Source organism: Gobius niger, assembly GCF_951799975.1.
Source record: "Gobius niger genome assembly, chromosome: 6".
In the NCBI taxonomy this organism is placed as follows: domain Eukaryota; kingdom Metazoa; phylum Chordata; class Actinopteri; order Gobiiformes; family Gobiidae; genus Gobius; species Gobius niger.
The window spans coordinates 17,853,654-17,997,832 of NC_136857.1; the positions used below are offsets into that span (position 1 = coordinate 17,853,654).

Genomic DNA, 144,179 nt, shown 5'->3' on the forward strand with positions numbered 1-144,179 from the left:
TAATATGGTCAATAGCTCGGACGGTTGCACCACCTGACATTGTAGGGATCTGAGGTGTGAAAACACAAAATATATTATTGAAATGTGATGAAAATATGTTTAAACTAAATAGGTTTTGTAGAATAAAATGATACATGTAATGAATTGATCTAATTATTTTTAAAAGAAATACCACAATCGGACACAAAAATATACACGCCATGTCAATGACTCAAGTACAAAAAAAAGTATGACAACCACGAGTCAGTTGAGCGCAAAGTGCCATTATGAGAGTACAATTACTTCTACTCAAGTAACATACAGCGCACTAAACTCTGTCCCCAGCCACTCACGTCATGTCTCACTCTCAATTATACCATGTTTTCTTGTGAACAAACTCCCTTTGCGCTGAACAGTGTGATGTGTGGAGGTCTGGAGCAGTGATTCAGAGACGGCTCCAGAACTGATCGTTAAAATGTGAAACCCTAATTAGACTCCATGTCACTGCAGCCCCAATTAAACCCAGCAAATGCTCATTACATGCACTTGGATAGTTCCACACTACAGAGCGGCTTGGCTATTTGCATGATATATTAAGCCGTTTTTGAAATATCACTTAATGGCTCTATGTTCAACACTTTATGCTGATTTAATGATGCACTAAACTACATAGTCAAACTACATAGAAGAAAAATGTCATAATATTAAGCTCATACAGTACTGTCAAAGTAAGAGCGGCATATCTTGTTAAGCAAAATCATATTTAATTTATTTAGAACATACATGCTTCAACGAGACAAAGCATTTTCCAGTGTACATGTCCTGGATATGATGAATGTCAAACCTGACATTCCTTTAAAAGCTTTTAGTAAATAAACTGTTGTCCAAAGTAGTTAATGTATCAGAATGCACTTTGGCAATCAATTTAAATGGCATCATTAATTGATGACCTCTGTTCTTATTGATTTCCAGTGTAGTGTTACGTTCCTGGACAACAGCTTCCTTCAGCAACATCTTACTGCACTAAATGAGAGTGTACTGCCCCCTAGTGGACTTCAAGTAACATTAAGTCATTACACTGTACCTGTGGTTACACTTTTTTCATTACTTTAGATGTTTCAGGCACTTCTACAGTAAATAATCTTACAGCACCACATTTAATAGTTGGTATAGCACTTACTCTGGCATACATTAAATAAATGCTTGAAAAAACATTAGGAAAAGATTTGCATTTAAACTATGATTGCAAAACAGGTTGTATTTTTGGCACAGTACATGGCATGTGTGACAATACAGTCTTCGGCCACTTCCATAACATCTTATAATATGTTTTGTTTACCCACTTCAGCATATGAAAGCAAAACGTGTTTAGCACCTTTACCAAGTTTTCTTGCAGAGCAGTGAAGCCAGGGGACTGAACAATTGAGAGTGTCCTCCTCTGTAGGCACAAATATCAAGATGTGAGGAGTACATTTTAATGGTACATAATGAACTCTGGGGAGTGAATATTGTTTTGGTACCTCCATAGTAGTAAAGCATAGCAACACCAACAACAAGACTAAAACAGCTCAAGAAGAACATCGGGCCTGAAAGTACAAGAAAAGACAATAAAGTTAAGTGCAAATTCATCAAATATCTGTGAACCTAACCTGATTCAACGGTTCAACTACATTACTGTGACTCATTCAAACTGTTGTTGTACGTGTCTATATTAAAAACAAGTGTTGTTAAGTTGTTATGTTGTTGTTTTAGTTGCTTTTTTACATTTCATAAAGATTCCTATACATGTCATTGTCTCTAGATATGACTCAAGCTCTACCATATGAGCCACTGTCCCAGGCCAATCATCAGACCACAAAGCATAAACCCAATGAAGGTGATGGAATCCTGAGGCTGAAACCAGTTTATGAATGAACCCAAAGAGACGGTCTTCAATTCTGGAGATTTTCAGCTTTCAAATGAGCAAAAACATGTACAATAGGTTAATCCTCCAGCCACTGCTTCTGCAGGTTGCCCCAGCGGCCTTGAGGATGGGTCAAATGCAGCGAACGCATATCCCTTCAGGAATTAATAAAGTATAACTTAACTTAAAGGAATAGGCCACCGTAAGAACATACAGCAGGTCAGGCAGCTTGTGTACATTTGATATTTTACTACATGGCCCTTGCATGAATAGCAAATTGAAGCATAATTTTGCAACAAGTATGTCGTTGCGTATTTCAGTGGTTCTCAACCTTTAGGAGCCGCGACCCCCATTATTACAATTAATGGGGTTTGTTTATGCAAATATCTTTTTTATCCCTGTTGTTGGGTCACACTTTGGGAAATGGGGACAACAATATGCTACAATAACATACTTTTTTTTGTCTGCATGATCTGACAACCCCCCGAAGTTTTCTTGCGACCCCTCGAGAACCGCTGGCTTATTTAACAGTATAACAGGCAATATAAGGACAATAGCCCTTGGTCTTAATTAGGCATATTTATAGTAAAGCCATTAACCATGCATTGTCCTTTTCAAATAAACTTAACATTTGACCTCAATTTTTACCTATAATAGGCAAGAAAACATCAAGCCTTCTAATTTCAGGCACATGCTTGGTCTGCTCAAAAATGTATTATTATCAGTCATAAACAGCTATTTTGTTTCAGCATGTTTTCCCTGATGTCCACGTGTGCTGTCCAGAATATGACCTAGTTCCCCACTGACACAACTCTGACCCTGTCGATGGACCTGGACTGTTCAGAGGAATGCTGCACAGAGGAAACTGTTTTGGGACATCCCACACACGTGAGCTAGGCTGACCCACAAAGCCACAGCCCTGAATGTAATGGGATGAAGATGAATGGGACAGAGGCAGCAGAGGGGCCCACCTATGATCACACAGGTTAAAGGGTTCAACAATCAACTAACTGCACAGTTTATTAACAATATGGTTGCCCCCCTCCCTTTTAGGATGTACTGGTAACACAAGCATAAATATGAATTATGTCTAATATTGATTTTACATAAACAAAATAGGAAATGCATGACCCACCTTTATTGTTTGGCACATCGGGCCTCGGCTTGACTGCCTCATCGTTCATCGATTTTGGTTCTCCCGTTTTCAAAAAAGCAAAGACAAAAACTTTTGTAAGAACACATCTTTTTAAATTTATTTTTAGTTTGTGCCACACTTTGGCTTTGATCTGTTGAAGTCAAATCAAGTCAACATATCAAACAGTCCTGAAGGGACTCTCGACGAGGGTAAATCCAGAACAGTTGGCTTACGTGATTAAAGTAAAATTAAAAAAAGTTTTTTTACTTTAAAAATATTTTGAACATTTGACAAATTGTTGAAAATACTACTTAGCAGGCTATGCAAGTATAACTAACAAAAAGCTGTGTTCGTAGAACTACTAACATAACAAACTCCTCATTGTAGAGCCATGCTGACCACTCATACAGCCGCTGGGTCACTACAAGGTTAAATACAGTATCAACATTTCCCCCCCTAAAAAGTTTCATAATGCAACGCTTTCCTCTGTTCAATGATGAAAGAATGCCTGTCACTCAAACTAAATTTACTACCACTAGAAAGTTATCAGAATGATCAGCATTTTTCCACAGCCTTAATATATTGCCATAGCCTTTGTTGTTTTTTTAGGATGTGTGATGAGACAGAAGGAAAAATCCACGTGACATGTAACCAATCAAAGCTCATGTGCCCTCTTAAATACTTTAAACAATCTGAGTAAAAGCAACGTAAAGGAAATTAGAATGACATCAAAATAATTTAACAATAAACAAGCTAAAAAGATGCTGTGAATCTGCAGCAAACAGTGTGAATCAAACCTCAGCACTTTGGGCTGAACTAAACAGCCGCTCTGAGACAGGCTGAAACAGGTGGCTCTGCCGCGGTATAGCTTAAAGGTATAGCTTTAAGCTAATTGACCTTACAAATTACAATTTGTACGGTCAAATTGTAATTTGACCTTACAATTATTTGTAAGCCCAAATGATTGGTTCCCCATAAAAGTATGTTGTAAAAGTGAAAAAAATCAGCCTGATGCGTGACATTTGCACCATATTATGATTTGTTAAAGTCGTGTATGATCAACCCAAATAGTCAATATGTGACCAAAACGGGTTTACCTTTTTCGTCACATTTTGACTAAAAAGGTTAAAAAGGTTTGGTATAGTCCCTTTAAGGGCAGAGTGGGTATGATGTGACAGTAGCCAACCTCGAGCCAAACTAGTTTAGCTTTCATTCCTCTTTATTTGAGGAAGAACTTAATGCCATCTCGGTGCCCTAAGCAGAAATGTTTGGCTGCGTCCCCCCTCCCCACAAAAAAAAAGTGGGGCGCAAGGGGCTTATATGGTTGAACTAAATATACCACATAAAATGTATTCCACGTATGCTCTTATGTCTCTAGAAGGCACACACATCTAAGTACTTTTACTTTTTTACCTTGATATCTGACTCTAGAGGGCAGTCTACAGAACATGTCTTCTGCGTGGATCTGGAGTCCTCTGTAAAACTCGTGACATGCCTCTTCACCTTTACAATGGAGGTTCCTCAACAGCTCAGCCAGTCGAAGCTTGGTCAGCACTCTCAAATTCCTGAACTAGAAAGAAAGACAAGTTCAACTTAAAGACATTGGTTTGTGTAATCACCGTACTTTTAATCATGAATAAAAAACGTATAATGTATCTTTTTATGAAGTACAATAGCCTTCTCACTTTATGTGCCTCCTTGTCACACAGTATTTGTGGGTAAGTTCTGTTGAGCTGCAGCACCACTTTTTCAAGCAGTTCAGAGTCCATACTCTGGTGAGAGCACAGGAAGTGGGCGTCCATCAAGAGCTGCCAGCTGTAGTCATCAGGGTCTAGTTCAAAACACACACAAAGAGTAATTACAAGTAAAAAGTGTAGTATATGCCTTAACTTTAATCTATATCCAAGCACCACTGGCCATGTTCCAGTCGATTCACTCACAACCAATGCCTTAAAGGGCAACCCCGTGCTGACGCAACAATCTATACATATTTTTCTAAAGTTTTACTACTGGTTGAAGAGGGTTTGCAAGATAAAAATAAAGTAAAAAAAAATAAAAATAAAAAGAAAAAATTAAGAACAAAAAAAAAAAAAAATTAAAAAAAAAAAAAAAAAAAAAAAAAATTATAAAATCAAAATATACAAATATATATATATAAAATAAAAATTAAAAAAAAAAAATAGATAATAATATAAAAATTAAATAAAAAAAATAACATAAAAAAATAAATAAATACATAAAAAAAAAAATAAAAAAAATAAAAAAAAAAAATAAATAAATAAATAAAATAAAATAAAATAAAAATAAAAATAATAACTTACACTTGTATTGCCCTTTCCAAGCCTGTATGTGTGACAGGTTTCTCAAAGCGCTATACTGTATCATTGTTCATCCACTCCATACCCACTGGTGGTAAGCTACTGTTGAAGCCACTGCTGCCCTGAGGTAGACTGATGGAAACCAGGCTGTCAATATCCACCATCAACCCCTCTGACCACCACCAACTACTCACTCACACACTACATTCACACTGGCGGAGGGTGAAGTGTCTTGCCCGAGGACACATGGAAAATCTGCACTTGTGGAAGCCGGAATTCGAACCGCAGACCTCTCGGATGTTGGACAACCCGCTCTACCATCTGAGCCACTGTCGCCCCCACTGTAGTGGAAAAATGATTATTATTGACATAGTGGTTTTATTTGACTACATCTTCTGAGTATAGTATTGAAGTATTTTGTGAGCGGGACATCAGCTCGTCCTCTTGAAGAACATGTTCAGTGTCAGGCTGGTATTGCAAGTATTTACTTTTTGCTTATAATCAATCTGGTTGTTCTTGTGACTTGTAAATGGGAATGTTCTGCAGTGTGGATTAAAACAAAAAGATGGGCATATCTTTCACTTTCTCATTGTGAGCATATAGCTACAAACCTATGGGTAAAAAACAGACAACATTTTGACTCCTTTTGTATAAGAAGCAGCATTTCGATTCTGATTTAAATTCTTTCAAGCCTATGACGCACTATGCAATCATTACATCAAACTTAATTCAAAACAGCTGAGCAGAACATTGATCCACCACTAACTTGCAGACACACCTGAGGCTGATAGATTTAAGATATTATCCAAAACAACCCGTTTTTATCAACTTTCAATAACACTTAATTGCAAGAAGCACACGACGGATCCAACCCAAGCTTGCCCTTAATGCACAAACCTGCCATAGTGATAAAACGATGAAGGAATGTTCCTCCTGCCGCTGCAGAGACGAGCTGCTCCGCGCGCCCGGACACACGTGACCTCCAGATCCATGATTACAGTATAATTAGGTCGCAGACCTGCCGGGAGATTACCAACAAGAATAGTCCGATACACTCACAGGACACTCTTTATTTAGCGACAATGCATTGCTTTACTCAGTGGGGCGTTAATAAGCCAATTGAAATGTTACAGTTGCCTATTTTATCCTTTGTTTGGTGTGTGAATATTTAATGAATACCAACATGTCTCTTTTATTAAATTCCAGCACCAACATTTGAAAAGTATATACAAGTTCGCTGACTTTGATTACCAGTGTGAAACCTTATACCTCACAATGACCAGCAGAGGGCAGTGTGCTTTCATGTTTCATCAAGGCACGCGCTTGTCCTTTCACGTGTTTCACTGGTTCTCAATGTCAGTAGTTTTTTTTTTAATCAGTAAACAAGTCCAAGGATGTCAGACTGATATAACGCGTATAGAAAATCCTTTCGCTGGGTTTTTATTCCTTGACTGGTTTGAAGATGCTGACAAACTGCTCTGCTTTGCTCCATACTCCCACGTCGGACCCGACCTTCTGGCACTATCTGTAGAAGACCCAACGTGCAGAGGTTGGCTGTAAGAGTATAAAGGTGTGGGATTTGGTGGTTTAAGTGGCTGGCAATATTCGTATCCAGGGAGAACAGGGAGTCTGGCAGCTGCAGCGTAAGGACATGAAGGGCCCACTGGATCATAAAAGGGCTGCTGACACCTGTAATGCACAAATAGAAGTGTGCAATATTGCCATTATTACACATAATTAATTAGTATATATTAATTACATGTCAAATAACACTGGACAAGTGAATGATTTTTTGTATAATATTCGTATATTTTATTCCAGAGCATATTATTTGTCCATTTACCTGCACACTTGGTCGTTGTCCCACTGCCCTGGATCACGTTGGTTCCACTGTGGCCTTGCCTTCTCCATAAAGTTGTTATTGTTGTTGTGGTTGTTCCTGCTCTTGTGACTGTGCCCCGCCCTGTTCACCTCCTGTTGATGGCCCGGATGCGCCGCCCACTGTGGTAGCATTTCAGAGTCTCTGCAACGTAGAAAATAAGTCAATTCATTCAAGTACTTGGTTGTCCCCATATGGAAATGTATCCAACCAATTCTACAATGTCCCTATGGCAACCTGTCACTAATGGAGCAGTAGGACAACCTATTGTACAAGTTTGCACCAGGAAGACACCCACTTAGACAGAGGTGGAATATGCAAACTCCACACAGAAATCCCATCCACTTTATTTATGTAGCACGTTTAAACATTTCCAAAGCGCTGCACAAAAAAAAGTCATAAATATACCTAGTTTCAAGTTTCAAGTTTAATGGTTTTGTATAGCCCAATATCACAACAGAAGTCGCCTCAAAGGGCTGCAACAAACATCAAGGCAATAAAACACAGCAATAAATAAACCTAGATGGCAATATAGCTACAAAGCTCCACCACTATCGAGAAAGGCTCAGTCACCATGTTGCTTAAGTGTGAAGTAGTACATTTGTGAAGTTGTAAGTCAGGTGGGGTAGTAGTAAGCTGCTGTTGTAGTCACAGCTGCCCTGAGATAAAACTCACACATTACATTCACACAGGCGATGGGTGGAGTGTCATTCCAAGGACACAATGACAGTCTGTATTTCGAACCGCCAACCTCTTGGTTATTGTAAAGGAAAAGGAAAGGACTTTATTTGTATTCACAGACATAGTCCTAAAGTAAAGTGCTTTACAAGGGACATTTTTCCACAGATGATGGAAGGCATGCACCCTAATGTACATGTTTTTGTGGTAGGGGAAACTGGAGAACCCAGAGGAAACATACAAGGGGAGAACATGCAAACTCCACACAGAAAGGCCCCGTGCGGACGAGGATCAAACCCCTTTTTGCTGTGAAGCACAAGTGCAAACCACCGTGCCGCCGAGTGTTTTTATTTGACTACATATTTTGAGAACTTAACAAACCTGTGCATCTCTTTCCTTTTGCTCTTTTCAATGCAGTTGACCAAACAGCGGGTGAGGAAGGCCATGGACATGAGGAGGATGATGGCTGAACTCACAAGGGAAACAAGCACAGCCAATTGGAACCCATGAGCTTCATTGTAGGAGAGAGCTGCAGAGGTCAGAGAAGAGAAAGTACAGATAAGTGAACATCTTCGTGGTACAGCGGTTTATCGTTTGTCTCACGTTACATGTTGTTTTAAACATGTTTATAACAGATATTTTGGGGCAGATAGTCTGGCATCTGTTTTTGTTCATCTTTTTTTTTGCGTTACGGGCACCCATAATAATTGTGACTTTACAGTTAATTTCTGTAGTAATTTTACATAAAAGTACACCTCATGGTGGACAATATACAGCATGTCAGTATGTATATAATGTGTATATATACTACCCTCAAAAGGGCACCCGTTTCTAATTACATTCATTTAATTATTTAAGATGGGACAGTGCATATTAATAAAGTCCTCAAAGTCCACATGTACATTTAATTAGCCCTATTCTCTATGCTTTTTCCAAGCCTTTGAAAAGATGAATTACTGCAGTTTAATATAATAAAGTTGTTTTATCGAGAATCTATTTCTTTATTAAGTACAAACAGGTACAATGAAACAAACGTTAAAATACAAATTGAGATTCCATGGTCATGAGAGATAGTCTAGCAAAATGGGAAATTCACAAACGTTTTTGAAATTGCCGGGACCCCTTAAATTCCCCCATAGACCCATGCTGACACAGTCATAGTCCAGGATGTTAAAGGCACTATACTTACATTTGTTTTGTCCTGCTTTAATATAGTGTAAACTCAAACATGTGTGGGAAAAACACTGTGCATCTAATTATAAAACATTTCTATCAATTTCATGAACTTTCAGGCTATTTTTCTTGCATTTTGTGAACATGACCCTGAAAAGTGACCCTGCAAATTGTGAATAGTGCTTATAAACTCTTTAGAATTTGGATGCTACAAATTTGTTCGGAAAGTAAGGAATGAGCTTGCACCACAACTAACATTTTAATTTAGTGGCCTCCTTTTTCATTGTTTGCTCTCGAAAAACTCAGGTATAGGGCCTTTAAAGAGGGGGTATTATGCTTTTTTCAATCACATAGCACCAGTCTATATCACACTACAATGATGACGAAACCTTCTGTTGGTCTGTAAATGCAGTCAATTAACTGCCTTGTATAAAATTGCTCTCTCAAAATGGCTGTAGCGAATGTCTTGAAATAGGCCTCTGTCTCTTTAAGAACCTCTGACCCTTTCCGACACGCCCCCTCCACACGCTGTCTGTGGCATCAGTGGGGAGGGGGTTCTGCTGAGGAGCAGTGGTTGGTTACTCGGCTGGTGACGAAAGGTCGGAGGCGTCTCCAGGAGGTGGGGGCGTTCCTAGGAGGACTCAGGCAAACCTATCCCTAAAATGGCGTTTGTGTTTTTACAGATTGCTCAAAAATACGTGAATGTGCCAAGGCAACACTTCAGGCATGTTTTTAATGAGGGAATGACAAAATAACATGATGGAAAGCTTGAAAAAGTCGATTTTACATAATACCCCTCCTTTAAGCATTTGTGCATCCAAAACAAATGGTAAATGGACTCTTTGCTTCTTGGTGGCAGCTTTGTCTCAAGAAGTCTCAGAACAAAAATTTCCGCATGAGCTTCTTTCCAAATCACCTCGATATGACGCTTACATTTTAGGTCACTTGTGAAGCTCACCCCCAGATGTTTTGTCTCATTTGAATGGGATGACCCTGTGCCAACTGTGTGGAATGCCTGGGTAAAAATCCAAACTGTTTTTTAGATGTCATCAGCCTGTCATTGACAATACTCTCATATACATATATATATTTTTTTAGATATAACTACAATATGTTTCCTATAATTTGTTTATGGCCCAACTATTATTCACCTGCTGCCCATGCAATAATAAATAGTTATTATCATGAATGAATCATCTGTTAAATTGTTTAACTAGTCAGCGGTCTTAAGGCTTAAGTTTTAAGTCAGTTGAATATCCCATATTATCTCTGAATGAAATCAAGAGTACCTTTGTATTCTTTTATACTCACATTTGCAGTAGGTTTCTCCGACCCAGTACGTGCTGTTGGCTTCCTTAACACACTTGACACTGTCCCCGATCAGTTTGTGCTTGTCGGGGCAGTGCAGAGCTATCACGGTGCCTACATTGGTGCCGTTTCCATGGATGATCCGCTGGAAACCCAGGGCCGGCTCAGGCATGGGGCTGCACTGAGCAGGGGAAAACCCTAAAAAGTCAAGACAGTAAAAGTACGTTATGTGTTTAAAATCTACCAATTCAGCACCAACAACAAATTACAATTTTTCCATTGAAACAAAAAACAAAACATTTAGTGACAAAAGCCATGGACTAGATTGAATGTCATTAAATTTGCATTGGCATGTAGTTAAGGCTGTCACATTGCCCTAACATACAATTTTCCTCTACCAACTTGTATTGTTGATTTGTATAGCCTATGACCGGAACCGCCCCACCCGAGTTTTATGAAGCAGCATATAGGTAAGGGACTGCCTCAAGAGTCATGCTGTCAGCTCTAAACTTCTCTCTGCACCACTGGCTGTCCAAACATCAGCCTGCCATTCTGCTGCAGCAAATTGTATCAAAGAGGAAATGTGATAAATCATTAAAACAACAAATGCCCGGGGCGCTGGTGGAAACAGCTCAGCTCATCTGGAGCTAAACAAGACATTATCTCTGTTCACTGCACTACAGCCGGGCAGTCTCTCACTGGGTCCAAATAGAAAATCTTTATGACTGCACAGTTGAAGAATAAAACACACTTTCCTCAGATTCTGAAAAAAGTCATCATCATCACCCCCCCCCCCCCCCATAGCCCAAACACCATTCTGTACCTTTCTCTCACATAACAACTTCCTGTCCTCTTTCACTTCTTCTTCTTTGGTCTCGCAGGCCTATAAGACAACTTTATATCTCTCTACTCTACACCCTACGCCCAAAGCGTCTCTATCTGTTCTCTCTCCCTGACACCTCGCGTTATTGCGTCTCCCACTGCTCCGAGTGAAAAACTAAGGCCCTGAGTCGCAGCGCATATTAAACAGAGCATCACTTTTATGCAACCTCCGTGCGTGAGAGCCTGCGTGAGAAGCCCAGCTGTGCGGAGTCCCCGGTTAAATCTCACAGAGCGCTTGTTGTCCGGGATTCACCTTTTACATGATTCACAAATAATCGTCTTTCCAAAAACCACACCAGATTACGTTGGCCAGCTTTGTACTGTCATATCATCGGAACAACCTCACAAATGCTTCAGTAGACTAAATATTGCTATGGAGTTTGCGATGATGCGATGTGACAAAATGTAGGCTTTCGTTTGAAGACAGATAAATAATAAAAAGATACAAAAGGTCATACCAGAGCTATTGCCGTGATAGCTCGCGTTTTTGCCTTCCATCACACTCCTGGACACATTGACTTCGGGCACTGTTTCCGTAGACATCACGCTTAACACGGATAACCTTGTGTGCGTAAAGCGGATCCTCTGCACTTGGTACGATGTGGAAATAGACCGAACGTCTCACTCGCTTTTCTCCCTCCCTCGAAGTGCACTTGTCTCACTTAGCTCTGGTTTTGAGCTTGTGTCTGTTATCTGCGCTTGGCTTTGGCAAGAGTTTCACTGGTCAAAACAAAACCGCGTATCCGGTGATCCAACAGGTACAGACTGTGAACGCAGTGCGCACTGCGCGCCCAGACCAGACAGTGATGAGACTTGGTTAAGCGCTTTATGTGATGCAGGAAGTTGCAAAGCTGTTGCCTTATATATTGACTGACTATTTCACGCAGGCTTTGTCGCCAGTGGTTTCACAAGTGGCTTCAAAAGTGACAGAAGCACAGGCTGGGAAGAAACATAGTTCATTTTCTTTTTCGACAATATGCTGTAGCTAAAATGAAGGCTTAAGACCTTAAAGGAGCTATACCTGATTTTTGTTTTCTAGTTTTGGAATTAAATTTGTTTTATCCTCCTTAAGTATATTGCAAACTCAGATATTTGTGGGAAAACCCTGAAGATGTAATTATAAGCTTTTGTATACATTTCACAAACTTGCAGATAGTTTTGAAGAATTTCTGTGAAAGTGACCCTGAAAAGTGACCCTGCAAGTTGTGAAATGTGCCTATAAACGTGTCCGTGTGAAGAATTGGGAGGCTACAAATATGTTACGAAGATTAGGGATGAGTTTGTACCTCAACCAACATTTTAATTTAGTGGTTTCCTCTTTCATGAAATGAAAAAATCAGGTATAAGGCCTTTAAGGCAGTTCTGTCACAAACTAAAATGATAATAATCCAAATTTAATAACACTTTTTCACCTCCAAGCACACCATTATACATTCAAGCTCTAAAAAGGACACAGAATCCAGGGCCATACATATAATATATATATATACAGTACTTCAGCTCTTACATGGTCATAAACACAAGGCAGGTTAAAGTATCTAACTGTAATGACTGTTTTGTAGACTGAATACTTATGTGTCCAAATGTCACCAGAGCTTGCCACAACTGATGGCGTTCTCACTTCTGCTTTTTTTGCCCGTCTGTGTCATGGTTCAAAGGAAGATTAGTGGTTTTAGAGTCAGTTGTGCTCTATTTTAAAATGCACCAAAAAGCGGAAATGAAATGAAAGTTTGAATATTACATTTGAAAAAGATGCGGTGAAGACTTTGAAGTTTAGTTGATGTTGCCTCGACATTTGCTATGGCTGTGCAACACGCTACTATAGAAACCGAGTGTTTACTCCAAAGTAATAGAAACTTCAAACCATTTCTCTGAGTATGGTGCGTTGAACAAAGGGGCAGCTCCTGAGGGTGCACTTGGTATGCAGCTGTTAGTATTAAAATCACTCTAAGCAGTGTGTTGGTCATGCACATGGACAGTGACTTGAACAATAATGGCAGCTCAAATGTCTAAACTTAGCTCTGAAAGATGTCCTATGTTTTAGACACAATTTTGAGTCCTTTTTTTTGCTAGTCTGGTTTATTCAAACTTCTGAAAATATTGTGTTAGTTATGTACATCAGTCTATAGATTGCTTTCATTATTTGTTCATCTGGAAATGAAGAGATGATCCTTTTTAGGTCATCAGCATTACAAACCAAGCTCACAGGCTACTTTTTTCTGAAGTTGTTTCTAAAGTACCCATAGATAGGAAGTGCTCAACCCTATTTCCTGCAATAACATTGCTGTCAGAATTCAAGGGAAAGTACAGCACATGTCGGTTTACTGAGGTGGTGCCATGTGTAAAGGGTTTGGGTAATTTTTCCCCCTTTTGTTACTGCAGTGTAGTAACTTTGTGGTGTGTCGCGCAACCCAGAGATACAAAATGACAAGATCATGCAACACAGTCAATAAAGTATATATAAAGGAAGTGAACATAAGGCTATAGGCGGAGAGGTGCTTAAAGCTATAGGAGTAAACCTTACACTGCTTCAGAAGCAAATCTTCAGGTATTTACAGAAGTTGAAGTTGCTATATACATGTAATGGCTTTTGTTAAACTGATACTTGAATGTTTTAAAATGGATATGGATGGCCTGCAAAATATGTCTTGTTCAGTCTGCTTTTTATGTTTGATGTAAAACAGAAAGCAAAATTACTCTCCATTCATCCTTATGTGTTATTATATTGAGGTCTCAAACAGAAAATGTTGAAATTAATATTATGTAGAAGCGTACCTTTCTGTATACTGACCAATGAATGGCCTGACCACAGACCTAAAGTTTCATGACAATTTGAAAGCAGAACCTCGATTGAGAGCAGAATTGATTGAGTGTGCAGCCGTCTAAAGAGGGGGAATCCTATCTGTGTATGACACAAGTCGCCCTAAGTGCTTTCACACAAGTTTGTCCAATGTTTGCATTCACTCCATTCACAGTTAAGCTACATCAGATCTCTGGCGAATAACACTCACTATGGCAACGTGGTATTCCCATACCTGCTTAGCTTCTAAGATTTGACGAGATTTCACAAAGTGCTATGACAAGATGGTATAAGATCATACTTGTCACCATGAACATTTGTTTAATTTTCCCAAAACCTGTACTTGTACTTGTAGGGCTATCAGTGCTATATTTAGAAGAACAATAAAATAAAGAGGTTTGAAAACCTACTGCATGATCAAATAATTCAACAACAACTAGGAAGATAAAGTATATTCTCAATCTGGTTGAGATTCACAGCTGGGATTATGCCTTCCAGATTTAGACAGCGGCTGATTACGATTTGATAATCTCCATAGACCTTCAGTGAGAAGCCTGCATTAATGCAGTTCAGTGTTCGAGCGTGACAGATGGAGGAAGCATAAGAGCTCCTGACTAATGTGGTGGACGTTTCCTGTTCAGTACTTTGCGTCCCCTCACAGAGTGTTACCTCTTGGCCCAGGGCACTCTTGTAAAAGAGATTTTTTATCTTTTTCCTTTAAATAAAGGTTTGGAAATTGTGTTGAAGTGGGCCAATCTGTACAGATACTCAGGCAAATGAGTAGGATTCTTCCAGGCTTTCCAAACACAGACGAGAGGCGAAAATGCAGTTTTAATGATAATCTGACTCTCCTGTTATGGCAAATCGGCTTTCTGTGCAGTGATTTGTGTATTACTTTTTTGGCATGCATCATTTTCTAATCATCCAAGCTGGACCTGGGGTTTTGGTGACTAAATGCCTGTTCCTGTGCAGGTCCTCAAATATTAAGTCATTGGACATTGTAGCATCTTCTTGGGGCTTTAGGGTGCGCTGTTGTATCTCCTAAAAAGGCAGTTGCATCATGTAATCTGTGAGAGGTTGGTATCTACCTACATCGACAGGAAGAGACGGCTATGTGAGGTAACATTTGGTCTCATTTCTCAGTCACTGAAAGTCGACTCCTACAAATTGGCAGTTTCACTTTTGCCAGTCTGCCCCAATGCATGAGATTATAAAGCGTCCTTTAGCATCTGGAAAAGCACTATAAGTCTAATTTATTTATTGATTTTTTGCCAAATACTCCAAAGTGTTACGCTCATATTTGAATATAGGGCTGTTTGTTAAGCAAAAGTGGCTGTGGCTCAGCTGCCTTTTTAAAAAATTAATATTTATTTTAATCTGTTGATTCTCTCTAAATGATCAGACTATCAAGAAGAATACTGTTAACAATCCATGGATGACAAACGGACTGAAAAATGCCTGCAAGGAAAAAAACTATTTGTATAGATTGTTTCTAAGATCAAGAACTAAAGATGCTGAAGATAGGTATAAAAAATATAAAAACAAATTAGTGAGAATCATAAGAAGGCAAAAAAGGATTACTACACTAAATTGCTAGACAAAAATAGTACAAAAGACACATGGAGCGTAATAAATTGTAATAAAACTGTCATGCAAAAAGGCAAGGTTAAAACAAAATTTCCAAATTATTTTACAAAGAACAATGTTGACATTTACAATAAAACTGAAATGGTAAATTAATTCTATCATTATTTTGTAAATATTGGCCCCACTTTGTCACAACAAATTCCAGATGGAAGCATCAATGATGGAACAGCACCAGATAATGTTAACAGCATTTTTCTTGAAAGTGTACAAGCGAGCGACATACTAACAGTTGTCCAAAAGTGTGCCAATAAAAATCTAATTAAGTAACTAAGTAATTCCACTCTTTAAAAAAGGAAGTAAATTTGAATTTTCTAATTACAGACCAATATCATTACTTCCACAGTTCTGGAGAAGTTATTTGCGATAAGACTGATACATTTCTAACTGAATAAATGATTTTAAGTAACAGCCAATATGAGTTTTGTCTTAATCACTCAACTGCTACAGCAATTATGGAACTAACTAAAAAAATGACCAATGCTGTAGACAAAAATAACTATTTAGTAAGCATCTTTGTAGATCTTCAAAAAGCGTTTGATTCGCTGGACCACAAGATATGGTCCAGCATAAATTATATAAATATGGTATCAGAGGTGTGGCACACCAATGGGTTACCAGCTACTTAAAAAACAGTCAATTTGTGGAAATTAACAACATAAAGTCTAATAATTGCAACATAACTTGCGGGATACCACAAGGATCGGTCCTAGGACCTATACTTTTTCTTCTATATGTAAATGATATTGTGTCTATGTCTCCGTTACTTAGGTGCTTTCTATTTGCTGATGACACCACTTTATTCTATTCACGAAAGAATATAAAAGATGTCCTACAAATTGTAGAGAATGAATTCCAGAAAATTATGCGCTGGTTCAATGCCAATAAATTGCCCCTAAATATTAGCAAAACCAAGTTTATGATCTTTTGTATTAAAAAGAAATATGTCGAAGCGTCATTGTTTATCAACGGATTAGAAATTGAAAGGGCACACGGGATTAAGTTTCTGGGTATTATGATTGATGAACACTTGACATGGAAATCACATACTGATAATGTCAAAGTAAAGGTAATAATAATAGCGGTGCTGTATAAAGATTTTCTCAATAAGAATGCATTGTTTTTGTTGTATAACTCATTGATTGTTCCATATCTGTCCTATTGCATTGAAGTGTGGGGAAGTGCCTGCAAAACATACATTAATCCAATTTTTCTGTTACAGAAAAGAGCAATTAGAGTGGAGGAGGATACAGAGACCATACCAATCCTTTATTCACACAACTAAAAACATTGAAATTGTGTGAATTAGTAGAGTTTGACCTTTTAAAAACAATGTATAAAGCTCATTTGGAAAGTTTACCAAATAATTTACAAAACAGATTCACCAAGAGAAAAAGATATGCAGATATGAACTGAAAGGTACTGAGGTTTTTACAAAACCCAGGTTTCAGTCGGCTACAAAGGAAAGATGTATCTCAAACAAAGGAGTCTTGGACAAAAAGAAAAGAAAGAAGAGACAGTTTAAAATTTAAATGAACTGGAACTGTAAATGATTTTGTGTTGATAAGGGCAGACATTATACGTTTTTTTCTTTCTGCTCCTTTTCATTCATGCTAAATGCTGTTGTTGCATTTTTTTTAAATGGATAAAAAAAAAAAAGAAGGGTCCTAGACTATAACGGTGGCATATCCCTACAATTAATGAAATAATGATAATAAAACTCACACATTTAAACAAACAAACAAACAAACAAACAAACAAACAAACAAACAAACAAACAAACAAACAAACAAACAAACAAACAAACAAACAAACAAACAAACAAGTTGCAGAGGCTTTGGGCTATGATTGACTTACTTTACATAAGTGAGTAAGGCGCTCTGCTGTGCACATTGTCAAGTCAACATCATATGGATTATGTCGCCATCGAGTGGATAATAAAGGGACTGCATGCCTTTTAATTCATGTGGAAAGAAAAAGAAAATCCATGCTGTTATGTGCGTAAGTTTTACAGGTTCTCCATTTAGTCTTTGTTTGTCCGTTTGTTTTCTTTGTTTAAACATAAGCCTAGACCAATGCATTGCTTTTGTTAAGAATATTTGTTCATATTACAAAGCCATGTAAATCAGCATACACAACTGACGTGATGCGTGCCTGCGTGCACTGCGATGTTGTACTGAGCATGCGCAATAAATGGTCAGTGAAGTTCTCAGGCCAAAGCAACGATGGCGGTGTGTGATTTTCCTCCCGTAAAAGCTAGCAACTAGATAACCACTTTGGTGACTGCACTCACGTTAGACTGCTGCAGAAATGGCTAACGCTACAGGTTATGGGCCCAGTCAAGCAGGCCAAAGGTGGTTTAGACTTTTATTCGACGGGGACGAGAAAAGTTATGAGCTCTGGGAAACGAGGTTCCTCGCGCACATGGAGTTGCGCGGCCTCAGAGAAGTACTCCTGGACACCCCGGACATCGATGAAGACGACGAAGAAGCTCTCGCGGAAGATGAGAGGATAAACGGAGAGGCATATGCAGAGCTGGTGCAGTGTCTAGACAACAAGAGTTTATCGCTGATAATGAGAGACGCGAAACGTGATGGAAGAAGGGCACTTGAGATTCTTCGCCAGCACTACGCGGGAAAGGACAAGCCCCGCGTTGTGAGTTTATACTGTGAACTTTCCTCGCTCCACAAGGCTAGCAATGAAACTGTGACTGATTACATTATCCGAGCAGAGACTATTTTCACGTCATTGAGAAGAGCAGACGAACACATTAGTGATGGGCTTCAGATAGCCATGGTCGTAAAGGGGCTACCTGATTCATACAAGCCATTCGTCGTGCACATCACGCAGACGAACGAAGAAGTAACGTTCGGTGAGTTTAAAACAAAACTACGAAGTTATGAAAGTACCGAAAAATACGGCAAGAGTGAGAATGTTGGAGAAGACAACGTGATGAAGACTAGCGGAGCATTGTGGGCACGTGGGAGAGGACGAGGAAAGAAAATGGCCCTGACTGATGTGGAGTGTTACGCGTGTGGCAAAAAGGGACATATGGCCAGGAATTGTCCGGACGAATCCCAAGTGAGAAGAGAAAGCCGAAGATGGGACACGCAACAGCGAGGAAGAGGACGCAGTCGAGGACGAGGCCGTGACCATGTGAGGAAAGCTGATGGAGAGACAGAGGCAGAGCCTACATCTTTTTGTTTCTTCAAGATGAGCGATTGTCCTACACTTAAAGGTAACAAGAAGGGTCTCATGGTCGACTGCGGCGCCACATCACATATGATTAACGACGCCACAAAATTTAAGACAGTGGACAAAAGCTTTAGACCCGAGGATCACATGATCGAGCTCGCCGACGGGACGAAGGTGAGCGGGATGGCGAAGATGAGGGGAGACGCCGAAGTCTACTTGCTGGACAGCGAGGGACACCAGGTGAAGACAAGGCTCAAGCAAGCACTCTACATTCCATCGTTTCCACAAAACATTTTTTCAGTCAAAGCCGCAACATCCAGCGGAGCAGAGATCCGATTCAAGGACGGTGATGACTGGCTGGTCCACAAGAATGGAACCAAGTTCAAGATGGACGTGTATGGTAGGCTGTATTACCTTAGCACAGTTGAAGATGAGAATATTGATAATGCGTGTGTGAGTCATGACATCCAAACGTGGCACAGGATACTTGGTCATTGTAACTTTGATGATGTTGTAAAATTAGAAAAAGTTGTTGAAGGGATGTCGATAAAAGGGAAAAATGACAAGTCCAATCAAAACTGTGAAATATGCACACAGGGCAAGTTCACACAAAGCAGGAACAGAGACGCAGACGCTAAAGCTACTAATGTACTAGAGCTAGTACACACAGATCTATGTGGCCCTATAGAGCCTGCTGACAAAGATGGACACAGATATGCAATAGCATTTACTGATGATTACAGTGGGATGATTTTTCCATACTTTATCAAAGCAAAAAGTGACACTTCCAAAGCTACTGAAAAGTTTATTGCAGACGTAGCACCATATGGAAAGATAAAATGCATTAGATCGGATAACGGTACGGAGTTTACCGGGCAAGAGTTCCAATCTTTACTTAGGAGTAATGGGATAAGGCATGAAACCAGTGCACCCTACTCACCTCACCAGAACGGAACTGCCGAAAGAGGTTGGAGAACCTTATTTGAGATGTCACGATGCATGCTATTGGATAGTAAACTACCAAAGCAGTTATGGACATACGCTGTACAGACAGCAGCTCAAATCCGAAACAGGTGCTACAGTAAGCGGCTAGAGCAGACACCTTACCGTGTTTTCACAGGAAAAACACCTAACCTATCTAACATGAAGGTATTTGGCTCTGAATGCTACATATATAAACAGGATAAAAAGAAGCTGGATTCTCGGTGTGAAAAGGGTATTTTCATCGGCTATGATAAATATAGTCCAGCATACAACATGTATTATCCTGAGACAGGCAAAATCCTAAAACATAGGCTGGTCAAATCTATCATTAAAGAAAGTGCAGATTGCCAGACTCAGACAGATTGTGACATGGAGTACGACATTGAGAGTTATGGGGACATACCACAGAGGATAGTCAAGTCTCAGAGACAACCTAAAGAGAGCAGAGAGTCTAGTGTTGAAGACACTGTAGAGACAGGTCTAGCCCAGACAGATACTACTGAGACAGAACAAGGAGAAGGGAGATATCCTACAAGACGACAAAGAAAAGCTCCTGAATATTTAAGGGACTATCAGTGTAAAGTTGAGTGTGATAATGATGAAAGTGAAAATGTAGATTATTTCTACAGGGTGACTTATGATGTACCTAAAACATTCAGAGAGGCTATGGACTCCAAAAGGTCAAAAATGTGGACTGATGCGATGAAAGAGGAGATGAACTCTTTAACAGAGAATGAGACTTTCAACTTGACTCCACTGCCAAGAGGCAAGCAAGCAGTGGGAGGTCGCTGGGTATACACAGTGAAGGAGAGCGCAGATGGATCTGAGACTTGTAAAGCCAGATATGTTGCAAAGGGGTATGGTCAAGTGGAGGGGATTGACTATAAAGAGACCTTTTCACCGACCGCCAACATGACCTCTGTGCGAGCTTTGATGCAGGTAGCTGTACAAGAGGATCTTACCCTACACCAGATGGATGTAAAGTCTGCTTACCTCCATGCGCCGATGGACTGTGAGGTATATATGGAACAACCGGAGGGTTTCGAAATCAAGTCAAACACGGGAGAGCAACTAGTGTGCAAACTCAATAAGTCATTGTATGGCTTAAAACAATCGGGACGTAATTGGAATATGTTACTGCATGATCACCTTACAGAGAATGGTTTTGTACAAAATGATGCTGATCAATGTGTCTACTGCAGAGAATCTGAGAATGAGAAAGTGATTCTGCTAGTCTGGGTAGATGATTTGATCATAGCGGCCAGTAACAGTATCTTACTCAGTGAAGTCAAAGAAATGTTGAAAAGAAGGTTTAAGATGAAAGATATGGGTCCACTTAAACACTTCCTTGGTATTGACTTTAAACAGAGTGAGGGAAAGGTTAAAATGACTCAAGAGCGACACATAAAGAAAATGTTGGCAAAATTCGGAATGTCCGAATGCAAACCGAGATACACCCCATGTGAACAGAAGTTAAACTTTGACAGTGAGGGTGAAATCATTGACTCAAAAGGATACAGAGAAATGGTAGGTAGTTTAATATACATTATGACTTCTACTAGACCTGACCTGAGCTGGGTTGTGAGTAAATTGTCGCAACACCTAGCAGAACCAAAGCAACAGCATTGGACTACAGCAAAACACCTATTGAGGTACTTAAAGGGAACTACAGGTCAAGAGCTACACTATCAAAAATGTGACAAAAGCCTACAGCTTGAAGGATATAGTGACGCTGATTGGGCAGCCGACAAAAATGACAGAAGGAGCACAACTGGATACTGTTTCAGCTTAACTACAAATGGTCCAGTTATATCATGGAAGAGTAGGAAACAGCCAACAGTGGCATTATCAACCTGCGAAGCCGAATATATGGCGCTTGCAGCCACTGCTCAAGAGAGTATGTACCTTGTACAACTACTTAAAGGTATGCATGGTAATAAACATGTACCAGTCAAAATCTATGAGGACAATCAGGGGGCAATAGCTTTGTCTAAAAACCCAGTATGCAGACAGAGAAGCAAACACGTGGATATAAAATATCATTTTGTACGTTCTGCGCACACAGATGGGAAAATATTTATAGAGTACTGCCCTACTGCAAACATGGTAGCTGATGTCCTTACTAAGCCAGTGACAAAGACTAAATTTGAGAGGTTCAAGGGATATTTGTTTGGAGAGTAATGTAAAATAACCGTATGTAAACATTTTTGAAGTTTTTTTTGAAGTTTATGTTTACCACTAGAATGCTAAGAACATGTCTTTGAGTGGGAGTGTTAAGAATATTTGTTCATATTACAAAGCCATGTAAATCAGCATACACAACTGACGTGATGCGTGCCTGCGTGCACTGCGATGTTGTACTGAGCATGCGCAATAAATGGTCAGTGAAGTTCTCAGGCCAAAGCAACGATGGCGGTGTGTGATTTTCCTCCCGTAAAAGCTAGCAACTAGATAACCACTTTGGTGACTGCACTCACGTTAGACTGCTGCAGAAATGGCTAACGCTACAGCTTTCTTCATGCATTTTCATTTACACTGTACTTGACTTAAAGTAAATAGTTTTTATTTCTTTTCATTTAATTGTAAATAATAAGTAAAAGAGACAATCAAATCGAGTTCAGTTCACGTTAGACTGTTTAAGATAGGCCTATCATACAGCTCTCAGAAGAACACATTGAACCTGATACATGAGGACACGGGAGCTGCCGTGGATTTCAAAACGCGCCTGACTGAACCCAGTTTGATGTAAATGCAACACTCGGGGGCTCTCATCTCATCTCGCCGCTAAAGCAAACTCTTCCCCCCCCCCAAACAATGCATTTCGGAGTCCATAGAAATCCTTTTAAAAGTTTAAGGCCATTCAGTTTGGAAGTCACGTGACCTTTTTTCTTTCTCACATAAAACAAACTCTTGGTTCTGCAGCGTCTGAAGAAGGAGCGGGTTTTAAGAGGATTTATAGGCAGGGTGCTTTGACTTGATCCCACATAAGAGCGGGCCGAGACACTGTGCGCCCTGCTCCGGAGAGAGACCTGCTCAACGTAAGTGAAAGAAAGTGGGCGGGTCGGTGATTCTCCTCGCTCCAGGGTGCCGTCCAACCAGCCAGCGCTGCAACAGGGATACAGACGCCAACACCCGGCCACCAGCAGCGGATATGGCCGTGCTGGATACGACTGCTCAAAGGCCTATAAGGTCGTGTGGCCAAAATAAAAGATCATGATGATGATGATGATGATCATGATCGTTTTACACAGTCACTATAGGCAATATTTATTTATCTTCAGACGACAAAACTAAAACCACAATTTACAAATAACAGGTGCTTTGGATGTTTCCCTTTAAAGGTAAAGCATGATTTTGGGTCAACTTGAAACATTTTCCTTAGAATAATGAAATGGGATATGGCATAGGAAATGACTAAAATTGGTGCTAGAATGATGTTGCCGCCAGAAAAAAACCCGCCTATAAACTATAAAAGTAGATTTAGTAAAGTGAAAGAAAGCTGTGTCTGAAGAGTGAAGTCCTTCAAAACATGAAAACGGAAAGAGAAAACAAGTCTCCAACTGCATGGCACACAATACAATGTTTTTTCCCCCTCTTTTTCTTTACAATAGTGGCTGTTAGGGGCCGCCGGGAGCGCGGGACGTCACGCAGTGTGCCACGTCCTTGCTCCGCTGTCAGACAAATTTCTGATTTCCCGCCTCTGTTCCGGCAGTTAAGCGTGAAAACAACGCAGCGGAAGGACGCAGAAAGGAAAGGCTTCATATATGGCGCCAATTGCTTTGTTATTCCTTCACTAATTGTTTTATAATCGCAGTTAAAGTGATGCAGGTGTAGCTACTGAACATGTCCTTGGAGTCTGCGTATGGCCTATATATTTACGCCAACAACACATTTCGAGGTAACAATGTGGGGTTGGTGGAAGTAAACGAACAAACTTGATTAAACTGTAGATTAAATTCAAATAATTGTCAATAAACTGCTGCGTATACAACATAGCCTCTAGTCTATCTCTCACATTTATCGGCATTTATGTGTGAAAGTGTGTCATCTTTAGCCAGGCTTATTGGTGATCATTAATGCAAGCTCATATAGGCCCTATGACTTCTGGACTGTGCCTCTTTAGCTATAACAGAAGGGCTACATTTGGCCCAGGAAGAGGCCTAATCGACAGTTTAAAGTAGATACAAAGAAGTCATTTCAATTTTTATTTATTTATTAAAAAATATACATTTTAATTCAAACCACATGACCAAAATATAACCTATATAAACCTATAGTGCAATCGATGAACAAGTAACAATAACAAGTTGTCTAAATCTAAACTACCAGGGCCGCCATACATCCAGTTGATCGTCGCAGTGACTCCGCAGTGAAGTGGCAGTTTGTGTGTTCTTATGCGCTGTGTTCAGTCCCGCGTGCGCTGTGGAGCTGTAGGCTTTACGTGTCGCTGTGTTTGACTCCTCAGACCCTGAAGCCGAGGACGAGAGCCCCGTGCCTGTGGAGCGCGCGTGGCCAGCGCTGTCCATGGTGCTGCATCCCTCTTCCGGCCGCCGCGCGCTCAGTCTGGAGGTGAGCTGAGAGAGCGTCCACCGGTCAGCCCCGCTCACACGGTCCGCTGTCAGGAGGTAGTGGTTCACGTGAGACACGCAGGTGCGGAAGCCGGGTTGGTACTCTGACTCAGGCGCAACACAGGAAACTGTAAAGATAAACAAAACACACATAAGGTAAATGACTGTGCGCCATCAGTGCGCACGTAAAAGGAGGAACAAACAAACTTACATTTCTGCATCTTTTGGACATGCTTCAGATGCCTCACAGTCAGTTCCAAAATATCAGCTTTTTCCAGTTTGCGTTTGCGAATCTGAATAAAATAAAAATCAATGAATGAACCATTAAAACAATCCATATCCGTAAGGAATTGCTTCATAAGTTTAGCGTTACTTACAGTGGTGCTGTAGTGGCTCTCTAGAAGAGACTTTAGCTGGTCCAGACACTGGTTGATACGAGCACGCCTCTTCTTTTCCATTAGTGGCTTGGATACCTTTAGAGAATAATAAACTGCTTTACTAACAGTTTACAAACCTTTAAGAAGTGTTGATTTCCTCTGAAAATACTATCCACCAACCTTGTTAGTTGAAGACATGCCTTTGGATCTGTCGCAGTCTGTTGTGGCCACCATACTGTCTTTGAGTCCTGGTCACTTACGCTCTGATTGAAGCAAGTGACCAGGACTAGGTTTATATAGTGCCAGCTATTTAACATCTGAATGGGACACGCTCCCGACCCCCACTACCCCCGTCCAAAGAAATGAGGAGTAGTGAACAGCATCCAGTGACTTTGTGCATGGTCAACATTGAATCAACATTAAATCTTTAGGCCCAGTGAGAGAAACTTTTACCAAAACTACAGTCATTGTCTTTTAACCCATCGTCACAGGTGGAAAACCTGGGCCTGATTCTCTTGACTCTGAGCTGACTTTTATTCCACACATTAAGAATATCAGATAGGTTTTTACCACATAAAGAATAGCAACACGGAGTCGCTGATGCTTTTATCACCAGTCATAGCGACAACTGTAATGCTTGTGTTACATTTTGTATGAAAAGCGCTTTTAAATAGAGTTTGATTTATTAATTGATTGATTGATTGAAATCACAAACACTCATGAGCATATATGGGTTAATAAAACAATCATTTGTAGCACTGAAAACATTGTGAAAGAAAATGATGAACACATACAGTATATGATTTACCTCAGGTGTTGCACCATTCAATGTTTATTTATTATTCTCATTCATCCGTGTTCGTTGCTTGATGTTTGCTCAGAAACAGTGACATATTTGCATATTTACCACTTCATTTGTTCTTATTTCTCAAAGGAACAATTTGTGGACTTGCCCATAGTGCCAGCACATATAATAATAATAATAATGCATTATAGCGCTTTTCTGGACACTCAAAGACGCTTCACATTGCACTATTCGTTCACTCCATACTTGGTGGTGGTAAGCTACTATTGTAGCCACAGCTGCCCTGGGGTAGACTGACGGAAGCGAGGCAACCAGCCTGCGCCATCGGCCCCTCCGACCACCACCAACCACTCACTCACACACTAACATATGTCACATATGTCAACAATTCTTATGTTGTCCACAAATAATTCTGGTTGAAACAACAATAATAGTGCATTTATTTTTGGTGGTCGTCCTCGGTGTTATTTGGTGACAAGCTGAGGCCGGTTGACTGGTGCCTTTTATGAATGTGTTTCACGCAGCAGGTTGAAGGCAGCACCGTGCAAATTCACTCTTGTACCACAACATTTAGATTTTCTGGTGCTCGAGTAAATTAAACTGATCACCTGAAGAAAGTGTCAAACAATTTGGGGCAAAACCTTGCTTCTTTCTTCAATCTTTTATTCCCCACAGTTTTTTTCCCGAACATGTAAGAAATCTAAAGGCACCGGAGTCCTTGAAAAATGTTTGCAGTCTGTCTTTTGTGCAGCAGAGGTTTTGTTTTGGTGGGGAGCAGAGAGGCACCGAGGAGAATTGCAGGCCGCCCCTCTGTCCTGCTCCTTCGCCACCTGATTCTCCACAGTCTGTGCCTGAAAAGAGCCCGGGCTGGGAAAGTCCTGAACAATGTGAGTCAGTGGGCTGGGGCTGCCTCTGCACATCTTCTGACCACTCAGATGTTCAGAGCAATCAGCAGTGGGAAAAAGCACACATGTGTGCAGAGGTGAAAAGTTGTATTCAAGCCATTTCTTATCAACATATACTTTATATGAAAAGTCTAGGATGTAGTGTTCAGCACAAACAGAAAAAAAACTACAATGAATAACAAACGCTCTTAAAACAATGCCTCGCATAAGTGTGAGGTATAACTTCAGCATTATATGTTGGAATAATAGTTTCATTATTAATTGTAGAAAGTGGATTTCTCCTTTAATTTGTCAATCTATAATTAAACTAATATGCCCTTGACTTAAACCTACTTGAACACTTTACTCTATTAATATTTTCAAGCTCAGAGTTCAGTTGTGAATATCCCACTATGGGCTTCTTCTTGAGCAGAGAGTTTAGAGGCCAATATCCTACAGAGCCAGCGTTCAAACGAGTCCAGAGCATTGTAAAGGAGTCGTGTGGTAAATCCGGTCGAGAAAAAAGAGAACACTGTAGTTTGAGGCCATTGATCTTTTCTTTTTGTGCGTTTGTGTGTCTCTGTGTGACTGCGAACGTGGCCCACGCACTGTCGCCCAACTAAATTATTTATGGACCTGGAAAATAATTTTATTTCCATTTCTAGTTCTAGTTCTTCCCCGTCTACTCAATGGGTGCATGTTCACGTAAGGCCCTGTAGACCAATTCAATAATATGAAAATTTCCCTTTCCTGAATATCATTGTGTAGCTAGACCATATTTTAATAGGCTACACTTCATTTTCAAAACTTAATTTTAGGCTATTTTAATTGTATTACGATTATGTTATTTGCTTCGTAAATTGTCCCTTTAGGCTCAAGCTCCACCGTCACGGCCGTTTTTAGTTCACGCTGGTCTTCGAGGGCTTCTCGTCAGTGCTCATGAGTCTATATGCCGTTACTAATGGCGTAAAATGTCTGACAAATCGTTCATCACATTTCGATGCCTCATTCAGAAGCGTTTAATCGCCCTGAAATGTGCCTGAGGTGCGGTGTTGTGCGTCCTCCTGCTGTCTCTTTGTTCACAGCGCGCGACATTATGCGCCTTTTCACGCTCGGTTTTAACACCAGACCGTGGAGCTCTGATTTTTGCCAAGAGTCAGAGCGTCATGTCGCTACACATTGAACATTTCTTCGCTGATTAGTCGGTGCAATTTCCTATAGGCTCTCTTTGAGTGGAAAGACACTGAATTTAAAGCGCGGCAATGTTTTATGAAACGCCCACAACAGGATGTGCACCTGACAGGGCTTCACTTCAACTCTCTCTGTAAAGGAAACTGAATGTGAATAGCGCTCTGAGAGCCATGTCTCCCTGTGAGACAGTGCCATTAGATGACAAGTTAAGTGTATGTTTATGAAAAGAACCCGAATACCTCGGGTGATTCATTAACCCGCGCTGAGTGATGACAAAGCCCCAGTAATAATTGGACCATTGCTGCCCTTGTTAACACCAATTAGTGTAGCAAGTATACAATTACTGCAATAAATGATTTTACCTGAAGAAGCCATTGGCGTCAAATAAATGGTTTCGAGGGGCCTTGGCAGTTATTAGTGCTATAGCTGGAACATAATGCACTGTCTTAACTTAAAGAGACTAGATGCAAGTTGGTAATTTTATACTCACTACTGCCACCTCAGGTCTGATGCATAACTGCAGCTTCTATATTAAGCTTGTGCTTAATATTAAGCTTTTCCAAAGTGTATGTAATAAAACTTGCATTTTAAGGTTGTCATGATTGATTTTGCATCACTGCAGTTATTTCCAAGTATTCTCAGGGAAGCCAAAGTAAAGCTTTATTTTCGTCTATTTTAAGTGAAATGTCAGTCTATGTTCAACCTATTGAAGGCACACCAACAACCAGCACTTAGGCTCTTTGAAGAGTGTAGAGAAATGCGGGTTAAATATGCACTGAGGCCAGGATGGTGGTTCCCTTTAGGCGAAGCAAATCGATGTAACGCTTCTATTCATCACTCTCCGTGGCAAAAGTGGTGTGACCAAAACCTTATTATGCGCAACAAGGCCGTCGTAAAAGAGGCAGGTACAGGAGCAGGTGCACAGGAAAATATGATCACAAATATTGGACATTGGATTTCCCCCAAAACGCCACGCGACAGTCCCGTTGCCCAAACATCAAACAGAAATAGCGTCATGAATTTCTATGGACTGTGCTGGGGTTGTTTAAAGACTTCACACTTTGGCTCGCGCTCACAATGGGCTCTCTTTGGGCCATGTGCACCAGGGTTAGCGCCTCAAAGGAGCAGAGGCGCACATTAACATCGCTTAGGCTTTTCGTGAGGGCCAAATGAACTGACGAGAAAGTAACTTTATAACTCACTGGAGGATGAAGCCTTTGTGCAGCTCGACTGAAAGACACAAGCGACTAACAAAAGGGAGCGCGCTTTGTTAAAGACTAAAGCGCTCGACCATTGATGCGCCTTGAATTGCAAAACATCTGCCATTTACTCTGAAGTGGATTTAAATGAGAAAAAGCCGCGGGTCTTTAGGACACTGCAGAGCATATAGTAAACACTCAGCCATGGATTAATATTATAGTATGGCCATCATGCTCCATTTCCAGATGTAGGCTATACGTTTGCGTAATTTAACTTTTTTTCTCTGCACTTTTAAGTAGCATATTTTTTTACTGCGCTTTGTGGGAGTGATGGAGCTGGCTTCACGCGCAACGCCACTGTGCCCAGGGATCGTAAAGCAAGATTCCTAAAGATTAACTGGGTTATATTGTCTAAACTGACAAGAGGCGGTGTCTATAGTGACAGTGCGCAGATGAAAATGTTATTAAAAACGACTTTAACGCGACTGGATAGAGTCTGTGTGAGTCTCATGTGGTTAATCATCAATTGTTGGTCCTGAAGGAGACAGGCTATCAAACTGTTTTTTTAATGATGTGCTACGTTGCATCAGTGCTTTTCATAGCCTATAATGTCAGTCTAAACATTTTTGGGATAGCCTACTTTATATAAATTAGTAGCTAGAAAATATTTGAAGCCATGCGGACGTCGTGTGTGGCGGGTACAATGTAACTGTAAAATTAGTATGAAATTGTCAATTTGTAGGTGTCAGCGCCGCGCTCTCCAGACGCACCATATGCCACGGTTAGTGGCACTATTTCTCGATTCGTTTCGAGTTTCACGGTCCGTCCCCTTTTTATCCCTGTCAGGAAACTCAAAAGCCACAACAAAATGGCAATTGACGCTGGGGAATGGCCACATACCCCCTGTGGCAGAAATTCTCTGAGGGCCTTTCCGTTTCGCTTCACGGGGCACTGCAGTCTGGGCGTGAAACTTTGACTTTCAAATGGAGGAAACGCGCTCGTTGCTGCCGGATGGTGGGGCACCTGTCACAGTGAAGGGAAGGCGCTTTACATCTCACTGAGTCGGAGCAGGGCATCTCACACATGGCATCATGTATTTTGGTTAAATGCGTCACGAGCCTTTTGTGCATGAAAGGGAAAGCGTACACATTAAAGACAGACAGCTGCACATGATTTTATTTTATTTTTTCCAGATCATCTATGAGGACAGATAGCCTAAAAGTGAATGGGGGCTGTATGTGGAGACTGTCCTGCTGGACAGCAAGCTGTGTTTTGTAACAAGTTAAACATTGGGGAACGTTTTCACTTAAACTTTAACTTAATGAAATGTTTTAACTTAAACATTTCATTGTGTAACTTATTAGTAATGTAATTTATTTCGCAATGGTTTATACTGAGCAATGCACAATGTAGTATTTTGCTTTTACAAGATCCAGAGGAATTTCATTTCTGTGCTGCACCAAAATTAGTTATTTCTTTGAATTCCCAACTTTAATGTTTGTGGTTTCAACATTTTAATTTGGTTATTTTATTCCCTTTGTATTGGTTCTGGTTTATTTATTTGTTTATTTGGGTGGGACACTGCAAATAGTTATAACATGTGCAAACAACTAATAATATTAGGTATCTTATGTACAATGAATCTAAAAAATAAATAAATAAATCTAATCTAATCTAATCTATATATATATATTTTTTTTTTTATCAAACCAAACCAAAATAGATTATTGAAGCAATAAACACATTCAGAAAACACTGTCCTATATAAGAGGTTAATGCCTGGTTCAGTTTATGTCATAGAATGACATAAACTGAACCACCGTGCTTTTCACGTCACCCAAAGAGCTTTCCACAAGGGAAGGGGATTTTCAGTCACTTCATAGCTGGGGGTGGTTCTGTAAACTACTTCCTGGTATTCAATCTCCAGGCCTACCTTGTGTTGTCCGCCCATTTTCAACAAAGTATTTAAGCACTTTTTATTATTGTTGGTAAATGGTTCACTGTAAATAACAGTATTTATTAATCTTTTCGCTAAATTAAACACTGTCTTTTATTAATTGAAACCGGAAGCGCGTCCATCATGTGACCTGTTGATGCTAGTTTAAAAGAACTAGGCCCACAGCCTCAGGGCAGAAGCTGTGGCGCAGTAGTCGGGCCGTGGCCTAAGCCTTGTTACATCTGGGACGTGTAAGTGTCGTTTTATCTGTGTATCCATGTTAACTTAATCCATAGTACGCTAAAAACTATTTTATTCTTTGTTCACAGGGGACCTATGTTTACCCTTTTCTTTTCTGTACTATTTGAGCTCGAAATAAACTTTGAAAAGCCAACTGATTCTCCCTGGTGATTTCGAGGGGGCAACAAAATCTTGGTGTTTCTGCCCGGTCGGATTAAGTTTGTGGATGACCTGGATCGCTACTGTGGATTGTGGCTACCGGAGCGCGTGTGTGGACTATATTCGTGAGTGGAATACGCTACGAGAGACGCCAACACGAAGCTATCACGGAGCTAATGCTAACGGAAGCGAGGTCAAGGAAGACGACACAACCCACCGCAAGTCACGATCAAAGCCAAGGTAAAAGACTTTCCAATCATGCCAGACTTTAACGAACAAGTGTCTGAATGGGAAAATATTCTGGAAGAAATCGAGGAAAAGCTAATTGCCTTACCTGCTTCGGAACTTCTTAAAATATGCACTACACTTGAAATCAATGTTGAAGATGAAGAAAAAAACTCACCTCGCAAATTGAGAAGGCTAATTCTGCAGCATTTGGAGTGTGAGGATGTCACGTCGCTTGAAGATGGAGGAATGTCATTGTTATTGAAAATAAATGACAGAATTGATGAACTGAGAAAAACGCTGTCTACGTCTGGTCCCACGTCGCCACGCCGCCCTCTGGCGGACACAGCCGGTACTGCGCCCAGCAACACGGAACCTGTGGTAAGACCACGCACCTCTGCCACCACGCTTACTGCCGCTAATAATTTGTCTGAAAGAACTCAAACTGTTGTTCACCCAATGTATAGAAAAGACTTGAAAATTAATGGACAAATTGGTGAACATAATCAAACGGATAAGCTGGGATATGCAAGTTTAGAAAGACAAATTACAAAAGCATTAAAGAAGGGATATGATGAATGCGAAATTATTGATGCAGTCCTTCAAGCTATGATTCCAGGAACAAAACTGCGAAGTTATCTGGAAAGTAGAGATGATTTGTCATTGAAAGCTCTGAAACAAATATTGCGGACTCATTTTGTTGAAAAAGATGCTAATGAGCTATACCACTCCTTAACTCGTGCTGCACAAGATCACGGAGAGACTCCAGTCCAGTTTTTAGTTCGAGCTATGGACTTGAGGCAACAGATACTCTTTGCTTCAGAGAGAGCAGACACTGGCTTGAAGTACAGCCCAGAGCTCATCCAAAATCAGTTTTTGCAAACCATACTTACCGGACTCCAAGATAACACCATCCGTATTGACTTAAAGCCATATTTGCAAAATCCAAGAATAACTGATGAAGTTCTGCTGGAGAAAATGACCGCCGCCTACAACCTGGAGATGGAGAGGAAGGGCAAGCTGTCAAGCAAATCCAGAGCCAAGGTGTTAGCGGTGAGTAATGATCCACATTTCACTGATTCAGAGAGCAGCAGTTATGACAGTAACTCTACCAGTTATAAAAAGCAAAAGTTTGAAAAACGTGACACATTGATGGAGAAAGTAGACCAGGGGAACAAAGCAATCTGTGAAGCCATTCAGAATCTCACCACTCAGCTGTCAAGCCTGCACCAGCCACCCGGACAACCACCACCATGGGGACAAGCCAGCCACAGCTACAACAGACCACCACCAAGGACACGCCCCAACCGGCAGTGTCACCAGTGCCAACGGACCAATCCAGGGGGGAAATGCGACCACTGCTACAAGTGTGGGAGCATAGACCACTGGGCCGTTGGTTGCCGCAGAGCGCCTAGGAACACCACAGCCTCCACCAACAAGATCGAAACCAGCGTACATCTTGGTAAGAACACAGACATATTCTGCACCACAGCGCCCCTCACTGGTAAACAACACCAAACTGCTAAGCTGGTGGGGAGGAGGTGCCTTGTTCGAGCCACAATGAACAATGTTGACACCAAAGTGCTGTGGGACACTGGCTCACAAGTGTCCATTATTGGAGATGAGTGGAAGCAGAGACACTTACCCCATGTTGCTGTGAGGCCTGTGGAAGAGTTACTGGAAGAAGGAGGGCTGGATCTGTCCGCAGCAAATGGGACAAAGATTCCATACCAGGGCTGGATTGAAGTGAAGTTTGCACTGTCACAAGATGCTGTTGCTGGGATGAGTGATGAACCAGTAGTTGTTCCCATCTTAGTCGCCTCTACAGATCTGGAACGTCCTATTATTGGATTTAATGTAATTGAGGAGCTGGCTTTGGCAAATGAGGGTCTTGGAAGCTGTTTTCCTTCTGGTCACATGGTAAGGAGATTTTGTTCAGCACTTGATGTGGGTCAGGAAACTGCGAGGGCTGTTCTAACTGTTTTACAGAAGCCGTCACCTGAAAACAACCCCCACATTGCTCGTCTGGGAAGAATGCCAGTTACTGTCCCAAAGAGGAACGCCATCCAAGTGCAATGCAACTATCTACAGCAAGGTTTGCTCTGTGGAACTCACGTCGTGTTGGAGCCTAACCCGGAGACACCGTGGCCCACAGGACTCAAAGTAAGAGAGCAGCTCATTCAACATCAAGAGAATACGAGGATTAAGGTAACTGTTGAAAACACAACAGACTGTGATATTACTCTTTGTGGCCGCACAACGCTTGGCTGGTTACACAGTGTTGATGCAGTTTATCCACTAGAGCCCAAGTCACCAGAGGGCAGTGCCACATCCTCACCGGAGCAGCCCAGTCAAGCACCACAGAGGGAGCCCTGGGTCCCGCCTGTAGATCTGAGTCACCTCTCGGCAGAGCAGCAGCACAGAGTTCGTCAGATGCTGGTGGAGGAGGGTGACGTGTTTGCCAGAGATGAGTGGGATGCTGGTTGTGTCACTGGTTTGCAAATGGACATTAATTTGAAAGACTCTGTTCCTGTCCAGAGAACATACAATGCCATACCCCGACACCTGTATCAGGAAGTCAAGGCTCACATTCAGGATTTGTTGAGTAGAGGTTGGGTTCAAAAGTCCTATTCCTCTTACTCTTCACCGGTAGTCTGCGTCAGGAAAAAGGACGGCACTCTCCGGTTATGCATTGATTACAGGCTGCTGAATGAGAAGACCTGGCCAGACCGTCATCCCATCCCCAGGATCCAAGAAATCCTGGAAAACCTGGGTGGAAACTCCTGGTTCACCGTCCTGGACCAGGGCAAAGCATACCACCAAGGCTTCATGAGCGAGAAGAGCAGACCATACACAGCCTTTATTACACCATGGGGACTCTATGAGTGGACCAGGATCCCATTTGGCCTCTCAAATGCCCCGGCTGCTTTTCAACGCCACATGGAGGGATGCCTGGGAGATCTGAGGGATGAAGTCTGTGTGCCCTATCTGGATGATGTCCTTGTTTTCAGCCGCACATTTGACCAACATGTGGAAAACGTCAGACAAGTCCTGCGGCGACAGAGAGCCTGTGGGATGAAGCTGAGAGCCGAAAAATGTGAGTTGTTTAAGCCACAAGTAACGTATGTTGGTCGTGTGATCTCTGCAGAAGGATACAGGATGAACCCAAGAGAGGTGGAGGCAGTAAAGGCGCTCACGTACCAGACCCCAGCTACAGTGAGAGAGGTGAGGAAGCTCCTGGGATTCTTGAGCTACTACAGAGCTTACATCCAGGACTTCTCCAGGACTGCAAAGCCACTGTATGAGCTGCTGGCAAAGCCCAAAGGTGAGCCAAAACACTGCCACAAAAAGGGGACAAAACATTCAGGTGCTCAGCTCCCACCCTCCTCTCCGGTTCAGTGGACAGAAATACACAGAGCAGTTTTAGAAAAGCTTGTGAACCAACTTACAAATCCACCTGTTATGGCATATCCAGACCTCGAGCAGCCTTTCATTCTTCATGTTGACGCCTCAGAGCAAGGGCTCGGTGCTGTGCTGTACCAGCGACAAGATGGCGCACTGAGAGTCATTGGCTACGGATCCAGAACCCTGACGCCTGCAGAGAAGAACTACAAGCTGCACTCAGGAAAACTGGAATTCCTCGCACTGAAATGGGCCATCACAGAGCGTTTCCGTGACTACCTGTTCCACGCGCCACACTTCACAGTCTACAGTGACAATAACCCACTCACTTACGTTACCAAGTCGGCAAAACTTAACGCCACGGGTCACCGCTGGGTTGCAGAGCTGGCAGACTATAGATTCACACTCAAGTACAGACCTGGAACAGCTAACACAGATGCTGACTTTCTCTCTCGCAGACCTAAGCCCATCAAAACCATCATGCAGGAGTGCACGGAAGAGTGTGAGCCGGAGGTCATGGACAGCATCTGTAAAGCAGTCAAAAGCAGCCAAACAGGTGAGATCAACTGGATTTCTGCTGTCACCTGTAATGTGGATGTCTTACCACCAGATGGCAGTGCTGTACCACCCCTTCAGCCCTTCTCCATCCAAGACATCCAGGCCCAGCAGAATGCAGATCCAGCCATCCAGAGGGTCTCCAACCTGAAAAGAGAAAACACTTACCTGAAGTACAGAGACAAAGCTGCAGAGAGTGAGCAAGTCCGGGTTCTCCTGAGAGAATGGCCAAAGCTGCAGCTGGGTGAAGATGGACTCCTGTGGAGGAAGACCAACAACAGGCTGCAACTGGTGGTGCCAGAGCCCTTGAAGCCCCTGGTGTACAAGTACCTCCATGAGGAGATGGGACACTTGGGTGCTGACCGGATGGTGGCCCTGGCCCGAGAGCGCTTCTTTTGGCCAAAAATGAGGCAGGAGATGGAGCACTACGTTACACGTGTCTGCAGCTGCATCAAAAACAAAAGGCCCAACAGAGTCACAAGGACACCACTTCAAAGCATTGAAACTTCTGCACCATTCGAGATGGTCTCAATAGACTTTTTACATCTGGAGAAAAGCAACGGAGGGGAAGAGTATATCCTGGTTTTAGTGGACCATTTCACTAAATACGCTCAGGCCTACGCAACCAAAGACAAGGCCGGGAAAACTGCTGCCAGAAAGCTGTTTGACGAATTCATCCCACGCTTTGGGTTTCCATCCAGGATCCACCACGACCAAGGAAGAGAGTTTGAGAACCAGCTGTTTCGGAAGCTCCAGGAATATGGTGGTATTAAACACTCTCGCACTACACCTTACCACCCCCAAGCTAACCCTGCCGAACGTTTTAACAGGACTCTGTTGAGTATGCTGCGGACACTGGAGGAGACACAAAAGGCCAGATGGAAGGAGCACCTCAACAAAGTAGTTCATGCCTACAACTCCACCATCCACGAGGCGACAGGGTACTCCCCTTTCTTCTTGCTTTTTGGACGTGAACCAACCCTCCCAGTTGACCTCTTGTTTCCCAAGAAGCTTGGTGACGCAGAGAAACAGACCCCTGCTGGCTATGCGGAGAAGTGGAGAGAGGCAATGCAGGAAGCCTATTCCATTGCCCTGACGAACATGAGGAAGTCTGCAAAAAAGGGCCAAGATTATTACAATCAGCGCGCCTGGAGCTCCACGCTGAACCCGGGTGACCATGTATTGGTGAGAAATCTCACGCCTCGAGGTGGTCCGGGGAAGCTCCGCAGTCACTGGGAGGACACTGTCCATGTGGTGAGGGAGAGCAAAGGCCCTGGAAGCCCTGTCTATGTGGTTGAGCCTCTGAATGCTGTAGGGAGAAGACGTGTGCTGCACAGAAACTTACTCCTACCTTGTCCTTACCTGGTTGAACCAGCGCCTGTCGTCCCCAACCCTAAAAGGAGAAGCAGGAGAACCAGAACGGCGCCAGGAAGAGGGACAAGTGTTAAGTGCAACATCCAGCCTGCAGGTACAGAGAGCTCTAGTGAGGAAGACTACCATCTCGTCCTGCCACCCCAACCCGCTCTTCAGCCGCTCAATCCAACTGCCAGAGAGTTCCAACCGAGAGTCCCCACTCCAAGACAGCCGGAACAGGGAGCTGCACCTGCTGAGGAGAGAGATGAAGTGGTGATCCTGATCCCAGAGGTTGACCCTGAGCCGGAGCCAGAGCCAGTACAGGAAGCGGATTCATCTGAGCGAGAGGCATCCTCCTCTGACTCCTCGGAGCGACCTGTAAGACCTGTCAGAACCAGACGGCCCAGGCGCTTGTACACCTACGACCAGCTTGGTGAGCCCACGGTCCTGGAAGTGCAGACCTGTCCTGTCGGTGTGTCCAAACCAGCGAAGGTCCGAGACGGCTTCTTCAGCACCTCGGCCAACCTATATCCTTTTTAATTCCCAGTCGTAATGCAGTAGTAACATGCACTTTATGTACCTGCTAATTGAGTTGCACTTTGCACTTTGCACTTTAAAGTATGTGGCTTGTGTGCAATAGAGATATGTGCAATAGTAGTAAATGTACTTTAATTATTGTTTAAGTAGTACATGCTATTTGTTAAGTTGGTTTGCTATGCTGCTACAAAATCTTGGGTAGAAGGTATTTTCCTTGAGTCAATTCTGAAGATTCTGGGGCCCACCAATGCTTCAACGGACTATCTACCCAAATACGGAAATGGACCTTTAAACCTGCGCGTACCGCCGTGCCAAAGGACTCTTGGATAACGGACACTATTCATTTAGCCTGGACTCTTTTGTGAAGTATTGTTGTGGTTCAAATTGTTTATTTACTACAATTTATGGTTTAAGTCAAGTAAGACCCCCCAGTAGGATTAAGGGAATGTTGGTTTAACATTATTTTTAGTGGGGGAGGGTGTTGTCCGCCCATTTTCAACAAAGTATTTAAGCACTTTTTATTATTGTTGGTAAATGGTTCACTGTAAATAACAGTATTTATTAATCTTTTCGCTAAATTAAACACTGTCTTTTATTAATTGAAACCGGAAGCGCGTCCATCATGTGACCTGTTGATGCTAGTTTAAAAGAACTAGGCCCACAGCCTCAGGGCAGAAGCTGTGGCGCAGTAGTCGGGCCGTGGCCTAAGCCTTGTTACATCTGGGACGTGTAAGTGTCGTTTTATCTGTGTATCCATGTTAACTTAATCCATAGTACGCTAAAAACTATTTTATTCTTTGTTCACAGGGGACCTATGTTTACCCTTTTCTTTTCTGTACTATTTGAGCTCGAAATAAACTTTGAAAAGCCAACTGATTCTCCCTGGTGATTTCGAGGGGGCAACACTTGCTTAGCTTCAGGCAAAACTATTTTAAGTTTCTATAGTTCTCTGGCACATGGGTGAAGAAGTATATTAACAGGCTAGTCTTGACAATTAAAGCAAAATGTCACTAACATCTTAATGGAAATGTAGGGAAATGGCTGAGGGATGGAGCCTAGGTGTACAATACATTCTCTACGGTAGAGGGAGAACATGAAGAACTAGCTCTAGTTATCTCACACAAGCTACACATTTAATTGGCAACTAAGGTATCCTGCTAAGGAGAACACAAACATATTAAAATGCCATCAAGGGCCTTTAACCTTAACCTTTCTGTTTTCAGTTTGGTTCTGTTTTATTGGCTGATAGTTTTCGTGTAACTCTGTATTAGACCCTGAAAGTACTGCTGAGTGTTTTTCTCAGGTTGTAAAAGTATAATGCAACATTTTGGTAGAAAATACCATAACAGGACAGAATAGAGGCTGGACAGTATGGCTAAAGCGTTGAGTGTCTGCAGGTGCTTGCCTCTGTAGAGGATGAAGATGGTGGCAAAGATGACCCAGGTCAGAGCAAGCAGAAGGAGGCAAAATGTTATGGCTTTGGCTTCATTGTAATTTTTGGGGAGTTCTTTCCCCATGTAGGAGAAGACGAAGCAGAGCAAGCACAGTGTTGCACACAGTATGAGTGAACCACTAACTGCTGCTTTGTTAATGTCACAGGCGAGAACTATCTGCTCTGGGTACCATACAGTCTCATTGTAGAGCTTTGGAGGTTCACTTGCGTATGATATTAGCATCAACAAGACTTGTAAAATAAATGCCACGGCAATGACCAACCACTGACCGTGATATTTCATCCACCACCTCTGTATTGACGGGTACTTAGCGCCTATTTTAAAGATGCTGACTATCTGAAAGGAACGCACAACAAAACAGGCAAGACAAACCGTATAGAACAAAACAAAAGGCAAAAGCCTTAGAATGCAGGAAGCCTCTTGCGGTTTACCAAAGTAGAAGAAGACACTAACACTGCAGAGACAGAGGCAGCCTAGAATCAGGAAGCACATTGGTCCTCCAGCAGATCTCACCACTGGAGTGTTGTAGTTCAGACCAAAGAGAACAGAGGTGAGGAGCGAGAGGCCCACAAAACCCACTGTCCCAAAGAGGGTCACTATTGCAGGAGCGTCCTCAAATGAAACAAACTCCACTGATCTGGGGCGGCAGGAGGTGCTTGCTGTTGTAGACCATTCTGTTGTGGAACAGTTGGCACAAGTGTAGGGGTCCACTGAGAACAAAGAGAAGATGTCCATTTGATTATTTTTCAGATTAATTAAATCATCGATGATATAGTATAAAAAACCCAATTGAATTTGCAAATTAGAAAGAAATACCCAAATTAATATTGCATTAAGATTGTTTGTTTGGTGAGTTCTTTCACAAAATCAGACAAACGCATACATTTATTGATGCATCAAACGTGACCAAACGTACTTAATTTTAGTTAATGCAATTAAACAGGAACCTCAGACATCCAGGATGACATATAAACTTAGTCATATTGATACAGCACGACAACAGGGTTGAGAACTGAATTACCACAAGACTTTGTTTATAGGCCTTCTGTATATCATCTGCATGTCTGCATGTCTTTGGTTATCATCACATACGTGAGTATTCATACACCTTGAACATTTGCACATTTTGTCATGTTTACAACCCTAAACATGAAGATTTTATTTTGATTTTTTTACTGAACGTTCACACACAAGTAACCGACAACTGTGAAGTGAAGCAAAATGATACATGATTCTGTTAATTTTCAAAAAATAGAAAAGTGAAAAGTGGGGCTTGCATAAGTATTCATACAGCATTTTCTGAGTGCATTAAATTGCCTTTAAAACATTTCTAATGACTCCAGAATGTTCACACCTTGGCCTAACGGTTAAATAGAGGCCACCTGTGTGTAATCTACTCTCAGTATAATTTCAGCTGTTCTTTTAGGCCCTCAGAGCTGTGGTCGGAATGTATTGGTCACTGAACAGCATAATGAAGGTCAAGGAGCACCAGAGAGGTCAGGGATAAAGCTGTGGAGAAGTTTAAAGCAGCCTTAAGTTATACAAAGATTTCCCAAGATTTGAACATCTCCCGGAGCAACTGTTCAATCCATTGTTCGGAAATGGAAAGAGTAAAGCACCACTGCCAACTTACCAAGGCGTGGTCCTCCACCTAAAATATCAGAGCGAACAAGGAGAACACTGGTCAGAAAGGCAACCAAGTGCCCCATGATAACTCTGGAGGAGCTGCGAAGTGCTGCTGCTGAGCTGGGGGAAACTGTACATGGGACAACTATAAGTCGTATTCTTCACAAATCTGGCCTTCAATAATGGCTTTCATTATTGAAAGGAGGCCATAAAAAATCCTGTTTGAAGTTTGCTAGAAGTCATATGGAGGACACAGCTCCATGTGGAAGAAGGAGCTTTGGTCAGATGAGACAAAAATTGAACTTTTTGGCCCAAATGCAAAACGTTATGTATGGAGCAAATCTGACACTGCTCATCGTCCTGAGTGCACCATCCCCAATGTCAAATATACGGGGGGGAGCATCATGCTGTGGGGCTGCTTTTCCTCAGCGGGGACTGGGGAGACTGTAAGAATAGTTGGGAAGATGGATGGAGCCAAATACAGAGACATTTTGGAGGAAAACCTGCTGGAGTTAGCAAGAGAACTGAGGCTGGGGCGGAGATTTACCTTCCAGCAGGACAATGACCCGGAGCACAAAGCTAAATCTTCAATGGAATGGTTCAATAAAAACATATTAATGTGTTAGAATGGCCCAGTCAAAGTCCTGACCTAAATCCTATTGAAAATCTGTGGAAAGGTCTGAAAACTGCTGTTCACAAACGCTCTCCTTCTAATGTGACAGAGCTTGAGTTGTTTTGTAAAGAGGAATGGGCTAAAATGTCAGTCTCTACATGTGCCAATCTTGTAGAGTCAAACCCCAAAAGACTTTCTGCTGTTATTACAGCAAAAGGGGGTTCACAAAGTATTCATGCATGCTGTATGAATACTTCTGCACGCCCCACTTTTCACTTTTCTATTTTTTGAAAAATAACAGAATCATGTATCATTTTGCTTTCACTTCACAGTTGTCTGTTACTTGTGTGTGAACGTTAAGTAAAAAAATCAAAATAAAATCTTTATGTTTAGGGTTGTAAACATGACAAAATGTGCAAAAGTTCAAGGTGTATGAATACTCACGAGAGGCACTGTATGTTGAAGCACTTTGTTGGCTGACTGGAGACTGCTATAGTTTCAACTACATACTTAAAGGTTAGATTCACATGCTCTTCAAAAGCCGCGCCATCAGCCGTGTAACAACGAACAGGTGTTATTCCCATGACAACGGGCATCAAGCAATCAGAGCCCTGTCAATGCGGCGATGCGCACGCACATGCATGCTTCTCTGATCTTACGCTGTGGTCATCTCTCTCAAATACGGTGACGCTGATTTGCAAGACTGAAGAAAAATGCACTTTAAAAATTCACTTTTTAAAGAGGAATGCTTCTCTGTGCAGCAGGTAGGAGAGAGGGGCAGACATACCTTGATGACATAAAGTTGATCCATTTAGTCTCGTAAGAGTAGTAAACGTCCTGTCATGCAGCTCGTGTTCATTAAAAATACGTTTGTTCCTGAGTGTGAGAGGAGCCACTCTGAGACCACATGTTTCAGCCAGTGTCAGAGCGGCTGTTTAGTTCGGCCTAAAGTGCTGCGGTTGGATTCACACTGACCCAAAAGCGCCACTGTCGGGTCGAGAGCCCCTTTAGGTGGAAAACCCCTTGAAGTCAAGAACCCCTTTAGGTTGATGTAAACCAGTGCCAGTGTGGAAACAACTTAGATTCCTGTTCATAATTGAACTAAAGTTTTGTCTGATGATTATGCGCAATCTTCGACGAAAACAACTTTAATAGTGTTATAAAGGGTAAATTTGTAAGTGATGCACTCCAGGACTCATTAGTTAACTGGGTGACCACAAAAATCCCTAACAGTTACCTGATGTGTTGATATAGGTTCCATTGAGACAGATGACACACTCAAAGCAGCATTTATGCACTGCATCCAGCTGTTTGGCATGACCCACTGGACAGTCCTGGGAGCATAGGGAGGTTGGCACCTGCACAGGAATTTCCCTTTAGAAGTCACCACATAAAGCATCTCATAACTTGCATGTGAATATACTGTATGTATTTACTGAGGAAAGGCCCAGAAGAGGATTCATTCCTAAAATTGCTTAGTTTTGGAACCATGGGAAACCTGGTTCCTTACCTGTCCATTTGTGAACCACTGAATCTTTGTGCTGTTGATATAATAATCAACAGCTGGGTGAATTTGCACAAAGCCCACTTCTTCTATTTCTTTGTTGTTCCAGGAAACGATGGAGTAGAATGCAAACTTTGGGTCTCCATTCTCATTAAACGTAATACTTTCGTTTAAAAGAGTGAAGTGTGACTTTTTCATCTCCACCAGAACCTGCAACAGAAGCATCATATACAGTATGAGTGGTGAACTGAACCTCCTTCTTTATGGGCAGGGACACCCCAATGGCAACATGTCAAAATGCAGATTTTTTTACTTGGCTTATTTTGAATATCTCTAACCTATCTTGGAGTATATACTCACCATGTATGGGTAAACTGCTGTACTTGTATTGCACTGACCACTCTCACACTGCAGCAGGTTGTGTAAGGCGTGAGCGATCACATACACAGCGCTGTACACTGGGAAGGAGAGTAATGGGTCTGCTTCAACAATCTCCTCTGTTGTCAGGTCTCTGCAGTTGCACCTCTGGTTACAAACTCTCTCTTCACCCTCTTCTCGTTGTCCACTTTTATTTTGTAATGAGTAAAGGAAGTCATGAAATCCAGGTATTTCTATGTGTGGCTCGACTATTCCAATTACAGTTCCTATAGAGCGAATATTTGGCATTTCCAAAAGCTCCCTGTTGAAAGCCCATGTGTCTGAAGCAATCCACACCTTCTTGTTAACTTTGAGTTTGAGAGCTGCCTGAATCACCATTGCAGCAGTTCTTTCCGGTGCAAAAATTATAATAGCATTTATCTTCTGGATGTCAATTTGTTGGAACATTTGTGAAAAGTTGGTGTTGGTGTTGACTTCGTTGCTGTAAGCCAGACAGATCTCGGTGTTTTTGATCCTTTTTGCAAACAACTCTGCGCCGTCAGTGCTGTATTCTCCGTTATTGGTGAGTAAAGCCACCCAGTGCCATCTGAAGTGCAGCAGCATTGTGACGATGGCTTCGATCATCTGCTGATTGGGAAGGACTGTTCGCATAATTGTGGGATATTTGACTTTATCTGAAAAGGCTGAACTTGAGGATCCATAATCGACCTAATGTGAAGCAGAAGAAACACTCTTACAATAACTGCATGTATTTCAAAAACTTAGTGGCCTATAAAAAGTATAAATATATTGTTGTAGTTCTGAAAACAAACTTCTTTGAGTGTCAGCTCATTTTCTTAATACATTGCATGTGATTACATTTGATCCCTGAGCGAGTTGTTTTTGTGATACCTGCATCAGCCTGGACCCATGAGTTCTCCTTGTCTTTACAGATGACAGTTACAACATTTACTAACAGTAATAGGACCAAATAATGAAGAAGATTTAGATAAATGTACAAAACACAAACTTTATAAAAGTATGGTATACTACAATATACAAGAGCCGATCAAGTCCACTTTGCGATTCTCAATTATATCCGTACAATTCTGTCCGTATACCCTTATATATGCAAAAACAATAGATACAGTCTCCTTTTTGTCAGGGCTAGAAGTGAGTGCTTTGTTCTAAAAACATTTTCGAGCTGGTGTTGTGTTGTCTGAACACCATTATTTGAGAAAATGACTATTTAGTTTGTTTGCTCACCAGAGGAATGAAGTCCATTGCAATGATCGGAGTGACAGTGTGTGTCTTTGTGCTGGAGTACAATCCAGCCACTGATATGACTTTAGATGTCATCTTCCCAAACTGAGGCTGATGCTGGTGCCAGGGCTGGACTGACTCGTTGACTGAGATGAAGTCCAAGATCCCGGGGAAGCTCCTGGTGTCTGAGCAGTGATCGAAGATCTCATAGCCCAGAGTGACGCCAGGCAGGAGCTGTGTGGAGTTATTGATCTGTTCCACTGCAAAGCGCATCAGCTGAAGCCTCCGGTAATTTGACACAATGAACGGCTGCCTGCAAATGATTTCAGCAAGGCACATTTATTTGTATAGCACCATTAACACACACACCCAAGGTGCTTTACAATAATCTATTACAAACATCTAAGTGAAGACTCACACCTAAACAAAGACACACATTTCTTATTTTGGCCTTGTAATACTAAAATTCTAATCATTGCCGATTTCTTTATAGAACCTAAATGCAATATCACAATGTTATGATCAATATGTGTTTATCTCATCACAACACTATAGTTTTGCGTATGCAAAATTAGGTGAAAGGATTTCAGACTTACTTTGAGCAGTCGATTGCCTCAGGGATGAACTCAGAAGCCACCCCATTCGCATCATGAATTTCAAACAGCCCTCCAATCAGAAAATCTCCAGCTTGACTAAAGTCAGAGTTTGTAACAGTGCACTGAGAGACCAAAAGCAAAATGTGATCCAAAAATAACAGGGAAACAAGGAGAGAGTACATTTCTGTGGACAGTTCTGAGTGGATGGCACCAAACTAATTTGAGTCAGTTGTTATGGTGGAAATGTTGAGCTATTGTGACAAGTGGCAAATCACTATGCAAAAGTGTAAGGGCTGCAGTTCAGTTTGACAAATGACTGGTTTCATTTGTTGATTCCACCATGCAAAACCCAGCATATTTTATACACAAGCACAATTTACTCTTACCACAAATACACAAAGAGCACCTCAATTGACCTAGCATCTAGAAGAGTAGATATCCTGCAAACTTGCAATATACCACATAGCAACATTTTGGCTTGAAGTCTGTTATTAGTGATAATAATTAAAGGCATTATCAGATAATAGTTGTGATGCTCTCCCATATGTACAATTCTTTATTAATCTGGCAAATCTCCCAAGTATAGCAGCCACACACAGTATAAGAGATCAGTGCACCCAGGCCATAAACAGACATGGAGAACTCAGCTTCCAGCTGTTACACACATGGGACAGAGCTGTTTAGAGGATGCATGGTTATATACTATATATTATATACTATATAGGTGATATAGTTTTTAAAAAGAAGCTGTTGGTGATGTTACCTCCCGTTTTATTTACGCCTCTGGGTGAGGATGGTTGGATTGTGCAAACGCAGCTAAAGCTCTAATTCCTAACTGCATAGGGACCTAACAGTTGACCTTATCATGTGACAAGGGGACAGGAGCTCGGATCAGGACATAGGAGCTATTGTAGGAATTCAGATTCAGCCCCTATTTTCTCAGTGCTCATTGTCACAGTGTTGACCTTATCCATATGGAGGATTGAAAGTGCCACAATGAAATAAATAAATACACCATTAAATGAATGAATGAATGAATTTTATCTATCAAGCTCGCCCATCAAAGTTTGATGGGCAGGTCCTAAGACCTGATTGGTTACCCTGCCAAGGCAAATCAATTCCACTATAGTCCGATACGCTGGGTGGCGCTATTCACCTCTATGTTGGTTTGAATACTCAAGCAAAACCAATAAACAGTGGCCCCGATCATAGTTTCACACCAAACGCATAGAAAGAGAGTTTACATTGAAAATACATGGGGGACGTGCCTCGGAGAGCGTTGAGAGATCACGCAGTGCGTCCCGCGCCTCCTGTGCGCCGCGTTTTGAAGCTTTTCACGCGTGTTTTTTGGAGAAATTCGCGATCAGGAGTTTTCCCCAACAGTGACATGGAGCCACCGGCTCAAATTCCATGCTGCAGATCTAAACAGTCAGAGTTATGGAGGATTTTAGCTACATCGTGTTGTGAACCGGAGCTACAGAGGCTCTGGGACTTTTACAAATGAGTGCATATTATCCATTTTTGCTGCTGTTCTTTGTTGTTGTTTTGTTCCTTTTGTACTATGTCCTTTTTTCATTATTGTGAAATGACATTTTTTATTGCATTGAGCTGGGAGTGGGCACTCATAAGCTTCTTGCTTCAGCCCACTCCTTTTGAGCAGAATGCTCAAATAAACTATTAAAATAAACTTTACAAAGACACACATCAGCGTTTCTTAGCTAGCTCCTAGCCCCTTGTGCTTCCTTATTTTGGCTCTGACTGGGAGCAGTACTCGGAGAAAGCATTGCCTTATGCAGTTCGTCAAGCCCATCATGCCAACCGCAGTTGTAAATTGGGCTTGTCGGATCCCGATGGTAATGTGCAATACATTTTTACAGGCATTAATGTAAAAATTAAATAGGCTTTTTTTTTGTGATCATTTCTTTATTAGGCTATTTGTAAATGTGTACATTTTCATTTACAGTGCTTTGGGTTTCTTTTTTTCCCCACCACCCTACCCAGTGATCTGGAGAAAGAGAAAAAGGGGGAGAATGAGAAGAGAGGACAGAGAAAGAAAGATGAAAAAAGAGAAAAGAAAAGAAAAGAAAAGACAAAGAAGCACAAAGACGGGACAGAACAGACTGTAAATATTTGCAAAACAAAACAACAAATCCAGAGGAAAAAGAAGGTAGATAAAAATTAAAAAATACTGTTAAAAGTCGTATGCCCATTTTGTTATTGTAACGTAAGAGTGTAGTTTGTCTTCACATGACAAAGATCGTTTTAAATGTTTAACTTATGTCAGTAAGTTCAAAGGTGAATAACTCTTTGAGGTGTGTTGGGGTAACATTTAAATAAATGAACTTGACTTAGTTTGGTAAGTTTTAGAAAGAGACCGGATCTTGCAACCCCACAACCATATTACTGCGCCACACATATAGTGCTAGAAAATAATATAAAATAATATTCAGCTTTTTTGAGAGTGAATACTTATTTTTAATAATAACTCTTACTGTAACAGCTTAAGAAATGTTGTTGGTAAAAATCAATCTGGTAGATATATGATATATAGATATATGGATATATTTTTTTGTAAAGTAAGTGAGGCCATGCGGTGCTAAAGCTAGCTTCAAAAGGGGTGGGCTATTTGAAGAAAGTTGTCTTAGAGTGGGGTTTTTAATTTGCTCTAAAAGCTTCATTGTGGTAATATTTTCTCGTGTAACACAGCAGGCAAAGTCCAGGCCAGTCTCCCAGAAAGGAGAGAGACATGGAAGAGGGGAGCTACTGGGCTAGCCATGCCACAGGTTTCGTCTGAGTTTGTCTGTGCAAAGGTAAACTAGTACTAAGGCATTAAGTCATTTAACTGTTTAGCAAGTACTTTAACCACTCAAGCAATGACTTTGCTGCCGATCATTTCCGCATTACATTATTATTTGTGTTGTACAACGCTGCGCACCACTTTTCTCTGCTTAGTGGAGCGGCAGTGCTAAGATAAGATAGCAGGGGTGCTAAGCTAAGCTAAGCTAGCGCTGTTCAAGCCCAAGAACAGGCCACGCTCTGCGGTCACTGCAAGTGTATCTGGCCGCAGACCCATCTCGGTCACTGGGCTGGTAAAGCCCCGTGCTATACTGACGAAATCAAAGCACAATAACACGTAGAAATCCAAACTTTAAATGCAAATGTGAATATTTATTCAAAATTTGAGGTCACACACTTAAGCATCAACATTATTAAGGTTTAATGTATAACAGGTCTTAAATGGGGTGAATGACAATTACAGTAGTGGATGGAGTGTCTTTGTTACATTGGTCTAATTATCTTTAATACGGTTTGGCCTGATCGATTTACAAAGGGTTTTTAAAAGTAATGTAATAAAAATGGTCAAAGGTAGCCTGGTCTTACCTCATACTCATTTCATACAGAGGGTCTGGATCTTCACAATTGAGCTCCATTTTCAGGTGGTAGGGGTGAACTCCTTTTATAGTTTGAGACGATTGGATCTGATTTCACGTAGGCGATGTAATGCGCCCGAGTGAGTGAAGAGAGCGATCAAATGCTACACCTACAAGCCCCGCCTCCCCTGCTCGCTGATTGGTAGGTTGAAAATCAACCGATGTAACACGGCCACAGAGATCAGACCCACACGAAACATGTAGGGAGATAATCATTGGCCGGAGTTACGGATGGCGATGGCGAGGTCAAAGGGGACATTTTGGGCAGAGCTGGAGTAGCCTGCGCTCAACACCAAGCCGACAGACACCGCAGGATGGAGGCGATCTTTTACCTGGAGGCCATGGAGGTGGACAGCACTTGTTTTGGAGGACGGGTTTGGCACCGTGGTGGTCAGCCTGGTGGCGCCCGAGAGGAGCCAGGTGCGCCTGGTTTGACCACTTCTCTCCTTGTGTGGGTCCCCAGAGGCTCTCCAGTATACTCGCTCAGGCCCAGCGCGGGTACTCTCGTGGAGCTGCGCTGAGCTGTTCTACTGCGGCCGGCGTTTGTTTGAGCCCGTCCAGGGCTTCATTATGTTGCAAATAGTGCTTTTAACAATTGTGATCAAAAAACAGTTTCCCCTACCACTAAAAACGGATGGAATTAGCCCAAGGCTGCAATCCAGTGTGGCATGTTTACATGCACGAGACCCATGTATGTTAATTAACACGCACTGTCCCGACCAAATAAACCAATAAATTAATTAATTACAAAATTAAAGACAAAATTAAATTTGTAAAGTTATTTTCATTTTTACCAGGATTTGCTCCAAATGGTAAATTGTCGACTTAAAAGGAGCATATACGATTATACTGGGCTCAAAAATGTATATATCTTTAAAGAAAAATAAATGAGAAACATGAGGTTTGAAATGGAGGGTAGACGAGCGTGACCACGAGGATGGTCACCCCAACAAAGAGAAGTTTTATAAGAGAGCCAGATCAGGCCGTACCTCTAATTTTGAAGGCAACATTAATACTCCATCAATTACTGATAAATATTCAACAAAGAGTAAAACATTTGTGTGACACACATAGTGAAGCAGTTAATATGTACATTAGTCACATTGTCAGTAAAGAGTCTTTGGTCTCGTCCAGAGGGTCCATGGCCAGCAGCAGCTTCAGACATGTTTCATGAGTGTCATAAAAGAAACAAATAGTTGAAATCTGTTTCTTTCTTTGTGATAGGACAGTCTTTGCATGGAAATCCACTGTCTGTGGGGGGGAACTTTGTCTGACCTCAAACACAAGGCCAAGATGTTGGAGATTTAGCAGAGTCAGGGCTGGCCACCTTCCCCCCATTTCAATCCTGAATCCAGAGGAGTGTGGCTTTTCAGCAGATGTTAAAAGCTCAAGGAAGTTTCATCTTTGTGAATGAGTTTTAACATTAGTATCAGTTCCTGTTTTTACTTTTAGCGGGTTCCTTGCTATCCCAGTGGGGGTCTTGCTTCTGGCGAAAGGAGAAACAAAGGAGTGCCAGTCTGGAGAGGATGGAAGTCATCCATCTTGTTGATTAGATCCTAGGAGTTTAATTCTAAGTTCAGTCCCAAAGAATTCATTATGCTATGTCATGACTTGAGTAAAAGCATCTTTGTAACTTCAAAAATATGACGTTAAACTTCTGAAGATGACCCCGTTCCTGATCACCTCTAAACATTTGTCATACGTTCTTAAACTCTGTACAGTTTGGGTAAGAGGGAAGGAGTGATTAAACTCACACCAGCTGTTCCCCTTATTTCCCTCTGCAGGCCTGAGCTCTGAGGCAACACGTGGCCGTCCCAGGAGGAGAGTGTCCCAACACAGGAGACCAGAGCCCAGACAACGTTGAGCTGAAGAAACAACCTAAATGCAGGTACAAAGCGATGCTGCCTGCGACAGCAGCCACAGAACGAGGTCCACTGCAGCTGCGTGGAGCCCTGCCCCGGGTCCTGCACATGGGGGGGTTTGGTGACTCATCTGTCCCGGAGCTGAACTCAGAAAAGCTATCTTGTCGCTGCCCAGTCCGGTTACACACAGTACCCTCACGCCCCATAATGTCACGCCCTCTCCTCTCTCGCGATGTCCTAGCCCTCGGTAGTGCCCCGCGCGATGTCCTACCCCTCACTAATGTCCCGCGCGATGTCCTACCCCTCGGTAGTGCCCCGCGCGATGTCCTACCCATCGCTAATGTCCCGCGCGATGTCCTACCTCTTGGTAGTGCCCCGTGCGATGTCCTACCCCTCGGTAGTGCCCCGCGCGATGTCCTACCCATCGCTAATGTCCCGTGCGATGTCCTACCCCTCGGTAGTGCCCCGTGCGATGTCCTACCCCTCGGTAGTGCACCGCGCGATGTCCTACCCCTCACTAATGCCCCGCGCAATGTCCTACCCCTCGCTAATTTACCCCATGCCGTCCCATCCTGGACTATCAAATCTCTACCAAACTGAGCTCAGTAAAAGCAAATTTTATGCCATTGATGTGAGAGAACCGCCCCCCTACTCCTGTAACCACCGTCCTGTCCTAAACCTCCCCCCCCTACTCCTGTAACCACCGTCCTGTCCTAATCCCCCCCCCCCCCCCCCCCCCCAACTCCTGTAACCACCGTCCCGTCCTAAACCTCCCCCCTCCCCCTACTCCTATGACCACCATCCTGTCCTAATCCTCCCCCCGCCCTCAAGTCCTACAACCACCGACCTGTCCTAGCACCAGCCCTGTCACACCAATGGCAGCAAATTTACCTCCCTGACGACTAATCAGCTTTTCGTAGGGTCCGCTCGCCGCAGAGGCCCCTCCCACCCCACCGTGCGGGACCCCGGGGTCAGAGGCTTCCAGACGCAGCTGCAGGTCCTCGCTCTGTGGCCCGCTGTCGTTCGAGCAGCATCGTCCTTGCACCTGCATTAAGCTGTTTCCTCACCTCAACGTTGTCTGGGCCCTGGTCTCCTGTAGGGGGCGCTCTCCTCCTGGGATGGCCGCCTGGTGCCTCAGTGCTCCGGCCTGCGGAGGAAACCAACGGGAGCTGAGATGTGTGTTTATCCCTGAGAAGAATATATTCATATTTTAGAAGACACAGTTTTCATTTGACCGAACAACTTTTACTATTAAAATAAGTTCAAGCACTTTACTTGAGTAAAAGCATCTTTGTAACTTCAAAAACAGACAGTTCCTGATCACCTCTAAACATTTGTCATACATTCTTACTCTCTTTCCCAAACTGTACAGAGTTTAAGAGGGAAGGAGTGATTAAACTCACACCAGCTGTTCCCCTTATTTCCCTCTGCAGGCCTGAGCTCTGAGGCAACAAGTGGCCGTCTCAGGAGGAGAGCGCCCCCTACAGGAGACCAGGGCCCAGACAACGTTGAGCTGAAGAAACAACCTAAATGCAGGTACAAAGCGATGCTGCCCGCCACAGCAGCCACAGAACGAGGTCCACTGCAGCTGCGTGGAGCCCTGCCCCGGGTCCTGCACATGGGGGGGTTTGGTGACTCATCCGTCCCGGAGCTGAACTCAGAAAAGCTATCTTGTCGCTGCCCAGTCCAGTTACACGCAGTACCCTCAAGCCTCATACGGTCACGCCCTATCCTCTCTCGCGATGTCCTAGCCCTCGCTAAAGGCCGCGCGATGTCCTACCCCTCGGTTGTGCCCCGCGCGATTCCTACCCCTCACTAATGCCCCGCGCGATGTCCTACCCCTCGCGCAATGTCCTACCCCTCGCTATTTTACCCCATGCCGTCCCATCCTGGACTATCAAATCTCTACCAAACTGAGCTCAGTAAAAGCATATTTTATGCCATTGATGTGAGAGAACCGCCCCCCTACTCCTGTAACCACCGTCCTGTCCTAAACCTCCCCCCCCCCCCACTCCTGTAACCACCGTCCTGTCCTAAACCTCCCCCCTCCCCCTACTCCTATGACCACCATCCTGTCCTAATCCTCCCCCCGCCCTCAAGTCCTATAACCACCGACCTGTCCTAGCACCGGCCCTGTCACACCAATGGCAGCAAATTTACCTCCCTGACGACTAATCAGCTTTTCGTAGGGTCCGCTCGCCGCAGAGGCCCCTCCCACCCCACCGTGCGGGACCCCGGGGTCAGAGGCTTCCAGACGCAGCTGCAGGTGCTCGCTCTGTGGCCCGCTGTCGTTCGAGCAGCATCGTCCTTGCACCTGCATTAAGCTGTTTCCTCAGCTCAACGTTGTCTGGGCCCTGGTCTCCTGTAGGGGGCGCTCTCCTCCTGGGATGGCCGCCTGGTGCCTCAGTGCTCCGGCCTGCAGAGGAAACCAACGGGAGCTGAGATGTGTGTTTATCCCCGAGAAGATTATCTTCATATTTTAGAAGACACAGTTTTCATTTGACTTAATAGTAAAAGTTATAGTAAAGTTTTGAGTTTAAGTAATTTTGACCTATTTACATATTAATTTGTTGATGCTTAGGTCTTAGTGGCACCATTTCTACAACTGTCACTGAAGGATCGTTCAGAAATCGTTCTTGTTCTGGGGGAAAAACCCCAAATGTGAGCAAAGCGTGGTTATTGTGGCCTTCGCTCATGTTGGCGCTGTTCGCTGGCTCAAATGTCTGCTGGACGTTTTCTGCTCCTGAACCCTGTGTGTTCGTCGTCTGAGGGATTCATATTTCTGATGTTCTTTCAATTTTGATGATGAGATGCCTTTCATCCTCTTTTAACACGTTTAAGAGAAGCTCCTCACGTACTGCAGACTCTCGTGCGGCGCTTTCAAAGTCTTGTAACTGTGACTTTCACACCAACGTCTTTCATTCTCAAATTGCGTCTCTGACCACTGTCGTTCTCTGGCATGAAAGAACGACAGCCAGAGCCTGTCACGCTCCTGCCTCCATCTTTCTCTTTGAAGGAGACCTGATCTCTCCTCTCTCCACTGACGCTCTCTGTCATGGAGCTCCTGGATCTTTTGTTTGAGTTTGTCTTTTTCAGAAAACGCGTCAGCTCCTTCTGTAACACTGTCAGATGTGTCTTGGGCGTTTTCCATTTTGCTAATGTCACAAATGTTTGTAAAAGTCGATCAAAACTGTGAGAAAGTGCTGCTGCGTTTGCTAAGACGGTGTCGCAATGTGAACTAAACCAACCGTTGGGCAGAAATGACCTGGACTCACCATAGCAACAGACACAGCATTCCATATGGAGCAGGAAGGAATGTGTCATGACACATCTTGGAATATGACCTGTTGCTAGGTCACAAGGTAGATTCCACTTTCCCAGGTCAAAGGTCATGGTACATTACACCAACGTGGCTAAAACTGAAAATTGCAAATGGTCTCAACTTATAAAGCGCTTTTCCACTTACATTAGGCACTCAAAGCGCTTTACAGCAAGGATCATACTCTCATTCACACACACACCGATGTACGCAGACACTGGGGGCAATGTGTCTTGCCCAAGGACACAACGACAGTGTGCACTTTCAGGAGGTGGGATTCGAACCCCCGACCTTCCGATCATGAGACGACCCGCTCTACCAGCTGCACCTCTGTCGCCCCTATAATAGTGATTTCTCTCAAAAGGTGCTCCATCTCAAAGCGCTAAAACTCAATTAAAATGAACACTGCATGAGTGCATCTAGCAGTTGTGGTAGGCCGGACTATAAATAACACATTTCTTGGGGGAGGACCCCCAAACCCCCCTTCAGAGTATACCCTCCCACACTTTCAATAGGTTCTCATGGCCATGTGGGGTGGTGCCAAACCCCCTCTGATCCATATGCAGCTCCTGATGTGCTCAGTCATGTAGATCGTAGACTTGCTTTTGGCTTAGAATTTAGTACGATTACGAGACACTATCGCCATGAAAAAGCCTCCCAGCTCAGGAACGACCAATGTCTCACTCCAAAGTTTGGTGAAAAGTTGGCAGCCCTGCTAGTGATTCTTTCACTGTCAGTATGGTCTGCGTTTTGGCCCAGTTTTACATTAAATGCTCGTCAAACGTCTGTGCGTCACTGTTAAAATTAAATGATTATTCTGTTGTCATTCTCCGTGAACATAACGTGGAGACAACACACGTTCACTTGCATTGTCAGGGGAGGATGAGAGAGGGGGTTTAGCGATAGTGCAGTAAAGGCAGAAAGATGAAATGTGTTTTAATATGTATTTTTATACTAATACATTGCATACATTCTTACTTCTTTTAAATACATCTGGTGTGCTTCAAAATGCCTAATAAAGTATGGGAATTAAATTGAGGGAGTAACCCTTGGTTTTATTGATTGGCACATGACAAAAAGTAATTACTTTAAATGTTTTAGCATATAAACTTGGATTATAAAATTCCACTACTTGGGTCAACCTGGATATGTAGCAAACGTGTTAGTTTCGATTGTGTGCTTTTTATGCAGTATGTTTGAGATTAAGTAGGTCTAATCTTAACATATTTCAAAAGGAGCCTCAAGAAGGTGACTGTGAAGAAGAAATGGAGGAAAACTGGAAGAATATGGAGAGAAATTCGTAAAAACAGCCCCATTCATGACAAAACCGATGGTGGGCCCAGTGGAAGAGAGAGCTTGTCGGTGATGAGGCGGTGTAACGGTTTACTGTTTTTTGTTTTGTTTTTTTGCGCGCTTGCTAATATACATTATTTGTATTTTGTTCTCTGATAAAAGCTGAATTTCAATAAGTGGCTGTAACTGAACTGATGGCTTCATTTCTGGATGGCTTTGAGGAAGTTTTTCCCCGACTGCTAGAGCTTCACTAATGTTCTAGCAATTCCTGGAAGGTGTTTCTCCTTGTGCCATTTAAAAATGTAAGTATAGTGGGAAGTTAAGTTATCCTTTATTAATCTCTGAAGAGTAATTTCTTCTCTGCATTTGAGGGGGGAGGGGGGGGGGGAGCAGGGATTCAAACCAACACTACCAACTGTATAATAAATGACTCATCAGTTATACATTTTAAAATAAAATAAAAAATAATCTTATCAATCCTTAAAACTCTGGAACTTCTAAATGCAGTAGATGCCATTTTATTCCTCAGTGTCTCGTCTCTTCTCTTTGTTCGTTCCTGGCTTTCATCATGAAACATGTTCGTTAAAAGTACACACTAACAATTTCATGGACACATTTCCCCCCAATTACATTACATTGTCTACAACACAAGTGTAGGCTTGTCACAATCACACAATTAAATTCATTATATTGAAAAAAAATATTGCCATGAATGATATTGTGGACCACTTGATGCGACTAAAACAAAATCTCAGAAAGCAGTTGTTCTAAAAGTACGCGTTAAGAGATCTTCAACAACACGAGTTGCAATTAACATTTACTTTGGTAAAATGCAAAATTATTCTAAACAATAAGTTGATATATATATGAACTTTTGTGACAGGCCTACACAAGAGCATACAAAAAATATACATGTATTTGCTTAAATGTGTAAACAAAATGTGTAAGTTTCATCAGATTTTAACATTTGTAACTTTATAAGCACTTGTATATATTTTTTTTTACTGGAAAATTAAAATGCCTTGACTATAATTGTCTCTTGTCACTTGTATCTGTGTTAACAGGAATTACAAGTAGATGTTCTGTTAACTTGCTAGTGTTTGTGCAATTTCTGCCATAAACATCTGAGTTCTTTTAACATTAGACTGTAAGTGGTACCATTATTTTAAAAAGTAGTATTTTGTGTTATAGTAGCAAATATATTTGGTTTCATTCAACTGCAGTGAATGAGTTGAAATCTGTTCATAACTTAACCTGATATGTTCATAGAGGTCAAAACATTGTTTTCTTTTGAGTTTTTAACTTAGCCTCGTGAGTTTAGAAAACACACACACACTTGCGTTAATATGAAGAAGCAATACAAGTTTATGGTTGGCACAACAAAACATGTTGGTTAGTTAAAACTGAAACTGTTAAGTTGAAACAATTCATAGCAATGCTTTATGGACCATTTATAACTTACTGGTTTTACTTGATTGAAACAATATTGGTACCTTCAATGAGCTCAAATCTTTATGGCAGAAATTTAACATAGAATTTTAAGCTGAACTGCTATATTATTTATTACAGTGCAGAAAAAAAGTGTTTTTTCTTAAATAAATGTTAAAATAGGACATTGCCAGTAACAGATTGGAACGAATGGCAAGCGTTGGCAGCCATACTGTGATTGTGCTTTCGAACCTAATATAATGTAAACCAATAGTCAACACCACTCCTTTTTTGTATCCTTCAAAAAAACACGTCTTAAAGCAGTACTAAGTAACTTGTTTACCATAATAAATCCTTCCTGTAGTCACTCTGGGGATAATACAAGTGTTAATGGGATGATTGGGGGGTCTTATACGGGTCGGAGCCACCAATACACACTAGTAGAATATCGAAGAAGAAGCTAGCAGGCTAACGGACAAAGCTGACAGCGGGCTAGCGCCACTTAATCAGTATAATTTACAGCCAAGTTTGAGTGAACACAATTATCTCCATTGTGTAATTGGATGTACAATATCCCTCTCTCCCTTTGTCTTTTCTGTCAGCGTAGTATTTATTCTCATGGATAATGAATGAGTAAAAAACGCAACATGCTACGACACCTGCAGTGGCGCTTATGGCCTCAAGGGGCATGAGTTACTTAGTTCTGCTTTAACATTGACTGAGCTTATGTCAACTGTAAAAAGAAAATCAATGTTTTGCTTCTTTATTTTTTATTAAACTGTAGCACTGACTTTTTGTGATTATAATTGGCTAAATTTTACATACTGTAGATTTTCCTTTCCTTTTATGACAGGACTGTATACATTTGCACCATATATATGCAAATAATATTTCTTTTTTTTCTTTTCTTTTCTTTTGTATTGTATTGATCTATTCTCAGTCACAGAAGTAAAGAAAATGGTAGATAGCTCCTTCCCAAACAATAATTTAGTTTGTTTGAGCACAGCGCTGAAAGAAGAAAATAGACCAGCTCGTGAACTGGAGAGAGTGATAGGGGGGTCATTCACCAAGACAAGTGCTAAATAGCGAGTGCAAAATGAAAAATGAAATACGCTATTATGTGGCTGTGTTCAACCTGATTTAACATTTGAGATAAAGTGGCTTACAGTAATAGGGCCACAAATCTGATATGTAAATGAGAGAGTGCTACATGAGTAAATAAACTGTACTGTTACTCCACTTTAGTACGTGCCACTCATTTTGCACATTCATGAGAAAACACTTGGCAAATGACCCCCTAACTGTGGCGCAAAATAGTGACATCAGTCCTTTTAGCGGCACAGTGGTATAGCGATTAGCAGTAAGAAGGCCCCTGTGCTGAGTTTGCATGTTTCTCCTGTGTCTGCGTGAGTTCCTTCGGGTACTCCGGTTTCCCCTACCACTGAAAACATTTTCAATAGACCAGGATGAATGAGAGCGTGTTTGAGAGTGAGAATGGGGACAACGGATGCAAATTTTCCCGTGGCTGCAATCCGGTGCGGTGTGTTCATTAACATGCCCTATCACAACCAAATAAATCAAGAAAATAAAATAACATAAAATCTTTTTGCAGTGGCCTGTCATTTGATTTGATTTGAAATTCATCAAGGGGCATCAAAGTATTTTTCTATGCATACACAGAGCTATCAGAGGAGACTAGAAACATCTTAATTAAAGGGAATTGGAAAATAGGGAAATAGGGCCAGATGAACCAAAGGGTTTAGTGGTGAAATAAAGTGATTAAGAATTAGAAGTGCAATTTTGCTTTCTTTGGTTCAAGGCTCAGCCCACATTCTGTCATTAATGATCTCAGATTTTTGCCATAATGCCTTCGAGGCCCGATGTCTTCCCCAACTGTACCAAAGGAACGAGGATTAGTACAAACCGTTCTCACACCCGGTCATCCTGCTTCTTCGCATGCATCAATTTCAACATTTTCTACGTTCTGCGAAAGAGTTTACCATTTACCACCACAGTAATGTCAATAACTCCCAGTGTATCGACATATACTTCCTGGTCAATAACATGTAGACTGTAGCTGTACCTGGTGTCTTTTTTAGTGCTGTCAATCGATTCATTCTTGTAATCGCACTTGTGATATTCGATTTATCGCAATTAGTCATGGCTAATCGTTCTCTAATAATTATATTCATTATTAAGACTTGTCTGACGTCAAAAGTCGAAAGGTACACGAGACGATCTACATCTACTTTATGGATCAAAATGAAGCATGTGCATGTTAAATATTAGCTCACAGTGGAAAAATCAGTACTCAATTAAGAGTACTGATACTTCATTATAGAAGTAAAAAGTATATGATAAAACTTCTCTACAATTTCTTCAAAAGGTCACTCAAGCACATGTACTTGACTAAATGATGGTTCATTTGTTGAGTGATGATGGGAACATATGGGCCAAATTGTAAGCGGTTTTAACACTGAAGATTTACATTGATGAATTATTGTTAACTATGGAAGTTTTGTCCTCCTTTATTTAATTTGAACTTACTACCAGTGTCCTTATTATTATTTTCACAGTTAAAGCTAATGTTGTAAATACTCTGACCACAACATGCACTTTTCACATGTATTAACTTTTTTATGGAAATACATTTTGCAGTCCATCGAAATTAGATTAGATTTAGACAGCTTTATTATTCCCCAAGGAAAGTCTTGTGCCTAAAGAAGCAATGTAAAGAAAACACAAAAATCACAGAACAGTTAAAAACAGTGAGGGAAAAAAAACAATAATAATCAATACAATTTTTTAAAAAGATATGCGTACAAGACTTTAAACAAGGTATAGGACTGAGCAGGTGGTACTATTTCAGATTGGGGAAAAATAGGGGAAACTGAACACTGTTTCTATTATGAATAATTTGCAGTAAAATGTGTAGTTTAGTGAGAATTTGGTTTATTTTGAAAGCAACATTGTCTTTTTACAAACAAATAGTGCTTTTAAGTGATGGCTTTCTAAATAAACTCCAACGCCCTTGAGGTAGGGGGTACTACTGCTGAAAGACAACAAGGTTGGGAACCACTGCTATAGGGGAGTATTCTAATCATTTGGGTGTGACAGACAGAAGAGTCGTTTGCCAATGATTTCAACTTGGTTTATAGGACAACAAATAGTTACTGGTTAACAGGTTTGAAACACCAACCAGGCATGTGTCTGTGAATCAGGAAGGAGCTGGGGCCTGACCATGAAGGGAACTGAAGGTTAAAATGAGGATTTTAAAATGTATCCTGTTATGACCAGGAAGCCAGTTAAGAACAGAGAGAGGACAGCATGTGAACATTTGTTAATAAGCGGCAGTGTTCTGTATTTATAGAAAAGAGGGCGTTGTATTTACAGCTGCATTACCATAGAGGGCAGTCTGACAGAAACAAATCTATTCTGCACTTTATATAGACCTTATAAAATCAGGCCTAAACCTGGTCTAAACTAAACTATATTTAAACTGATAACTGGGATAAGTGTCTAAAAAACATGTTCAAACCAAAAAACAAAAACAAACAAAGAAACAAACAACAAAAAACGCCTAACTTGAATGTATGACTAAAGCCCAAATTCATTAATAGCTAATAAAAATGAATGAAGTTGAATATTGCAGATGACCTGAAGAAGTCTATGTACCACTAGAGGTACACGCACTACAATTGTGAAAACTACTGCTTATATGTATACAGAGGCACACATTTGATTGGCAACTTAAGTGGCCATGAAAAACACAAAAGCCACTAAGTGTCATTCATCTTCATCCAGTGGCCAAAAGGTTCTGTTATTATTGGCTGATTGTTTTCGTGTAACTCTGTATTAGACCCTGAAAGTACTGCTGAGTGTTTTTCTCAGGTTGTAAAAGTATAATGCAACATTTTGGTAGAAAATACCATAACAGGAAGGAATAGAGGCTGGACAGTATGGCTAAAGCGTTGAGTGTCTGCAGGTGCTTGCCTCTGTAGAGGATGAAGATGGTGGCAAAGATGACCCAGGTCAGAGCAAGCAGAAGGAGGCAAAATGTTATGGCTTTGGCTTCATTGTAATTTTTGGGGAGTTCTTTCCCCATGTAGGAGAAGACGAAGCAGAGCAAGCACAGTGTTGCACACAGTATGAGTGAACCACTAACTGCTGCCATGTTAATGTCACAGGCGAGAACTATCTGCTCTGGGTACAGAACAGTTTCATTGTAGAGCTTTGGAGGTTCACTTGCGTATGATATTAGCATCAACAAGACTTGTAAAATAAATGCCACGGCAATGACCAACCACTGACCGTGATATTTCATCCACCACCTCTGTATTGACGGGTACTTAGCGCCTATTTTAAAGATGCTGACTATCTGAAAGGAACGCACAACAAAACAGGCAAGACAAACTGTGTAGAACAAAACAAAAGGCAAAAGCCTTAGAATGCAGGAAGCCTCTTGCGGTTTACCAAAGTAGAAGAAGACACTAACACTGCAGAGACAGAGGCAGCCTAGAATCAGGAAGCACATTGGTCCTCCAGCAGATCTCACCACTGGAGTGTTGTAGTTCAGACCAAAGAGAACAGAGGTGAGGAGCGAGAGGCCCACAAAACCCACTGTCCCAAAGAGGGTCACTATTGCAGGAGCGTCCTCAAATGAAACAAACTCCACTGATCTGGGGCGGCAGGAGGTGCTTGCTGTTGTAGACCATTCTGTTGTGGAACAGTTGACACAAGTGTAGGGGTCCACTGAGAACAAAGAGAAGATGTCCATTTGATTATTTATCAGATTGATTAAATTAAATCATCAACGATGCGGTATAAAAAACTGAATTGTATTTGCAAATGAGAAAGAAAAAAACATATGAATTTTGCAGGAAGATTGTTTGTTTGGTTCCTTGCTCATAAAATATGGATGAAATTTAAACTGGTTCGCCTTGAGGTCGGCCACCTTCGACTGTCCCGCTCCAAAAAGCGAGAGGAGCCACTCTGAAACAAACATTTTCAGCCAGTCTCAGAGCGGCTATTTAGTTTGGCCTAAAGTGCTGTGGTTGGATTCACACTGACCCAAAAGCGCCACTGTCGGGTTGAGAGCCCCTTTAGTTCACAGAACCACTTCAGGTCAAGAACCACTTTAGGTCAAGAACCACTTTAGGTCAAGAACCACTAGGTCAAGAAACCCTTTAGGTTGATGTAACCAGTGCCAGTGCCTGTTCATAATTGAACTAAAGTTTCGTCTGATGATTATGCGCAATATTCGACTAAAATAATGAAAACAGTGTTATAAAGGGTAAACTTTTAAGTGATGCACTCCAGGACTCATTAGTTATCTGGGTGACCACAAAAATCCCTAACAGTTACCTGATGTGTTGATATAGGTTCCATTGAGACAGATGATACACTCGAAGCAGCATTTATGCACTGCATCCAGCTGTTTGGCATGACCCACTGGACAGTCCTGGGAGCATAGGGAGGTTGGCACCTGCACAGGAATTTCCCTTTAGAAGTCACCATATAAAGCACCTCATAACTTGCATGTGAATGTGTATTTGGTGAGGAAAGGCCCAGAAGAGGATTCATTCATAAAATTGCTTAGTTTTGGAACCAGGTTTCCCAAAGCCTGACCTGTCCATTTGTGAACCACTGAATCTTTGTGCTGTTGATATAATAATCAACAGCTGGGTGAATTTGCACAAAGCCCACTTCTTCTATTTCTTTGTTGCTCCAGGAAACGATGGAGTAGAATCCAAACTTTGGTTCTCCATTCTCATCAAACGTAATACTTTCGTTTAAAAGAGTGAAGTGTGACTTTTTCATCTCCGCCAGAACCTGCAACAGAAGCATCACATACAGTATGAGTGGTGAACTGAACAACCTCCTTCTTTATGGGCAGGGACACCCCAATGGTAACATGTCAAAATGCAGATTTTTTGATTACGCTTATTATGAATACCTCTGTCATTTCTGGGGCTATCAACCCGGCAAACAGTAACAAAACAATCTCAGAAGGGTTCCACAAAAGATGTTAATATTCAAAGCATGTCCTTGATGTTGGCCAATTGGAAGGACGTTTAGCCATAAGAGTAAAATTGCAGGTTTGTTGGTCCAATCACTACTAAATAAAGATCAGGTTCAAGGTTCAGGTTTTGGTCACCACCCTTCATTTGAGATTATGACATCATCAAAGTATAGGACATTAACGTAAACTATAGGTACTCCTTACCCGAGTTTAGAGAAAGGTCTTAAAGGGATATTTCAGGATTTTTGACATAGGGCCTTATTTCCTAGTTATCCAGAGTGTTGCTGATTTCTGGAGATATTTTTTTTCTAATTCATGCATTTCTTATGTTTGAAGAGTTACGTGGCGCTAGGCTAGTGCAAGGCTAGCACATTTCTACGATATCAGCTAGCCTGCATTAAAAACAGTCTGACACACTCCACAGTGCATCTGAGGCAAATCACTTTAACCATTTTGCATTTAAAATAACTTATATTTGAACAGCATCAGCTTCGTAGTTGTATTAGCTACGCAGCGGCGGAGTGATCTGCTAGAAAATAGTCCCTCAAAATGCGATCATTCATGTGATGCAAGGTCAGTTATATTCCAAAAAATATTCTATGGACACAGACATTTATATGGTTAGTCTGGTGTTAAAAGTGATTTGCCTCAGGTGCACTGTGGAGCGGGTCAGACTGTTTTTAATGCAGGCTAGCTGATATCGTAGAAATGCACTAGCCTAGCACTATAGCCTAGCTCCACGAAATTCTTCAAATATCAGAACTGCATGAATTAACCTCTGCTGTCACAGAGGTTTTCAAACAGGATGCTTCAGTTTTAGTGAAGGATTGGACTTTAAATCAAGTCAGCAAGTATTAGTTTGTTTTTCTTCTACTAAAAATAAAGGCTTGGATTGTATTGTATTTAAGGCGAGACACTGCAGGTGAATAGGGAAAAAATGTATATTTACAGATACCAATGTGAAACTTTTGCTTTAGATTACTGGCATAAATGTGAGAAAAAAATACATGGCAAGTTTTCTGTTATTTTATCTTTTCATATAAGAACAAGGTCTTTTATGACTAAAAATGCCCCAAATGTCCCATCATTTCGGTGACGAAATCTGAATAATGGATAGAGCTACATTCAAATTTGTTGTTTCATTTTATTGTTAAATGAGCTGCCAAGACTTTTTCAGAGGGGATTTTGGATATCCTGGTTAGTTTTTAAAATAAGCTGTTTTTTTAGTGGAAAAATTTGTAAAAAATTAATTTTCGCCTTATTTTTTGACATTCAAAACTCAATAAATGGGGCTAGGGATTAGATAATAAAAAATCCCTCTGAAATTTTTTTCCAAATATTGTTTATTGTTTATTGTTTATTGTTTATTGAAAGGATCCCCATTAGCGCAGTCATGCTGTCGCTATTCTTCCTGGGGTCCCACTAAATCCATTCACAAAAAGTAAAAACAGTATTTAAATCACAAACATGTGTATCAGTACATTTGTATATCCTACTAAAATCCTATAAAAGCTGTACATAAAAGTAGCACATATTTGCATTCAGAAAGGAATATCACATGACACGTTCATTCGCCAAAATCAATCCACATTTGTTTGTAAGAGTTTTCTCAGTAAAAATTTAAATCTCTTCTTGTCCTCCACTATCGTTAGACTATCTGGAAGTCCATTCCATGCCTGCATAGCTCTGTATGTAAAGGTCCTCGTGATGCTATTCGATCTTACTGTTGGCAAGAGAAATTTTCTGGCCGTTGCATGTCTGGTTTTGTATTTGTGTTTCTCGTGGCTGAACAGGAGATTTTCATAAGTGATCTTTGGACATCTAGTTGACATAATACTTTTTACTGAGGATAACAGAGAGTACAAGAGTCTGTTTTTCACTGACAACCATTTTAGTTTACTCAGCATTTCCTTTGTGCTGGTCATGTAGTCACAGCCTAGCAACATTCGTGCTGCTCGGTTCTGTACTACTTGTAAGGTTTTTATTCCTTCAGATGTTGCATTTGACCAGACTGTTGGACAATAGTCCAAGTAGGACAGTACCAGCGCTTGTGTGATTATTTTAGTAGATTGCTGTGTAAGACAGTGCTTGTATCTTTTTATCATTGAGATCGCACGTGCCATTTTTACCCCTATTATTTCTATATGTTTGGTCCAGTTTAATTTACAGTCCACTAAAACTCCCAGCAGCTTAGTTTCATATACCTGATTTATTTGAACTCCTTCTATCTCAAGTTTTAGTTCTGGATCTGATTTAATGTTATTGTTAGACCCAACTACCATTGCAACTGTTTTTGACGTGTTTAATATCAATTTGTTTTCTTGAGTCCATTTTAACACCTGCTTTAATTCTTCACCTAATACTCGTCGCAGTTCTATTATGTCTTTTGCTGATGAATACAGAGTAGAATCGTCAGCATACATTACTATTTTAGTTTTGTCAAGAGCCAGTGGCATTTCATTTGTGTAAATATTAAAGAGCAAAGGCCCAAGGCAGCTGCCCTGAGGCACCCCGCACGTTACCATTCTTTCTCCTGAGTAATAGCCATTAAAGAAAACTGACTGAAATCTTTTTTCTAAATAGCTTTTAAACCATAATGTCGCTGTCTTCTCAAAGCCATTATTGTTCAGTCCAAGGCTGGAAAATGTGTCTTTAGTCTTGTCTTTAGGTCCGACTGACGTGGACATAGTGTCGCCACAATGACAGAAAAATGTGTTTTGAGAAAAAGGCCCTTGAAATTGCATTGTCCCATATAAGTCTATGGGCAAACATTGAATCAGCGCAATATTTAAACATGTTAGTGTGAAGATTAGGTATATTTTTCGTTTCCGGGTGAAAGCTTGTATGTTCAGAAACCAAAACCTGAAAACTGAAAAAATTTAGTTTTGCCTGTAGTGTCTCCCCTTAAGTTCAACACATTTCTTAAATCTGTAGATTCGTAAATTTTCTCACCCACTTACTTTTTCTTCCTCTTAAACCAAACTTGCAGTATATAGGCCAACCTGCAGTATATACTCACCATGTATGGGTAAACTGTTGTACTTGTATTGCACTGACCACTCTCACACTGCAGCAGGTTGTGTAAGGCGTGCGCGACCACATACACAGCGCTATACACTGGAAGCGACAGTGATGGGTCTGCTTCAACAATATCCTCTGTTGTCAGGTCACTGCAGTTGCACATCTGGTTACAAACTCTCTCTTCACCCTCTTCATGTTGCCCACTTTTATTTTGTAATGAGTAAAGGAAGTCATGAAATCCTGGTATTTCTATTTCTGGCTCAATTACTCCAATTACAGTTCCGATCGAGTGAATATTTGGCATTTCCGAAAGCTCCCTGTTGAAAGCCCATGTGTCTGAAGCAATCCACACCTTCTTGTTAACTTTGAGATTGAGAGCTGCCTGAATCACCATTGTAGCAGTTCTTTCCATTGCAAAAATGATGACAACATTTATCTTCTGGAAATCAATTTGTTTGAACATTTCTGAAAGGTTGGTGTTGGCGTTGACTTCGTTGCTGTAAGCCAGACAGATCTCGGTGTCGTTGATCTTTTTCAAAAACAAATCTGCGCCGTCAGTGCTGTATTCTCCGTTATCGTTGAGGAAAGCCACCCAGTGCCATCTGAAGTGCAGCAGCATTGTGACGATGGCTTCGATCATCTGCTGATTGGGAAGCACTGTTCGCATAATTGTGGGATATTTGACTTTATCTGAAAAGGCTGAACTTGAGGATCCATAATCGACCTAATGTGAAGCAGAAGAAACACGCTTACAATAACTGCATATATTTCAAAAACTAAGTGGCCTATAAAAAGAAATATACAGTGAGAACCATATGTTGACATACACTTTATAAAAAGAATTAGAATTAGAATTTTAAAAATTATTTCTATTTGACAAATTCCAGAAGAATGAGTGATAAAAGATGCTACACAATTTTGTATTACTTTAGACAAAGTCAGAAATGCAGACACTAAGATTACTATACCTTTAAACAACTAGGGACATAACGATGTCATGTAGAGGTCGACCGATATGGGTTTTTGCTGATATTTCGAGATTTCAATTGAATGATGCCAATATGTACGGCCGATGTTTTTTTCTTGTCTATAATCTTGCAAAAGTGATATCACCATTTATCAATTACATCAATCGATAAAATAATGTAAAAACATTAAACAAGGATCACTGGACTATTCTACACTATGTCCTTGGGGAAATGACAGGCTTTAGGTTGCATTAATATTAACAACACTTGGCCACTGCAGCAGTGGTTGCAGTTTATTTCTTTACGTGATCCGTCCCAGTCTTGCTGAGTTGATGTTAGCATTAGCATTCTGCCGCTAGCTTTAGCACACTGATACTAACTGCAGCATTTTGCACGGCAATACAATTGCAACGGTTAAAACTAACTCAGGGATTGAATTCTCCAGGTTCTGAGCTTCAAGCTGTAGCATGTCCATATTCACTGAGGTTTAGTCGGTGAAACATGTGTTTAACAGGCTTTTCAGACTGATTTTCAGTGTGATGTTTCTCAGTCCCCTTGAAGCCTAGGGTGTTGTTGAGCTTTTATTAAAGCTCTGACTGCTCTTTCCAGAGACGGGAAGTCTCTATCATTTTCTGGTTCATCCTTGGGTGCAATTTCAAGACACTTCAAGGTACCAGGTTCATTGGTTAAAACAATGATGGAAATGTCCAATCATACAGATCAGAAAGAAGGCAGGTTCTGTGTCTCAGAGATGAAGAACAAATGCAAAAGACCTGGTGAAGATGCTGAAACTGGTAACAGTTTGTCCTTGTCTTTACAGATGACAGTTACAACATTTACTAACTAGCCTGGCTAACGCCAGACTAAAATCACAAGTGATATTTAGTCTGGGGACCACCAATTTATTTCCTCGTAGAAGAGGTGTGGTTTACGATCGTCCATAGCCGTTTATTGGGTGATACGAATGTCTACCATGCGTCTACACGTAGCCACAGCCAATCGTATCATCGTATCCGATGACGTATGACGTACCCGCTGTAAACTTTCGAGCTAAACTATTTAGAACACGGCCTAAAACTTGATCGAAAAATAGCGTCGCGTCTGCTGCTGTCATGTTTGATCCGTAAATAAACTTTATTTTATTTTATCCGTAAATAAACTACAAGCTTCCGTATAGCGAATAGCGTGTCATAATCTTGCCGTCCCTTCTCGTTCTGTGATTGGTACCCAAATCCATGCGAAAATTTCGGCAATGGTCTCCAGGCTGTTGTGCAGTTCGAAATGATTGGAGCGCACACAGCAGCATGGTGTTAGCCAGGTTATTTACTAACAGTAATAGGACCAAATAATGAAGAAGATTTAGATAAATGTACAAAACACAAACTTGTCACTGTTTATAAAGGTACGGCATATAATATACATGAGCCGATCAAGTCCACTTTAAGATTCTCAATTATATCCTTACAATTCTATGAAAAAAAAATGTATATGTATACTAATTATGTATATTTGAAATATACCCTTATATATACAAATGCTAGTCGACCTTCATCAAGTCACGGGATTTGAACCACCAACCTCTTAGTAAGTAGAGCGATGTGTATAAAGTGAGTGCTTTGTTCTAAAAACATTTTCGAGCTGGTGTTGTGTTGTCTGAACATCAGTCCACACCATTATTTGAGAAAACACTATTTAGTTTGTTTGCTCACCAGAGGAATGAAGTCCATTGCAATGATCGGAGTGACAGTGTGTGTCTTTGTGCTGGAGTACAATCCAACCACTGATATGACTTTAGATGTCATCTTCCCAGACTGAGGCTGATGCTGGCGCCAGGGCTGGACTGACTCGTTGACTGAGATGAAGTCCAAGATCCCGGGGAAGCTCCTGGTGTCTGAGCAGTGATCGAAGATCTCATAGCCCAGAGTGACGCCGGGCAGCAGCTGTGTGGAGTTATTGATCTGTTCCACTGCAAATCGCATCAGCTGAAGCCTCCGGTAATGTGACACAATGAACGGCTGCCTGCAAATGATTTCAGCAAGGCACATTTATTTGTATAGCACCATTAACATGCACAACAATGTGCTTCACAACAAAGTGCTTTACAACAATCTATTACAAGCATCTAAAGTGAAGACTCACACCTAGACACTCGATCTGTGCCATCTGAAAGAAGAGCAATTTGTTTTGATGGACCAATCATCTATGCAGAGCAATTTTGGCCTTGTTGTACTAAAATCCTAATCATTGCTGAGTTCTTTCTGGTCCTGACACAGTAGGACTATTTACTTTTCTTGTATGTATGCATAATAATAATAATAATAATAATAATAATAATAATAATAATAATAATAATAATAATAATAATAATAATAATAATAATAATAATAATAATAATAATAACAATAAAAATAATAATAATAATAACAATAATAATAATTATAACCTGAACCACTGTCGCCCCAACGTAGCATATCCAACCTACCCTCTAAGAACCTAAATGCAATATCACAATGTTATGATCACTAACACTATGTTTATGCTTATGCAAAGTTAGGTGAAAGGATTTCAGACTTACTTTGAGCAGTCGATTGCCTTAGGGATGAACTCAGAAGCCACCTCATTTGTATCATGAATTTCAAACAGCCCTCCAATCAGAAAATCTCCAGCTTGACTAAAGTCAGAGTTTGTAACAGTGCACTGAGAGACCAAAAGCAAAATGTGATCCAAAAATAACAGGGAAACAAGGAGAGAGTACATTTCTGTGGACAGTTCTGAGTGGATGGCACCAAACTAATTCGAGTCAGTTGTTATGGTGGAAATGGTGAGCTACCGTGACAAGTGGCAAATCACTATGCAAAAGTGTAAGGGCTGCAGTTCGGTCTGACAAATGACTGGTTTCATTTGTTGATTCTGCCATGCAAAAACCAGGATATTTTATACACCAACATTTACTCTTACCACAAATACACAAAGAGCACCTCAATTCAACTGACCCTGTGATGCTCTCCCATATGTACTATACTATATTAATCTGGTAAATCTCCCAAGTAAAGCAGCCACATACAGTATAAGAGATCAGTGCACTCAGGCCATAAACAGACTTCCGGAATAAGGTGAATAGACCAGGATGAATGAGAGTGTGTTTGAGAGTGCGAGTGGGGACAATGGATGCAAATTTGCCCATGGCTACAATCCGGTGTGGTGTGTTTATTAACATGCCCTGTCACAACCAAATAAACCAATAAATAAATAAATAAAATAAAGATATACAAAACTCGTTCTTTGAGAGTAAATCTTACATGAGATACTAGACTTACCAGCAATACAACAAATTCAAAACAATGACAGGTATCTCAAATTCTGACGTTTTATCAACAAAATCTGTGTTCCCATTTTTATATGACTTGCTAGCATTAGCCTCACCGGCCAATCACAAGATGGCTGCCACGTTTGCATGTGCGTGTCATGTCCGATCTAACGTTTAAAGATTGTTATTTTTTCTGAAAAAGTGTCTTGGAAGAATATAATGGATAGAGTAGACACAATATTTACTCAAGTAATAGTAACATTACTTTGACCTAATTTTACTCAAGTACAAGTAAAAAAGTACTTTAAGTACAACTGTAAGTAAAATGTTACTGTGAGTAACTGCGAGAAAGTCAGATTTATTTTCAATGACACCATAAATAGTGTGAAACAAAACATAAAATCATGTGGAAATCGTGATATTTACAAAGAAATTCCCAGAAAATGGGAAATACTTAAAAACTAAATAATTTTAAAGAACAAGGTGCACGAGGCGATCTACATCTACTTTATTGATCAAAATTAAGCATTTGCATTTAAAATATTTACTCACAGTGGAAAAAGCAACAAATATTTTTACTCAAGTAAGAGTACTGATATTTCATTATAGAAGTAAAAGTAAAAAGTAGACTACTGTATGATAAAACTACTCCAAGAAGTACAATTTCTTCAAAAGGTTACTGAGTACTACTTACAAATGATGGTTCATGTGTTGACTAATAATGGGAACATGTGCCAAACATGGGCAGTTGTCACTGCAGTCAGTGTATAGGAGAAAAATAACACATGAATGAATCGTTGATTTCTGTTTGGACGTGTGTACACTGGGTGGCGCTGTTGTTGCAAACATATAGGCAGGGTTAATCAAATGGCAGGCTGACATTGACCGTCACACACCTAAGGAACATCGCACCTGCCCAGTACTAGACTGCCTTGTATACAGGGCATGAAACTTTGTTTTATGGAGTAAAGAAATGTGCAGGATGCGGCGAGGCAAGGACACCTGTCACAGGGAAGGCACTTTAGGTCTTGAGTCAAAGCAGGGCAACAAAGACAATACAAAGTGTCATATTGTATACAAATGTACTACACATCCACAAACAAACACAAGTCATACAAAGTCAAGACGGGTAAATACTAAAAACACTGGTGGTTAAGCCATTTAGGTACTGAGCCACTGTAAATAAAAGTAATAACAATCACAAAACACAGTCGTATACAGACATTTCATGCATGTAAATTAATAAGTAAGTAAGTTGGTAAGTACCATTTGTAGGTACTGTGAAAGCGAGTGAGAGAGCAAACTGTTTTAGCCTTTCACAAAGATACAGTAGCTCACAAGTTGGTTTACATGCTGCATTTAAAACTGTTTTTTAACAATAAGTATAATTGATAAGAAAGAACACTATGCCACACAAAATTATTAAAAACACAATAAATATAGACAAATTAAGCAACAAAACAAACGGCGGAACAATAGAATAGAAGCAATGAAAGCAGGTCAGTAAAAGTGGCTCGAGGTGTTTTTTGTTTTGTTTTGTTTTTTAGAATTTTACAGATTTTACAGGGCAGTGCTTCCCAAACACTCGAGGACCGAGCAGGTGGTACTTGGATAATATATCTGATAAAATGTTTATATAGAATTTGCAGTAAAATGTGTAGAATTTGGTTTATTTTGAAAGCAACATTGTCTTTTTACTAACAAATAGCACCTTTAAGTGATTGCTTTCGAAATACACTCCAACGCCCTTGAGGTAGGGGGTACTACTAGTGAAGACAAAAAGGTTGGGAACCACTGCTATAGGGGACAGAGTATTCTAATCATTTGGGTGTGACAGAGATGAAGACTCGTTTGCCAATGTTTAAACTTGGTTTATGCGACAAGAAATAGTTACTGGTTAACAGGTTTGAAACACCAACCAGGCATGTGTCTGTGAATTAGGAAGGAACTGGGGCCTGACCATGAAGGGAACTGAAGGTTAAAATGAGGATTTTAAAATGTATCTTGTTATGACCAGGAAGCCAGTTATGGACAGAGAGAGGACAGCATGTGAACATTTGTTAATAAGCGGCAGTGTTCTGTATTTATAAAAAAAAAGAGGGCGTTGTAGTTGCAGATCCATTACCATAGAGGGCAGTCTGACAGGAACAAATCTATTCTGCACATCTTTATATAAATCTTATAAAATCAGGCCTAAACCTGGTCTAAAATAGACCTGGACTAAACTATGTTTAAACTGATAACTGGGATAAGTGTCTATAAACCATATTCAAACCAGAAAACAACAACAAACCAACAAAAAAGAGCAACAACAAAAAACATCTAACTTGAATGTATGACTAAAGCCCAAATTAATGAATATCTAATTAAAATTAATAAAGTTACACGTACACGTACCACAATTTACTGCTCCCTGTATATACACTGCGTTCCAAATTATTATGCAAATTGGATTTTTGTGTCAAAAAGGTAAAAAAAAAAAAAAAAAAAAATGAAACTTGTGGATGGTATCGTGTCTCGGGGATCTATGAATCACTGACATCAATCTCAGAGACCTGGGATGATTAGTTTTCAGGTTAAGCCCAGTTAGGGGAAAAACTACTGAAAAAGGGTATTCCACTTTATTATGCAGATCATCATTTTCAAGTAATATGGGAAAGAAAAAGGGTCTTTCTGCTGATGAAAAGCGTGAAATAGTTGAATGCCTTGGTCTAGGTGTGAAAACCTTCGATATTTCATGAAAGATTAAGCGTAATCATCGAACAGATAAGAGATTTGTGGATGATTCAGAGCACTCTCTGGTTTGTGCGGATAATGGCACAATATGATGTTCGCACATCAGATTAAGAGAACAGATACAGCTACAAAGCAGCATACAGGTATTTGAAGCTGCTGGTGCCTCCGGAGTCTCCCGAACATCAAGGTGTAGGACCCTCCAGAGGCTGGAGTTGTGCATAAACCTTCTATGCGGGCCTCCCCTAAACGGTTAATTGAATGCTGATGAACAGAAACGGCTGCAACAGGCTCAGGAATACATGAAGACTCATTTTCAAACAGTCTTGTTCACTGATGAGGCCGTGTAGCCCTGGATGGTCAAATCAAAGGAGTAGTGGATAGTTGGTGAATGGCCACAATGTCCCAACAAGGCTGTGACGTCAGTAAGGAGGGGGCGGAGTCATGTTTTGGGCCAGAATCATGGTGAGAGAGCTGGTCAACCCCTTTAGGCCCTTTTAGGCTCCCTGAAGGTGTGAAAATGACCTTTGAAAAATATGTGGAGTTTCTGACTGACCACTGTCTTCTATGCTACAAAAAGAAGAGCCGTGCTTTCCCGAACAAGATCCTCTTCATGCATGACAACGCACCATGTCATACTGTAAAGAAAACCTCTGCATCACTGGCTGCTATGGGCATAAAAGGAGAGAAACTCATGATGTGGACCCCTCCTCCCCTGACCTCAACCCTGTTGAGAACCTTTGGAGCCTCAACAAAAAAAACTTCTATGAGGGTGGGAGGCAGTTTTCATCCAAACAGCAGCTCTGGGAGGCTATTCTGACATCCTGCAAAGAAATCCAAGCAGAAACTGTCCAAAACCTCACAAGTTTAATGGATATAAGAATTTTTAAGCCGCTATCACAGAAGGGCTCCTATGGTAAAATATAACTTGACCTGTTAATATTTTTTTGATTGAAATAGCTTTTGATTTCAGTAAATATGACCTCCTAATGCTACAAATTCAACAAATGACCATTTTCAGTCAATAACAAGCTTTAAAATGTATTGAAACGATGAGTTGCATAATAATTTGGAACAGTGGATTTTGAGGTTTTTACTATATTTATTTTTGAAAAAAATACTGTTATCACTAGGAAATTTTTCCACCACATTTAAATGATCCTTTACCAGTTAGAGACTTGAAAATTATGCTGACTCTCATTTGAGTTGACAATTTAGAAAATCTTAGAAAAATGTAATTTGCATAATAATTTGGAACGCAGTATAGAGGCAAATTTAGAAAACTAGTATCTCTCACAAGTCACACATTTGATTGGCAACTTAAGTGGCCATGAAGAACACAAAAGCCACTAAGTGTCATTCAGCTTCATCCAGTGGCCAACAGGTTCTGTTATTATTGGCTGATTGTTTTCGTGTAACTCTGTATTAGACCCTGAAAGTACTGCTGAGTGTTTTTCTCAGGTTGTAAAAGTATAATGCAACATTTTGGTAGAAAATACCATAACAGGAAGGAATAGAGGCTGGACAGTATGGCTAAAGCGTTGAGTGTCTGCAGGTGCTTGCCTCTGTAGAGGATGAAGATGGTGGCAAAGATGATCCAGGTCAGAGCAAGCAGAAGGAGGCAAAATGTTATGGATTTGGCTTCATTGTAATTTTTGGGGAGTTCTTTCCCCATGTAGGAGAAGATGAAGCAGAGCAAGCACAGTGTTGCACACACAATGAGTGAACCAATAACTGCTGCCATGTTAAGGTCACAGGCGAGAACTATCTGCTCTGGGTACAGAACAGTTTCATTGTAGAGCTTTGGAGGTACACTTGCGTATGATATTAGCATCAACAAGACTTGTAAAATAAATGCCACGGCAATGACCAACCACTGACCGTGATATTTCATCCACCACCTCTGTATTGACGGGTACTTAGCGCCTATTTTAAAGACGCTGACTATCTGAAAGGAACGCACAACAAAACAGGCAAGACAAACCGTGTAGAACAAAACAAAAGGCAAAAGCCTTAGAATGCAGGAAGCCTCTTGCGGTTTACCAAAGTAGAAGAAGACACTAACACTGCAGAGACAGAGGCAGCCTAGAATCAGGAAGCACATTGGTCCTCCAGCAGATCTCACCACTGGAGTGTTGTAGTTCAGACCAAAGAGAACAGAGGTGAGGAGCGAGAGGCCCACAAAACCCACTGTCCCAAAGAGGGTCACTATTGCAGGAGCGTCCTCAAATGAAACAAACTCCACTGATCTGGGGCGGCAGGAGGTGCTTGCTGTTGTAGACCATTCTGTTTTGGAACAGTTGACACAAGTGTAGGGGTCCACTGAGAACAAAGAGAAGATGTCCATTTGATTATTTATCAGTTGATCATGTGACAAGCTCTGTGAGATGGATGATGTTGTGATTAGGACCTACACAAAATTTAACACATGATGTTGAGCACATGTGGGACTCCTGCTACTTATGAAATGTTATTTTGGCCAACATTCGCAAATATATTGTTCGATGGCTGATGAAACATGTTCCCGTGTCATGTATCTTAAATAATGAAGCTAAACATTGTTGATGTATTGTTTTTATAATCATTTACCTGTGGTGTTGATATAGGTCCCATTGAAACAGACGATACAGTCAAAGCAGCATGCATGGATGCCATTTTGCTGTTTGGCATAGCCGACAGGACACTGTGGAGAGCAAAGGGAGGTTGGCACCTGCACAAAATGATGACAATTAGTTTGATAATTCTCAAATGACGTGGTTTCTTCTTTTTATTTTTGAAGTCATAACATAAAATAGTTGGCCTCATAGTTTGCCTGTGTATCTAATGGTAAGTGATCACAGAGCACTTACCTCACCATTCGTGTACCATTGAATCTTTGTACTGTTGATATAATAATCAACAAATGGGTAAATTTGGAAAAAGCCCACTTCATCTGCTTCTGCATTGTTCCAGAAAACTATGGAGTAGAATCCAAACTCTGGATCTCCATTCTCATCAAACTTAATACTCTTGTTTAAAAGGGTGAAGTTTGACGTCTTCATCTCCGCCAGAACCTGAAACAGCAGCATCATATTCAGTATGAGTGGGAAATTTAACAGTTCTCCTTCATTCAAACTTGGCTGTAAATACTGCTAAAGTGGTGCTAGCCCACAGTTGGCTTTGCCCGTTAGCTTCTTCTTCATGATTCTATTAGTGTGTATTGCGCCTCCGAACCGATGGCAGGGAAGTTGCAAGTGTGGTTTTCTGGCCAGAGACACCAGGGGGACATGAAAGTTCCCCCAATCATCTCATCAACACTTGTATTAACCCCAGAGGGACAACAATAAGTATTTATTATGGTAAACATGTTACTTAGTTCTTCTTTAAAGGTAACAGCAAATGATGCAGCATATACTCACCATGTATGGGTAAACTGTTGTACTTGTATTGCACTGACCACTCTCACACTGCAGCAGGTTGTGTAAGGCGTGCGCGACCACATACACAGCGCTGTACACTGGGAAAGAGTAGGCTGGGTCTGCTTTAACAATCTCCTCTGTTGTCAGGTCACTGCAGTTGCACATCTGGCTACAAACTCTCTCTTCACCCGCTTCATGTTGTCCACTTATATTTTGTAATGAGTAAAGGAAGTCATGAAATCCTGGTATTTCTGATTCGGGCTCAATTAGTCCAATTACAGTTCCGATGGAATCAATTTTTGGCATTTCCAAAAGCTCCCTGTTGAAAGCCCATGCGTCTGTAGCAATCCACACCTTCTTGTTAACTTTGAGGTTGAGAGCTGCCTGAATCACCATTGCAGCAGTTCTTTCTATTGCAAAAATGATAACAATGTTTATTCTCTGGATGTCAATTTGTTGAAACATTTCAGAAAAGTTGGTGTTGGCGTTGACTTCGTTGCTGTAAGCCAGACAGATCTCGGTGTCTTTGATCTTTTTCACAAACAACTCTACGCCATCAGTGCTGTATTCTCCGTTATCGTTGAGAAAAGCCACCCAGTGCCATCTGAAGTGCAGCAGCATTGTGACGATGGCTTCGATCATCTGCTGATTGGGAAGCACTGTTCGCATAATTGTGGGATATTTGACTTTTTCTGAAAAGGCTGAACTTGAGGATCCATAATTGACCTGATGAGAAGCAGTAGAGCATTTAGCAATCAAACATATAATGCTGAGGCAAACATAGCTCTGCATGTGTGCAGATATCTAACTCATCAGACATTGAGCGGCATGGTAGGGCAGTAGTTAGCGCTCATGCTTCACAGCGAGAAGGTCCCAGGTTCGATTCCCACTTGGATGGGGTTCTCCCTGTGTCGTAGGTTTCCTCCGGATACTCCGGCTTCCCCTATTACTAAAACATATAGATTCCCCTCTGTGGCCAGGACTCCCCTTAAAAAGAGATTCTTAATCTCAGTGGGACTTTCCTGGTTAAATAAAGGTTAAATATATTGAGGTATTGTCCTGATTCATTACTGGTCCCTTCATGAATCAAATAAAGTGGCATGATGTTCAATGTTTCCAATGTGTTTTAGTTCAGCTGTAAAGAACTGTGCTGTTTGGGTTATAAATTTGCAGCAGCTAAAAATGAAATAAAGGTAAATAATTTAATCACAATAGCATTTACATTGACAATATTAAAAAAAACAGCAATAACAAAAAAAAATTGCATTGTCAGTTTAAAAGTTTCAGTTGGAGAGGCCTTATTGGACTACATTGCATTTTCACCTTTCTGGGATTATTTTTCTCATCTCAGTGAATATTATGAAGAGTGCTAATTACATAATTTACCATTGTGTTCATTGTTGATCCTGAATGTTCCAGAGGCCGCCATGAGAGAAAGTAAAGGCACCATGCTCATAGGCATTTACTTCTGTTTTTCAACTTAAAATGTGAAACTAATATATGATATAAACTCATTACATGCAAAGTGAGATATGTCAAGCCTTTGTTATAATTTTGATAATTATGATTTACAGTCCATTTTTAAAATATTCCTATTTTCTGAGATTTTGATTTTGGGGTTTTTACAACCTGAGCCATAATAATCAAAAATGATAACAAATAAAGGCTTGACATATGTCACTTTGCATGTAATGAGTTGATCATATATTAGCTTCACAGTTTAAGTTGAATAACAGAAGTAAATGCACTTTTTCCATGATATTCTGATTATATGACGAGCACCTATTTACCTAATATTTTATTGTTTCCCTGATAAAAAGTTACATAATGCACCTTTAAATAAAACTATGTAGATTCTCAGTCATCCAGGTCAACAACTGGACTTAAATTTAAACAAAAAGCCAATGTTTCACTCCGGCCATGAAGAAGCTCCCTAGATGGGAAATGAAATGGCTTTTTGATTAAACATATGTCCAGGTTTTTATTTAGTTTTAATGTTAGAATAATTTAAAGGTTTCTGAAAGCTCTGTTTGCTCACCAGAGGTATGTAGTCCATTGCGAGGATCGGTGCGACGGTGCGGGTCTTGGTGCTAGAATACATTCCAATCACTGATATGACTTTAGATGTCATGTTCCCAGGCCGAGGCTCAAACTGGTGCCACGGCCGAACCGACTCATTGATTGAAATAAAGTCCAAGATCCCGGGGAAGCTCCTGGTGTCTGAGCAGAGATCGAAGATCTCATAGCCCAGAGTGACGCCAGGCAGGAGCTGTGTGGAGTTATTGATCTGTTCCACTGCAAATCGCATCAGCTGAAGCCTCCGGTAGTTCGACACAGTGAGTGGCTGCCTGCAAGTAAGAAAGACATCTTCAGAGAAGACTTGTACTCTATATTAAATCCATTTCTACTAAAAACTTGCAGTAAAGAAAAGCTATTTTGGTGATGCTCTGACAAATTTATTAAGGATAATTTTAGACATGCAAAAAAACTATTTTTTTCTTGTTTACAAAGTATTCCACCCAAAGTGTCATAATTATTCAATATCTCAAAGGTTTGTATTTTCCATGTATTGCTCACTCATGCACACAAACACTTATTAAGCATGCAGCAACATTAGAAAGTATCAGTCTTTCAGACTTACGTTGAGCAGTCGATTGCCTCAGGTGTGATTGCCTCTGGGGTGACCTCAGTCACATCGTGAACGTCAAACAGCCCTCCAATAAGAAAATCTCCAGCTCGACTAAACTCAGGGTCTGCAGCAGTGCACTGAGAGACCAAAAGCAAAATGTATTCCAGTAAAAACAAGGAATGAAAGATCGAGTACATTTCTGAAGCAGTTTTGAGTGGATGCATTATCATCATATCAGCATCTCTGAAGTGGTGAGCTGTAGTGACAATTTACAAAACAATATGCAAAAGAATACGAGCTGTTTGACAAATGAGTGGTTTAATCTGTTTATTCAGCCATGCAAATCCAGCGGGTCCTTTGAACAACATTTTTCATTCTTCCCTTACAATCAAGTGTTTTATTATTTATTGTACATAAGATACCTCTATTTATTAGTTGTACATTGCACATTTTCCTGACTATTTGCACCCCGAGTGTTTCTTGAGAGCTGATGTAACAACTTAATTTTCCCATTGTGAGATCAATAAAGTTCTATATTATCTTTATCTGCCAGACCTGGCACTTTAAAAGGCTCTACAAGTACAAATGATACTTGTGATTGTGGATTTGATTTTGTTGACTTGTTTCATGTAGTTGTTTCTGTAATAGTGATACTGCATACAGTGTGCCAATTTAGAGAATAAAGCAACATTACAAAATTTAAAGCCTCAAGCATTCCCTGTTACCCACGCGATCATCTTATATCTCAAATATTAACTATTACTTGTGAGGTGATCAAAAGGAAACAAGCATTCACTTGACATGTGGCCACATTGTTCATTTCAATACCTGACCAGTATTTTGCTTGTGGTGAACTGTAGCTTCCACTTTCAAATAAGCATGATGATACCAGAATTTGAATCCAAGTGAACCAGACAAGGACGGGCAGTAGCTCGCATGTCAGAGGCTCAGATCCAGTCTAATCCAGTTTAAAGATTCTGTACAATTTACATATGGACCACACACACAGATACTAGCTCGTTACCACATGTAGACGATACTTTGTGTGTACTTTTACACATCGATGCACTTCTGTATGGCCAGTCTTGGCAGACTATTCAAACATGTATACAAGACTACTTACTATTGTTTTCTTTGTTTTTTTGTCAATGTTGTGTTGCTACATAACCTGGCTAACACCATGCTGCTGTGTGCACTCGAATCATTTCGAACTGCACAGCAGCCTGGGGACCATAGCCGAAATTTTCGCATGGATTTGGGAACCAATCACAGAACGAGGAGGGACGGCAAGAAAGTGACAAGTTTATTTACGGATCAAACATGACAGCAGCAGACGCGACGCTATTTTTCAATCAAGCTTTAGGCCGTTTTCTAAATAGTTTAGCTCAAAAGTTTACAGCGGGTACGTCATACGTCATCTCACATGATGGTACGATTGGCTGTGGCTACGTGCAGACGCATGGTAGACATTTGTCGCGGCCAATAAACGGCTATGGACGATCGTAAACCACACCTCTCCTACGAGAAAATGAATGGGTAGTCCCCAGACTAAATATCACTTGTGATTTTAGTCTGGCGTTAGTTGCTACAAGCAATTGAAAAAATATGACAAGATACAGTTTCTTGTTTATTACACTTTAAATAGTACATGCATTGCTTCAAACATATATTTCAAACATACCATTTACTATTGGAATGACATTTAAATAAATAATTTCTGTAATCTACTTCAATATCAAAATACATAGACAAGCAAAATTGTGTATTTGTGGCAATCTTACAAATATTCAGTACAGTTACAGTACAGAAAGTTTGTGTTTCTTGTATTTTGTCTTTTGATTAGTTTATTTGATGCTAGGATCGATATGTTTTTTTTTTAAAGTCCGATGCCATTCTTTGGGGATTTTTATTTTTTACCGATATTTTTGGTAAAAGTTTTCCAACTATAATCCTGTAAAAACATAAATACCTTAGGCGATTTAATCATCGTTTCTGTCCCAGCTTTGATGAGCTACCGTTAGCATTAGCATCCTCCCATTAGCGTTAGCATCCTGCCGTTTGTATTAGCATACTGTTGCTAGCCGCTGTCAAAAATACAATTGCAGATGTTAAAACTTATTCTGTGATTTTATTGTCCATGTTCTGGCTTCAAAATGACATGCAGCTTGTCCACATTAACGGGGGTTTAGTGAAACGTGTATTTAACAAACTTGTAGCTAACCCCTGACCTTAGGCCTTAGGAAGTTGTGGGAGGACTCGTTTTAATGCCCTGACATCGCTCTGTCCAATGCAAAAAACGGGAAGTCTCTATCACTTTCGATTTTATATAAAGACATAAATTGCGTCACACAACTAAAGCTTAAATCTGACCTTTACAGTGTTTCTTTTACAGGGGTGCGTACCTATGTTCCCCGGGTGCGATTCTTTTTTTTTTTTTCCGTTGGTGAGTTTGTACATCAACCAATAGTAGCCTATATATATATATTTTGTAGGTGAGTTATGAGAGTGAAACGTCATACATACCGTGGTGCTCGTCATATAATTAGAATATCATGAAAAGTGCATTTTCTGTGAAACTATGATTATGGCTTACTACATTTTTGAAAAAAATGCGATTTTTTCATTTGGGGTTTTCACAAACTGTGAGCCATGATAATCAAAATGATAACAAATAAAGGCTTGAAATATGTCACTTTGCATATAATGAGGTTGTATCATATATGATTTTCACATTTTAAGCTGAATAACAGAAGTACATGCACTTTTTATGATATTCTAATAATATGATGAGTACCTGTATATCAATCAGCTTAACCCTGACCCTGCTCTAGCCACTAACCTTAAGGATAGTGGGATAATACAGCGACAGTCCCCCACTTCTATTGACAGGGGAACATAGGCACCGGGGAACACATAGGGCGGACCCTCTTTTACAGCACTCACTGGCTAACAGTTCTACGGTCAATTGTAAAATAATATCTCTATTTGACATCACTACTGACTCATAGTCTTAGTGTAATTTTGAATGAGACCCTGAAAGTACTGTGCCGTGTTTCTCTGTGGCTGGAAAATAATGATGTAACATTTCGGGAGGAAATACCACAATAGGAAAGAGTAGAGGCTGGAGACGACTGCCAGGGCGTTGAGGGTCTGGATGTACATTCCCTGGTAAAGAATGAACTGTGTGGCAAATATTACCCACGTCAAGACAATCAGGAGGAGGCAGAATGTTATGGATTTGGCCTCATTGTAATTCTTTGGCAGATCCTTCCCCATGTAAGAGAAAGTAAAACAAAGACAGCATAACAGTAGCAAAAGAATGGCAGAAGCTGTATTGGCCTTGAAATCCATGTCACAGCTGAGAATGATCTGAGACTGTTCCCAGTCTCTGTTGCTTAAAGGCACAGGGGGTGAGAAGGAGTACCCAAAGATAAGCATGGTTGCCTGGATAGCAAAAGCCAAAGTTATGATCAACCATTGTCCGTGGTATTTCATCCACCAACGATGGAGTGACGGGTACTTGGCGGCGATTTTGAAGATGCAGACGATTTGAAAAGAGCGCACCACAAAACAGGCCAGACAAATGGAGAAGAACAAAAGAAATGGGAAGAATCTTAACAAACAAGAGGCAACCGTGGGTATACTAAAGTAGAAGAAGACGCTGATGCTGCTGAGACAGAGGCAGCCCAGGATCAGGAAGCACATGGGTCCTCCAGCTGATCTCACCACTGGAGTGTTGTAGTTCAGACCAAAGAGCGCAGAGGTCAGGAGAGAGAGGCCCACCAAACTCACTGTCCCGAACACAATCACTATGGCAGCGGCGTGCTCGAACGTGACAAACTCCACTGTGCGCTTGAGACATGCAGTGCTGCCTTCTGTCGACCACTCAGTCTCATCGCAGGGGATGCAGTTATACTTATCCACTACAATGATAAAAAGAAAAGTGTCACTCATACAGCTCTTAAACTCAGAAAGCTGCTTTAAATCACATTATTCATTTGTGCCAGATATTTACCTACATGAATATTATTGGTTCGATCTCTGCTATTGTCAATAAAGCCTCACCTCAAGTGTGCATCAGTGTTAATTTCGTCGACTAAAATATTTAGTCTTAATTTTAGTCAAAGTGATATTTTTGACGACTAAAATAGGACTAAAACTAAATTAAAAGTTTCTCATGAGACTAAAACTATGACTAAAATGTCCAGATATTTTAGTCGACTAAAATAAGACTAAATAAAAATGAAAAGGAGAGACTAAAATCATCCAAACGTCTATTGACCGTCTGAAAGAGCCTCAGATCATGTAAATTCACTGCTAAAGGATCAGCTCTGAGCTTTGTTCATGTGGAGCAGAAACATGAAGCAGAGGAACAAGATTAAATATGATTATAATGAATATTATCAATGCAAAGTCGAATAAATTAGTCTTAAATTTAGTCGACTAAATTTACTTGCAATTTTAGTCGACTAAAACTAGACTAAAATTGAAATTATTTTTTTGACTAAAACTAGACTCAAATCGAATTACATTTTCGTCAAAAGACTAAGACTAAAACTAAATTAAAATATGTTGTCAAAATTAACACTGGTGTGCATAAATGTGTAAATGCTTGCAAGACTGTTAATTTTGCTTGATCGAAAGAAAGGGCTTTGACTGCAGGAGTATATGTAGTAGTGTAACACTGTTATGGTGTTAGTGTGCATAGCCTCACACTGATAGGAAAATGTGTTTTCATTCTAATTCTGTCATTTTACATGGCCACTCCGACCACATCATCAGACAATCAAATACTCATTCAAAAGTGGAAAAATGTCTTACCCAAGGACTCACTATGGGAACAAATCATCTGTATTTTTGTAAATACAAATGCTTTTTCCACACTGTTTTTATGTGCTATAGTGCCACCCTATGGTCATCTTTAAATATTGCTGCTACTTTCACTTGCCTTGATAGCAGCAGTCAACATACAGAAGAAACAAATATTGTTATATTATATACTGACCCTGGTCTATAGTCCTTATTTGAATGATCATATGTTTATTTAAATTCCTGTTATTTTATCTCTACCTGTGACATCGATGTAGGTTCCATTGGGACAGAGTTGACACGTGAAGCAGCACTTGTGCAGGCCCTCTTGTTCTTTAGCGTATCCCACTGAGCACTCCACCGAGCAAATCGATACAGGTATCTGTGCATTAGAAATAGATTAATTTACACTACAGTATTAGTCTTTAGCTGTTGGTCATTTCAGCATAAAACAGCAATAAGATGTCCGTAATGTACTGTATGCCTTCCATACTTACTTCTCCATTTGTGTGCCACTCTATTTTGCTTGTGTTGATGTAGAAATTGTCAGATGGGTTGAATCCGTAAAAGCCCACAGTCTCTGCGTCCCCACTGCTGTTCCAATACACAATGGTATAGGATCCAAACCTCGGGTCAAGATTTTCATCAAACTGAATATTCTCATGTAAAAGTGTGAAATTTGACTTGCTCAGCTCCGCCAGTACCTACAGACACATCAAGAGTAAGTATGTGTGTGATACACAGAAGTAAAGTCAGTAGTAAGTGTATCAGTGGGTTACAGTGCAAATTAGAAGAAAAAAAGAATAATATGGACGGGATTGTGACTGAGGAGTCAAGAGAACCCAACATTTGATTTTTAATGTATTGAAATAAGATGGAACATTATGAAGTAAATATGTAACCTGAGGCAGATGATTTGATAAAATAAGAGTGTAGTGTAGTTTGTTTACCTGGTAGTGGTACACTGTTTTGTTCTTTTGGCATTCACCACTCTCACACTGCAGCATGTTGTGTAAGGCATTCGCGATGGCATAGACCGCAGTGTAGACGTTGAAAGAGTAAGATGGATCTGATGAAATGACATCTTCTGCAGTCAGGTCTTCACAGTCTCGACAGTACTGATTGCACAGCTCTCCTTGTTCCGTCTGACTCTGTCTCCGGGTGGAATAGATGAACTCATTGAAGCCTGGTATATGCACTGTAGGCTGGGCGACACCTATCACTGTGCCAATAGTCTGAATCCCTTTCATTTTGGGAAGCTTCTTGTTCAGAGACCAGGCGTCCACTGCAATCCACACTTTCTTTGTGATATTTAGTTCTGTTATTGTTCCTATCAAACGCTCTGCAGTTCCTTCAGGCACAAAAACCACAACAACATTCACGTGTTGGGTTTCAATTTGCGTTATAATTTCAGATGCGTTTGCATTGTGACCTATCCCTTTGCTGTAAGCCATGCAGATATCTGTGTCTGTTATTCTCTTTGTAAAGAGGTCCAAGCCGTCGCTGCCATATGCATCATCACTGTTTAAGAAAGCCACCCAGCGCCATTTGTAGAACAGCAGTATATTCACAATCACCTCCACCAAATCTTTGTTAGAATGGACGGTTCGCAAGAATGACGGGAACTTGACTTTTTCGGAAAAGGCAGAACTACCCGCCCCATAGCTGATCTGTGGAGGGAAACAAGACCGGGAATTAAAACACGTGACCAAGAAATTAACAGAATTATCAGTAGTGTTCACATGACATCACAACATCCTATAGAGCTCATAGTTTAAAACTGAGGCGGTGTGCAGCTGAATATTCCATGTTGGTAACTATGGTAACTATGGTAACTGTGAAAATGCTAATATTTTTTGTCTTGGTTTTATGGCTAATATCTTTGTTGTTACTTGGACAATCCACATGAAACAAAAACCGTTACAAAGTTCAGCACCTTCACTGTCTGCGCCTATGAATGAAGGTCAAATTATGTTATCATAAAGAGGTCCAAAAGTGGTGACAATATAATTTATAAGGTGATGTTGACTTTCAGTCTTAAGAATAACAGGTGTCTAAGATCTTTTCACTGATTTAAACATTTTTGCAACACAGAATCTGAAATTTACATATTTCTTCTGTTTCAGGTCAGATTTTTGAGTGGATTAAAACATAACAATAAATTGATTTTTCACTAAATTGAGGGTTGAGGGTTGCTTTATTTGAGAAGTTTTCATTATAAATGCACAATAATATTGCTATCCACTCTTCAAAAATGACAGTAAGCAGGTATCCAACTGTCAAACTCGAGGATATTTGGTGAACAGGACCTACCGTTGGCACAAAGTTCACCATGAGCAGTGGGGCGATGGTAGCCGTGTCGGAGCTGGAGAAGGGTCCGACCACAGCCGTGATGTCAGACTGGCCTTGGCTGCGGCGGTACCAGGGCTGCACCTGCTTTTTCAGCGAGATGAACTGGAAAATGCTCGGGAAGTTGTCTATGCTGGAGCAGTGGTCGAATATCTCATAGCCCAGAGAGACATTGGGCAGCAGGGCTGAGGAGTTGTTGATTTCTTCAATGGCGAACCGCATAGTCTGAAATCTCCGGTAACTCGGGACAACCAAGTCTTCACTGTAAAACACAAAACAACAGAAATATGATGGATATAAATGTAAATATTCAGATGACTGTCTTTGGAATAACTAGTCTTACACATTAACATTTAATCATGAAATGTAACATTAGATGGAAAGTAACAACAACAAAAAATAGCATTACACTTGGAACATCTTCAAAAAATTAAGACTTTAAGTTTTTAGTGGTAGTGTCAAAAGCTTTTCTCACTGTGTGCTGTAGACCTTTTTGTGAAGCACTTTGCTTAGTTTTTTGTGCTATATAAATACATTTGATTTGATAAGCTGCAGTAGATGTAAGTAGATGCTTTCACACTTTAAAGTTGCATTATGAAACTTTTTATGCTGGAAAAAAAAAGTTGCTATTTGTGCGTATTTGACCTTGTAGTGGCCCAGTGGTTTTATGAGTGGTCAGCATGGTGCCTTTACTTATGATCTTGGTGGTCTCTATAACGCTCCAGGATCAATTGTTTTGTTTTCTGGTGTCAACAGTGAAAACCTTCCAAACAACTGATTTGTTTCATAGAAGTTCATAGAGACCGCTGTGATGGAAAGGCGCCACATTGACCATTCATACAGCCGCTTGGTCACTACAAGGATAAATATGCACAAATATAAACTTTTTTTCCACATAAAAAGTTGCATAATGCTCCTTTAACTTACGCTGTGAGTGTAAAGTGTTTTGTGGTTGAACCAATCATAAAATAAACAACTTTCATTTCTTGGGCAATATTGTTTCAAGGTAAGCTAATATTATATACTAAATTGACAACAAGGTTATTATTGTATAATGTTGATAGCTCCGCCCATTAGTTAGCCTACTCTCTAAGTAACGTTTTTTGTACTTGCCACTTTGTCCATATCTAATTTTGTTATAGAGCCTACCTTGCTTTATTTTTTACTTCCTTAATAACCCGTAGAATATATTGTGAAAGGCAAGGCATATTTATGTATACTGCACATTTCATACACAAGGTAACCCAATGTGCCTGAAAGTATTTTAGGAAAAAATATGGCCGATTCAGTCTGCATCACATCATGATTTATTGATGTTGTCTATGATCAACCAGAATTGTCAATATGCGACCAAAAGGAGCACCGCCATGGTAAATAAAATACCTAAAAGGTAGGCTGTTTAATCAAAATCTAACAAAATAGTCTATGTATACTAATCTAAACTGTATTGATAACATATTAGGCTACTACTTTTAACATACCAGACCACTATGCACGTGTAGTAGGCTGAATCTTTTATTGCAATGTCCCACAGTCAGTGCAGGTGAGAGGACTTACCGTGAGCAGTTGACAGTTTCAGGCCGGTTGTGAGACACGGCGTCGCTGACGTAGTGAACATCAAAGAGTCCACCCAACACAAAATCTCCTCTCTGTCGAAACTCTGTCCCAGTGCACCAAGATGAAAGTAAATTTAGACATGTTTTCAGTAAAAACACTGTTAGAAGTGGATGTTTCATGGTTGGAATTTGAGCCTGATAGTTGCGTGAACAGAGGAAATAGGAAGCTGTTTGTAATAAGTGTCGTGTCAGGAGATGATTTCCATACACTTGATGCTCGACTGGCAGCATCATAAACATACCTCCACATTTACAAATCAAAAAGAGATCACTTACTTCCCTCCAACACTACGAGCTTAAAGGAATAGGCCACCGTTTTTACATACCAAGATATGTTCTTACCTAACCTTAGCCGAGTTAATATATACCCATCTGGTCTTTGTCCGTGCGCACGTGAAGTGTTTTCATGCGAAGTATATTTACACAGAAATGTAACATGTTGATTTTATAAGCAGATAAAAAGGGGTACTATATTGTGAGGCGTAATGATACGAGGAGCACAACGTCCGTGCAGTAACTCCTAAAGGTTATTGACGGAAGTGAGCGGGGACGTCTTTAGGAGTTACTGCGCGGACGTTGTGCTCCTATCATTACGCCTCACTATATAGTCCCCCTTTTTATCTGCTTATAAAATCGACATGTTACATTTCTGTGTAAATATACTTCGCATGAAAAGACTTCACGTAACTTTATTTAAATAGGGACTGGGAAGCACTTGGCCGGGTCTAGTGGAGGTCCCAAGATGATTTCAAGATATAAAAAGAAAAATACTGATTGTGCATTTAAAATAATTAAAAAACAGCATACTGAATTGAGGTTAAATAACAAAGCAAACAATGTAAATACATACTAAATCCATTTTTGATTTTCATTGATTTAATTATTTTTTGCTTGATATTATAGATATTTCCATAAAAGCCTAATTTTGGAAACGCTGCCTGAAATGTGTGTGGGCCATTTACTACCTTCAAATCACTTGACATATGATGCCCTCTAGAGGCGGTTAGATATATGGCCTACCAAGGGCGGAAGATGGCATGTCATGAGAACAAGTGGCCACAAAAACACTGTAAGCCTATATTTAAATGTGTGCCTCCTCTTCTTAGGTGATGCAAATTTAAATTTGAGTTTAATGCAAATGAACACAAATGCAGTAGATTAATTTAACCCCTATTACAAGACACTTTACAAGTCTAAAAGGCACATTTTGTTCATTCATGCATCACACAAACCAATCAAATAAAACAATCAGAATAAACAGATAAACTGTGGACATTTGTCGAATATATAAAAAGAAAAAGAAACAAGACCTCTGGATACAAGTTTAAATAAAAGAAATGAGAAACCATAGAGTGAAGATACCAGGTACGACTTGTTCCAGACAATGTCCAGCCCCAACTTGTGGACATAAGCATGGACTCATCACTCCACAGCCACACCCCATAAAACAAACACTGTCAATCACATCATATCCTCTGAATCTCCCGTTAGTAATGTTAACAGTAATGTCTTAACAGCATTAAGGCAAGGCAAGTTTATTTATATGCTGCACATTTTGTACACAAGGCAACACAATGCGCTTAATTAAGATGTTGCTGTTTTGTTAGAAACTCAACAGTCACACTGATGTGACTGACTTGCTCAGCTTGTGTTGAAGGCCAAAACAAAGACTTAAAAATAACAGAAGATTGTGCCAAGTAAAATGGCAAAAGCCTGGTCTCTGGTTTTCAGCTGTGATCTTGGCACCTCCAAAGTAATTTGATGATCTCAATGCTCGACCTGGATCACAGATCGACAGAAGCTCTGAGAAGTGACAAAGCAACATGAGCTCAGGCCATCAAAAATCAATTGATTAAGCTTTTTTAATTCTTCTGTTATCTTCATTTGTCACTACAGATTTACTCAGTAAATAAAAATAGAGTAACCAAATATTACACTCACAAGAGTACTGCAATCAATCAATCAATCAATCAATCAATCAATCAATCAATCAATCAATCAATCAATCAATCAATCAATCAATCAATCAATCAATCAATCAATCAATCAATCAATCAATCAATCAATCAATCAATCAACGCTTTATTAATAACGACAGCAAAATTCCATTGGAGAATTACAGTAATAGTTTGTTGTGAAAGTGCTTAAATAAATGGTAGAGATCCAATAAATGCTGCAGATCCTGTCTCTAAAAGTAGAAGTATGAAATGTGAGATAACAACAATTGCAACTACTGCAAACTACTACTGTTTCTAAATAAATACTTGAGTACATTGAACAACTTGGGTAATCCAGAATAGTAATGACCTTAGACTAGTTATTTTTCAGACTTTTGATTCTCAAGTTACTTTAGTGAAAATAAAAAAATGATTAAATATAAATCAAGTGTGGGCTCATGATGGTCATACAACAATAAGTTGACTTAAAGCCATGCCGTGTAACATTTCACTCAATAAAAACAACAAAATACAGTACAAGCAGTTATTTTATTCTAAATATTTTTTCATTGTGTGTGTTTGCTGAGCGGCTCATCTATCCGAAGACCTGACTGTAACGGTGACATCTCTACCTCGTCACCATGGAGACTAAAGGCCGCCAAATATGAGATTTAAATAGGCTAGATTCTCATGCAAATCCATTTTTTGATTACGGACTGCAAAGAATAGCATTGTCTGAGTCTAGCTGGTCATTGTGAACATGTTTTGTAAAGCTGGAATGAGTATAATCCAAAATGTTACGCAGTGTGTCTTTAAATTGCAGCGATAGCGCCCACATACCTTTGAGAGTCACAATGAAATATTAACTCTTGGCAAGTACAATTGACTTACAATGTGTCACAAACCCTCTAGTTATTTGTAATGTTATATGTTTTAATGAGACCCTGGAAGTACTCCTGTGTGTTTTTCTCTGGTCTAAAAATTATGATGAAACATTTTGGGAAGAAATACCACACGAGGAAAGAGTAGAGAGAACATAGGATCGCTGATGCATTTACAGTGTGAATATTCTTTCCCTTGTACAGGATGTAGACGGTGGCGAAGACGATCCAGGTCAGAATCATGAGAAACAGGCAAAACGTTATGGCTTTGGCTTCATTGTAATTCTTGGGCAGTTCCTTTCCCATGTAGGAGAATACGAAGCAAAGAAAGCATAGGAGAAAGAACAAAGCAATCGAGGGAGTGTATGCTTTAAGATTAAGATCACAGGTCAGAATAGTTTTGTCTTTGTGCCACAATAAGTTGCTGTAAGGCTGGGGTGGTGCAGATGTGTACATTATAAGTAGCAAAGTTCCTTGTAGGATAAAAAAAAACAATACCACAAGCCACTGTCCATGACATCTCACCCACAATCTGTGCAGTGATGGATAGTGAGCAACTATTTTGAAAATGCATACAATTTGAAAGGAGCGCACCACAAAACAGGCCAGACACACTGTGAAGAACAACAGAAATGGGAAATACCTCAATATGCACGAGGCCACATCGGGTTTACCAAAGTAGAAGAAGACACTGATGCTGCTGAGACTGAGGCAGCCGAGAACCAGGAAGCACATGGGTCCTCCAGCTGACCTCACCACTGGAGTGTTATAGTTCAGCCCAAAGAGCACAGAGGTCAGGAGACAGAGTCCCACCAAACACACGGTCCCAACCATGATCACTACAGCAATTGCATCCTCGAAAGGGACAAACTCCACGACTCGCTTGGTACATGCTGTACTGGCTTCGGACGACCACTCAGTTTCATCACAGGATCGACACGTGTACGGGTCCTCTGTCAATAACCAGTAAAAAAGTCATATAGATAAAACTACATACAATGTTTTTAATTGAATAAAATATTGAATTGTACCTGATGAGTTGATGTATGTACTTTTTGGGCAGATGACACATTTGAAACAACATTTATGAATCCCCTCCAGACTCTTCCGAAATCCAGGCTGACACTCGGGCGAGCACACAGATGAGGGAACCTGCTCAGTCATATTGGAACAGCACATGAGTCTTTACTGTCACTGTAAAACCTGCCCAACCTGAACACATGCAAAATAATAATTTTGCATGTGTACAATAATAATAATAAAAGAAGGCAAAGAAGTATTTGGTCAGTTCCCCACAGACCTCCTTAGATTTCAGCCAAATACTTTTTTGCCCCACATTATATAGCGCTTCTCAGGACACTCAAAGACGCTTTCCTGTACATGGCACCAATCTCTCACTCCATACTTGGTGGTGGTAAGCTACCATTGTAACCACAGCTGACCTTGGGTGGACTGACTGAAGAAAGGCTGCCAATCTGCACCATTGGCCCCTCCGACCACTACCAACCAACCAACCAACCAACCAACCAACCAACCAACCAACCAACCAACCAACCAACCCTAATAATAACTAATATTCTTTTTTCCTGGCACACATAAGTGCATATTTACAGAGGAAAGAGAAGCATACCTGATTGTTGTTGTGCCATTGTATTTTAGATTCATTGATGGAAAAATGTGATGAAGGCTGAAATCTGTGGACTCCCACTATCTCTGCATCTCCACTGCTGTTCCAAAAGATGATGTCAAAGGGTCCAAACCGCGGGTCGCCATTTGTGTCAAACTCAATGGTGTGGTTCAGCAGAGAGAACTTTGATCGCTTCAGCTCAGACAGGACCTGTGAAAAAGCACATTAGCCACAGAAATATGCAGCAGCCTTATACTGAAAAAGAAGGAAGTGGTAGTGTGTTGTATGTCAATTTGATGAAAAAGCTGTACACTTGTTGCCTGATCTCTGTCACAGCTTGTTCATCTAGTGCTTCTTCACTCATGCTTTCAACAAAGTGTATATAATAATCACTAGCTTCCAATAACTTTTACTATATTTGAGCCCAATCCCTTGACAACATGGTTGACAAAAAATCCCTAAATAATAAACAATGACAAAATGTTTTTGACAGTATTTGTCGGCCAACAACACCAACTACTTTTATAGCATCTTGTGCACCATACTCACCATGTGTGGAAAGACAGTGATGTTTTTGTGGCACTTTTTGTCTCCACATTGCAGTATATTGTGCAGAGCGTGGGCGATGGCATGCACTGCAGCGTAGACAGGGAAATTGAAAGAGTTCTCTGCTCTCAAAATTTCATCTGGATTCAAATCACTACAGTTGCAAAACTGGTTACAAAACTCCCCCGGCTGATTTTCTATTTCTAAAGCACTTATAAATTTGTTAAAACCAGGTATGGTGACAACTGGCTCTGCAATCCCAACCACAGTCCCAATATTTCTAATGCCACTCAGTTTAGGAAGTTTTTTGTTTAAAGACCAGCAATCTATAGCTATCCATGTCTTGTTTTTGACTTTCATTGCTATGGCGGATTCGATAACATTTTCAGCGGTCCATTCAGGAGCCAAAACTATGATGACCTGTATCATTTTACTCTCTATCTGCTTGAAAATTGTGGTGTAATTTGTATTTTCATCCAGTTTTTTGGTGTAGGCCAGGCAGATATTTGTGTCTTGAATCATCTTCATGAACACATTGTAACCGTCATTGCCGTAATGGTTGTCAATTGTGAGCAAAGCCACCCATCGCCATTTGAAATGCAGCAACATGTGGACTATGACATCGACAACATCTTTACTGGGATGGACCGTACGGAGGAAAGAGGGAAAATCAGATTTTTGGGAAAATATTGAACTGGCCGCTCCATAAGTGATCTGCAAAAAGAAAACAAGTTTATTTTTAGTTAGATACTGAATGCCTAAAAAAATATAGTAGACATTTTAACATTATACACAATATGAGAGAATATACCATAGGAATAAGACTCGTCATAAATAGTGGAGCAACAGTTCTGGTCTCAGGACTTGTGAAGGCACCGACCACCGCAGTGACTTTGGAGACATTGTCGTGTCTTGTGGCCCACGGGTCGATGGGGTCTTTTCCAGAGAGAATGTTGAAAATGCCTGGGATGTTCTGTGTGTCTGAGCAGTGGTCAAAGATGTTATATCCCAGAGTGATGCCTGGTAGGAGGCTGCTGGAGTTATTGATCTCCTCGATAGAGAATCTCATCAGCTGGAAACGCCGGTAACTCGACACATAAAAGGGCTTGCTGAAAACAGATAAAGGTCGTGAGACAAAAAATATTATCCATTTATCCTGCTGCAACCCCAGATCATACAAATCCAGGTGGCCAAGATGATGACACAAGCTAACCTTTCAAAAGTAAAAACAGTCAGCTGACTTCTTAAAAACACATGATTAACATTCGTATTATTATTCTGCGCGCTCTGTTTTCCTGCATTCACTCACCTTGAACATTGCAAGGCTTCTGGTATGTGACAAAATTGTGGCTCTTCGTCTTGATGGATGTTAAAGAGGCCCCCAATTATGAAGTCTCCTTCAGTGCGGAATTCAGAGCCTCCTGCAAACTGAAGACATCCAAGGCGGAAAAGCAAGAAAACCCCCACCATTTTTAGACCGTCCATCAATATATGATACTTATGTACATAAGTACAGATAATGGCCATGCCAAGATGACATTGATGCATCTCTCAGGCAGCGAGTACTAACATGGCCCAAGGTACAAGCAGGCTTCTATCAATTAATTTATTCATTCAAAAAGATTTGCATCAAGGTTTTCTGGTGCTACTTTAAATAACAAAATATCTTGGTTTGGATCTGTCTTCACAGCAAGTAAGACATACTGTATGTTGTTTGTTACCTTACCCCCCTTTGCCTTTATTGAAATTTACTTTTGGAAAATTGTATTTCTTTATCTGGAGCCCAGGAGTCCCATGCAGAAGTTCACAGGGGAAGCCCCAGGGAAATCTGTATTTTTTAGATTTAGAAAACTTTATTTATGCCCAAGGGAGATAGTTGATCAAGTCATTCTCGAGAGGCATGTCTTTTAGACCCAATCCCAACTCTGTTTTTAGACATATCTGGATATTTAGAGACGAGCTTTTAAACATGATAAATTGCTCTCTTCAGACGGAGGTCTTCCCTGCTGCCTTTAAAGGGGAGGTGGTGAGGCCCCTGCTGAAGAAGAGAAATTTAGGTTTTAATGAACTGAACAATTTCAGACCAGTATCCAACTGACCATTTTTAAGCAAAATTTTTAAAACCTTTTTTTCCCCAATTTACTGATTTTATTAATCCACATAATGTCCTTGAGAAGTTTCAGTCTGGCTTTAGCACCACAGCACCGAGATTTTAAGATTAAATAGATTCAATTAGACTCACAGAAGGTGACAGTGTTGGTTCAACTGGACTGGATTCGATACAGTCGACCACACTATACTTTTAACCCGCTTAAAACACATCGGCCTCTCTGGTGCTGTACACAAATAGTTTACATCCTACCTCACAGACAGGACATTCATAGTAAGTGTGGATACCTGCTCCTCTAAGGTAGTCTCGCCAACCAGACTCCGCTTCTTTACAGAAGAGGGTCTGGCAACACTCCATTGCACGCTTTCAAAGGTAGTGACGCAGCGATATGGAGCCTACCGACCAATCAGAGCAGCTCCCTGAACGGGCGTCATGTTGTTGCGCCTTTGTTTTGTAGTTTTTCAACACAAGCAACCACTTCACGAAATGCTCCGGTATGCTTGTATTCTTAAGTTTTTCTGACATAAACGACAGAAGTCATTTACTGAACTCCGTGTGGCAGGAGCGCCATTGTTAATGTCCGAATGACTACAACTTTCTTGTGGCTGTTTCTGTCATCACATCCGCTATGTTCTTATTGGCTGCTATGCGCTTCGGTTGTCCCACATTAGTCCCGCCTCAGGCAGTAGCTTTTCTACGACAGGGTCACCAGACTAGTCTCCTGTTTATTAATTAATAAACATCGGAGATTAGTCTGGATGCCAGGCTACCTCTAAGGTCCATAAAATCACATGTGGTGTGCCTCAGGATTCGATTTTTGGCCCAGTGCTTTCTAACCTATGCTCCCTCTTGGCGATGTCATCAGGAGACATGGAGTCAACTTCTACAATTATGCTGATGATACACAGTTGTACATCTCCATTAATCTGGCAAAAACCAGATTGATATTACAGTGGCAAAAACATTTGCTCTGACATCAATTTCGGAACTGCGCCGGCTTGAATTGTTCACGTTTGGAGAACACTGCAATCTTTAGTTTTTAAAAACATTAAGTGTGTTTGTGTTCTGTGCTGCAGCATACGTCATGTTTTTTGTCATCGCTGCATTGCTAATTAGTGTCTATTATGCCAGAAGCAATTTTGGTTCAGTTCCAAACAGTCAAGGTGGGAGTGGTTTAAGATTCTCATGTGTTTGTAAACTCACAAAGACAATTCAGCTTAAGGTAACATCTCCATGTCTCCTGATGACACCAGGCCAATGGATGCACTTTTCAACAAGATTTTAGATATCAAATCCTGGATGGTAGAAAACTTTCTCCAGCTTAACCAAGACAAAACTGAAGTCAGCGGTCCTGAGGGCCAGAGAGAGAGAGACTTTTAACCAAATTACTGTCACTGTTTTTTAATCCTTTCTTACAGGTGAAAAACCTGGTCGTGATTTTTCACTTTCAGCTGACTTTTATTCAGTCGCCCCATTCTCTCTCGGGCTTTTAGCTGATATCTATTTTTATTTTGGTCCTATTTATTTCTTCAGTTATTTTATAATAATTTATAATTAGGATTAGCTTATCATGTTTGCTTTTAGTTTGTTTTAGATTTGATCTTATTATTTATCTTATCTCATATTTAATGTTATCATTTGCAAATAATGTTTTTTTTCTTTATAATTTTCATAATCTCCAGTGTTTCCTTTGAAGGAACACTCTGTACCGGGAGCAGTGGTTAGCTGTGGCTGAATGGGCGCTGTCCAGTTGATGCCTGAATGAAGGTGTGGTGTCTCTGCCATGCCCATGGGCGCCCTGTTTCGGTGCCCTATTGTCTGCGGCTGATGTGCTGCTCCCGGTTCAGACGGCTCCCATGATGGTGTTTTCTTACCTGGTTCATCTGTACCCAGACTCAGCCTTACATCCATTATCTTATCTTGTTGGTGTGTGTACGTATATATGCATGTGTGTGTATGTGGCTGTGGGGAGGGAGGCGGGATGAGTAAGAGAGTTATTGTCTGCGTGTATATGCAAGGGTTGGGTGGGTGGGCATTGTTTTTTTAACTGTAAAGAACTTTGCACTACATCTTTGTATGAAAAGATGATGCTTACAAAACAGAAAGATAAGGAAATTACCAAGATGAGAAAATACATAATAATTTACAGTGAATCTAAGATTATGTTAATTATTTCTATTTGATAAGATTTTAGAGATGGAGGGATGGTCAAATTCCTATAGTGCTTTGGAATTGACAAGTAATGGCAGTGTGCCTTCACATGAGCGGGTGAACGCTCACCACTGTAGGCTCTTGCCGCCTACTTTAAAATCTCTGTTCCTTCTCATCATCCTGCCAGTGGCCCGATTCTCGATTCTCACTAAAATGATCGTCCTCTGAATCATAATCGCCCCGTCTCCATTTCCTCTCAGCTTTGGGATTCTGTGCAGGTTTATTCATGTTTGTGTTTTTCAGCTGTCATGTTTGTCTCTTTTGCCACATCCTCCTTTGACTTTGCAGATGTTTCCTGACTTTGTGTAGCCACCTCCTCTATTGGGCTGTTGTCTTCCGGATGTCCCAGATTCTTAGACCTTGGACCTATGGGCAGGTCAATTTCAGACTCCTTAAACTCAACAGCTCAACTAGCTGGTCAGTTCTCCTCTCCTTGAGGTATGGTACCACATCACCCAGAGTTGTATGATCTGATCCATAGTGTATTCAGTCTCCAGTGGAACAACGGAGACATTGATGGGTTCGCTGTCAGGACCTATATCTTCATCTTTTGAAGGTTTATGATTGGTGGAGTTGTTTGCAGCATGTAATGCAATGTCAGCCTCGATGGCCTTTTCTTTGTTCTCTGTTGGACAAAGGTCTTCTATAAAATCTTTCTGGTTTCTTTGGACCTCTACAGTTGTGGCCTTTGTATCGTCACCAAAGTGTGTTGAAAATTCTGACCTTTTATTTCCTTTCATCTTCTTCTTAGTCTTGCAGTCGTCAGTGGCATCTGAAGACTGGAGGTTAGAGAAAGTTGACTGGGATTTTTTAACCATGTTGTTTAGGGGAGCCTCACTTTCCAGCTCAGCTTCTGTTTCTTTGGGAACTGGTGAACTGGCCTCTGCTGCCTTCCCTGAAGAAGACTCCTTTGAGTCCTGAACCTCAGTCACTGAGCACCGTGAATTCACTAAAACGACAACAAAGTGACAATAAAATGATCAGCCAATCATGATCATGAGGATCATACATGGACATCATGACTCATATGGCGGAAATCTACTTGCAGATTATGGACAAGAAGACAAAGTATAACTTGATAGGATCAAATTTTCGACAATCATGAACCTATCATTTGCTAATCTTTAATACATCATGATTTCATTATGATTATGTCCCCTCAACTAAAGTGGTGCATTATCCTAAACGGTTAAACCTGTTAAAGACCAGCTCTGGTGTTAAAGACCAGCTCTGGAGATCTTATTTGGTTATGCTGTACTTGTAAAAAACGTTTATAAAAGTTTTTTTTTTTTTTTTTTCACAAAGAATTTCCAATTGAGGAAACAATCCAGAAATCATTGCTTCTTCTTCAGGACTAAGGTGGTCTTGAAAAGGTTCAAAAGTTTAGGATAATGCACCACTTTAGTTCAGGGGACATAATTTGCAAATAGATTTCCGCCATATCGTTCATGATCCTCATGATCATGATTGGTTTATTGTCACTTCGTTACCGTTTTAGTAAATTCATGGTATTCTTATGTGATCCTCATGATTATGATGTATTACTAAGATTTTCATGTACATTCATTACAGTAGTTAGACGTTTAATTCAGGGATGAAGTCATCCATGAACCTACATGTAATCATGTTTGGTCCTGAGAAGTCATGATTTAGTCATGTATGAATGTCATGAAATCATGCATTAATTCATGCATAAGTTCAAATCATGCATGAACTCATGAACCATTATTATAAAGTGTTACCTTTAAAAAAAAAATCCATCAGTACTGTATTTGAAGAAATGGGGGTGTAAAGCATCAAAATATTTAGATTGTACGAAGCATGCTCAAGTTTTTTTTTCCAAATTGGCTTCACGCAAATCCAAGAATCCACACTTATAGGCCGCTCACACAGACTATGGCCATATATAAAAAAAACACGTCATAATTGAATTATTGCATATTATTTGAAATTGTTGTTTGTTTATGAAGTGCGTCGTCCCGCGGGGCCCTTAACAATTAGGGGGCCCAAGCAGCTGCCTCCCTTGAGGAACTACGCTATCCCTCTAGGGGCTGGCGCCATCTGCTGACCATTTCAATATCAACAATAAGACCCATAATCCTTTATATTAAAATCCATAATTCCACACGTATAGTTCTTACGGTTTGCTGACAGTGAGAGGCAAGATTTTCTACCAAGACATTCTGAAATGAATTGCACTAATGCAAAAATATTCGGTTCAACTCAGTATAAGACCATTTTCATGTTTTGTGAGTCTTGTGAAACATAAAACACGCACATATATATATATATGTTTTTTTTTTTTTTTTTTTTTTGGGGGGGGGTGATGATTCCAAAGTTAATTTGTAATAGCATATATATTTGTTACTGCACTCTACAGATGACTGGGAAGCTAAAGTTGTGTAAATTTGATTAGGAACTAGTGACTTTATATTTAAAGAGAAATTTTCAAGCATACATTTCATTTATTTCAAGGATAGCCCCGTTGAGATGAACCATCTCTTTTTCAAGGGGGTCCTGAACACAAAGTAACAAAACAAAACATAGCAAGTATTGACACATACATACAGCAGTCACATACACATAACAACATAACATCACATCACAAGGTCTCATGTCTTGTTCCCATCCCCGCCCACCCCACCAGTGCCCCCACTTTCAATATAAAACAATATCTCTATAAAGAGAAAATAAATTAACATAAGAAGAGGGATAATAGAAAAGAAAAGAAATTGGACATTAGGAAAAAATGCTAATAACATTGACATTGACATTTTAGATGATTGTACATGGATGTTTTGAATATATGTAAAGATGTCATTGATCTGAGTTCTATTGATAAGTGATTCCAGTCAGATGGGGCTTTATAACGAAAGGCTTTCCTGCCGGCCTCCTTTTTTACATGTGGTACTCGATAGAACGGTTGGTCCAGATCTCTAAGTGCATATGATGACGTAAAAAGAACCAGATGCTGTTTTAAATATGTGGGATAATCATATCGGATACATTTATAAACTAGAATAATCCAGTGGAGCCGTCTTCTGTCTTTGGGTTGTAGCCAGTCAAGTGTGTTATACATAGTACAGTGATGAGTCAAATAATTACATCGAAGCACAAATCTGCAGAGCGAGTTTGTGAGTGTTGTCAGTGGTTTTAGAACATTATCTGTAGTGTTTTGGTAAACAATGTCTCCATAGTCGATTATTGGTAGTATGAGTTGCTGAGCTATTCTTTTCCTGATGTCGAGGGTAAAACAATTGATAGATCTATATAGTTGACCAAAACAAGCATTTACTTTATTAGTTACATATTCAATATGTTTTTTATAGGTTAGTTCTTGGTCAAGCCATAGTCCTAAATATTTAAATTCATCAGTGTTTTCAATCAGGTTTCCATTTGAGTAGTGTATATTGAGGCTCTGCAGGGAAGAGAGACGATTCTTAAAAAGCATACTGTAGGACTTCTTCTTGTTAAGTATCAAATTATGTTGAAAACACCAAGATTGAACATTGTTAAAGTCAAACTGAAGTGATTCTTCAATGTAAGATTTATTCATATGCGAACTATAAATTATTGTGTCATCAGCATATAGGTGAATTTTTGACTTTTTAATAACTTTAGATAGATCATTAATATATATTGAGAATAATAATGGGCCCAGTGAGGACCCCTGGGGCACCCCTTTACTCACTGTGACTGTATCTGAGGACTTACCCTGAATGGTAACAAATTGTCTTCTTCCGTGTAGGTACGCATTGAACCAAAGTACTGCATCTCTGGAGAGGCCAATTGAATAAAGCTTGTCCAGAAGTAAATAATGATCAACAGTGTCAAATGCTTTTGTGAAATCTAGAAATATTGCACCAGTGAGCTGTGTATTATCAAAGGCTGTATAAATATTATTGGTAAGATCAAGTAATGCTGTTGTAGTTGAGTGATTATTTCTGAATCCCGATTGACTTTGGGACAAGATGTTATGTTCATTGACAAAGGAAGATAGTTGAGTAAAAATTAATTTTTCAAAGATTTTACATTACATTAGGTTTTTTCAATGGCACTTATGTTTTTGCAAATGAACTCTTGGTTCTGAAGGTTATGGCTATGGAATGTATAAAAACACAGTCTTCATGATGGGGCACATTAATCGGGTTGGATTCAATGTTTTGTACCACATTTTTATTATTTCCACACACCTTTGAATTAACAGTTCAACAAGGAAGTAAATACCACTGTTGGTGCTGATAGATCACTGTACAGAGACAACAAGAGCTAAGGCCATCTGAAAAAAAACATGAGAGAAATTTTGTGTGGACTGGCATACATATTTTTACAGCATTAGCCTCCTCTGCAATGTCCAAAGAGCAGTTCATGATGTTGAGTTCTTGCTCCTGGCTGAGTCCTTTACATACGGACCCAGATTAAACCCATGCCTTTTCACTGGAACTTTCTCTTCCTCATCCGTATATATTTGCATTCACTATCAGTGAAAACATCTGAACAGTAATGCATCAAATGGGGTGAAGTGTGGGAAAAGACATTCCTGTAAACTGATGCTGAGAAGAAGGCAGTTACAATATTAATCATTTCAAAGCATTAGGAGTTTTAGACAAAGTCATTTTGTTTTTCACAGCCTGTTACAGACAACTCAACAACAATCTCAAGAAGAAATCCAAAACGAATAATCAAGAAAACCCCAAAAGAAAAATAAACTCAACCATAGGCACCGATCCCATGCTCTTGTTACAAAATGATTCCATAGATAAGAAATCAGCCATTGCCAGGACATCACGGCCCCCTTATTGAGCCGAAAATCTCTCTGGGCTCCTCAATAAGAATAACTAACTCTATTCTTAGAAATGTGTCATTATTTTACAGCGAAAGGTTCTTAAAAAGCAACAATTGCCGTAGGCTGAATAGCTATTCATTTTAGCAAACAAATGTATTTGTCCTTTCAAAATACTTTTTCAATGTGCTTGTTTTGGAGACAAGCTTTGGGGGCCCCGTTCAGAACTGGAGGCTTTTTTGTTTGTCAGAGTCCTCCTGACAGTTCTTCCAGAGGAACGATTTCAGCTGAGAACAAATTTTGTGAATGCCAAAAAACTTCCCAAGAAGGCGTAAAGAACCAATTTGTACGCAAAAGAAGTGTTGTGTATGAGGTTAACTAAGTAACTTTTACTTAGTTAACTCTTTGGGTCGCTACTTTTGAGCACTGAGTAACTGATTCAGTGTAAAATTAATGTTTAAGTGTATTTAGTACATTGGCCTAAATTGAAGCGCCCGCTCTTATACACTACCTTTGCATGAGTCGAAATGTTCACTGTTGATTTAAAATTTACCTCCACGTCTCACCCTTCTAGTTATTTGTAATGTTATATGTTTTAATGAGACCCTGGAAATACTCCTGTGTGTTTTTCTCTGGTCTAAAAAGGATGATGAAACATTTTGGGAAGAAATACCACACGAGGAAAGAGTAGAGTCAAGGCTAAAATGGTTAACAATAGGCAAAAGGCACCTTGGAGAAGTGAAGTTTCGGTCAGGGCACAGAAAAGGGAGTGCCGAAAAGCCGAACGGAAATGGCGCAAGTCAAAGCTCCAGGTTCATTTTGAGGTTTACAAAGAAGTGCTTTGTGTGTTCAACCAGATTTTGCGTGGAGCAAGGGAGAAGTACTTCTCTACAATCATCTCAAACTGCAGAAACAATTCTCGTGTTCTGTTTTCCACAGTAAACAGATTAACTAACCCTCCAGTTTCACTGCCCCTAGAACTAATCTCGACATCTAAGTGTAATGAGTTTGCAATATTTTTCTATGACAAAGTCCAAAGCATTAAAAATGCCATAAATTCCACAACACAAAAAGAAACTCTGCCACCAGATAAACACCTTGAGCTGACACATTTCACACCTGTTACTGACAAAACAATCGAAGAGGTTATCTCTGGTCTGAGTTCATGTACATGCTGCCTTGATGAATTACCCACTAGATTTCTGAAGTCTGTGCTGACCAGCTTGTTACCACAACTTGCTCAGTTAGTTAACATCTCACTCCAGACTGGAGCATTTCCAAAGGCCTTGAAAACAGCAGTCATTAAGCCTCTTCTAAAAAAGAGCAGCCTTGATGCCAAGGTAATGAACAACTACCGGCCCATATCAAACCTGCCATTCTTAGGAAAAGTCCTAGAGAAAGTAGTATATCAGCAGCTCACTTACTTTCTCCTGTCTAACAATGTGTTTGATACTTTCCAGTCAGGCTTTAGGCCCCACCACAGCACTGAGACAGCTCTGATCAAGGTGACAAATGATATCCGCATGAACACCAACGCAGGTAAGGTCTCAGTTTTAGTTCTGCTGGACCTGAGCGCTGCCTTTGACACAGTGGACCACGGGATCTTACTTCACAGGCTAGAAAACTGGGTGGGAATCTCTGGTACTGCTCTAAACTGGTTTAAGTCCTATCTCGAGGACAGGACGTACTTTGTTGAAATTGGCAACTGTGTCTCAGACAAAATTGCCATGACCTGTGGAGTCCCCCAGGGGTCAATCTTGGGACCCCTCTTATTCAACTTGTACATGCTTCCATTGGGTCAGCTAATAAACAGCAACAATGTGTCGTACCACAACTATGCAGATGACACTCAAATCTACGTGTCACTGACGGCTGGTGAACATGGGCCTGTAGATACTCTCTGTCACTGCATCCAACAGATCAGTTTGTGGATGCAAAACAACTTTCTCCAACTAAACTCAGACAAAACTGAGATCATTGTTTTTGGCCCACAGGCACAAAGACAAAGTGTTGTCAGTCACCTTGAGTCTCTCTCTCTAAGACCAAAAAATCAGGTTAGAAATCTAGGAGTGATCATGGACTCAGACCTGAACTTAAACAGCCACATCAAAGCAATAACATCAGCAGCTTTTTACCATCTGAAAAACATTGCTAAGATCAGAGGAATAGTGTCAAAACCAGACTTAGAGAGACTTATCCATGCATTTGTCTCCAGCAGGTTAGACTACTGTAACGGCCTACTCACTGGCCTCTCTAAACGAGCTATCAGACAGCTGCAGTACATCCAGAACGCTGCTGCTCGAGTCCTGACAAGAACCAGGAAATATGACCATATTAGTCCAGTGCTCCGGTCTCTGCACTGGCTTCCTGTCACTCAGAGAATAGACTTTAAAACAGCTCTGCTCGTGTACAAGTCTTTTCATGGTTTAGCTCCAAAGTACATCTCTGACATGTTAGAGCCGTATGAACCATCTCGGGCCCTGAGAACTTCAGGGAGGGGCCTCCTGGTGGTTCCCAGAGTCAATAATAAACACGGTGAGGCTGCATTTCAGTTTCATGCAGCTAAAATCTGGAACAGTCTTCACGAGGATGTGAGACAGGCCTCAACTCTGACAATGTTCAAATCCAGGCTGAAAACAGTTCTTTTTACCAATGCATATGACTGAAAGTATTTTATCTGCACTCTCGCCTTTTACTGTAATTGATAAATTTTATGTTGATGTTTTTATTGATTCTATTTGTTTTCAACTGTGAAGCACTTTGAATTGCCTTGTGTATGAATTGTGCTCTACAAATAAACTTGCCTTGCCTTGCCTTGCCTAGAGAGAACATAGGATCGCTGATGCATTTACAGCGTGAATGTACTTCCTCTTGTACAGGATGTAGACGGTGGCGAAGACGATCCAGGTCAGAATCAGTAGAAACAGGCAAAACGTTATGGCTTTGGCTTCATTGTAATTCTTGGGCAGTTCCTTTCCCATGTAGGAGAATACGAAGCAAAGAAAGCATAAGAGACAGAACAAAGCAATCGAGGGAGCGTATGCTTTAAGATTAGCATCACAGGTCAGAATAGTTTTGTCTTTGTGCCACAATAAGTTGCTGTAAGGCTGGGGTGGTGCAGATGTGTGCATTATAAGTATCAAAGTTCCTTGTAGGATAAAAGCAGCCAATACCACAAGCCACTGTCCATGATATTTCACCCACAATCTGTGCAGTGATGGATAGTGAGCAACTATTTTGAAAATACATACAATTTGAAAGGAGCGCACCACAAAACAGGCCAGACACACGGTGAAGAACAACAGAAATGGGAAATATCTCAAAATGCAAGAGGCCACATCGGGTTTGCCAAAGTAGAAGAAGACACTGATGCTGCTGAGACTGAGGCAGCCGAGAACCAGGAAGCACATGGGTCCTCCAGCTGACCTCACCACTGGAGTGTTATAGTTCAGCCCAAAGAGCACAGAGGTCAGGAGACAGAGTCCCACCAAACACACGGTCCCAACCATGATCACTACAGCAATTGCATCCTCGAAAGGGACAAACTCCACGACTCGCTTGGTACATGCTGTACTGGCTTCGGACGACCACTCAGTTTCATCACAGGATCGACACGTGTACGGGTCCTCTGTCCATAACCAGTAAAAAGTCATATAAATAAAACTCCATACACTGTTTTTTTAAATTGAATCATAAATATTGTATTGTACCTGATAAGTTGATGTATGTACTTTTTGGGCAGATGACACATTTGAAACAGCATTTATGAATCCCCTCCAGACTCTTCCGAAATCCAGGCTGACACTCGGGCGAGCACACAGATGAGGGAACCTGCTCAGTCATATAGGAACAGCACATGAGTCTTTACTGTCACTGTAAAACCTGTTCAACCTGAACCTGAACACAATAATAACGACAATAACAATGCATTGGTGTTAGATTGTGCTTTTCCGGACACTCAAAGACGCTTTACATCATTATCTCACTCCATACTCGGTGGTGGTAAGCTACTATTGTAGCCACAGCCAACCTGGGGTAGATTGACGGTGTTATGTAACAGCGTTTTTAAACATAATCAGTGTGCCTGCTGTCTTTTCACAGTGCATATTTACAGAGGAAAGAGAAACATACCTGACTGTCGTTGTGCCATTGTATTTTAGATTCATTGATGGAGAAATGTGATGAAGGCTGAAATCTGTGGACTCCCACTATCTCTGCATCTCCACTGCTGTTCCAAAAGATGATGTCAAAGCGCCCAAACCGCGGGTCGCCATTTGTGTCAAACTCAATGGTGTGGTTCAGGAGAGAGAAGTTTGATCGCTTCAGCTCAGACAGGACCTGTGAAGGGGCACATTAGCCACAGAAATATGCAGCAGCCTTATTACACTGTACAGAAAAAGAAGGAAGTGGTAGTATGTTGTATGCCGTCCTGCTTTAAATCATCCACCATCGTCCCTGTTCCTAGGAAACCAAGGATCACAAGACTTAATGACTACAGGCCGGTGGCGCTGACGTGCGGTCATGAAGTCTTTTGAGCGATTGGTCCTGCCCCACCTCAAGGACATCACCGCCCCCCTCCTGGACCCGCTGCAGTTTGCCTACAGAGCCAGCAGTTCTGTGGACGACGCAGTGAACCTCGCCCTCCACTTCATCCTGGATCACCTGGACTCCTCAGGATCCTGTTTGTGGACTTCAGCTCTGCCTTCAACGCCATCCTCCCTGGACTGATACGAGATGAGCTCTACCAGCTCAGTGTGCCCGACTCCCTCTGCAGGTGGATCACTGACTTCCTGACAGATCGGAGACAGCACGTGCGGCTGGGGAAGATCGTCTCGGACACTCGGACTACAAACAATGGAACTCCTCAGGGCTGTGTACTTTGCCCCTGGCTCTTCTCCCTGTATACAAACTGCTGCACCTCCAGTCACCAGTCTGTTAAACTGATCAGGTTTGCAGACAACACTACCCTTATCGGGCTAATTTCGGACAATGATGTGTCCGCCTACAGGAAAGAGGTGGAGTGGATGGCATTCTGGTGCAGCCACAACAATGGAGCTGAATGTCCAGAAGACAGTGGAGATGATCGTGGACTTTAGGAAAGACACAGACCCGCCGTCCACCCTCGCCCCGACAGACTCCCCCACCCCCATGCCCATCGTGGACTCCTTCCGTTTTCTGGGCACCACCATCACCCAGGACCTCAAATGGGAGCCAACCATCAGCTCCCTTATCAAGAAGGCCCAGCAGAGGATGTTGAGGACAGCTGAGGAAACTTAAGCTGTCGACCAAGATTCTGGTGCAGTTCTACCCGGACTTCATCGAGTCCATCCTCACCTCCCTCATCACCATGTGGTACCCTGGCGCTACAGACCGGGACAAGCAAGCACATTTTGCGTGCTGCTGGGAAGGTGACTGACTGTAAGCGTCCATCTCTCAAGGACCTGTACAACTACGGTCTATCCAGGCCCACACCTCCCGCCACTTGAATAGTTTTTTTCCCCTGCGCCATCAGACCCATGAACAAAAGCAAGACCCAATAACTCAGTTTAAGACTTGTAAATGTAATCTGTTCTATTGCACTATGTGGTATGTCCACACTCAGATCTGCTGCTAACACTCAATGCACCTATACATCTGAAAATACACTCACGCTGTTGTTCTATGTCAAATTGTTATTGTCTTTATCATAATTTAAATGTAATCTTCTTACACATGCCCTTATTGTCTTGTGGCCTTATAGTTGTAAGTCTTCATAGTGTATTATTTATCTAAAGTTATATGTTTCATGATTCATGTTCCACTATCAACTGAAAAAAAATCCTAGTTGTGAACCTGTTCATAACCATGGCAATAAAACCAATTCTGATTCTGATTCTGACTTTGATGAACAAGCTGTATACTTGTTACCTTACTGATACATATCACAGTTTGTTCATCTAGTGCAGGGGTGGCCAACCCGCGGCTCTCGAGCCGCATGCGGCTCTTGGCCAATCAGAGTGCGGCTCTTTGCATGATTGGAGATGTTTAATACAATACGGCTCTTTGCAAAATAATTGGTAAATATTTCCCATAAACTGTAACAGTCTTTGACCAAAAATCCAACCATCGTCCTACTGACCCTGTTTCCATCTTTACATGAATGAGAGTCCGTATCTCTCTCCTTTTCGAGGCAGTGTGTAAAAGGTGCCCGTGCAGCAGCTTCACTCAAAGCGGGATGTAGGTTGAACAACAGGCAGGCAGATCGTGGCACTAGGATTAGCTTCTGTGCTTTTCAGATTTCTGATCAGCTACTCTTTATTTGATGTAATTTGGCCACATATTCACAGAAAAAGATCAAAATTAGGAAATGGAAAAAAGCGGAGCTCTTATGTAGCTTATGATGCGAAGCGCGACATCGTAACGCGGAAATACGCAAAGTCATGACTTTTCTTTCACACGTGCTGTAACTGTAACAGATGCAACTTAAAACAGACTCTCAGATCCTCCAGAGGCTCCTGGTTAAAAGTTCATGAACTTTGTGCAGCCTAGAGTGCGTTCTCTGCACAGTCCAGTCAGGACGAAGCTGCAGGCACTGAGCGCACGGGCCAGGGGCGGATCAGAGAAGGGGGCTCAGTGGGCAGGGCCCCACATACAAACACACCCCAGCATTAAAAAAAATAAAATAATAATAATAATTATTTGTTTGTTAACTTTATTGTCCCCGTAGGGAAATTTGTTCTCTGCATTTAACCCATCCTTCGATGCCGCTGGGGCAACCCGTAAGGAGCAGTGGTCGACGGCAGTGCCGCGCCCGGGGACCCATCTCCAGATGTGGAGCCAGGCTGATGGTCAGAATCACCTGGCTGGAGGATTCACCTATTGCACATGTTTTTAGTGGTAGGGGAAACCGGAGTACCCGGAGGAAACCTACGCAGACACGGGGAGAACATGCAAACTCCACACAGAAAGGCCCCGTCCTTGGTGGGAGTCGAACCCGGGACCTTCTAGCTGTGAAGCGGAGGCGCTAACCGCTGCGCTACCGTGCCTAATTCTGTCTCAGTCAGAACAGGAAACACAAAATGTCATTTAATATACATGTATTTCAATCTTGTTGAGGAGTAAAACCATTCAATCTAACACAATTATAAAAAAAAAGAAAAGAAAAAGGCATAAAGTTATAGTTTATTGTGATTAAATAAAACTGTCACATTCTATTTAATCACAATAAACTACCGCCCCGGAATCTCGCTAATGGTCGGTGCCTTTGTGGCTCTTCACAGGATCAAGGTTGAAAATTTCGGCTCTTGGTCTCTGACTGGTTGGCCACCCCTGATCTAGTGCTACTATACTCATTCTTTAAACATAGTGCATACAGGTGCTCGTCACATTAGAATATCATGCATTTACTTCTATTATACTTTGCGGAGTCTTCTTGACTCCGCGTTGTGCATTATAACCGTCTAATGCACGGCTCCGAGTTGTTTAATCCTTACTTATTCAACTTAAAATGTGAAACTAATATGATATAAACTCATTACATGCAAAGGGACCCAATGTCAAGCCTTTGTTTGTTATCATTTTTATGATTATGGCTTACAGAGATTTTTAATTTGGGTTTTTTACAAGCTGTGAGTCATAATAATCAAAATTATAACAAATAAAGGCTTGACATATCTCATCTTGCATGTAATGAGTCTATCATATATTAGTTTCACCTCTTAAGTTAATAAATGCAGTAAATGATGTATGCACTTTTTTCATGGTATTCTAATTTTATGACAAGCACCTGCAGTAAAAAGTTATTACTTCCAATAACTTCTACATTCCTATAATTTGAGCCCAATTCCTTGACAACATGGTTGACAAAAAGTTCCTATCAAATAAACAATGTCAAAGTGTTTTTTTGTCAGCATACATTGGGATTTGTCGGCTGACAACACCAACTACTTCTATAACATCTTGTGCACCATACTCACCATGTGTGGAAGGACAGTGATGTTTTTGTGGCACTTTTTGGCTCCACATTGCAGTATATTGTGCAGAGCGTGGGCGATGGCATGCACTGCAGCGTAGACAGGGAAATTGAAAGAGTTCTCTGCTTCCAAAATGTCATCTGGATTCAAATCACTACAGTTGCAAAATTGATTACAAAACTCCCCCGGCTGATTTTCTATTTCTAAAGCACTTATAAATTTGTTAAAACCAGGTATGGTGACAACTGGCTCTGCAATCCCAACCACAGTCCCAATATTTCTGATGCCACTCAGTTTAGGAAGTTTTTTGTTTAAAGACCAGGAATCTACAGCTATCCATGTCTTGTTTTTGACTTTCATTGCAATGGCGGATTCGATAAGCACTTCAGCGGTCCATTCAGGACCAAAAACTATGATGACCTGTATGTTCTGACTCTCTATCTGCTTGAAAATTGTGGTGTAATTTGTATTTTCATCCAGTTTTTTGGTGTAGGCCAGGCAGATATCTGTGTTTTGAATCATCTTCATGAACACATTGCGACCGTCATTGCCGTAATCGTTGTCGATGTTGAGGAAAGCCACCCATCGCCATTTGAAATGCAGCAACATGTGGACTATGACATCGACAACATCCTTATTGGGATGCACCGTACGGAGGAAAGAGGGAAACGTTAATTTTTGGGAAAATATTGAACTGGCCGCTCCATAACTGATCTGAAAAAGAAAATAAGTTTATCCTTGGTTAGATATGGAATGCCTAATAAAATATATGAAAATTGAATGAATAAATGAAACTAATAGGTGCAAGTTTGAACATCCATTAAGTTAAAAGATCCATCTAAGAAAAAAAAAAGATCTTGAGATTTATGCTGAGTTTAGTATAGTATTAGAATATAATTATAAATGTGGAAAACACAAAGTGTCAAATTATTGTATATTAGAAATAAGCATTTTTTTTTCATTTACTCTATGGTCTGGTATGTCTTTAATTGATAAATTAAATATCTTTTTGTAGACATTTTAACATTATACACAATATGAAAGAATATACCATAGGAATACGACTCGTCATAAATAGTGGAGCAACAGTTCTGGTCACAGGACTTGTGAAGGCACCGACCACCGCAGTGACTTTGGAGACATTGTCGTGTCTTGTGGCCCACGGGTCGATGGGGTCTTTTCCAGAGAGAATGTTGAAAATGCCTGGGATGTTCTGTGTGTCTGAGCAGTGGTCAAAGATGTTATATCCCAGAGTGATGTCTGGTAGGAGGCTGCTGGAGTTATTGATCTCCTCGATAGAGAATCTCATCAGCTGGAAACGCCGGTAACTCGAATTACGAAAGGTCTTACTGAAAAAATAAAAAATAAAAAAAAAGGATCTGTACTGTAAAATTACGTATCCAAATATGGTCAAAGAGGGCTGTCTTAGTGTTCGTCAAAAGGCTTCACAAATTCACAAGAAATGCGTAAAAGAGTTTTTTTTAACACTACCTGGCCCTGCAAAAAGTTATCACCAAAAAACACACTCTAAAATGGATTCAGCGCCTTAGTTTAGCGCCTTATTTAGCGCCATAGTTACTTTTATAACTTACAGTAACTATGCAGTGAGGTTCGGTTTAGGTGTCAATTTTTGGGGTCCCAGCAAAAAATGTTTGGGAGCCCCCCTGACCTAGATTACTGCTGCATTCAAATCCAGGTGATGACATTGTTGTTCAAAATGAAATGTTGATCATAATACACTATGGGCCAGCAAAAAAGAAAAAATCAAATTCTAGTACTTTAAAACAAAAACATGTGGCTGCTGGAAGTGCATTTACTACAACCTACAATTATTGATTGTGGGAAGTTGATGATGATGATGTCGACACAAGATATATACACACACACTCAGCTGACTTTCTGAGTACTTACATCATATGATTAACATTGGTATCATTATTCTGCATTCACTCACCTTGAACATTGCAAGGCTTCTGGTATGTGGTAAGATTGTGGCTCTTCGTCTTGATGGATGTTAAAGAGTCCCCCAATTACAAAGTCTCCTTCAGTGCGGAATTCAGAAGCTCCTGCAAACAGAAGACATCCAAGGCGAAAAAGCAACAAAAAGCCCACCATTTTTAGACCGTCCATCAATATGTAATACTAATGTTCAAAAGTACAGACAATGGTCATGCCAAGATTATTTTAATGCATCTCTCAGGCAGCGAAAACTGACACAGCCCCAGTCAAATTTACATAAAGCTATGCAAAACTGCATAACACACATTTGGACACAAGCAGCCTTCTGTTGTGAGTCAGATAGTGTATTCATTCAGAAATATTTGCATCACGGTTTCTGGTGCTGCTTTAAATAACAAAATACCTTGGGTTGTGTCTGTAAGCAAGATATCTGTACTTGTTGTCTAACACCCATTTTTATTATAGGCTATTGCATTCCTATAATATAATAATTAATTCACATTAACGTTACATATTAATGATTCACCCTTCTTCTAATTGTGAGGAATAGTAGCCTTGCTTGCAACTAACTAACTAACTGTTGATTGTGGAGTGGCGGGTGGGGGAAGAGAGGTGGGAGGGAGGGCAGACAGTTCAGCTTCCCGATGGCCTTGTGTATGAAACTGTTCTTCAGTCGACTGGAACTGGCCCGTAGATTCCGCCTTCTCCTCCCTGAAGGCATTACCTCGAAGAGACTGTGTGATGGGTGCGTAGGGTCCCTGGTGATTTTGACAGCTTTTGAGACGGGTGGGGTTCATGTCCTTAATAATAATTAATGATTGTTAGAGGATCTTGTGGTAGACATCTTCGAAAGTCCACCACAATCTCTTTTGTCTTCTCCACATTTAAAGAGAGATTGTTCTGTGTGCACCACATGGCCAGACAGCTCAACTCACTCCTGTAGTTTGACTCGTTTCTGTTGCTGATGAGACACTGTTGTGTCGTCTGCAAACTTGATGAAGAGGTTTGACTTATACTTTGGAGTGCAATCATGGGTCAGCAGAGTGAACAGGAGGGGGCTCAGCACACAGCCTTGGGGAGCACCCGTGTTCAGTGTGATGGTTCTGGAGGACCTGCCGCCGACACGTACAGCAAGGGCCAACTTAACCTACCCATAGGCCCCTGGGCTAACCATAAAATATACCCCCCCCCCCACTCACTCTAATCCGAGATGGCTCCACTGCTCATTAATGTAAGCGATCATAGCCATGCTATGAATTTTACTGTTTGCTCACTTATATTCACAAAGGTGCGTTTCCAATCATAAAACTACGAAGCCCCTAAAATCCCCTAAAGGGAGAAAAAAATACATACATATATGTATACAATATATATATATATATATATATATATATATATATATATATATATATATATATATATATATATATATATATATATATATATATATATATATATATATATATTGTAGGCCAAGCCCAGTGGTTAAGGCGGCCCTGCATACAGCCTGTGGTCTCCCTGTCAGAAAGTTCAGCAGCCAGTTGCACAGTGATGTGTTGATCCCCAGGTGGAGCAGTGTGTGTATTAGCAGCTGTGGGATTATAATGTTGAATGCTTAGCTTAAGTCTAAAAACAGCATTCTAACATAGGAGTCCTTTGTTTCAAGGTGAGTGAGGGCTGTATGAAGCGCAGTGGAGATGGCATCTTCAGTTGAGCGATTGGACCGATAAGTAAACTGGTATGGGTCCAGGGTGGGAGGGAGAACAGACTTGATGTGGTCCATGACGAGAAGAATTGGGGTGAGTGCTACTGGGCGGTAGTTGTTAAAGCAGGAGGGTGGTCACTTCTTTCGCACCGCAATGATGGTGGTTGCTTTGAGGCACGTTGGGACCACAGCCTGCTGCAGAGATGTGTTATAAATGTCTTCAGTGAGTTCATCAGCGCAACCTGGTATGTTGTCTGGACCTGGTGCTTTGTGTACGTTGATCCTGCTCAGAGATCGTCTCACACTCTCTGGAGTTAGCTGCAGCACCTGGTCTTCTGGAAGGGGTGTTGACTTTTGTGCTGGGGTTCTGTTGAGTGCTTCGTAGCAAGCAAATAATTAATTTAGAGCGTTCAGCAGAGAGGTGTCACTGCCACAGGTTTGTCGACAAAGGAAATAGGAAATAGGAAACTAAAACGTGTCGTGTCAGGAGATGATTTCCATACACTTGATGCTCGACCGGCTGCATCATAAACATACCTCCACATTTACAAATCAAAAAGAGATCACTTACTTCCACTCCAACACTACGAGCCTAAGTATCGGCAGCAATGGTAGTAGTAGTAGTAGTCGTGGAGGCAGTTGGCCGGGCCCCAAGATGATGTTAAGATATAAAAAGAAAAGTACTGATAATAATATATCAATATAAAAGCAGACAATGTAAATACATACTAAATCCATTTTTGATTTTCATTGATTGAATTATTTTTTGCTTGATATTATAGATATTTCCATAATAGCGTAATTTTGGAAACGCTGCCCGAAATGTGTGGGAACCTCTACTGTGGCCCATTTACTACCTTCAAATCACTTGGCATGTGATGCCCTCTAGAGGCGGTTAGATATATGGCCTACGAAGGGCGGAAGATGGCATGTCATGAAAAAAAGTGGCCACAAAAATACTGTAAGCCTATAATTAAATGTGTGCCTCCTCTTCCTAGGTAATGCAAATTTTAATTTGAGTTTAATGCAAATGAACACAAATGCAGTAGATTAATTCAACCCCTATTACAAGACACTAGTTTAAAAGGCACATTTTATTCACTCATGCATTGCACAAATCCAATCAAAGTGATTTATAAAGGCTACAACATGGCGCTCTTCAGAGCATATAAATGTTTAAGAAATCAATCAGAAAATACAGATAAACTGTGGACATTTGTCAAATATATAAAAATTAAAACAAGACTTCTGTATACAAGTTTAAATAAAAGAAATGAGAGACCATAGAGTGAAGATACCAGGTATGACTTGTCTTAAAGGAATAGGCCACTGTTTTTACATACTGAGATATGTTCTTACCTTAGCTTGGACAAGTTCTTTAGGACCTGTCTGATCTTCACCCGTGCCTTCAGTCACGTAAACACAGCGCAGACGGCGCTAGCATTTAGCCTCTGGTCAAGATAGAAGCTACCAAGCTCTTTCACGTTTGCCCTATTTAAATATGGTTGTGAAGTGTTACACTACAAAGTATAATTACACAAAATTAAACAATGTGGATTTTCTAAGCAGATAAAAGGGGGGACTATATTGTAAGGCGTAATAATACCAGGAGTAATCAATCAATCAATCAATCAATCAATCAATCAATCAATCAATCAATCAATCAATCAATCAATCAATCAATCAATCAATCAATCAATCAATCAATCAATCAATCAATCAATCAATCAATCAATTAATCCATTTTTTATTAATAACAACAACAGAATTCCATTGGAGCATTACAGTAATAGTATGTTGTGAAAGTGCTTAAATAAATGATAGAGATCCAATAAATGCTGCAGATCCTGTCTCTAAAAGTAGAAGACTGATACTGTATATGAGATAAGAACTACTGCAACTACTGCAAACTACTACAGTTTCTAAATAAATACTGGAGTACATTGAATAACTTGGGTAATCCAGAATATTAATGACCTTAGACTAGTTCTTTTTTACTTTTGACTCTCAAGTTACTTTAATAAAAAAAAAGATTAACCGTATAAATCAAGTGTGGGCTCATGAAAGTCATACAATAAGTTGACTTAAAGCCATGCCGCGTAACATTTCACACAATATAAACACTAAAATACAGTACAAGCATATTTTATTCTAAATATTTTTTCATTGAAAACACCCATGTGTTTGCTGTGAGTGGCTCGCCTATCCGAAGACCTGACTGTAACTTTACTGGGAGCGGGGACATCTCCATCTCGAAACCTAAAGGCTGCCAAATATCCATCCATCCATCCATCCATTTTCTTCCATTTTATCCAGGGCCGGGTTGCGGGGGTGGCAGTCTCAGCAGAGACGCCCAAACTTCCCGATCCACGCACACCTCCTCCAGCTGTTCTGGGCCTTCCACGAGGTCTCCTCCCAATAGGACATGCCTGGAACACCTCCCACAGGAGGCAACCATGAAGCATCTGAAACAGATGCTCTAGCCACCCCAGCTGGCTCCTTTCGACGTGAAGGAGCAGCGACTCTACTCCGAGCTCCTCCCGGGTAACTGAGCTCCTCACCCGATCTTGAAGGGTGCGCCCAGCCACCCTGCGAAGGAAACTCATTTCGGCCACTTGTATTCGCGATCTTGTCCTTTCGGTCATGACCCAAATCTCATGACCATAGGTGAGAGTGGGAACGTAGATCAATCGGTAAATCGAGAGCTTTGCCCCCCGACTCAGCTCCCTCTTCACCACAACAGTCCAATACACCGATCCATCTATCGATCTCAGGGGAAGCCACCTTTTTCCGGTGGAGAACCATGGCCTCGGATTTGGCTGATCCTCATCCCGGCCGCTACACAAATATTTGATTTAAAAAGGCTAGATTCTCATGCAAATCCATTTTTTAATTACCAACTGCAAAGAATAGCATTTTCTGTGTCTAGCTGGTCATTACGAACATGTTTTGTAAAGCTGGAATGAGTATAATCCAAAATGTTACGCAGTGTGTCTTTAAATTGCAGCGATAGCGCCCGCATACCTTTGAGAGTCACAATGAAATATGAACTCTTGGCAAGTACAATTGACTTACAATGTGTCACAAACCCTCTAGTTATTTGTAATGTTATATGTTTTAATGAGACCCTGGAAGTACTCCTGTGTGTTTTTCTCTGGTCTAAAAATTATGATGAAACATTTTGGGAAGAAATACCACACGAGGAAAGAGTAGAGAGAACATAGGGTCGCTGATGCATTTATAGTGTGAATATTCTTTCCCTTGTACAGGATGTAGACGGTGGCGAAGACGATCCAGGTCAGAATTATGAGAAACAGGCAAAACGTTATGGCTTTGGCTTCATTGTAATTCTTGGGCAGTTCCTTTCCCATGTAGGAGAATACGAAGCAAAGAAAGCATAGGAGAAAGAACAAAGCAATCGAGGGAGTGTATGTTTTAAGATTAAGATCACAGGTCAGAATAGTTTTGTCTTTGTGCCACAATAAGTTGCTGTAAGGCTGGGGTGGTGCAGATGTGTACATTATAAGTAGCAAAGTTCCTTGTAGGATAAAAAAAAACAATACCACAAGCCACTGTCCATGATACCTCACCCACAATCTGTGCAGCGATGGATAGTGAGCAACTATTTTGAAAATGCATACAATTTGAAAGGAGCGCACCACAAAACAGGCCAGACACACGGTGAAGAACAACAGAAATGGGAAATACCTCAATATGCAAGAGGCCACATCGGGTTTACCAAAGTAGAAGAAGACACTGATGCTGCTGAGACTGAGGCAGCCGAGAACCAGAAAGCACATGGGTCCTCCAGCTGACCTCACCACTGGAGTGTTATAGTTCAGCCCAAAGAGCACAGAGGTCAGGAGACAGAGTCCCACCAAACACACGGTCCCAACCATGATCACTACAGCAATTGCATCCTCGAAAGGGACAAACTCCACAACTCGCTTGGTACATGCTGTACTGGCTTCGGACGACCACTCAGTTTCATCACAGGATCGACACGTGTGCGGGTCCTCTGTCAATAACCAGTAAAAAAGTCATATAGATAAAACTACATACAATGTTTTTAATTGAATAGAAATATTGAATTGTACCTGATGAGTTGATGTATGTACTTCTTGGGCAGATGACACATTTGAAACAGCATTTATGAATCCCCTCCAGACTCTTCCGAAATCCAGGCTTACACTCGGGCGAGCACACAGATGAGGGAACCTGCTCAGTCATATAGGAACAGCACATAAGTCTTTACTGTCACTGTAAAACCTGTTCAACCTGAACCTGAACACAATAATAACAACAATAACAATGCAGTGGTATTAGATAGTGCTTTTCCGGACACACAAAAACGCTTTACATCATTATCTCACTCCATACTTGGTGGTGGTAAGCTACTATTGTTGCCACAGCTTACCTGGGGTAGATTGACGGTGTTATGTAACAGCGTTTTTAAACATAATCAGTGTGCCTGCTGTCTTTTCATAGTGCATATTTACAGAGGAAAGAGAAACATACCTGACTATCGTTGTGCCATTGTATTTTAGATTCATTGATGGAGAAATGTGATGAAGGCTGAAATCTGTGGACTCCCACTATCTCTGCATCTCCACTGCTGTTCCAAAAGATGATGTCAAAGCGTCCAAACCGCGGGTCGCCATTTCTGTCAAACTCAATGGTGTGGTTCAGGAGAGAGAAGTTTGATCGCTTCACCTCAGACAGGACCTGTGAAGGGGCACATTAGCCACAGAAATATGCAGCAGCCTTATTACACTGTACAGAAAAAGAAGGAAGTGGTAGTATGTTGTATGCCGTCCTGCTTTAAATCATCCACCATCGTCCCTGTTCCTAGGAAACCAAGGATCACAAGACTTAATGACTACAGGCCGGTGGCGCTGACGTGCGGTCATGAAGTCTTTTGAGCGATTGGTCCTGCCCCACCTCCTGCCCCCCTCCTGGACCCACTGCAGTTTGCCTACAGAGCCAACAGTTCTGTGGACGACGCAGTGAACCTCGCCCTCCACTTCATCCGGGATCACCTGGACTCCTCAGGATCCTGTTTGTGGACTTCAGCTCTGCCTTCAATGCAATACGAGATAAGCTCTACCAGCTCAGCATGCCCGACTCCCTCTGCAGGTGGATCACTGACTTCCTGACAGATTGGAGACAGCACGTGCGGCTGGGGAAGATTGTCTCAGACACTCGGACTACAAACAATGGAACTCCTCAGGGCTGTGTACTTTGCCCCTGGCTCTTCTCCCTGTATACAAACTGCTGCACCTCCAGTCACCAGTCTGTTAAACTGATCAGGTTTGCAGACAACACTACCCATATCGGGCTAATTTCGGACAATGATGTGTCCGCCTACAGGAAAGAGGTGGAGTGGATGGCATTCTACAACTACGGTCTATCCAGGCCCATATCTCCCGCCACTTGAATAGTTTTTTTCCCCTGCGCCATCAGACCCATGAACAAACGCAAGACCCAATAACTCAGTTTAAGACTTGTAAATGTAATCTGTTCTATTGCACTATGTGGTATGTCCACACTCAGATCTGCTGCTAACACTCAATGCACCTGTACATCTGAAAAAACACTCACGCTGTTGTTCTATGTCAAATTGTTATTGTGTTTATCATAGTTTAAATATAATCTTCTTACACATGCCCTTATAGTCTTGTGGCCTTATAGTTTTAAGTCTTCATAGTGTATTATTTATCTAAAGCTATATGTTTCATGATTCATGTTCCACTATCGACTGAAAACAATTCCTAGTTGTGAACCTGTTCATAACCATGGCAATACAACCAATTCTGATTCTGATTCTGACTTGGATGAAAAAGCTGTATACTTGTTACCTTACTGATATATATCACAGTTTGTTCATCTAGTGCTACTATACTCATTCTTTAAACATAGTGCATACAGGTGCTCGTCACATTAGAATATCATGCATTTACTTCTACTATACCATGGTCTGGGTGAATACTCGATTCTGATTGGCTGGTGGGTGCTAACAAGCGTGCATTATTTTCGTATAACCGCACACGTAGTCCGATAGTTAAATCACTGGGATATCGCTCCGCTGTGGTGGGCATCGCCATAGCAACGCATGACACAGCTGAATCAGATAAACGCGTAATTAGTGACTGACAGGAACATGTGAGATGGATTTTGTGGTTTATTTCAACATTTTTGGCCAAAACAAAACTTGATAAATGTGAAGTAGAGGAGAGTAAGCAGCTAGGTTAGTCTACTGTTAATAAAATATGAGCTTTCCATTTCGATTGAAAACGGTTAAGGCACTATTCATTATTTTCAGGCGTACAGAAAATGATCCCAGCATTTAAGCATATTTGGCTGGATTAGTAAAGTCAAACATAAAAGTTTCAGTTCGTGGGGCCCAGGTGTAACAGACTCCACCACAGCTGTAAACAGTTGAGCTCGTTGAGCTAGCTAGCTTCAGTTTAAACGTAAAAGTGAAATAACTCCTGCCCACGAGTGCCTCATATCGGTGTTTACTTCCACGGAAAAGTGCCGGGTTAGTCCTGTTCTCCTTCATAGCATTCGTTTCGATGTCTCACTATGGGATACGCCCCCTCGCGTATTCACAGAAGCCTTTATACCACTACGCCAGCCCTGAGTGGCTGGCAGTGGCGACGTTGGCACCCCCATATAAGCTCCAGTCACAGTGTCGCCCGTCATTCAATCACCTCTTCTCGCTTCACTAAGCGAAGTTACCGCAATTCTGTGTTTCTGACTGCTAGCTTAACAGCTTATAGGTAGAGCTAACCCCTCTGCCGCCTAGCGTTAGCGGTCTTGACACTACGCCCTGCCACCATACAGGACGGACTATTGCGTTGACTAGCTCAAGTGACGATTTACTAGACTACACCAAGCTAGTTTTCTGCACTTTGTTTGTTGGCACTCCAGTCAACAAACATGGCAACAGCTGAAAAGCTTTCTCCCGCCAGGGAGATGGAGCAGGATAGCGCTCGGCTTTGCACTTGCGGGAACAAGATCTCTCTAGCAATGACTCACACCAGGTCTGCTTGGCGTACCTCGGGCTGGAACATGCCCGAGCCGCTCTAGATCATCCCGGCTCGTGCCCCCACTGCTCCCGGTTCACGGTGAAAAGTCTCCGCCGCCGGGTGGCCCGCCAAGCCTGCCTCTCGGAGAGGGATCCCGCTCTGAATGAGCCTGCCGCTACCGCAGCACACCAGCTCGGAGCGGCCGAGCCCGCCACCGCAGCACACCAGCTCGGGGCGGCTCGAGGTGATCCCGCGCCGTTGTCCTGGGGCTCGGTGCTAGACCTGCATCCTCTCGAAGATGAGGAACCGCTCCTGCTCGACTATGAGGAGGAGGACTCATTTGGAGAGGACCTTTTGGTGTCGGAGGATGACGAGGATGACTCCTCTTTCGTTCCCCCGGGCCAAGGGGAGAGTTCCCCGTTGACTCACGCCAGGAATGATGACGGGGCTCCACGATGTGTGCAAACGCACAGCGGAGAAACTGGATATTTCCTGGCCACCGGTCGCGGCGGAGGCTCCCCGCTCCCGCTACGAAGGGAAGAAATTGCCCCAAGCTAAGCGGGTTGCGCGACAGCTTCTCCTGGTCTTCCCAGAGCTACTCGAGGAGATGTCAGTCTCTTGGAAAGACCCTCTTTCCAGCAAGAACCCAATTTTGGGCGCTTCTTCTCTGGATTGTGTGGATATGGACAGGCTCGGAATTGCCCTCATGCCGCATATGGAGTCCATGGTGGCGGCCCACCTTCACCCGAAGCTCTCGGCTACGTCCACCAGACCACCAGCCCACCCCTCTGTCCGACCGCTTTCAGTCCACCATGACTGAACGGGCCTACAGAGCAGCCGCTTTGTCGGTGAGAGCTCTAAATGTCACCTCCATGTTGACTGCATATCAAGCGGAGCTCTGCGAGGACATGTCTCAAGTCCCAAATCCTGCCATATGGGACGACATCACCACTGTCTCTGACATATGCCTGTGTGTCCAGCGCTGTGCTGTACAGGCTATAGGGAAATGTATGGCTATGTTGGTGCTACAGGAGAGGGCAAGGTGGCTGAATTTGACCAATTTGTCTGACAAAGAGAGGGAAGACATTTTGGACATGCCGGTCGTTCCAGAGGGAATTTTTGGCTCTGCTCTTGCCTCAATGCAACAGCGGTGCGAAGCTAGAAAGCGAGATGACAAAGCCCTTCACCTCTGTCTCCCGCGCAAAATGCCCGCCACTCAGTCGACCCCAAAGTCCAACTTGGCCCAAGCGGGTTCCAATAGGCCGGCTTATCCCTCCTTCCGCATCCCGCGACAACCAAAGCCCCAGGCTCCCGCCATGTCTGCTGCTGGCCCCCAGCAGGTTAGACCCGTGTGGCCGAAGAAAACAGCGGCCCCCTCTAATGGTGTTTGGAGTCCTCGCCTCCGCCGCGCGCATATAAACTATCTCGAGCTCATGGCAGTGGTCCTTGCACTGAGACACTTTCTTCCGTTCCTTCGGGGAACGGAGGAAAATCCCCTGTACGGGGAATGGCGTCTAAACCCGTGTGTAATAGACATCGGCGGAGAACGCGCACTGCCCTCTCTTCTTCTCCCTGCACGATCAACGTGCACCACTGGGAGTGGACGCACTTGCCCACGAGTGGCCACGGAGGTTGCTCTATGCATTTCCTCCTCTGGCGATGATAACTGCCACTCTTCTCAGAGTGAGGCAACATCGCCTGTCACTGATACTGATCGCTCCGCATTGGCCGTCTATGCCAGGGCTTGCGGAGGTGAAACAACTACTCCAGGGGCCTCCCTGGCCCCTCCCGTTGCGCAGGGACTTACTGACCCAAGCGGACGGACAAATATTTCATCCTCACCCAGCACTACAAGCCTGGCCCCTGAGTGGGTAAGCTTGACCGCGGCGGGTCTGCCTCAGAATGTTATAGATACTATTCAGAGCGCAAGGGCCGCATCCACGAGGTCTTTGTATGACCGTAAGTGGAGAATTTTTGAGGAATGGTGTGTTAAAGAGGGAGTATTCCCCTTTAACTCTCCGCTCAACGTCATTTTGTCATTTCTGCAAGACCTTATTGACAAAAAGAGAGCATTCTCAACTGTCAAAGTACAGTATATTTGGCTGCAATTTCTGCATGCCATGTTGGCTTGATGGCAAAACACTTGGTCAGCATCCTCTGGTCTGTCGTTTCATGAAAGAAGCCAGAAGACTGTTACCAGTCTCCAAGTCCATGTCTCCCTCTTGGGATCTGTCTGTTGTGCTACAAGCACTAACGTACCATCCCTTTGAGCCGTTAGAGGATATTGAGCTGAAAATACTGTATCTTAAAACTGTTTTACTATTGGCTATGGCCACGGCAAAACGTGTCAGTGATATCCACGCCCTGTCGGTTCAGACATCTTGTATGAAATTTAGCCCTGACAATCTCAGGGTGTTTCTACGGCCCAACCCAGCCTTTATTCCAAAGGTGGTTGGTACTTGCTCGCAGGTGAATTTGGATGCTTTTCAGCCTTCACCTCACACTTCTTTGGAACAGCAGCGTTTGCACAAGCTGTGCCCTGTTCGTGCTCTGTGTGCCTACATTGATAGGACCAGATCATTTAGGCAGGTGGATCAGCTATTTGTGTCCTGGGCAAAGCCCCACAAGGGAAAGCCTGTCTCTAAACAGAGACTTTCCCATTGGATTGTGGAGGCCATTTCCATGGCTTATTCCGCTGCAGGCCTTCAGGTTCCTGATGGGCTCAGAGCTCATTCCACCAGGGGCCTGGCTATCTCATGGGCCTACTTCAGGGGAGTGTGTATTAAGGACATCTGTGCTGCTGCTTGTTGGTCCTCCCCTTTGACGTTTGCAAGGTTTTATAAACTGGATGTAACGTCACATGGGTTGTCTCATGCCGTCCTCAGTGTTGGATCTACTGAGGACATGCCCTGATCTAGGCTTCTTTAGAGAACATGGGTGGCATTGTCAATTGCGATAAGCTTTTCTGGCAATATGGTCTTCATATCCCATAGTGAGACATCGAAACGAATGCTATGAAGGAGAACTTTAGGTTACTTTCGTAACCCCGGTTCTCTGAGTAGCATGAGTGAGATGTCTCACCAGAACGCCCTTCTTGCTGATGGGGTGAAGCGAGAAGAGGTGTGCTTATTGAATGACGGGCAACACTGTGACTGGAGCTTATATGGGGGTGCCAACGTCACAACGTCGCCACTGCCAGCCACTCAGGGCTGGCAGTGGCGGTATAAAGGTAGTGGTATAAAGGCTTCTGTGAATACGCGAGGGGGCGTATCCCATAGTGAGACATCTCACTCATGCTACTCTGAGAACCGGGGTTTCGAAAGTAACCTAAAGTTGTGTTGTGCTTCTGGCGATGCAGCGTGTGCTTATGTTGTTTGGTTGCGCCTGACTGAGATCCTCGTAATAGCTGCGGAGCATGGCTCGCTCTGAGACGAGCCTTCAGTGACCGGCTAATAACCCACATAAAATAGTCCCGGTAGTCTGGCATATTTAGTGAGTTTTGTAAATGAAAAAAAAACATTTATAAATGTTACATTTGTGGGACCATGGTACAAGCGGATTAAACAACTCGGAGCCGAGCATTAGATTGTTATAATGCACTTTGCGTCGTGGTGTTCTTGACTCTGCGTCGTGCATTATAACCATCTAATGCACGGCTCCTCGTTGTTTAATCCTTATTCAACTTATAATGTGAAACTAATATGATATAAACTCATTACATGCAAAGGGACCCAATGTCAAGCCTTTGTTTGTTATCATATTTATGATTATGGCGTCATATCGCTAAGCATTATGGGATTAGCAGCCATTGTAAACTAATGGAGATTTTAAAAGTTAAAATACTAGAGATATTGTTCACATTAAAACACTTGGAGACCACAGTGTGTTAGATGTATTTACCAGCAGTAACTCAGCAGCTAACGTAGTAGTTCCACTGCTTTTTTCTCTCCACTTTTTATACTGTTTTTAGCTAATGTTAGTCAATGGAAATGTATGCTAACAGCTGCAAAGATGGCGGATCTCCATGGTAACTGTGGACATTCCCGAACTCTATTAGTTTCACCTCTTAAGTTAACAGAAGTAAATGCACTTTTTCCATGGTATTCTAATTTTTTGACAAACACCTGCAGTAAAAAGTTATTACCTCCAATAACTTCTACGTTCCTATAATTTGAGCCCAATTCCTTGACAACATGGTTGACAAAAAGTTCCTATCAAATAAACAATGTCAAAGTGTTGTTTTTTTGTCAGTGTACATTGGGATTTGTTGGCTGACAACACCAACTACTTCTATAACATCTTGTGCACCATACTCACCATGTGTGGAAGGACAGTGATGTTTTTGTGGCACTTTTTGTCTCTACATTGCAGTATATTGTGCAGAGCGTGGGCGATGGCATGCACTGCAGCGTAGACAGGGAAATTGAAAGAGTTCTCTGCTCTCAAAATTTTATCTAGATTCAAATCACTACAGTTGCAAAATTGGTTACAAAACTCCCCCGGCTGATTTTCTATTTTTAAAGCTTAGAAATTTCTTAAAACCAGGTATGGTGACAACTGGCTCTGCAATCCCAACCACAGTCCCAATATTTCTGATGCCAGGACATGTAGGAAGTTCTTTGTTTAAAGCCCAGGAATCTACAGCTATCCATGTCTTGTTTTTGACATTCATCGCAATGGCGGATTTGATAACATTTTCAGCGATCCATTCAGGACCAAAAACTATGATGACTTGTATGTTCTGACTCTCTATCTGCTTGAAAATTGTGGTGTAATTTGTATTTTCATCCAGTTTTTTGGTGTAGGCCAGGCAGATATCTGTGTCTTGAATCATCTTCATGAACACATTGCGACCGTCATTGCCGTAATCGTTGTCGATGTTGAGGAAAGCCACCCATCGCCATTTGAAATGCAGCAACATGTGGACTATGACATCGACAACATCCTTATTGGGATGCACCGTACGGAGGAAAGAGGGAAAAGTTAATTTTTGGGAAAATATTGAACTGGCCGCTCCATAAGTGATCTGAAAAAGAAAAAAGGTTTATCCTTGGTTAGATATGGAATGCCTAATAAAATATATGAAAATTGAATGAATAAATGAAACTAATAGGTGCAAGTTTGAACATCCATTAAGTTAAAATATCCATCTAAGAAAAAAAAAAGATCTTGAGATTCATGCTGAGTTTAGTATAACATTAGAATATAATTATATATGTGGTAAACACAAAGTGTCAAATTATTGTATATTAGAAATAAGCATTTTTTTCATTTGCTCTATGATCTGACCAACTCTTTATACACAATATGAAAGAATATACCATAGGAATAAGACTCGTCATAAATAGTGGAGCAACAGTTCTGGTCAGAGGACTTGTGGGGGCACCGACCACCGCAGTGACTTTGGAGACATTGTCGTGTCTTGTGGCCCACGGGTCGATGGGGTCTTTTCCAGAGAGAATGTTGAAAATGCCTGGGATGTTCTGTGTGTCTGAGCAGTGGTCAAAGATGTTATATCCCAGAGTGATGCCTGGTAGGAGGCTGCTCGAGTTATTGATCTCCTCGATAGACAATCTCATCAGCTGGAAACGCCGGTAACTCGACACATAAAAGGGCTTACTGAAAAAAAAAGGATGTAATGTAAAATTTCGTATCCAAATATGGTCAAAGAGGGCTGTATTAGTGTTAGTTAAAGGGTTTCACAAATTCACAAGAAATGCGTAAAAGAGTGCGTTTTTTAACACTACCTGGCCCTGCAAAAAGTTATCACCAAAAAACGCACTCAAAAATGGATTCTGCGCCTTAGTTTAGCGCCTTATTTAGCGCCATAGTTACTTTTATAACTTACAGTAACTATGCAGTGAGGTCTTGTTTAGGTGTCAATTTTTGGGTTCCCAGCAAAAAATGTTTGGGAGCCCCCCTGACCTAGACTACTGCTGCATTCAAATCCAGGTGATGACATTGTTGTTCAAAATGAAATGTTGATCATAATACACTATGGGCCAGCAAAAAAGAAAAAATCAAATTCTAGTACTTTAAAACAAAAACATGTGGCTGCTGGAAGTGCATTTACTACAACCTACAATTATTGATTGTGGGAAGTTGATGATGATGATGTCGACACAAGATATATACACACACACTCAGCTGACTTTCTGAGTACTTACATCATATGATTAACATTGGTATCATTATTCTGCATTCACTCACCTTGAACATTGCAAGGCTTCTGGTATGTGGTAAGATTGTGGCTCTTCGTCTTGATGGATGTTAAAGAGTCCCCCAATTACAAAGTCTCCTTCAGTGCGGAATTCAGAAGCTGCTGCAAACACAAGACATCCAAGGCGAAAAAGCAACAAAAAGCCCACCATTTTTAGACCGTCCATCAATATGTAATACTAATGTTCAAAAGTACAGACAATGGTCATGCCAAGATTATTTTAATGCATCTCTCAGGCAGCAAAAACTGAAACAGCCCCAGTCAAATTTACGTAAAGCTATGCAAAACTGCACAAAACACACATTTGGACACAAGCAGCCTTCTGTTGTGAGTCAGATAGTGTATTAATTCAGAAATATTTGCATCATGGTTTCTGGTGCTGCTTTAAATAACAAAATACCTTGGGTTGTCTCTGTAAGTAAGATATCTGTACATGTTGTCTAACACCCCTTTTTATTTTGGTATAGGCTATTGCATTCCTATAATATAATAATTAATTCATATTAACGTTACATATTGAAGATTCACCCTTCTTCTAATTGTGACGATAGTAGCCTTGTTTGCAACTAACTAACTAACTAACTAACTAACTGACCAACTGACTATCCTAACTAACTAACCAACACATTATTCAAGATTTTTTATTTGTTAAACCATGTGAATGATTTGAAATTATCTTTCCTTTCCTCATCCTTGATTGTGGAGTGGCGGGTGGGGGGAGAGAGGTGGGAGGGAGGGCAGACAGTTCAGCTTCCCGATGGCCTTGTGTATTAAACTGTTCTTCAGTCGACTGGAACTGGCCCGTAGATTCCGCCGTCTCCTCCCTGAAGGCATTACCTCGAAGAGACTGTGTGATGGGTGCGTAGGGTCCCTGGTGATTTTGACAGCTTTTGAGACGGGTGGAGTTCATGTCCTTAATAATAATTAATGATTGTTAGAGGAGCATGTGGTACACATCTTCGAAAGTCCACCACAATCTCTTTTGTCTTCTCCACATTTAAAGAGAGATTGTTCTGTGTGCACCACATGGCCAGACAGCTCAACTCACTGTAGTTTGACTCGTTTCTGATGCTGATGAGACACTGTTGTGTCGTCTGCAAACTTGATGAAGTGGTTTGAGTTATACTTTGGAGTGCAATCATGGGTCAGCAGAGTGAACACCCGTGTTCAGTGTGATGGTTCTGGAGGACCTGCCGCCGACACGTACAGACAGGGCCAACTTAACCTACCCATAGGCCCCTGGGCTAATCATGAAATATAGGCCCCCCCACCCACTCACTCTAATCCGAGATGGCTCCACTACTCATTAATGTAAGCGATCATAGCCATGCTATGAATTTTACTGTTTGCTCACTTATATTCACAAAGGTGCGTTTCCAATCATAAAACTACGAAGCCCCTTAAATTTCCTAAAGGGAGAAAAAAATACATACATATATGTATATATATATATTGTAGGCCAAGCCCAGTGGTTAAGGCAGCCCTGCATACAGCCTGTGGTCTCCCTGTCAGAAAGTTCAGCAGCCAGTTGCACAGTGATGTGTTGATCCCCAGGTGGAGCAGTGTGTGTATTAGCAGCTGTGGGATTATAATGTTGAATGCTTAGCTTAAGTCTAAAAACAGCATTCTAACATAGGAGTCCTTTGTTTCAAGGTGAGTGAGGGCTGTATGAAGCGCAGTGGAGATGGCATCTTCAGTTGAGCGATTGGACCGATAAGTAAACTGGTATGGGTCCAGGGTGGGAGGGAGAACAGACTTGATGTGGTCCATGACGAGAAAAATTGGGGTGAGTGCTACTGGGCGGTAGTTGTTAAAGCAGGAGGGTGGTCACTTCTTTCGCACCGCAATGATGGTGGTTGCTTTGAGGCACGTTGGGACCACAGCCTGCTGCAGAGATGTGATATAAATGTCTTCAGTGAGTTCATCAGCGCAACCTGGTATGTTGTCTGGACCTGGTGCTTTGTGTACGTTGATCCTGCTCAGAGATCGTCTCACACTCTCTGGAGATAGCTGCAGCACCTGGTCTTCTGGAAGGGGTGTTGACTTTTGTGCTGGGGTTCTGTTGAGTGCTTCGTAGCAAGCAAATAATTAATTTAGAGTGTTCAGCAGAGCGGTGTCACTGCCACAGGTTTGTCGACAAAGGCAATAGGAAATAGGAAGCTAAAACGTGTCGTGTCAGGAGATGATTTCCATACACTTGATACTCGACCGGCTGCATCATAAATAACCTCCACATTTACAAATCAAAAAGAGATCACTTACTTCCACTCCAACACTACGAGCCTAGGTATCGGCAGCAATGGCAAGGCAAGGCAAGGCAAGTTTATTTGTAGAGCACAATTCATACACAAGGCAATTCAAAGTGCTTCACAGTTGAAAACAAATAGAATCAATAAAAACATCAACATAAAATTAATCAATTACAGTAAAAGGCGAGAGTGCAGATAAATACTTTCAGTCATATGCATTGGTAAAAAGAACTGTTTTCAGCCTGGATTTGAACATTGTCAGAGTTGAGGTGGTAGTAGTAGTAGTAGTCGTGGAGGCAGTTGGCCAGGCCCCAAGATGATGTTAAGATATAAAAAGAAAAATACTGATAATAAATATATCAATATAAAAGCAGACAATGTAAATACATACTAAATCCATTTTTGATTTTCATTGATTTAATTGTTTTTTGCTTGATATTATAGATATTTCCATAATAGCCTAATTTTGGAAACGCTGCCCGAAATGTGTGGGAACCTCTACTGTGGCCCATTTACTACCTTCAAATCACTTGGCATGTGATGCCCTCTAGAGGCGGTTAGATATATGGCCTACGAAGGGCGGAAGATGGCATGTCATGAAAAAAAGTGGCCACAAAAATACTGTAAGCCTATAATAAAATGTGTGCCTCCTCTTCCTAGGTAATGCAAATTTTAATTTGAGTTTAATGCAAATGAACACAAATGCAGTAGATTAATTCAACCCCTATTACAAGACACTAGTTTAAAAGGCACATTTTATTCACTCATGCATTGCACAAATCCAATCAAAGTGATTTATAAAGGCTACAACATGGCGCTCTTCAGAGCATATAAATGTTTAAGAAATCAATCAGAAAATACAGATTGTGGACATTTGTCAAATATATATACAAAAATAAAAAAAACAAGACTTCTGTATACAAGTTTAAATAAAAGAATATAAATACTGGAGTACATTGAATAACTTGGGTAATCCAGAATAGTAATGACCTTAGACTAGTTATTTTTTAGATTTTTGACTCTCAAGTTACTTTAATAAAAAAAAAAGATTAACCGTATAAATCAAGTGTGGGCTCATGAAAGTCATACAATAAGTTGACTTAAAGCCATGCCGCGTAACATTTCACACAATATAAACACTAAAATACAGTACAAGCATATTTTATTCTAAATATTTTTTCATCGAAAACACCCGTGTGTTTGCTGTGAGTGGCTCGCCTATCCGAAGACCTGACTGTAACTTTACTGGGAGCGGGGACATCTCCATCTCGAAACCTAAAGGCTGCCAAATATCCATCCATCCATCCATCCATTTTCTTCCATTTTATCCAGGGCCGGGTCACGGGGGTGGCAGTCTCAGCAGAGACGCCCAAACTTCCCGATCCACGCACACCTCCTCCAGCTGTTCTGGGCCTTCCACGAGGTCTCCTCCCAATAGGACATGCCTGGAACACCTCCCACAGGAGGCAACCATGAAGCATCTGAAACAGATGCTCTAGCCACCCCAGCTGGCTCCTTTCGACGTGAAGGAGCAGCGACTCTACTCCGAGCTCCTCCCGGGGAACTGAGCTCCTTACCCGATCTTGAAGGGTGCGCCCAGCCACCCTGCGAAGGAAACTCATTTTGGCCACTTGTATTCGCGATCCTGTCCTTTCGGTCATTACCCAAATCTCATGACCATAGGTGAGAGTGGGAACGTAGATCAATCGGTAAATCGAGAGCTTTGCCCCCCGACTCAGCTCCCTCTTCACCACAACAGTCCAATACACCGATCCATCTATCGATCTCACGCTCCATCCGTCCCTCACTCATGAACACGATCCCGAGATACTTGAACTCCTCCACTTGAGGCAAGGACTCCCCACCGACCTGAACAGGGGAAGCCACCTTTTTCCGGTGGAGAACCATGGCCTCGGATTTGGCTGATCCTCATCCCGGGCCGCTACACAAATATTTGATTTAAAAAGGCTAGATTCTCATGCAAATCCATTTTTTAATTATCAACTGCAAAGAATAGCATTTTCTGTGTCTAGCTGGTCATTACGAACATGTTTTGTAAAGCTGGAATGAGTATAATCCAAAATGTTACGCAGTGTGTCTTTAAATTGCAGCGATAGCGCCCGCATACCTTTGAGAGTCACAATGAAATATTAACTCTTGGCAAGTACAATTGACTTACAATGTGTCACAAACCCTCTAGTTATTTGTAATGTTATATGTTTTAATGAGACCCTGGAAGTACTCCTGTGTGTTTTTCTCTGGTCTAAAAATTATGATGAAACATTTTGGGAAGAAATACCACACGAGGAAAGAGCAGAGAGAACATAGGATCGCTGATGCATTTACAGTGTGAATATTCTTTCCCTTGTACAGGATGTAGACGGTGGCGAAGACGATCCAGGTCAGAATCATGAGAAACAGGCAAAACGTTATGGCTTTGGCTTCATTGTAATTCTTGGGCAGTTCCTTTCCCATGTAGGAGAATACGAAGTAAAGAAAGCATAGGAGAAAGAACAAAGCAATCGAGGGAGTGTATGTTTTAAGATTAAGATCACAGGTCAGAATAGTTTTGTCTTTGTGCCACAATAAGTTGCTGTAAGGCTGGGGTGGTGCAGATGTGTACATTATAAGTAGCAAAGTTCCTTGTAGGATAAAAAAAAACAATACCACAAGCCACTGTCCATGATATCTCACCCACAATCTGTGCAGTGATGGATAGTGAGCAACTATTTTGAAAATGCATACAATTTGAAAGGAGCGCACCACAAAACAGGCCAGACACACGGTGAAGAACAACAGAAATGGGAAATACCTCAATATGCACGAGGCCACATCGGGTTTACCAAAGTAGAAGAAGACACTGATGCTGCTGAGACTGAGGCAGCTGAGAACCAGGAAGCACATGGGTCCTCCAGCTGACCTCACCACTGGAGTGTTATAGTTCAGCCCAAAGAGCACAGAGGTCAGGAGACAGAGTCCCACCAAACACACGGTCCCAACCATGATCACTACAGCAATTGCATCCTCGAAAGGGACAAACTCCACGACTCGCTTGGTACATGCTGTACTGGCTTCGGACGACCACTCAGTTTCATCACAGGATCGACACGTGTGCGGGTCCTCTGTCAATAACCAGTAAAAAAGTCATATAGATAAAACTAAATACAATGTTTTTTTTTAATTGAATAGAAATATTGAATTGTACCTGATGAGTTGATGCATGTACTTCTTGGGCAGATGACACATTTGAAACAGCATTTATGAATCCCCTCCAGACTCTTCCGAAATCCAGGCTGACACTCGGGCGAGCACACAGATGAGGGAACCTGCTCAGTCATATAGGAACAGCACATGAGTCTTTACTGTCACTGTAAAACCTGTTCAACCTGAACCTGAACACAATAATAACGACAATAACAATGCATTGGTATTAGATAGTGCTTTTCCGGACACTCAAAGACGCTTTACATCATTATCTCACTCCATACTTGGTGGTGGTAAGCTACTATTGTAGCCACAGCCAACCTGGGGTAGATTGACGGTGTTATGTAACAGCGTTTTTAAACATAATCAGTGTGCCTGCTGTCTTTTCATAGTGCATATTTACAGAGGAAAGAGAAACATACCTGACTGTCGTTGTGCCATTGTATTTTAGATTCATTGATGGAGAAATGTGATGAAGGCTGAAATCTGTGGACTCCCACTATCTCTGCATCTCCACTGCTGTTCCAAAAGATGATGTCAAAGCGCCCAAACCGCGGGTCGCCATATCTGTCAAACTCAATGGTGTGGTTCAGGAGAGAGAAGTTTGATCGCTTCAGCTCAGACAGGACCTGTGAAGGGGCACATTAGCCACAGAAATATGCAGCAGCCTTATTACACTGTACAGAAAAAGAAGGAAGTGGTAGTGTGTTGTATGCCGTCCTGCTTTAAATCATCCACCATCGTCCCTGTTCCTAGGAAACCAAGGATCACAAGACTTAATGACTACAGGCCGGTGGCGCTGACGTGCGGTCATGAAGTCTTTTGAGCGATTGGTCCTACCCCACCTCAAGGACATCACCGCCCCCCTCCTGGACCCGCTGCAGTTTGCCTACAGAGCCAACAGTTCTGTGGACGACGCAGTGAACCTCGCCCTCCACTTCATCCTGGAGCACCTGGACTCCTCAGGATCCTGTTTGTGGACTTCAGCTCTGCCTTCAACACCATCCTCCCTGGACTGATACGAGATAAGCTCTACCAGCTCAGCATGCCCGACTCCCTCTGCAGGTGGATCACTGACTTCCTGACAGATCGGAGACAGCACGTGCGGCTGGGGAAGATCGTCTCGGACACTCGGACTACAAACAATGGAACTCCTCAGGGCTGTATACTTTGCCCCTGGCTCTTCTCCTTGTATACAAACTGCTGCACCTCCAGTCACCAGTCTGTTAAACTGATCAGGTTTGCAGACAACATTATCGGGCTAATTTCGGACAATGATGTGTCCGCCTACAGGAAAGAGGTGGAGTTGATGGCATTCTGGTGCAGCCACATAAATGGAGCTGAATGTCCAGAAGACAGTGGAGATGATCGTGGACTTTAGGAAAGACACAGACCCGCCGTCCACCCTCGCCCCGACAGACTCCCCCACCCCCATGCCCATCGTGGACTTCTTCCGTTTTCTGGGCACCACCATCACCCAGGACCTCAAATGGGAGCCAACCATCAGCTCCCTCATCAAGAAGGCCCAGCAGAGGATGTTGAGGACAGGTGAGGAAACTTAAGCTGTCGACCAAGATTCTGGTGCAGTTCTACACGGTCTCCATCGAGTCCATCCACACCTCCCTCATCACCATGTGGTACCCTGGCGCTACAGACCGGGACAAGCAAGCACATTTTGCGTGCTGCTGGGAAGGTGACTGACTGTAAGCGTCCATCTCTCAAGGACCTGTACAACTACGGTCTATCCAGGCCCATACCTACCACCACTTGAATTTTTTTTTCCCCTGCGCCATCAGACCCATGAACAAAAGCAAGACCCAATAACTCAGTTTAAGACTTGTAAATGTAATCTGTTCTATTGCATTACGTGGTATGTTCACACTCAGATCTGCTGCTAACACTCAATGCAGCTGTACATCTGAAAAAACACTCACGCTGTTGTTCTATGTCAAATTGTTATTGTCTTTATCATAATTTAAATGTAATCTTCTTACACATGCCCTTATAGTCTTGTGGCCTTATAGTTTTAAGTCTTCATAGTGTATTATTTATTTAAAGTTATATGTTTCATGATTCATGTTCCACTATCAAGTGAAACAAATTCCTAGTTGTGAACCTGTTCATAACCATGGCAATAAAACCAATTCTGATTCTGATTCTGACTTTGATGAAAACGATGTATACTTGTTACCTTACTGATATATATCACAGTTTGTTCATCTAGTGCTACTATACTCATTCTTTAAACATAGTGCATACAGGTGCTCGTCACATTAGAATATCATGCATTTACTTCTATTATACAAGAAGTATAATAGAACACCACTCAGCTGCGCGTCGTGGTGTTCTTGACTCCGCTTTGTGCATTATAACCGTCTAATGCACGGCTCCGAGTTGTTTAATCCTTACTTTTTCAACTTAAAATGTGAAACTAATATGATATAAACTCATTACATGCAAAGGGACCTAATGTCAAGCCTTTGTTTGTTATCATTTTTATGATTATGGCTTACAGAGATTTTTTATTTGGGTTTTTTACAAGCTGTGAGTCATAATAATCAAAATTATACCAAAAAAAGGCTTGACATATCTCATCTTGCATGTAATAAGTCTATCATATATTAGTTTCACCTCTTAAGTTAATAAATGCAGTAAATAATGTATGCACTTTTTCCATGGTATTCTAATTTTATGACAAGCACCTGCAGTAAAAAGTTATTACTTCCAATAACTTCTACATTCCTATAATTTGAGCCCAATTCCTTGACAACATGGTTGACAAAAAGTTCCTATCAAATAAACAATGTCAAAGTGTTTTTTTGTCAGCATACATTGGGATTTGTCGGCTGACAACACCAACTACTTCTATAACATCTTGTGCACCATACTCACCATGTGTGGAAGGACAGTGATGTTTTTGTGGCACTTTTTGTCTCCACATTGCAGTATATTGTGCAGAGCGTGGGCGATGGCATGCACTGCAGCGTAGACAGGGAAATTGAAAGAGTTCTCTGCTTCCAAAATGTCATCTGGATTCAAATCACTACAGTTGCAAAATTGGTTACAAAACTCCCCCGGCTGATTTTCTGTTTCTAAAGCGCTTATACATTTGTTAAAACCAGGTATGGTGATAACTGGCTCTGCAATCCCCACCACAGTCCCAATATTTCTGATGCCACTCAGTTTAGGAAGTTTTTTGTTTAAAGACCAGGAATCTACAGCTATCCATGTCTTGTTTTTGACTTTCATTGCTATGGCGGATTCGATAAGCATTTCAGCGGTCCATTCAGGACCAAAAACTATGATGACCTGTATGTTCTGACTCTCTATCTGCTTGAAAATTGTGGTGTAATTTGTATTTTCATCCAGTTTTTTGGTGTAGGCCAGGCAGATATCTGTGTCTTGAATCATCTTCATGAACACATTGTAACCGTCATTGCCGTAATCGTTGTCGATGTTGAGGAAAGCCACCCATCGCCATTTGAAATGCAGCAACATGTGGACTATGACATCGACAACATCCTTATTGGGATGCACCGTACGGAGGAAAGAGGGAAAAGTCAATTTTTGGGAAAATATTGAACTGGCCGCTCCATAACTGATCTGAAAAAGAAAATAAGTTTATCCTTGGTTAGATTTTGAATGCCTAATAAAATATATGAAAATTGAATGAATAAATGAAACTAATAGGTGCAAGTTTGAACATCCATTAAGTTAAAAGATCCATCTAAGAAAAAAAAAGACCTTGAGATTTATGCTGAGTTTAGTATAACATTAGAATATAATTATATATGTGGTAAACACAAAGTGTCAAATTAATATATATAATAAGAAATAAGCATTTTTTTCATTTGCTCTATGGTCTGGTATGTCTTTAATTGATAAAAACAAAAAACAACAACAAAAAAACACCAACACTTTTTGTAGACATTTTAACATTATACACAATATGAGAGAATATACCATAGGAATACGACTCGTCATAAATAGTGGAGCAACAGTTCTGGTCACAGGACTTGTGAAGGCACCGACCACCGCAGTGACTTTGGAGACATTGTCGTGTCTTGTGGCCCACGGGTCAATGGGGTCTTTTCCAGAGAGAATGTTGAAAATGCCTGGGATGTTCTGTGTGTCTGAGCAGCGGTCAAAGATGTTATATCCCAGAGTGATGCCTGGTAGGAGGCTGCTCGAGTTATTGATCTCCTCGATAGAGAATCTCATCAGCTGGAAACGCCGGTAACTCGAATTACGAAAGGTCTTACTGAAAAAAAAAGAAAAAAAAAAGGATCTGTATGGTAAAATTACGTATCCAAATATGGTCAAAGAGGGCCGTATTAGTGTTCGTCAAAAGGCTTCACAAATTCACAAGAAATGCGTAAAAGAGTTTTTTTTAACACTACCTGGCCCTGCAAAAAGTTATCACCAAAAAACACACTCTAAAATGGATTCAGCGCCTTAGTTTAGCGCCTTATTTAGCGCCATAGTTACTTTTATAACTTACAGTAACTATGCAGTGAGGTTCGGTTTAGGTGTCAATTTTTGGGGTCCCAGCAAAAAATGTTTGGGATCCCTCCTGACCTAGACTACTGCTGCATTCAAATCCAGGTGATGACATTGTTGTTCATAATGAAATGTTGATCATAATACACTATGGGCCAGCAGAAAAGAAAAAATCAAATTCTAGTACTTCAAAACAAAAACATGTGGCTGCTGGAAGTGCATTTACTACAACCTACAATTATTGATTGTGGGAAGTTGATGATGATGAGATATATACACACACGAGATATATACACACACACTCAGCTGACTTTCTGAGTACTTACATCATATGATTAACATTGGTATCATTATTCTGCATTCACTCACCTTGAACATTGCAAGGCTTCTGGTATGTGGTAAGATTGTGGCTGTTCGTCTTGATGGATGTTAAAGAGTCCCCCAATTACAAAGTCTCCTTCAGTGCGGAATTCAGAAGCTCCTACAAACAGAAGACATCCAAGGCGAAAAAGCAACAAAAAGCCCACCATTTTTAGACCGTCCATCAATATGTAATACTTATGTTCAAAAGTACAGACAATGGTCATGCCAAGATTATTTTAATTCTCAGGCAGCGAAAACTGACACAGCCCCAGTCAAATTTACATAAAGCTATGCAAAACTGCATAACACACATTTGGACACAAGCAGCCTTCTGTTGTGAGTCAGATAGTGTATTCATTCGGAAATATTTGCATCACGGTTTCTGGTGCTGCTTTAAATAACAAAATACCTTGGGTTGTCTCTGTAAGTAAGATATCTGTACATGTTGTCTAACACCCCTTTTTATTTTGGTATAGGCTATTGCATTCCTATAATATAATAATTAATTCATATTAATGTTACACATTATAGATTCAACCTTCTTCTAATTGTGATGATAGTAGCCTTGTTTGCAACTAACTAACTAACTAACTGACCAACAGACTATCCTAACTAACTAACCAACACATTATTCAAGATTTTTTATTTGTTAAACCATGTGAATGATTTGAAATTATCTTTCCTTTCCTCATCCTTGATTGTGGAGTGGCGGGTGGGGGAAGAGAGGTGGGAGGGAGGGCAGACAGTTCAGCTTCCCGATGGCCTTGTGTATGAAACTGTTCTTCAGTCGACTGGAACTGGCCCGTAGATTCCGCCGTCTCCTCCCTGAAGGCATTACCTCGAAGAGACTGTGTGATGGGTGCGTAGGGTCCCTGGTGATTTTGACAGCTTTTGAGACGGGTGGGGTTCATGTCCTTAATAATAATTAATGATTGTTAGAGGAGCTTGTGGTAGACATCTTCGAAAGTCCACCACAATCTCTTTTGTCTTCTCCACATTTAAAGAGAGATTGTTCTGTGTGCACCACATGGCCAGACAGCTCAACTCACTCCTGTAGTTTGACTCGTTTCTGTTGCTGATGAGACACTGTTGTGTCGTCTGCAAACTTGATGAAGAGGTTTGACTTATACTTTGGAGTGCAATCATGGGTCAGCAGAGTGAACAGGAGGGGGCTCAGCACACAGCCTTGGGGAGCTCCCGTGTTCAGTGTGATGGTTCTGGAGGACCTGCCGCCGACACATACAGCAAGGGCCAACTTAACCTACCCATAGGCCCCTGGGCTAACCATAAAATATAGCCCCCCCCCCCCACTCACTCTAATCCGAGATGGCTCCACTGCTCATTAATGTAAGCGATCATAGCCATGCTATGAATTTTACTGTTTGCTCACTTATATTCACAAAGGTGCGTTTCCAATCATAAAACTACGAAGCCCCTAAAATCCCCTAAAGGGAGAAAAAAATACATACATATATGTATATATATATATATATATATATATTGTAGGCCAAGCCCAGTGGTTAAGGCGGCCCTGCATACAGCCTGTGGTCTCCCTGTCAGAAAGTTCAGCAGCCAGTTGCACAGTGATGTGTTGATCCCCAGGTGGAGCAGTGTGTGTATTAGCAGCTGTGGGATTATAATGTTGAATGCTTAGCTTAAGTCTAAAAACAGCATTCTAACATAGGAGTCCTTTGTTTCAAGGTGAGTGAGGGCTGTATGAAGCGCAGTGGAGATGGCATCTTCAGTTGAGCGATTGGACCGATAAGTAAACTGGTATGGGTCCAGGGTGGGAGGGAGAACAGACTTGATGTGGTCCATGACGAGAAGAATTGGGGTGAGTGCTACTGGGCGGTAGTTGTTAAAGCAGGAGGGTGGTCACTTCTTTCGCACCGTAATGATGGTGGTTGCTTTGAGGCACGTTGGGACCACAGCCTGCTGCAGAGATGTGATATAAATGTCTTCAGTGAGTTCATCAGCGCAACCTGGTGTCTGGACCTGGTGCTTTGTGTACGTTGATCCTGCTCAGAGATCGTCTCACACTCTCTGGAGATAGCTGCAGCACCTGGTCTTCTGGAAGGGGTGTTGACTTTTGTGCTGGGGTTCTGTTGAGTGCTTCGTAACAAGCAAATAATTAATTTAGAGTGTTCAGCAGAGCGGTGTCACTGCCACAGGTTTGTCGACAAAGGCAATAGGAAATAGGAAGCTAAAACGTGTCGTGTCAGGAGATGATTTCCATACACTTGATGCTCGACCGGCTGCATCATAAACATACCTCCACATTTACAAATCAAAAAGAGATCACTTACTTCCACTCCAACACTACGAGCCTAAGTATCGGCAGCAATGGTAGTAGTAGTAGTAGTCGTGGAGGCAGTTGGCCGGGCCCCAAGATGATGTTAAGATATAAAAAGAAAAGTACTGATAATAATATATCAATATAAAAGCAGACAATGTACATACATACATACTAAATCCATTTTTGATTTTCATTGATTGAATTATTTTTTGCTTTTTTGATATAATAGATATTTCCATAATTGCCTAATTTTGGAAACACTGCCTGAAATGTGTGGGAACCTCTACTGTGGCCCATTTACTACCTTCAAATCACTTGACATATGATGCCCTCTAGAGGCGGTTAGATATATGGCCTACCAAGGGCAGAAGATGGCATGTCATGAGAACAAGTGGCCACAAAAATACTGCCTATATTTAAATGTGTGCCTCCTCTTCCTAGGTAATGCAAAGTAAGTTTAATGCAAATGAACACAAATGCAGTAGATTAATTCAACCCCTATTACAAGACACTAGTTTAAAAGGCACATTTTATTCACTCATGCATTCCACAAATCCAATCAAAGTGATTTATAAAGGCTACAACATGGCGCTCTTCAGAGCATATAAATGTTTAAGAAATCAATCAGAAAATACAGATAAACTGTGGACATTTGTCAAATATATATATAAAAAAAAAAAACAAGACTTCTGTATACAAGTTTAAATAAAAGAAATGAGAAACCATAGAGTGAGGATACCAGGTATGACTTGTCTTAAGACTTATGGGCACGATCTTGTGCATCATAACGGAGACGATAGCTGACATTTTGCGCTCAGTAGGAGCGCACTTTGTGATATTGCCACTCCAGACTTAGCGCATTTAAGTGGGTGGAGACACACACATTTTCCTCCAACCAGATCGACTCCGCGTCCAGGAGAGTGGATGGCTGTTTCTCAATTGCGAGGATCCGTCCTCCGTTTGGCCACTTCGTTGACGTCCTCGGTGGCGGCTCCTCCAAAACGGAGCGGAGTGTCCTCTCCCCGCCGCCTTTGAGCTCAAATGAAACGGCCTCCGGAGCGAGCGGCTGCGTCAGGTCACGTGTCAATCTATGCTCATTAAAACAACTGTTTTATGAATAACAGAGGCCAGGAAACTGTTTATGTGGAACACAACTTTTTTTAAAGTGAGTTCAAACTAATAAAGTTTTGCGAGAAAAGAAAAAAGAAACTATGCTGCAGTGCATCATGGGTAATTTCAGCTCTCCGAGGCAGCGGAGGATCCACTGCTGTATCCTTCGTAAATGAGCCAAACGGAGGAGTCGAGCTGCGAGGGGGCGAGTGGTCCAGGTGAAATGGAACACCACTTGGCGGCGCTGTGATGACGTGAATGACGTCCGAAGTGGTCGAGACGCCGATGATCCTGGCAATTGGGAAACAGCCGTTGTGTGGGGTGAACATGTGCTTTTGTTTTGCCTCGCGTTCATGCCAAGCGCGGGCGATCCGCGCCACAGCGGACGCTGTAGCTCTTTTCCTCTCGAGACGTGAACATCGTTTAGCTCACGATGGGGTAAATAAAGTTTTTCGTTTGACCTGTGAGAGCCTAAGGCTTAAGAAAGAACGCAAGACAGCGCAATGTAAACGAGGAAGTGAATGTCAGCCGTGTTTCCATCAGTGCAGTCACCTCCTCTTGTGACGCCCCCTCACAGGTGGCGGAGGCGAATGGCACATACAGCGCCGCCACTCGGAAAATAATTCGCCAAGAGCCTGCGCCGCCCCGTGCGCCGCCACAAGATCTGGCCCTTAGGGCCAGTAATGCCTTACAGCATTAAGACAAGGCAAGTTTATTTATATGCAGATTTCGCACACAAGGCAACTTAATGCGTTTAATTAAGATGTTACTGTTTTGTTCGACAATCGACAGTCACTGTGATTGTGACTGACCTGCTCAGCTTGTGTTGAAGGCCAGTGCAAAACAAAGACAACATCGCCTCTGGTTTTCAGCTGTGATCTTGGCACCTCCAAAGTAATTTGGAAAAATCTCAATGCTCGACCTGGATCACAGATCGACAGAAGCTCTGAGAAGTGACAAAGCAACATGAGCTCAGGCCATCAAAAATCAATTGATTAAGCTTTTTTTAATTCTTCTGTATTTACTCAGTGAATAGAGTAACTAAATATTACACTCACAAGAGTACTGCAATCAATCAATCAATCAATCAATCAATCAATCAATCAATCAATCAATCAATCAATCAATCAATCAATCAATGCTTTATTAATAACAACAAAATTCCATTGGAGCATTACAGTAATAGTTTGCTGTGAAAGTGCTTAAATAAATGGTTGAGATCCAATAAATGCTGCAGATCCTGTCTCTAAAAATAGAAGACTGATATATGAGATAAGAACTACTGAAACTACTGCAAACTACTACATACAGTACATTGAATAACGTGGGTAATCCAGAATAGTAATGACCTTAGACTAGTTCTTTTTTAGACTTTTGACTCTCAAGTTACTTTAATAAAAAAAAAGATTAACCGTATAAACCAAGTGTGGGCTCATGAAAGTCATACAATAAGTTCACTTAAAGCCATGCCGCGTAACATTTCACACAATATAAACACTAAAATACAGTACAAGCAGTTATTTTATTCGAAATATTTTGTCATTGAAAACACCCGTGTGTTTGCTGTGAGTGGCTCGCCTATCTGAAGACCTGACTGTAACTTTACTGGGAGCGGGGACATCTCCATCTCGAAACCTAAAGGCTGCCAAATATCCATCCATCCATCCATCCATCCATCCATCCATCCATCCATCCATCCATCCATCCATCCATCCATCCATCCATCCATCCATCCATCCATCCATCCATCCATCCATCCATCCATCCATCCATCCATCCATCCATCCATCCATCCATCCATCCATCCATCCATCCATTTTCTTCCACTTTATCCGGGGCCGGGTCACGGGGGCACTCCCCACCGACCTGAACAGGGGAAGCCACCTTTTTCCGGTGGAGAACCATGGCCTCGGATTTGGCTGATCCTCATCCTGGCCACTACACAAATCATGCAAATCCATTCTTTAATTACCAACTGCAAAGAATAGCATTGTCTGAGTCTAGCTGGTCATTGTGAACATGTTTTGTAAAGCTGGAATGAGTATAATCCAAAATGTTACGCAGTGTGTCTTTAAATTGCAGCGATAGCGCCCGCATACCTTTGAGAGTCACAATGAAATATTAACTCTTGGCAAGTACAATTGACTTACAATGTGTCACAAACCCTCTAGTTATTTGTAATGTTATATGTTTTAATGAGACCCTGGAAGTACTCCTGTGTGTTTTTCTCTGGTCTAAAAATTATGATGAAACATTTTGGGAAGAAATACCACACGAGGAAAGAGTAGAGAGAACATAGGATTGCTGATGCATTTACAGTGTGAATATTCTTTCCCTTGTACAGGATGTAGACGGTGGCGAAGACGATCCAGGTCAGAATCATGAGAAACAGGCAAAACGTTATGGCTTTGGCTTCATTGTAATTCTTGGGCAGTTCCTTTCCCATGTAGGAGAATACGAAGCAAAGAAAGCATAGGAGAAAGAACAAAGCAATCGAGGGAGTGTATGCTTTAAGATTAAGATCACAGGTCAGAATAGTTTTGTCTTTGTGCCACAATAAGTTGCTGTAAGGCTGGGGTGGTGCAGATGTGTACATTATAAGTAGCAAAGTTCCTTGTAGGATAAAAAAAATCAATACCACAAGCCACTGTCCATGATATCTCACCCACAATCTGTGCAGTGATGGATAGTGAGCAACTATTTTGAAAATACATACAATTTGAAAGGAGCGCACCACAAAACAGGCCAGACACACGGTGAAGAACAACAGAAATGGGAAATACCTCAATATGCAAGAGGCCACATCGGGTTTGCCAAAGTAGAAGAAGACACTGATGCTGCTGAGACTGAGGCAGCCGAGAACCAGAAAGCACATGGGTCCTCCAGCTGACCTCACCACTGGAGTGTTGTAGTTCAGCCCAAAGAGCACAGAGGTCAGGAGACAGAGTCCCACCAAACACACGGTCCCAACCATGATCACTACAGCAATTGCATCCTCGAAAGGGACAAACTCCACGACTCGCTTGGTACATGCTGTACTGGCTTCGGACGACCACTCAGTTTCATCACAGGATCGACACGTGTGCGGGTCCTCTGTCAATAACCAGTAAAAAAGCAACAACAGCCATATAAATAAAACTACATACTATGTTTTTTTTAAATTGAATCATAAATATTGTATTGTACCTGATGAGTTGATGTATGTACTTCTTGGGCAGATGACACATTTGAAACAGCATTTATGAATCCCCTCCAGACTCTTCCGAAATCCAGGCTTACACTCGGGCGAGCACACAGATGAGGGAACCTGCTCAGTCATATAGGAACAGCACATGAGTCTTTACTGTCACTGTAAAAACATGCAAATAGATAAATAAATAAATAAATAAATAAATAAATAAATAAATAAATAAATAATAATAATAATAATAATAATAATAATAATAATAATAATAATAATAATAATAATAATAATAATAATAATAATAATAATAATAATAATAATAATAATAAGGTGGTATGGCAAAACAATGTTTTGTAACAGCGTTGGAAATTAGCCCAAGGCTACAATCCGGTGTGGCCTGTTTATATGCATGAGACCCCTGTATGTTCATTAACATGCACTGTCCCGACCAAATAAACCAATAAAAAAAATAAAAAAAATAAAAAATATTATCAGTGTGTTTTCCTGGCACACATAAGTGCATATTTACAGAGGAAAGAGAAGCATACCTGATTGTTGTTGTGCCATTGTATTTTAGATTCATTGATGGAGAAATGTGATGAAGGCTGAAATCTGTGGACTCCCACTATCTCTGCATCTCCACTGCTGTTCCAAAAGATGATGTCAAAGGGTCCAAACCGCGGGTCGCCATTTCTGTCAAACTCAATGGTGTGGTTCAGCAGAGAGAACTTTGATCGCTTCAGCTCAGACAGGACCTGTGAAAAAGCACATTAGCCACAGAAATATGCAGCAGCCTTACACTGAAAAAGAAGGAAGTGGTAGTGTGTTGTATGTCAATTTAATGAAAAAGCTGTACACTTGTTGCCTCACTGATATTAATTAATATATAATATAATATATCACAGCTTGTTCATCTAGTGCTACTTCACTCATGCTTTAAAAAAAGTGTATATAATATTGACTTCCAATAACTTTTACTATATTTGAGCCCAATCCCTTGACAACATGGTTGACAAAAAATCCCTAAATAATAAACAATGAGAAAATGTTTTTGACAGTATTTGTCGGCCGACAACACCAACTACTTCTATAGCATCTTGTGCACCATACTCACCATGTGTGGAAAGACAGTGATGTTTTTGTGGCACTTTTTGGCTCCACATTGCAGTATATTGTGCAGAGCATGGGCGATGGCATGCACTGCAGCGTAGACAGGGAAATTGAAAGAGTTCTCTGCTCTCAAAATTTCATCTGGATTCAAATCACTACAGTTGCAAAATTGGTTACAAAACTCCCCTGACTGATTTTCTATTTCTAAAGCGCTTATAAATTTCTTAAAACCAGGTATGGTGACAACTGGCTCTGCAATCCCAACGACAGTCCCAATATTTCTGATGCCACTCA

The 144,179-nt window shown here is 41.3% G+C and overlaps 11 protein-coding genes and 1 pseudogene across 12 annotated transcripts in view; all 12 read right to left on the minus strand.

The window, feature by feature from the left end:
• Nucleotides 1–1,291: 1,291 nt before the first annotated feature.
• Nucleotides 1,292–6,239, minus strand: LOC306964409 (caspase recruitment domain-containing protein 19-like; the record flags this gene model as incomplete). Its single annotated transcript, XM_079558402.1, has 5 exons — nt 1,292–1,417; nt 1,500–1,565; nt 4,431–4,587; nt 4,703–4,848; nt 6,233–6,239. 5 exons carry the CDS (start codon nt 6,237–6,239, stop codon nt 1,299–1,301), a joined length of 495 nt encoding a protein of 164 aa, XP_079414528.1. The 3' UTR covers nt 1,292–1,298.
• On the minus strand, nt 6,154–11,921 carry susd3 (sushi domain containing 3). The gene is made up of 5 exons (XM_079557775.1): nt 11,714–11,921; nt 10,377–10,571; nt 8,274–8,421; nt 7,179–7,358; nt 6,154–7,024 (listed from the first exon to the last, which is right to left on the minus strand). Exons 1-5 carry the CDS (start codon nt 11,796–11,798, stop codon nt 6,733–6,735), a joined length of 900 nt encoding a protein of 299 aa, XP_079413901.1. The 5' UTR covers nt 11,799–11,921; the 3' UTR covers nt 6,154–6,732.
• Nucleotides 11,922–24,195: 12,274 nt separating this feature from the next.
• her3 (hairy-related 3) lies at nt 24,196–25,064 on the minus strand. Its single transcript, XM_079557778.1, has 4 exons — nt 25,004–25,064; nt 24,824–24,919; nt 24,658–24,739; nt 24,196–24,574 (listed from the first exon to the last, which is right to left on the minus strand). The coding sequence occupies exons 1-4, from the start codon at nt 25,055–25,057 to the stop codon at nt 24,201–24,203; spliced, it is 606 nt and encodes a 201-aa protein (XP_079413904.1). The 5' UTR covers nt 25,058–25,064; the 3' UTR covers nt 24,196–24,200.
• Nucleotides 25,065–38,544: 13,480 nt separating this feature from the next.
• Nucleotides 38,545–44,399, minus strand: LOC306964410 (taste receptor type 1 member 1-like; the record flags this gene model as incomplete). Its single annotated transcript, XM_079558403.1, has 5 exons — nt 38,545–39,473; nt 42,240–42,360; nt 42,513–42,716; nt 42,867–43,592; nt 44,130–44,399. The coding sequence occupies 5 exons, from the start codon at nt 44,397–44,399 to the stop codon at nt 38,545–38,547; spliced, it is 2,250 nt and encodes a 749-aa protein (XP_079414529.1).
• A 15,479-nt stretch (nt 44,400–59,878) lies between these two features.
• On the minus strand, nt 59,879–65,765 carry LOC306964412 (taste receptor type 1 member 1-like; the record flags this gene model as incomplete). The annotated part of the gene is made up of 4 exons (XM_079558405.1): nt 59,879–60,807; nt 61,420–61,540; nt 61,684–61,887; nt 65,451–65,765. The coding sequence occupies 4 exons, from the start codon at nt 65,763–65,765 to the stop codon at nt 59,879–59,881; spliced, it is 1,569 nt and encodes a 522-aa protein (XP_079414531.1).
• Nucleotides 65,766–67,754: 1,989 nt separating this feature from the next.
• LOC306964413 (taste receptor type 1 member 1-like) lies at nt 67,755–77,812 on the minus strand (the record flags this gene model as incomplete). The annotated part of the gene is made up of 8 exons (XM_079558406.1): nt 67,755–68,085; nt 73,606–73,879; nt 73,988–74,054; nt 74,232–74,428; nt 74,696–74,789; nt 74,956–75,159; nt 75,505–76,230; nt 77,543–77,812. 8 exons carry the CDS (start codon nt 77,810–77,812, stop codon nt 67,755–67,757), a joined length of 2,163 nt encoding a protein of 720 aa, XP_079414532.1.
• A 3,315-nt stretch (nt 77,813–81,127) lies between these two features.
• LOC306964414 (taste receptor type 1 member 1-like) lies at nt 81,128–94,880 on the minus strand (the record flags this gene model as incomplete). Its single annotated transcript, XM_079558407.1, has 11 exons — nt 81,128–82,056; nt 83,204–83,324; nt 83,440–83,646; nt 83,893–84,612; nt 85,256–85,553; nt 86,849–86,951; nt 90,400–90,678; nt 90,757–90,877; nt 91,434–91,562; nt 92,779–93,007; nt 94,846–94,880. 11 exons carry the CDS (start codon nt 94,878–94,880, stop codon nt 81,128–81,130), a joined length of 3,171 nt encoding a protein of 1,056 aa, XP_079414533.1.
• Nucleotides 94,881–101,572: 6,692 nt separating this feature from the next.
• On the minus strand, nt 101,573–112,068 carry LOC306964415 (taste receptor type 1 member 1-like; annotated as a pseudogene). The gene is made up of 8 exons: nt 112,065–112,068; nt 110,909–111,020; nt 110,006–110,303; nt 108,958–109,668; nt 105,134–105,340; nt 104,713–104,833; nt 103,833–104,630; nt 101,573–101,701 (listed from the first exon to the last, which is right to left on the minus strand). The product of its transcript is annotated as a taste receptor type 1 member 1-like (transcript).
• Nucleotides 112,069–115,710: 3,642 nt separating this feature from the next.
• LOC306964416 (taste receptor type 1 member 1-like) lies at nt 115,711–116,517 on the minus strand (the record flags this gene model as incomplete). The annotated part of the gene is made up of 1 exon (XM_079558408.1): nt 115,711–116,517. The coding sequence occupies one exon, from the start codon at nt 116,515–116,517 to the stop codon at nt 115,711–115,713; it is 807 nt and encodes a 268-aa protein (XP_079414534.1).
• Nucleotides 116,518–130,314: 13,797 nt separating this feature from the next.
• Nucleotides 130,315–131,121, minus strand: LOC306964417 (taste receptor type 1 member 1-like; the record flags this gene model as incomplete). Its single annotated transcript, XM_079558409.1, has 1 exon — nt 130,315–131,121. One exon carries the CDS (start codon nt 131,119–131,121, stop codon nt 130,315–130,317), a length of 807 nt encoding a protein of 268 aa, XP_079414535.1.
• A 3,066-nt stretch (nt 131,122–134,187) lies between these two features.
• Nucleotides 134,188–136,629, minus strand: LOC306964418 (taste receptor type 1 member 2-like; the record flags this gene model as incomplete). The annotated part of the gene is made up of 3 exons (XM_079558410.1): nt 134,188–134,925; nt 135,355–135,583; nt 136,595–136,629. 3 exons carry the CDS (start codon nt 136,627–136,629, stop codon nt 134,188–134,190), a joined length of 1,002 nt encoding a protein of 333 aa, XP_079414536.1.
• A 5,129-nt stretch (nt 136,630–141,758) lies between these two features.
• The window catches only part of LOC306964419 (taste receptor type 1 member 1-like), a gene marked incomplete at both ends in the record, with an annotated part of 4,105 nt that continues 1,684 nt past the window's right edge, over nt 141,759–144,179 (minus strand). The window contains 4 exons of the mRNA XM_079558411.1: nt 141,759–142,684; nt 142,778–142,898; nt 143,324–143,530; nt 143,890–144,179. The exon at nt 143,890–144,179 is cut by the window's right edge and continues 421 nt beyond it. Of these exons, the coding sequence (XP_079414537.1) occupies nt 141,759–142,684; nt 142,778–142,898; nt 143,324–143,530; nt 143,890–144,179 (1,544 nt within the window). The remainder of the gene's footprint in view (nt 142,685–142,777; nt 142,899–143,323; nt 143,531–143,889) is intronic.

Excerpts from the sequence above, each read along its gene's own strand:
- susd3 (XM_079557775.1), bottom strand. The coding sequence starts at position 11,798 with ATGTCTACGGAAACAGTGCCCGAAGTCAATGTGTCCAGGAGTGTGATG. Across the intron at positions 8,422-10,376 it reads CGGAGAAACCTACTGCAAAT|CTCTCTCCTACAATGAAGCT; the intron begins GTGAGTATAAAA and ends TGACCTCTGCAG. Across the intron at positions 7,025-7,178 it reads GACAACGACCAAGTGTGCAG|GTGTCAGCAGCCCTTTTATG; the intron begins GTAAATGGACAA and ends TGTGCATTACAG.
- her3 (XM_079557778.1), bottom strand. The coding sequence starts at position 25,057 with ATGGTGGCCACAACAGACTGCGACAGATCCAAAGGCATGTCTTCAACT. Across the intron at positions 24,740-24,823 it reads AGAGCCACTACAGCACCACT|ATTCGCAAACGCAAACTGGA; the intron begins GTAAGTAACGCT and ends TATTTTATTCAG. Across the intron at positions 24,575-24,657 it reads TGTCCAAAAGATGCAGAAAT|TTTCCTGTGTTGCGCCTGAG; the intron begins GTAAGTTTGTTT and ends TTATCTTTACAG.